Source organism: Giraffa tippelskirchi, chromosome 4 (assembly GCF_054371585.1).
Source record: "Giraffa tippelskirchi isolate mGirTip1 chromosome 4, T2T-mGirTip1v1.2.pri, whole genome shotgun sequence".
Taxonomy (NCBI): domain Eukaryota; kingdom Metazoa; phylum Chordata; class Mammalia; order Artiodactyla; family Giraffidae; genus Giraffa; species Giraffa tippelskirchi.
In genome coordinates this window covers 200,042,513-200,173,303 of record NC_137278.1, presented here as the reverse complement: position 1 = coordinate 200,173,303, position 130,791 = coordinate 200,042,513, and the positions used below count along the sequence as shown (strand labels likewise).

Below are 130,791 nucleotides of genomic sequence, written 5' to 3'. Positions count from 1 at the left end.
GCAGGTAAATTTTTATCATCTTATTTAAATGAGAGTTAAGAGTTCAGAGGGGCAGAGTGGACTACCTAAAGGAACAGAGCAGTTTTCTTTTTTCATTTTTCTCCTGGGGACGACACTCAGCAGACTATAGAGAAAGTGGAGGACCACAAGCCTTCCTGGACATTTTAAAGCCAAATGAACTGCATGCAAATACTGTCCAAAGAGAAGCTCACATAATTGAGTGCTGATCCCCTTCTCTCTGTTACTACTGAGAGTAGCTGGATGTTGCACTGTCCCACAGGCTCCAGTGGATTATTGTAACTTTTCTAACTAGCCGCCCAACTCCAGACTCCCCACCTGCACCCCCCTATCTTCTCCACTACCACCAGATTGTCCTTGTAAAATTCCTTTACACCTGCTCAGAAATGTCTAATGGCTCCCCAGTGCCTACGGATTAAAGTGCAAACTGTAAATCCGGAATTCAAGGCCTTCCAAAACCTTGTCCAACTTTGTAAGACCATATGAAAGCTGCTCCAGCTAAAATTAGAGCATATTCACTGCCTGGGAGACATTTTCCTTTCCAGTTGGTCAGGTCTGACTCCTCCTCCAAGGTCCATTTCAGGTCTCTGAAGCTTTCTTGGACCAGCCCAGTCCTGAGTAACCCCACCCTCCTTGGAGCTTTAACACAACTGCCTGCATGATATGTACCCATCCACTGATAGGTACACACTTATTTTGAGTTTGAGTCTTGTCTTCCAAGATTGAATCCTTCCATCACCAGTTCAATGGACATGAGTTTGAGCAAACTCTGGAAGATAGTGAAGGGCAGGGAAGCCTGGCATGCTATAGTCCAAGGGATCACAAAGAGTCGGACATGACTTAACAACTGATCAACAACAATTTGTCTTCCAACTTTGCTGTAAGCCTTCAAAAGTGGGAACTGTGCACTCTTAAGATATAGCATGGCATCCATTTAGCACTCAGTACCATTGGTACCATTTGAGGACCAAGGCAGCACCAGGAGCGAACATCCCCAGAACTCTGTGTAGTTCTTTAGCCAAAAGTGAGTCTGGAGGACAATTCTGTAACAGTAGCCTCAGGGGAATGTCTCTGTGAAGGTCCAGACCACAGATACAGACACCTGCCACACCTTCTTTCTCTCCAGGAGACCAAGACAGGAGCACCCAGAATGTAGAAGCTTGGCCGAGGCAGGAGGGAGGTGACCAGGGTCCCTACACGTGAAGTCTCTCTCTCACTGGGGCGACCACCCTGGATATTAGGTTGAATCACTTTCAGGATTTTGTCATGAAAACTGGTGGCAGCCCCTTCTTAAAGTCTGGCCCTCTGGAGAGACGGATGCAACTGCTTCAATGAACCAGAGCCTTGAAGTGTTTATTATATGGGAACAAGGAGAGAGATAAAACACGGAGCAGGCCATTTAGGAGAAACAAATATTCCATCAAAAAAGAAACCTAACACTTTAAAGGTCAAGTTTCTAGTCCAAATAGTGAATTCCAGAGAAATTCGGAAAACGAAAAAGAAAAAGGAAAAAGACTGACCTTTTCTGCACCTCTCAATATTGTGCCCTCCTCTTCTCACTCCTCTGTTCTTACACCCTGAATGGTGTCCTTGAAGAGGACGCAGGGGTGGAGAAGGGTGAGGTGGTCAGGAAAACCCTGGGACTTTGCTTCCCTCTTCAGACCCTGCTTTCATTTTTATTTATGTTTTAGATTTTGACTGCGCTGGATCTTCACTGCAGTGCATGGGCTTCTCTAGTTGCTGCGCAGGTGCCCTGCAGTTTTGTGGGATTTTAGTTCCCCAACTGGGGGTTGAAACTCTGTCCCCTGTTTTGGAAGGCGGATTCTTAACCACTGGACCACCAGGGAAGTCCAAGAGCAGTTCTTATGCTAGACTACAGGGATGTCAGAATATACTAACTCCTGTAACCTCAGCGCTAGCCTTCTCAGTTCCTGAAACCTGATGTCTATGTTATAATACAGCACCTGGGGTGGTTCAGTGGTTAGGACTCTGTGCTGTCACTGCTCAGGGCCTGGGTTTGATCCCTGGTTGGGGAACTAAGATCCCACAGGCTATGTGGCTTGGCCAAAGAATAATAATAATAATGCAGCATGTTTGAGCTTATAGTATGATGTTGTATTTCAACCAGTAAGTGATGAAATCAGGACTAAAGCCAGATCTTGGCCTCTGGCTTCTTTCCATTGCACCCAGATAGTCCTCTCTCAGCCTGACCTTCCATAGTCCTTTACACTTATACAGACCTCCTTCTCCTCCTCACTTTTATTTTAGGAGCTTCCCTGCTATTCACATGTTATTTCTTAGAGATACCATGGTTGGAAATTCCAATAATAAATCCATCGGGAGCTCTGGGCCATCACTAAGCCAGTGGCTTAGACCGAGACATAGAGGCTTGAGTTCCTTTGAGAGAATTCCCGAGAGAGAGCCCTGAACAGTGCGATTCCCAAGGGCCACGATCAACTCACATAAATCATCCGTACCCAAAGCTGTAGTTTCTCTGATTCCATTTTGCACATGGGAAATGGGCTCAGAAATGGTAAAAAAAAAAAAAAGTGTGTACCTATCAGTGTTACCTCAAGGCAATAAAGGTAACTCTGTTTCAGATGGGACTCAAACTCAGGCTTGCTAACTTCAGACCCAATGCTTTATTTTTTTTTTTCCCCTTTGCACATATTGCTACCTTGGAAGTTCCTCTGGAGAAATATATTCACCCTGGAAACTGTGAGCTCACCCTCAGCACATCCGTAACTCACTCAGCCACATGATCCTTTTTCTCATCCTCTCCTCCCCACCCTCATCCATGCCTCCTGGGCCACTCTTTGCTAAAGACATCTTTTTTCCTGTCCCTTCCTTCCAGGAACCCATCTTTCAAAAATCTCTCTTTCCCTTAAAAATTTTTTTTAAATGTGGACCATTTTTAAAGTCTTTTTTTTTAATTTGTTACAATATTGCTTCTGTTTTATGTTTTGTTTTTTCGGCCTCGAGGCATGTGGGATCTTAGCTACCTAACCTGCACCTCTTGCATCAGAAGGCAAAGTCTTAACCACTGGATCACCAGGGAAGTCCCCATCTTTCACACATATTTCTTCAGAGTTTGCTACTTCTCCACCCAGGAGAAGGTGGAGACCCTCACCGAATGCTTCTTCTTGTCCAGTTCTGATTTCTAAGGCAGTTGAGCCCTTCTGTCTGGATGGTAGAAAGAATCGTATGAGCCCAGTTCAATTTCCAAGCTTTAGCTCCACCGTCTGTGGTCCTAAATCATTCTGCACACCGGAATAGGAAACAGATAAATATTTACCATCCCTATAGAAGGATGTATGCAAGGCTGCATCACTGAGTCAAGAGAACCTGAAGAAGAGGACACAAACATGGTGGTGAAGGGTCAGAACAAAGCTCATTGGCTGGGAAAGATCCCAGGCAGCTCACACACTGAGTGTTTGTGACGTCATCTCGAGTCGTGAACGCAGCCTTCAAAAGCAAGGTGTGACCCAGACCAGAGCTACGCGCTTTGAGGCTTGTTTGGCATCGATGGCTGGGCCTGGCTCCCCTTTCTGGCGCTGTGATCGCCTCCAAACGATTACAGGTGCTCCTCCAGCGGTCTGCGCCCCGGGGAAGAGGATTCCCCAGCAAGTCAACAGACAGTTATCCAAGTTGAAAAACGGACTTTGACTCATGGGGTTTTCACCTGAGTGATGCCAGTTATTTCCTCCACTCGGGTCTGCGTGGTTGCTGGGAAACTGAAGAGGAGAGAAAGAGTGAACAGTAGTCTTGTTGCTCGTCAGCTGGTGCTGAAACAGAAGCTAAATCAGCGCTTGCTGAAGCTCCACCCCCTGTCTCTCTGACACTAAAGGCAGTGGAAAGATACTCTTTCACCTTCTCTGCGAAGATGGTCTCTCCTGTCTGTGGCCTCCTATTTCCTGACACACAACAGCCAGGCTTTGCACTGAACATGAGGGTGACAGCCCACAGCTTGGAGTACACATGTGGCATCTAGAAGGCACGTGGCTCGCCATGGCTCCAGACACACGCAGGCTCACTCAGTCATGTCCGACTCTTTGCGACCCCGTGGATTATAGCCCAGCAGGATTCTCTGTCCATGGGATTTTCCAGGCAAGAATACTGGAATGGGTTGCCATTTTCTCCTCCAGGGGATCTTTCCCACCCAGAGACTGAACCTGTATCTCCTCCATTGGCAGGCAGATTCTTTACCACTAGGGCCATCTGGGAAGTCCCCACAGTGCCCGTGCCTCTGAGCAAGCTCTCAGTCCCCCTTTCCTCCCTTTGGGACACATCCCACAGACTTGGTCCCCACGTGCACAAACACACAAGTGAACGCACACTCCTTAAGGGGTTATACAGATGTCAGCTTGCTCTCATGCCTGAGCTCTCTGGCACCACCTCCTGCAGTGCTGAGGGTGTTCTCAGCATTTGCTGAGTAAGTTGTAGGTCTCCAGGCCTCTGAGCAAAGTTGGATTTCCTGCTCTTATTCCTTCATCCTGGAAAGATAAACTCTTCCATGTGCGTTTCCCATTCCGGACCTCACACTTCTCCCCAACAGGGCTTGTCGGTGACCACATCTGTCTTACGGTCTGTCATCTGGACTGCTTTTGAAGCATCCCACCTAGAAGTCATTCAGTAAAGACTATAATCACAGAAAATATTCTTACTTCCTGTTCATGGAGGCTGCTGTCGTTCAGTTGCTAAGTAGTCTTCAAACTTTTCGACCCCATGGACTGCAACATGCCAGGCTTCACTGTCCTTCTCTATCTCCCTGAGTTTGCTCAAACTCATGTCCAGTGAGTCAATGATGCCATCTAACCATCTCATCCTCTGTCACCCTCTTCTCCTTTTGCCCTCAGTCTTTCCCAGCATCAGGGTCTTTTCCGGTGAGTTAGTTCTTTGCATCGGGTGGCCAAAGTTTTGGAGCTTCAGCTTCAGCATCAGCCCTTCCAATGAATATTCAGGGTTGATTTCCTTTAGGATTGACTGGTTTGATCACCTTGCTGTCCAAGGGACTCTCAGCACCAAGAAGACCAAGGGTCTTCTCCAGCACCACAATTTGAAAGCATCAGTTCTTCAGTGCTCAGCCTTCTTTATGGTCCAATTCACATCCATACACAACTACCAGAAAAACCATAGCTTTGACTATACAGACCTTTGTGCCTCCTCAAAAGTCCACTCGTGTAAGGATGCCTTCCTCTCTTGAAGCAAAAACGGGAGTGTGGGTGTTCCTCCTATTGCCTTAAGTACCACTGAATCTGCTCCTCTGCTGGGGATGCTGCGGGCTGCCCAGGTAAGTGCTCGGCGTGGCCATGTTAACCTACCTTATGGCTTTGCTGGGGAAGAACAATGATGCCAAAGCCCGGGACATGTGCAGGGTGCCACCAAACAGCTCAAGTGCTCAAGCCCCAGACAGACTCTCTGAAAACCTTCTTTGTATAAGTTCACAGGTCCAGGCTACGAACCCTGGAGTGAGAACCCCAGCCGTGCTGCTTAGCGCTCAATCACAGCCGCATCTTAGAGGCCCAGCTCGGGTTCCAGACAGCGATGCTGGCCTCTGATGGGAGGCAGGCGAGCTGTGGGTTTCAGGTTTCTCAGCTGTGTTATCTAAGGACCGGCTGCTCAGGGTTTGATCAGGGCTGGCTTGGGAGAGAGGCAGACGCCGCCTTTTCCCCAGAACAGACTGCTCTTTGAGCTCTGCCGCCGCCCAGACTGGGGATGGAAGAAAAACACAAATCCCCACTGTATGTGGTTCTCCGGAATTTAGCTTGGCCCTGGACAGGGAAAGCTAAGAGCAACACCGCTCCCCTCTCCGCGCCCTCTGCAGGCGTCAAACTCCGTTAGCTGAGACTTGTTGGGACTGGGAAGGGTTAGGGTGGGGTGGAGAACCACGTCTGACCCTCAGTAGTGGCAGAGGCTCCCATCTCCTTCCAGAGACTGATTCAAAGTCCATTTTCGAGGACTGACTGACACAGAATACTCTCCTCTGGCCAAGCTCTGGAGAAAGGAGACCAGCTCAGTTTAGGAACCTGGAACAAGACAGCGAAACAAGTCTGGGGGTGTGGTTTGGGTTCTGTTTTCCTGGCCTCTCATGTTCTCCCCACATTCATCCCATAGGTGAAGGTGATGGAGGGCCCTCGGGGAGGGTGTTCAGTGTAAGGACCCATCTTTGGAGAAAGTGACAGCCTTTAGAGCTGATGAAAAACTCTTCTGCCTTGACAAAGATTCTGCTCTTTATCCAGGCATCTTACCATCCAAGGGCTTCCCTTGTGGCTCTGTGGTAAAGAATCCGCTGGTCAATGCAGGAGACACAGGTTCAACCTCTGGGTTGGAAAGATCCCCTGGAGAAGGAAATGGCAACCCACTCCAGTATTCTTGCCTGGGAAATCCCATGGACAGAAGATCCTGGCGGGCTACAGTCCATGGGGTTGCAAAGGGTTGGACACGACTGATCGATTGAGCACACAGGCAGGGAATATATAGGGAAAGAAGAGTTTTATAAGGTTATTTCTAGGGGGATAGAGTTTGTTGTTTTGACATGAAGCAAGAAAGAGAACAGAGCTCTTTGCCCAAGGGAGTAGAGCTATTTTCTGCAGAAGCTTATCAGGTGCTAGCTGGGGCTAGGGAGTGACAGGAGAGGCAGGGCTGCGGTGGGGAATCGCTCGAAATAAAAGAACCCTGAACAGACCAGTTCAACCTTGACTTACCAGTTAGCTTGGTGCCAAAGGAAATCTTTTAACAATCTGCAAGACAATGCTATTACAGCATCCAGATTCTGGATCCCTCTAATATTTAGGTTTTTTTTTTCCCCAAACTCTCTTATTTTTTTTTTAACTTTACAACATTGTATTTGTTTTGCCATACGTTGACATGAATCCACCATGGGTGTACATGTGTTCCTCTTCCAGAACTCACGTCCTGCCTAATATTTAGTTTTTTATAGAGTATAGTTGATTAACAATGTTGTGTTAGTTTCTGCTATACTTCAAAGCTATATGTATACATATATCCACTCTTCTAAAAATTCTTTTCCCATATAGGTCATTTAATATTTAATTATCACTTTACACATGTCAAGATGAGGTGGTCCATTAAGAGACTCTGGAGCAGTCAACACGGCAGTATCAAAATTGTGCTCATTTAATATTAGCATGAACATTGCTAGATACTAAGGTGCTCAGTGGATATGAGACAATTGGGAGCTGAAAGGAGAGGAAAATGTCACAAAACCAATGCAAGGCTCAACATTGTGGTCTAATTTGGAGTTACTGGGATGAAAAAACTGCAGGCTAACAATGTCCAAATGGAGTGGCTGACTGGGGGGAGACCAGGCAAAATGTACACAAGATCACTCTGCTCTTTCTTATAATCACATGTGAATCCAAAATTATCTAAAATGTTTAGATAGATAATTCAAAATATTAAAAAAAAACGGATAGGTAGGTAAGTAGGTAGGTAGGCAGATAGATAGAGGTAAGCTGACATTACCAAGCATATTATTTTGTAATAAATATTTGTCCAAAACAAAAAATACGTATTTCAGACAAATATTTAGCTTGCCAACTTGAAATGCCTCTGTGACTCAAATTCCAGTGTTAATTGGCTCTGTTTCTCAACTTCATATTCTTCACCACTGACTGGTCAGTTTCTGTGTCAGTACAACACACAGTTAATTTTTTAAAAAAATGAGTGGCTGTTTTAATAAAGAGGTCACGCAGCCCAGGAAGCAAAGACATGCCAAGATGTGCAAACAGAAGCACTGACCACGCCCTTGAGGTCACTTGCCCAGAGGGTTGTAAGGGCCATGGGTATCTCAGGGACCATCTTATTCCACACAGTACACACCACTTCAGACATGAGTTTTATCGTCTGGTAGCTCCAAAACAAAGGTGTGTCAAGTCCTAAATGAGGGACCGTCTCTACACTATGATGTGGGTAAACTGCATAGTTACCTTGGGAGGTGAGTAATTCTCCAGAAGTCAAGGCAGGATCCACATCAGTCTTTTATAGGGCTACCTAGGCCACCAGCCAGTGCAGGAGGGGGAGATTTCACAGCTCAGAACCATGAAACCATGTTTTCATAGAGAGACTTAAAAAAATTTTTTTCTCTTAGAGGAAAACATAGGCAGAACACTCGATGACATAAATCAAAGCAAGATCCTCTATGACCCATCTCCTAGAGTAACGGAAATAAAAACGAAAGTAAACAAGTGGGACCTAATTAAACTTAAAAGCTTTTGCACAGCAAAGGAAACTATAAGCAAGGTGAAAAGACAACCCTCAGAGTGGGAGAAAATAATAACAAATTAAACAACTGACAAAGGATTAATTTCAAAAATATGCAAGCAGCTCATACAACTCAATATCAGAAAAACAAACAACCCAGTCAAAAAAAAGTGGGAAAAAGGCCTAAACAGACATTTCTCCAAAGAAGACATACACATGGCTAATAAACACATGAAAAGATGCTCAACATTGCTCATTATTAGAGAAATGCAAATCAAAACTACAATGAGATATCACCTCACACCAATCAGAATGGCCCTCATCAAAAAGTCTACAAACCATAAATGCTGGAGAGAGTGTGGAGAAAAGGGAACGCTCTTGCACTGTTGGTGGGAATGTAAATTGATACAGCCACTCTGGAAGATGGTATAGAGATTCCTCAAAAAACTAGGAATAAAACCATCATATGACCCAGCAATCCCACTCCTAGGCATATACCCTGAGGAAACCAAAATTGAGAAAGACACATGTATTCTATTTTTCATAGCAGCACTATTTACAATAGCTAGAACATGGAAGAAACCTAGATGTCTATTGACAGATGAATGGATAAAGACGTTATAGTATATATATACGATGGAATATTACTCATCCATAAAAAGGAATGTACTTTAGTCAGTTCTAATGAGGTGGATGAACCTAGAACCTATTATACAGAGTGAAGTAAGTCAGAAAGATAAAGATAAATAGTGCTGCACTCAATATGCCAGCAAATCTGGAAAACTCAGCAGTGGCCACAGGACTGGAAAAGGTCAGTTTTCATTCCAATCCCAAAGAAAGGCAATGCCAAAGAATGCTCAAACTACCGCACAATTGCACTCATCTCACACGCTAGTAAAGAAATGCTCAAAATTCTCCAAGCCAGGCTCCAGCAATACGTGAACCGTGAACTTTCAGATGTTCAAGCTGGTTTTAGAAATGGCAGAGGAACCAGAGATCAAATTGCCAACATCCACTGGATCATCGAAAAAGCAAGAGAGTTCCAGAAGAACATCTATTTCTGCTTTATTGACTATGCCAAAGCCTTTGACTGTGTGGATCACAATAAACTGTGGAAAATTCTGAAAGAGATGGGAATACCAGACCATTTGACCTGTCCCTTGAGAAACCTGTATGCAGGTCAAGAAGCAAGTTAGAACTGGACATGGAACAACAGACTGGTTCCAAATAGGAAAGGGAGTACGTCAAGGCTGTATATTGTCACCCTGCTTATTTAACTTATATGCAGAGTACATCATGAGAAATGCTGGGCTGGGAGAAACACAAGCTGGAATCAAGATTGCCAGGAGAAATATCAATAACCTCAGATATGCAGATAACATCACCCTTAACGGCAGAAAGTGAAGAAGAACTAAAGAGCCTCTTGATGAAAGTGAAAGAGGAGAGTGAAAAAGTAGGCTTAAAGCTCAACGTTCAGAAAACTAAGATCATGGCATCTGGTCCCATCACCTCATGGGAAATAGATGAGGAAACAGTGGAAACAGTGTCAGACTTTATTTTTTGGGGGCTCCAAAATCACTGCTGATGGTGATTGCAGCCATGAAATTAAAAGACGCTTACTCCTTGGAAGGAAGGTTATGGCCAACCTAGATAGCATATTTAAAAGCAGAGACATTACTTTGTCAACAAAGGTCCATCTGGTCAAGGCTACGGTTTTTCCAGTGGTCATGTATGGATGTGAGAGTTGGACGGTAAAGAAGGCTGAGCGCCGAAGAATTGATGCTTTTGAACTGTGGTGCTGGAGAAGACTCTTGAGAGTCCCTTGGACTGCAAGGAGATCCAACCAGTCCATCCTAAAGGAGATCAGTCCTGGGTGTTCATTGGAAGGACTGATGTTGAAGCTGAAACTCCAATACTTTGGCCACCTCATGCGAAGAGTTGACTCATTGGAAAAGACCCTAATGCTGGGAAGGATTGGGGGCAGGAGGAGAAGGGGATGACAGAGGATGAGATGGCTGGATGGCATCACCAACTCAATGGACATGAGTTTGGGTAAACTCCGGGAGTTGGTGATGGACAGGGAGGCCTGGCGTGCTGTGATTCATGGGATCGCAAAGAGTCAGACACAACTGAGCGACTGAACTGAACTGAACTGAATGCATATATACGGAATCTAGAAAAATGGTAGTGAAGAACTTATTTACAGGGTAGTAATGGAGAAACAGACATAGAGAATAGACTTAGGGACATGGGGAAAGGGGAGGAGAGGGTGAGATGTATGGAAACTTACATTACCATATGTAAAATAGATAGCCAATGGGAATTTACTGTATGGCTCAGGAAACTCAAACAGGGGCTCTGTATCTACCTAGAGGGGTGGGATGGGGAGGAAGATGGGAGGGAGGTCCAAAAGGGAGGGGACATATGTGTACCTATGGCTGATTCATGTTGAGGTTTGACAGAAAATAACAAAATTCTGTAAAGCCGTCATCCTTCAACTAAAAATTAAATAAATTTTTTTTTTAAAGATTTAAAAAAACCCATTTCCCAAACACTTTCTTTGCTGTGCCTCTCTCTTTGCTTGGCAGCCAAGCCCTCCCTGTAGCTCCATCTCCTCACCTGCCTTCTGTTCTGCTGGTCTGCCTAGTCTGATCCTCTGAGGGCTCTGTGCCCTTATCCTTGGGAAGCTGGACAGGGGTGAGGGTGGGGCGGCATGAAGGGGAGAGGGAAGCTGACTGACTTGCTGTCATCTGAGGCATTTTTCTACTGGCCGTCAACTCAGCTCAACAGCCTTCACCAAGACCTACCTCTAAGGACTTGCCTGGTGGTCCCAAGACTAAGACATCTCCTTCCAATGCAGGGGGTGTGAGTTCGATCCCTGGTCCGGCAGCTAAGATCGCACATGCTTTGCAGACAAAAACCAAAACATGAAACAGCAGCAATACTGTAACGAATTCAGTGAAGACTTTTAAAATGGTCCACGTCAAGAGAAGAAAAATCTTTAAAAGAAAAAAAAAAAGACTTACTCCTAACAATTCTATCGCTCGCCCCTCCTCCTTCCTTCTTGTCTTCCCAAGTAGTTTCACACTTCTCAAGCTCCCTGTCACATCTATGCCCCTTCTCACTCTCGGTGGAGGGCTTTGATTTTATTTCCTATATGAGAATGAGGCAGCCACGCCTAAATAGTCCACCCACTTCTCTGCTCTGATTGCCTCCGTCAGCACCAGCTCCTACCCTCCAGCAGTGCCTTCCTCTACCAACACCCTCTCGACTTCAACCCTCTGTCTTCAGCACCATCCTCCGGCTTGTTCCTTTCAGCCTCTACATGTGGGCACATCGTCCCCAGCCTGAAACCATCACAGTCCATTCCTTGGTTTTCTCATCTCTAAAGCTGCTTCACAGCTTCCTCCTTGTCTCACTCCTGAGCTGAATATGGGTCAACTCCTGTCTCCACTTCATTGGGTTGGCTTTATTTATTTAATTTGGCTGTGCTAGGTCTTAGTCACAGCATGCGGGATCTTTAGTTGTGGCATGTGGGATCTAGTTCCCTGACTCGGGATTGAACGCACGTCCCCTACATTGGCAGCTCGGGGTCTTAGCCATTGGACCACCACAGAAGCGCCCTGGAATTGCTTTAAATCCACCTGCTACTAACTTGCCAAATCCAATATCTCAATTCTAACTCACCTTATTTTTCTGCAGCCTTTGACAATCCTGCCAACCTCTCACTTCTAGAAGTTCTCATTTCCCTAGGTTTCCAGAACACTATTTTCTTGTTATTCAGACCATTCTTTTTCTACCAGCTGTCTCCTCTAACCCTTAAGGTTTCTCCTCTTTGGCCTCCTTCTCTTATTCTCTATGCTTCCCACCTCTGATCTCATCTGCATCCATGGTTTAGATACAAGACTTCAGTAATTTTCTACATGCTAATAATTCTCCATCTCTATCTTTAATCCTAACTTCTCTTTGAACCTCCATATCCCTTTTCTCAGGTGTAATGGAAAACTGCTAAACCTCACTTACTAGTGTCACATATACATGGTGCCCCAAGCCGGAAACTTTGGAGTTAGAGAACTACTCTCTGGACTCCCTGGCGGTCCAGTGGTTAGGACTCTGTGCTTCCACTGCAGAGTGCCTGGGTTTGATCCCTGGTGGGGAACTAAGATCTCGCATGCAGCTAGACAAACAAAAAAAGAACTACCCTTAATTCTTTTCTGATACTTAAACCTTCTCCATCACAAAGAAATGATGTCCTTTCTACTCCTGAATGGTCCTCAGACCTGCCCTTTCCTCTCCAGTCCTAATGTCTCCCTTGAAACCTGGCCTTGAATTCTTCTCCTGGATCAGGGCTATAGCCATTGATTTCCTTCTGTTCTTGTGTGCAGTGAATGATGACAGAACCGTCTGCTATGTTGCAAATATTAAGGGTGAATCTTGGTAGCCAACCTAGTGTGGTGTGGGTGGAGAGCAGTGGGAATCATAAGACTGAACCAAAAATAACATAGCCAGAGCTACTTTCTGTTGTGCAAAATCACATAAATTTCATGGATAAAAAAGTGATTTATGGAGAGGGAAATGGCAACCCACTACAGTATTCATGCCAGGAGAACTCCATGGTATGAATGGCTGAAGCCGAGCAGGCTACAGTCCATGGGGTCACAAAGAGATGGATATGACTTAGTAACTAAACAACTGTATATATAGCACAGGAAAATATACTCAATATTCTGAGAAACCACAAAGAATATTTTAAAAAGAATATATGTACATATGTGAGTCACTTTGCTGTACGGTAGAAATTAACACATTATAAATCAACTGTATTTCAATAAATTTTTTAAAGTGATTTATTCCTAAGCAACTCTTTTACCTAGCTAAAAGAGAAACTTTAAAAGACAAAGCAGATAACATGGATGGCTTTTTTTCTGAAGATCTAAAGACCATCCTTTGCTTGGTTGTTGTAGATACTGCAGTAAACCCTGATATTGACCGTAACTTACCCTCAAAGATTTCCCAAGAAATAAACATTTCATATATTTATTATTGCATCATGCTTCTCACTCCTAATTTTTAAGAAAGTGAGTTTGCATTTCAAATTCTTTTTTCATGCATGAATTGGTATCACTATGCTTCTGATTTTGGTTATTGGGTCTTTTCTCCCCCCATTCTTAAGCAAATCCAAATGTTTCCAACAATTGCAAAAGATCTTGAAATATGTAACAGATTTATATTATTGTATCAAGTGAAATTTCATACCATGTCTTATGCCCTATGTTCTATGCCTCTGTCTCCCGTTATCGCACTTCCCCAAACTTTCCGTTCTCCCTGCCTCTGCTCCTGTTGTTTTTCCATCTGAAATACCCAGTTCTCTGCCTCCAAAATCACCGCTGATTCGGCTCAAACATTTCCTCATTTGAGCCACTTTCTCTGCCTCCTGTCCTCTGCACCCACAGTGCTCACCTTCCCGCACTGTTTTTGTGTTCTCTACCAACTTAAGATCCAGCAGAATTTCTAGGACAAAGCACCTAAACATGAAATGCTGAATGAAGGAATGAATGGTATTAAATACACCATGCAATCTGAATGACAATGGCGAGAAATTCATAGGAAGTCAATTGAAGCCAAAAAACAAAACAGTTGATTACAATTGGACATGGATTGCTTTTACTTTTTAGCTACTATGAATAATGCTGCTTTAAACATTTTTATACAATTTTTGTGGATGGATATTTTATCTTGGGTGTATACCTAAGGAGTCAAAGTGCAGGATCACATGATAACTGTGTTTAACTTTCTTTTATTGAAGGAAGTTGATTCACAATGTTAGTATCAGGTGGACAGAGACTCAGTTATATATATATATATATATAATATGTACATGTACTTTTTCAAATTATTTTCCCATAGAGGTTATTATAAGATATTGATTTGAGTTCTCTGTGCTATACAGTAGGTCCTTGTTGGTTATTATTTTACATATAGTAGTGTGCATATGTTAATCCCAAACTCCTAATTTATCCCTCCTCCCATTTCCTCCTTTGATAGGTGTTTAACTTCTGAGTAACTGCTTAGACTGCCTTCCTAAGTGGCAGTACCATTCTAGAATCCCACCAGCAATGCATGAAGCCTGCAGTTTCTCCACATCCTTGCCAGCACCTATCTTGCTGTTTGATTAGCTGGAGTATTACTTACAATGTTGTGTTAGTTTCTGCTGCATTGCAAAGTGGATCAGCTTTATGTATACATATATCCACCCTTTTTTAGATTCTTTTCCCATAAAGGCTATTACAGAGCACTGAGTAGAGTTCCTTGGTCCTCATTAGTTATATACTTACTATCTTATTACAGCCATCCTATGGGTGTGGTATCTCATTTTTGACTCTACTTCTCAGTAACTAACGTCAAGCATCTTTCCATGTGCTTATTGGCCATTTGTATATTTTCTTGGAGAAATGCCATTTCAGACCCTTTGGCCACTTTTTGTCTTTTTATTGATAAGTTGTTCTAGATTTCCTCTTAATACTTGTGATCACCCAGCTAAAGCAGGTAGCTTCACCTTGATTCTGTAGATGGAGACTAGAGCCTGAGTTCCAGAGAGGCATGGCAGAATCCACGACCGTGATTCTCTGTAGCCCGTGCTCTTCCCACCACACTATACTGCTTTTTGGTGACGATGAGATTTAGAGTGGCAACACTAATGTGTGGTTAATGTGAAGATGAACGTCACTGGAATTGAGACTAGGGTGTTAAAACCATTACCGACTGATTGCTCAAGTCAGTGGTGGCAGGCCTGATTTGCATATAAAATAAAAAAGCTGGATCTCGACACGATCTCTGAGATTCCTTCTTACTCTGAAATTCTGTGATTTAATAAGCCTTTTGGTTTTGCCAGCATCAAAACAGCAATGATCATGGACAATGAGTGTCAGGACAAAAGGAAGTACCACCCACTGACCAACATCCCTTGAAAGCCCAGGACTGGTCCCTCTGGGAACCTGCCTCAGTTTATTAGTGAAAGACAGTTGATCTGCTACCATCAGCTTTGGAAAAAAATAAAAGGCAGCATCTCCTACTGACAGTTTTCCTTACCTTAACACAAATATGAAAACCTGAGTCCCTTCCTCTGAAGTGGGTACATTAGAATGATGCTATTCTAAGCCATTGTTGTTGTTCAGTTGCTAAATCGGGTCTGACTCTTTCTGACCCCATGAACTGTAGCACGCCAGACTTCCCTGTCCTTCACTATCTCCCAGTTTGCTCAAAGTCATGTCCATTGAGTCAGTGATGCCATGCAACCATCTCATCCTCTGCTGCCCCACCTTTTCCTCCTGCTCTCACTCTTTCCCAGCATCAGGGTCTTTTCCAATGAGTCAGTTTTTTGTATCAGGTGGCCAAAGTACTGGAGCTCTAGCTTCAGCATCAGTCCTTCCAATGAATATTCTGGGCTGGTTTCCTTTAGGATTGACTGGTTTGATCTCCTTGCTGTCCAAGGGACTCTTCAGGAGTATTTTCCAGCACCATAATTCGAAAGCATCAATTCTTTGGCACTCAGCCTTCTTTACTGTCCAATGCTCACATCTGTACATGACTATGGGAAAAACCATAGCTAAATCATAAGTCAAGACCAACTGAATTCTCAGAGGCTGTCTAGGTATGTTCACAATTACTTTGCCCCAGATGCAGTTATTTGCTGAAAAAAGGCCAGAGATGAAAAAAATGGATATGGTTTTAGTGCCATCATCTTGTACTATCTTTCCTGCTACCTCCAAGACAATCTCAAGGGATGCATTTAGGAAACCTTTCATAAATGTATAGCACTGCAGAAACCATGGAGAGGTAAGTAAACAGAGTCATCAACAAAGTATAAATGTGGTTTTAGCAAGAAATTATAGAAAGCTCAAATAGAACATTTTAAATTATGTTTTATTGAAAAATAGCTAATTTAAAATATATACATTATTAAAAAAAAAACCACATAGTACTGGTAAAATACTGAATTTTTCACACAAGGATCGTTTAAGTTTCACTCACTCTTACCAAAGTGGCACCTTTATGTTCCCAGATGAATATTTTGCTTAAGAGCAGGGTCTCTGGTGCCCTCTGGTGCCACTTTCTGAGACTGCTACCCAGAAACGAACAAGGGGCCCTTCAGCTCAGGGCTGAGAGAATTAAAGCCCGTTCATGTCTGACTGGCCTGTGATCTGTGGCCTTTGCCCTCTGCCCAGGAGAAAGGCAATCTTAGTGGGTGTCTTGACCTCCCGGGGGAAGTGTTCCTCCCTTAACACTCAGCCAAGCTCACAGCAAAAATAAACACTTTCCTTTTTGTCACTGTCTTCTTAAAAACACAAAAACAAACAAAAACCCCCTGTCATTATAAACTCCCAAATAATGTGGGAAAGTCTCTAAGTAATTCAGGTTGTAATCCAAACCAAAAAAAAAAAAAATCAAATAATCAAAAAACCCCACAATCAGTTAAAAGCACAGCAAAAACCATAAATCTTAGGATGCAAAAAAAAAGAAAAGTTGATTCTTCCCCATCTTCATAACAACGGACACCACTACTCTGGACAACCCTGTGCCTGCGGTTTCTGGGAGTGGATGAACTTCTCCTTGGATTTCAGGAAGCAGACCCACTCCAGACCCATGCCATTCCTCACATGTAACATCAGCAGAACCTAAGTTCGTTCTCTAGGCCAAACACTTTGGCCTTGAGGTTCCTCAGTTCTCCCTGTATCTTGTGTGCCAGTCGATTCCTATCACGAACCTCACACAGAATGGCAAGATCCTGGTTTGCCTGGGCGCTGAGTGTGGCCTAGAGATTCAAAAAAAAAAAGAAGTGATTATGGCAGATGCCACAGGAGAGAAACCAGGCATGAAGCCCCAGCTATGCCAGCTCCTTTCTCTGATACTCTTAGTTCACAGGGTAGAGTCAATGCTTAGTCTAGAGACTCTCTGAGAGAAGGAAAACATAGAGTTAGGGCAGACAAGGCACGAGACCATTGCTTCCCCACATGACAGGAGAGGAGCCTGAGTCAGAGGACAATCAACAATTGACAGTGAGTAAAAAGAGACCAATATAGACATTATTAGTAAATTTGCCAAAGCATGAAAGGCAGCATCTCTTTGTTTCTGTATGAACCTTCTTGGCACAGTGACCGTTCATGTGGATGGACAGTTACATCTCTTTAAGATGACACTGGAGACGTCTCAGATTCTATGTGAAGCTGTGTCTCACAGGGGAGAAATACTTTCTAACCCAGTTATTCACTTTACCCATTTGTAAAACAGACACAGATTTTTTTTTTCCTTCTTCTTTTGGCCAGGCCACACAGCTTGTGGGACCTCAGTCCCCCGACCAGGGATTGAACCCAGATTCTGGCAGTGAGAACGCTGAGTTCTAACCACAGGAACCCCAGGAACTCCCCACAGACCCGGCTCTTTGAACCCACTCCTTGAGTTGGGAGGGATGAATAGTTGTGCTGAGCTGAGCTCAGGGGGAAATACTCTGACATCATCCTTCAGTCGCTTCAGGCTGTCCTGTCTTCCCCTGGCACGCCCTGTTTACACTGATTTCAGCGAGACCAGGTGGATGGTGATGCGGCCAAGCTTCCCTCAGAGGGGCTCTCGTGCCCTGTCTGCTCACCCACACCTTTTCTCCCTCCTGGTAATTCAGGATCAATTACCTTATAGAGCATCTGCTCCACGTCTTTTAGTTTTTGCCGGAGAATCTTAATGTCTGTCTTAAAGCCTTCTACCTCCAAGACACGCCGGGTCTCCAAGGCCTCGTAGCGCTTAGTCATGGCCTGCAGGCGTCTCCCCATCTTGTTGGTGCGGTCCTATACACGGGGTACAGGAAGGCCTCTGTGAGCAGAAGGGGCACCCCTAGCCAGCTGCATCATTCGTCCGCCCGTGAGAGGCAGAGAACCCCACACCTTAAAGATCTCTCTCCTCACTCCTTCCTCCTCACGAATCCGGGCCAGCTCTTCTTCCAGGGAAATGCACTGCTCTTGGTACATGCTGGACAGCCTTTTCTCCTGTATGAGCTTATCCTTTAGGGACTGTGGGTCAGAAGGAGAGAAAAATTAATCTTTGTTCTTTAATTTGGGTAATTCCAATAGCACTGAAGTAAAGAAAGAACGGAAAGAAAGGATTTCTAGAGGTGCTAAATCAGTGAAGGAACAAGACATCAAGGAGAACATCTGAAAACCTACTTCTGGAGGATTCTCTAGCTTTTTTCTTAATGTGTACAGAGCAGGAAATTCTGTTTTTTTCCTTTGTTATTTTTTAGACTTTCTTTTAAATAAAACAAACATTTTTGGCTCTTGGAAGAGTCAGATAATGGAGTTCAGAATTGTACCAAGTAAGACATTACCACCTATTTGGGGATACACTTCTTAAGTTTTTCTTTAAAAAGAAAGAAACATCAACAGTACTTTAAACACATGTTCCACTGAGCAGCCAGGATGATCTTGAAAAAGCCCAACTCGGATGTCACTTCCTTACATGAGATCCTTTAAAGACACGACAACGCTTGGAGCTACGCATCCTCGGCAGGAGCGTGACCTCCCTCCACCCTGCGTGCCCACCCCTCACGGCCACAGCCACATGCTCCCTCACACCTGCTCTCCCCTGCCTGATGCTCTTCCCTGAGGTCCGCCTGGCAAGCTCAGCTCCATTCTCTAGGTCTCAGCAAAAAAGCCAGACTCCAGACGGTGTCCCAGTGCTTCTCGACAAAAGCAGACCTCCAATAGCAACACACAATCTTCACAGAACCCTTCTAATTCCATAACACCACTTTTTTTCCTCCCTAAATTTAATGTATTTTGGCTGCACCACCTGGCTTGTGGGATCTCAGCTCCCTGGCCAGCGAATGAACCTGGGCCACGGCAGTGAGAGCCCAAAATCTTAACCACTAGGCCACCAGGGAACTCCCAGGACCACTTTTCTATAACCCACACTTGGTTATTTGTTAATGTTTCTGGTCTTTCTCACCTGTTAGAATGTAAATGCCGTGAAGACAGACCTGGTCTGGCCTGTCTGCTGCCGTATACTGAGAGCCCCGCCCACTACACTACTTCAACAAATATCTGTTGAATGAATCTATCGATCATCAGTCAACACTTTAATGTTCTAAATCCCCAAACACAGTAACAAAGAGCTACTCTTTGAGACCTATTTCTTGAGATCGTGGCTACAACAGCTTCCTGGACTGGATCTTCTATGACAATGATTAGGTTCTTTGAAATTCTCCGAGTTCTTTCAACAATTTCAGAATAAAAAAAAATTCTATTAGAGGAAACTACCTTAATATATTCATTTTGGTTGTGATGACTCTCATGAACTAGCCACATTTTTCCCATTTTCTCTTCTTTCTTCTTACACTGCACCCTGCATTCCTTAATCTTTGACATCAAGTGATCCTTTTCAAGCATCCAGGACTTCTCCTTATTTTGGTTTTCAAATCTGAGCTGCAGAAAGTCTTTGGTACTCTCGTAGAGCAGCTCCTGGGTATGGTGGAGACTAGGGAAGAAAGTACAGACGTGGACATGTGACAGTTACTCCAAACACAGCCAAAACGCAGGTCCTTTAAAAAATGTGTAATAAGTAGATTCTGTAAATACCATCAGCGTTTTAAAAACATGCTTCATCTGATCATTGGCAGTCTTACATGTTTTATTGAACAAAGCATAATGTATCTATATTGGTTCATAGACCGGTCTTGACAGATATTTTTCTGGGTGCTAATTTCAGGTTATGTAATTAGAAGGACTACGGAAATATTTACACACAGCCTAAGTATGGACTTTTCCAAGGCACCAGACTTTACAATAAACTAAGTCATGGGGTTCTGACTGAAGGTTAACACAAGTTCTAAAATGTCAACACAGCTTTGCTTCTGTCTGGGCCTAGCTCCCCTGTGAGCTGTTGGGCCGAGCTGCCCAACAGCAAATCCTGTCCTTTCTCCGAGATAGGCTTCCTCTGTGGAGGCACCTCAATGGCCTCAGCCCACGTGGCCCCTTCATTCTCCGAAACCCCTCAGTGCTTTCACTCTACGCCCTGTGCTGCAGTGCGACACTTCTTAACCTTATTTATCATTTATTTTTGCCAGATGCCACCAGATCAAGGACAGTACCAACTATTAGACATACACAGGTACTAAATAGATTCCTGCTGAGATTTGGGAATAGACAAACGACGTTTCTGTCTTCAAAAAAAAAATTTCCTTCCCTGGAGAAGGAAATGGCAACCCGCTCCAGTATTCTTGCCTGGAAAATCTCATGGACAGATGAGCCTGGTGGGCTAGTCTATGGCATGGCAGAGTCATACACAACTTAGCAACTGAACAACAACAACACACAATCAGGCAGATTGTGATTTGGGGAAATAGTTCTTGATGGAAATGTGACATAAAATGGAGAGTGAAGTGACCTAGCAATATGGAATACAGAATTTTGTAAGAAATTAACATTTGTGTATAGAATAATAATTGCAAATATTCAAACAATAAAGTCCATGGCTAAAGAAACTCAGAAAAAAAAAAAAAATTTCCTTAAGAGTTAGCAACTCATCAGTTTAACATCAGCAGCTAGAAATATACTGTATCAAATGATCACACTGCTTGCAAAGGGTATTAAATACCATACTGCAGTTTTCCACTGAACACATATGGTAAGATCCACTTAGTTCTTCTCATGAGTAATAAAGTACACAGAGAAGGGGACAATGACTATATAATGTCAGAAGAGTAACCGTCATCTGATGGACATATTCAGGTATGTGTGTGTCTGTATAAACAGGGAGAGATTGAGTCAGTTCCCACAAGGACTGCTCTTGCTTCCAACAGGTTATTTTATTCTATCTTGTGTTATGGTCTCAGTTACAAACAGGGAAAGCATGCTCTTGCAAACGTACAAATGGTCTCAAAGTGACACCTAACAGGCAGCCATCAACAGCCTTGGATTTCCTGCCATTCAACACCCTCAGGATGCCGATCTACTGGAAGGAGCGGATCAAGCGCTCAGATCTGCAGAAGACATTGAACCAGGAAGGCTATTAATAATCTGACAGATGTAAAATTATACTTTACTCTGACAATTGAAAAATATTGTTCCCTTAAAAACAATTCAAATCCAATAGAAAGTGGAGATGCTATGCTTAAGCACAAAACACCAAAAATGAAGATGGAGAGGTACCAGCCAAATGCAAATACAACATGATGTTGGAAGCAGCAGGGCCTGCCAAGGGCCAGGGGCATCTTCTACCTGCACTGGTCAGCGACTGCAACTTGATTATCATGTCTAGCTTAGTGACCATGCTTTAGAATGGAGGAAGAGACACTAAAAAAGTTTGCGAAGCAATAAAAAAACCAACAGGATAAAGATCGCAAGGTGAAAAAGAATATAAACACACACACTACAGGGGATCTTCACAACCCAGGGATTGAAACTGAACATGGGTCTCCCACATTAGAGGCAGATTCTTTACCATCTGAGCCACCAGGGAAGCCCATACACACACACATACGTGTGTGTGTACATATATATATATACACGTTTTCTTTTTTTTTTTTTTGCCGCACCACATGGCTTATGGAATCCTAGTTCCCCAACGAGAGATTCAAGCTGGGCCCTTGGCAGTGAAAGCTCCGAGTCCTAACCACCAGATCACCAGGGAATTCCTGTTAAAAAATATTTTAAAATGTAGGATGTTTAATGCAGGATAGAGAAGGTAAGATAAAGGTCATCAAGTGTTCAAGAATTATTTATTATGCGCCTGCTCTGCACACAGGAAAAGACCTTGGAGAAGAGACATCATTAAAATAGAAGGTGAAAAGGCCCATCACTGAGTCACATTGGTCATCACGGGCGACAGGGGGGAGATGTGTAAGGAAAAGTGCACCCCTCCCTGGGAAGGTCAGAGAAAGGGTGACTGCACACTGAGAGGCTGCTGCACCGTGAGTGCTGCGTGAACCAAAGCCTTAGGAGTCCGGCTGAAGAAAGAGGTGAGCTATAGCCAGAGGAGCAGAGACTGAGGGCCGAGACTCCCAAGGGCCAAGGCAGCAGGAGACACTCACAGGGAGGAAGCCTGCAGGGCACAAGGGGACTGGCGACAGGAAACACAGTTTGGTGACAGCAGATTTAAACCAGAACACAGCTTGAGCCAGGAACAAGAGGGCAGAGAATGGACAGGAGAGGCTTCCAGGTTCACAGATGATGGGGTTTGGAATCAGAAACTGGAGAGTGGGGAGCTGAAAACGACCCTGAGTGTCCAAACTTGAGAAACTACATGGATGGGATGGCACTGGGCTAAATGGGAAAGAATGGAGCAGCAGGTCTGAGATGGGGAGGGGTGCTTGTTGGGAAAGAGAAAGTTGAGTTTCAGTCATGGTGAATTTGAGGTTTTCAAACATACTCTATTTAAGATGTCTCTACAGCCCAGCTCTGGTCACTGGAAGTGGACAAACAGCTGAGGAGGGTGAAATGGGGAGAACCAAGAAAGACAGGTGCTGCGGGAACCAAGGGAGATGGATTTCAAAGAGGGGGTGGTCAGAGGCCCAGACACACAGAAAGACACAAATGAACTCAGTGATGACTTGAGACAGGGCATGCTAAGCACAACAGGGAACAAGAGCAGGCTGCAGAAAGCAGGGGACAGGCAGGCGGGAATGGGGTAAAAACAGCAGTACAGACAGTTTCCATTTTCTGGTGCAGGTATGTAAAGTCGAACAAGAGAAAAGGACTGTTATGCTGACTTCAATAACCATCAGTGGAGAAAAGGACATTCCAGGACGGTAAGATCAGACTACAACCCTCAGAGGGGTTGAGGGAAGCGTGTAGAGCCTCCAGTCCTGCAGGAAAAGCATCAGATGAGTACACCAGGGAACTGGGAGAGAGAGGCGGGGGGTGGGAGGTCTGCTGAGACATTTCCTTCAGCGCCAGGACCCTTGCTGCTACTGGACAGGACTGCCAGCTTGCGGGATCTTAGCTCCCCCACCAGGGAGCGAACCAGCAACCTTGGCAGTGAATGTGAGAGTCCTGACCCCTGGACATTCTAAATCACATGGGAGACACCTGGAACATGTCCAGTGTGGCTCGTGAGTACTCACCTTCTGGTGAGCTCTGTGATTCTGTCCCAGCTTCTCTGCTGATGAACCTGCACTTCCTCGACGCGGATCCGCCTCTCCTCCATGAGCCCCGCCACCTGCTCCCGCGAGAGCCGGGTCTGCTCCTCCAGCTGCGCCTGCAGCGCCTCCACCTGGACAGGACGGAGGGGCGAGGCGTCCACTCCCGCTCGACTCCTGCTCGCTTCTCACCTCTAACAGCGAGCCTCTCTCCAGAAAAACAAAAACCCCACAAACAAAAAAAACAGACGTGCAGCAGCAAAACAGGAGAAAAATCTCAACTGGACTCCTCTTTACGTCTCACATGTGGTCTCAGGCCACACGAGAGCAGACTCTGTCCACACCAAGCAGAGCACCCATGTCACACCAGAAAGGCTGGACAAGCCCGTCTCCCCTCTCTGAGACGCTCACCTTCTCACCATCTCTCTCTCTGGGCTTTTAGGACTGTCTCCATTTTGGGACTTCCTAGTTGTGTAGAGAAAGACTCGTTTCTTCATTTTTAAATTTAAAAAGTGCAGCAAAATGAGTATAATGTGATTTCCTTGTCTGAGTCAGTCTGTCTTGACCCCACAAGGCGACACTGGCCAAAGGTAGAAACTGTCCATTTACACCAACACGCCTTCTGATAAGGACAGGAACTTGAGTGCAGTTAAGATGAAAACTCATGGTTGTAGGTGACATATGATGACCAGATAGTGAGAAGGTGACTCATTACTTTCCTAGACTTTGGAATACATGCGCCAGACAAATGGATGTACCAGCAAAGGTCACCTACTGTGACTCTGTGTCTGTTTCAGGACAGACAGCAGCAGCTCTGCGTGTCCCGGGCCAGCTGCACAGGGAGTTTTGACTGTGACGACTCTGGTGGGAGGGTTCGGCCTATGAGCTGCATGAACTGCAGGTTCACACCAGCACTTCTAGAATGGTGCAGTACAGAGTAATGGTTGTAGAGACAGAGCTCTGGGAAATTAGGAACAACCTCAAACTTCCAGTCCCAAGATGCCCAGAGGAAACACGTGTGCCAGGAGGCATGTGGCACATGCTAATGAGGGCACAGGACCCGCTCCAGGCCCATGTGTGGAGCACCCGCGGTCATACCTCAAGGGCAAGGGTCTGGACGTCTCTCTGATGCAGCCCAGTGCTCACCTCCTTTTCTCTCCCTGCTGATTTCCTCCTGCTGCCTTTAGAATCTAAAACAGAAAACAGTAGAGACCTTCACTTAGGTTTTCTTTCTGCTTTTCAAGCATCAACATTATCTTTGCACAGAAGTTTGGTTTTCTTTATATGGAAGAGAAGGAAAGGAATAAAAAGGACAATGTACAATAACTACAATGCTCAGTTGTGCAAATAGGAATCTCTTAACGGAACTTTGTTAGGATGTCACCTGGATCTTTCTGAAGAATAAACTACTAAATTTTCCTTTGGAGTTGTATCTAATTTCTTTGTAAAATCTTATTTAATGAAAAAGGGTAATGAATTAAAAAAACTAAATCTAAACATTTTAGTTATGATGTGTAACCCAATTTTCAATGGACAAAATGATTTTAAAAACAAGCAACACTAAAACTCCACTAAACATAATTTGATGATTTAGATGATTCAAGAAGCTTATTGATTCTTTTTATTGAGGTATAGTAATTTATAATATTCATTTCATGTGTACAACATAGCAATTCAAAAGTTTTATAGATTATACTCTGTCTATACTTATTATAAAGTATTATAAAGTATATTCCCTGTCCTGTACAATATATCTTTGTAGCTGATTTATTTTATACATAGTAGTTTGTTCCTCTTAATCCTTTAGCCTTATTCTGCCCCTTCCCTTCCTTCACCCTGCTGGTAACCACTAGTATGTTCCCTACATCTGTGAGTCTGTTTTTGTTCTATACTCACTAGTTTATTTTTTAGATTCCACCTATAAGTGATACCATACAATATTTTTCTGCCTTATTTCACTTAGCATTATGCCCTCTAAATCCATCCATGTTGCTGCAAATGGCAAGACTTCATTTTTTTTATGCCTGAGTAGTATTCCATTCATCTTCTTTAACCAGTCATCTGTTGATGAACACTTGGGCTGCTTCCATATCTTGACTATTATAAATAATATTGCTATGAATACTGGGGTGCATGTTATTTCAAGTTAGAATTGTTGTTTCCTTTGTAAGAGCAGACCTCAAAAGTGCTTATCTCCACATGCGTAGTGATCCATGAGCTAGACTTACTGTGCTGAACATTTTGTATATATACAAATATCAATTTACTATATTGCACACTTAAAACTAACATTATATGTCAATTATATCTCAATTTTTAAAAATTAGGATTTCCATTAATAAAAGAGAAAAGGATAAGGAGACTGAGGGTTAGAGAGAATAATTAATAGGCTGTGATTCCACATGTTATCCAAATATATTTTATGACTTATCACCATAAGCATATTAATTAGATATATTTTTTATTCTACTTTATTAAAACATCATGTTGCTGCTGCTGCTAGGTCGCTTCAGTCGTGTCCGACTCTGTGCGACCCCATAGATGGCAGCCCAACAGGCTCCGCCGTCCCTGGGATTCTCCAGGCAAGAACACTGGAGTGGGTTGCCATTTCCTTCTCATAGAAAGGTTTTAAAAAAAATAGCTCAGTAAGATCTGAGACCACCAGCAGCATGATTATGAATATTTATTATCACTGTATAGTAGGAAAAAATGTCTAATTATTTGCACTGTGCTTTTTAATTATGCATCAATAAGAATTTCTAAAAATACAGTTGGTACCTGCTCTGAGAGCTGAAGATTCATTCTTTTCACGTACTTCTACAGGCTGGACAGTCTTCTGGAGAATGCTGACCTGAAGAAGCAAAAAAAAAAAAAAGTACAGAAATAGTCTTCCTATAAATATAGTATTTCATTTTTTAGCTTTAGTTCTACAGATCAAACACCATTCATAAATTAAATTGGTCAAAACTGATACAATCATATAAGGATGCCATGCATATGGGAGACCAGAGAAGACAAACTGGATAAAACCCACTAACAAACTGAATATACACTGACTAAAACCAGTGCTGGTGATATAAATGGAAAAATAAAATTTCAGGGTTATTTGGCAATATCTCCCCCCTGCCCCCGCAAAAAAAAAAAAAGAAAGAAAGTGGTCTTTGACAAGGTCCTTTAGGAAAGAAACAGAAACACTGAAACATGCATATATAGATATGTATAAAGATGTTCACGGAAGCACTAACTGTGGAAAATTCTTAAAGAGATGGGAGTACCAGACCATCTGACCTGTCTCTTGAGAAACCTGTATGCAGGTCAGGAAGCAACAGTTAGAACTGGACATGGAACAACAGACTGGTTCCAAATAGGAAAAGGAGTACGTCAAGGCTGTATGTTGTCACCCTGCTTATTTAACTTACATGCAGAGTATATCATGAGAAACACTGGGCTGGAAGAAACACAAGCTGGAATCAAGATTGCTGGGAGAAATATCAATAACCTCAGATATGCAGATGACACCACCCTTATGGCAGAAAGCGAAGAAGAACTAAAGAGCCTCTTGATGAAAGTGAAAGAGGAGAGTGAACAAGTTGGCTTAAAGCTCAACGTTCAGAAAACTAAGATCATGGCATCTGGTCCCATCACTTCATGGGAAATAGATGGGGAAACAGTGCAAACAGTGTCAGACTTTATTCTTTTGGGTTCCAAAATCACTGCTGATGGTGATTGCAGCCAAGAAATTAAAAGATGCTTACTCCTTGGAAGGAAGGTTATGACCAACCTAGATAGCATATTGAAAAGCAGAGACATTACTCTGCCAACAAAGGTCTGTCTAGTCAAAGCTATGGTTTTTCCAGTAGTCATGTATGGATGTGAGAGTTGGACGGTGAAGAAAGCTGAGCGCCAAAGAATTGATGCTTTTGAACTGTGGTGTTGGAGAAGACTCTTGAGAGTCCCTTGGACTGCAAGGAGATCCAACCAGTCCATCCTAAAGGAGATCAGTCCTGGGTGTTCATTGGAAGGACTGATGTTGAAGCTGAAACTCCAATACTTTGGTCACCTCATGCGAAGAGTTGACTCATTGGAAAAGACCCTAATGCTGGGTAGGATTGGGGGCAGGAGGAGAAGGGGATGACAGAGGATGAGATGGCTGGATGGCATCACCGACTCAATGGACATGGGCTTGGGTAGACTCCGGGAGTTGGTGATGGACAGGGAGGCCTGGCATGCTGCGATTCATGGGGTCGCAAAGAGTCGGACACGACTGAGCGACTGAACTGAACTGAACTGAACGGAAGCACTGTTTATAGTGAAAAACTGGAAATCTCAATTATACACATAAATATTTCTATATGAGTAGAAAAAAAAGCTTTATCTCTAGGGTACAGAATTATGGGAGATTGTCACTTTTCTATTAGATTCCTGAAATCTGTGTTTGTTTTTAACAAAGACTATGCATTACTTTTGTAATCAGTGTAAGCGAAGACTTAAAAAGAACCTAGTATTGAAACTTGTTCCCACACTAAGTCTGCTCCTGCTGCTCTCTCTAATCTCATCCAAGACATCTCCTCCTCTAAGCTTAAGGTTTCCAAATGGCAGAATGGGGTAAACAATGCTACTTTCCAAGGCTTTTGAAGAAAATGAATAAAATCACAAACCTGTTTGTAGTTGCAGAAAATGCTCTGAAAACTTAAGCAAATGTGAGACTATGGTAGCTAACTCTCCTTTGAGCTTTTTTAGCAAGGACCAAAGTTGTCTGATTATGGACCCCAGCCTGCATTTTGTACAAGCCTTATCTACCCTGCTATACAAAGGAGGACTTACTTTGTTGGGAGGCTCCTTATAAAAATAGGTCACTTCTCCAGTGTCTGTTCCCACAAGAGCCAAGAGATTCTGAATCTTCTTCTTGTCTTCTAGCTCCCTGCAATTCTCATAGAGAATAAGCATACATTGTGTCCAGAGTAAGTAAATGTTTAAAGGATCTCCCTTCTGACTCATTTATTTTTAAAGCAATGGTAACCTCAAATTAAAATTAAATCGGATTAACCTCCTATACTGTTGGTGGGAATGTAAACTGGTGAAGCCACTATGGAGATCATTATGGAGGTTCCTCAAAAAACTAAAAATAGAGCTACCATATGACCCTGCAATCCCACTCCTGTGCATATATTTGGAAAAGACAAAAGCTATCTAATTCAAAATGAAACATGCACCTCAATGTTCACAGAAGCACTATTTATGTCTTGACAATAGTCAAGACATGGAAGCAACCTAAGTGTTCACCAGCGGATGAATGGATAAAGAAGATGTACTATACACACAGGGCTTCCCTGATAGCTTAGTTGGTAAAGAATCCACCTGCAATGCAGGAGACCCTGGTTGGATTCTTGGGTCGGGAAGATCTGCTGGAGAAGGAATAGACTACCCACTCCAGCACTCTTGGGCTTCCCTTGTGGCTCAGCTGGCAAAGAATGTGCCTGCAATGCAGGAGACCTGGGTTCAGTCTCTGGGTTGGGAAGATCCCCTGGAGAAGGGACTACTCCAGAATACTCCAGTATTCTGGCCTAGAGAATTCCATGGACTGTAGGCCATGGGGTCGCAAAGAGTCAGACCCGACTGAGTGACTTTCACTTCACTTTACTTCACTCCACACACACAATGGGATGTTACTCAGTCATTAAAAAGAATGAAATGATGCTATTTGTGGCAACATGGATCAACCTAGAGATTATTAAACTAAGTGAAGTCACACAAAGACAAATATCAGGGTATCATTTATATGTAGAATCTAAAAAAATGATATAAATAAACTTACTTACAAAACAGAAACAGACTAATAGATGTAGAAAACAAACTTACGGTTACCAAAGGGGGAGGAGGGCAGGGATAAACTGGGAGTTTGGATTAACATGTACACACCACTAGATATAAAGTAGATGGTCCTACTGTATGTACAGGGAACTCTACTCAATATCCTGTAATAACCTATCTGGAAAAAAAATCTGAAAAGTAAATATATATGTATACATATATGTATATTTATAGGTATAGACACATACCTAAGCATAACTGAATCACTTTGCTGTACGCCTGAAACATTGAAAATCAAAAATGTCAACAGAGAGGAGAGAGCATCAGCAATAGGCTCCAAAAAATTAACTAAATTAAATTAAATAGGATTTATCTAGACTTCAGCTCTAATTTTAAGAGCATCAGGCATTTAAATACAGGAATTCAGAGAACCCAGCAGGAAATAACCTCAATCAGTTGGTTGAAGAGCGTGAAGGAAGACACCAGGGCATACTGTTCAACTCTGCCTCTTCAGCTACGTGGGAGCTGACAGTTCACAGCTGGATCTCTCTCCAGGCCTGCCCTCAGTCCAGGCGGCCTGTCTCACCAACTGTATGCTCAAGGAGCAGCTGCACCCAGGGCCTGGCTACTGAGGGGTACGAAGCCCAGTCCTCTCACCTCGTTTCAGGATCTGAGGACCATCCTAGAAGGGCACCCTGTGGCAGGGGCTGAGGCCTGCTGTCACTGAATCACCATTTAGCCTCTGCCCACTCAGACTTTCCCGAGTGCCCCATGGTGGTTTACTTCTGAGCACACTCCCCACAAAGCTCCTGCAAGCAAATCTCCATTGCAGAGTTCATTTTCCAGGAAAGTGACCGCAGACAGATGATAGCACAAATGGACCAAGAAAGCAAACTTCAAGAGAGCTGTCAGGGACTTCCCTGGTGGTCCAGTGGTTAAGACTTCGCCTTCCAACACAAGGGGTGCAGGTTTGATCCCTGGTCAGGGAGCTAAATCCCACATACCTTGCAGCCAAAAAACTAAAACGTAAAGCAGAAGCAATATTGTAACATATTATAAATTCAATAAAGACTTTATTAAAAAAAAATCTTTACAACACAATGAGATTTCAGAGCCTGGGATGTGGAGACTTGTTAGTGTTCTTAGGAGCAAGACAGGTGAGTGGTCAACAGCATAGAGCCTAAACAATTAAATAAAAGTAAAGGTAGAAGGAGGGTTGGGCTGTACAAACTCACAATCTATACAAACTCACAATCTCTGACCCATTTCCCACACCCAGCCAGCTGTCAGACTACTACCTAAAGAAGAAGATGAATCTCCGAGAGGTAAGACCTGGTGAGACCATAGCCAGAGTACATGGTCATGATCCCTCAGCCCTTCCTCCAAGGGTCTATGGCCATTTATTCAAGTAACTGCACATTGTGGGGAAGGAAACACCCAGACGTTCCAAGGACTGCTGGACAGTCTGAGCTGACTTTGACACCTAATGACATGAAGCATTATCTGGGGCATACAGGAACCAGGTAATAGACAGAATTTTGGTTCTAGTCCAGCTCAAAGTGGGTCCACTGGATCCAAACCTAGTCAGGGGTCATTTCCCCATCTCCAAATGTATAATTGAAATGAACATAATTGGCAGTTGGCAGAATTTCCAAATTGTTTTCTTGGTTTCTGTGTTAAAGCAAGTGGAAGCCTCTGAAACTGCCTCTCTGCACCCCAGCCACAATGGTAAACAAAGACTAAAAGGACGTAAGGGTGAGGGTCCCCATCAAATCCCCATTAATTCACAAGTATGATCCTGCAAAACCAGACAGGCAACAACACACTGCTACCAAGTAGGTACAACTTCGGTGACTGTGCCAGCTGCAGTAGCATTTTTGCTAGAGCAGAGAACCTGGTCTTAGGTACACAGCATGTGGCTATGGTTAAGCAAATGTAGTCCCTTCCACAAGTAACAGGACCAGAGCAGCTCTTGTTCAGGAGAAGTGAACAAGAGGATACTTCTACAGACTTTCTGAGGACCTTGTTAGCTCTTCTGTTCAATACCAAATTTGTCCAAAGGGACCTGGATCTGTTCACCACTGAGCTATCGAATTAAATCAGATGAGACAAACAAGAAGTACAAGTGGGTTAGAACCCTCATGCATGCTCCAAAGGGTCGGAGGCAAACCCTACATAGCACGTCAGCGAAGTTTCAGGGGTCTGATCTAGGCATGCCAAGATACTCCGTTCAAAATGAAGGACAGATTATTGTACCTCATGCCTACCACCACCACCAAGGACTCATAATGTCAGAGGAACTGCTCAGTGTCTGAAGACAGCATGTCCTTTCTCTGGGACACTGCGCTGAACCATGTAACAGGTGTCATGGAAGGTGACGTGAGATACTGCACTGACCCATGTAACAGGTGTCATAGAAGGTGACCTTTCATCATGGCCCAGAGCTGAAAGGAAGTGCTACGTTAGGTCAAGACTGAAACTATTAAGGAGATTGAGCCAGGAAACAAAATCCTCCCAAAAAAGAAATACCCTGGACCTGATGGCTTCTGTGGTGAATTCCACTGAACACTTAAAGAAGGACTAACAGCAATCATCCTCCAACTTTTCCAAAAACTGAAGAGGAGGCAACAGTTCCTCTCACTTTCTATGAGGCCAGCACTGCCCTGATACAAAAGCTGGATAGACACTACACGAAAACCACTACAGACCTTACAGACATCGATACAAAAATCCTCCACAGAACATCAGCAAACATGCATTCAGCAGCATATTAAAGGGATATACCACAATTAAGTGGAATTTATTCCTGGAATACAAGCATGGTTCAACATATGGAAGTTGACCAAAGTAATACATCACACTGATATAATGAAGGAGGAAAACACACAATCATCATCTGACACAGAAAAAGCACCTGACAACATTCAGTTCAGTTCAGTCACTCAGTCGTGTCCGACTCTTTGCGACCCCATGAATTGCAGCATGCCATGCCTCTCTGTCCATCACCAACTCCCGGAGTCTACCCAAACCCATGTCCATCGAGTCAGTGATGCCATCCAACCATCTCATCCTCTGTTGTCCCCTTCTCCTTCTGCACCCAATCCTACCCAGCATTAAGGTCTTTTCCAATGAGTCAACTCTTCGCGTGAGGTGGCCAAAGTATTGGAGTTTCAGCTTCAACATCAGTCCTTCCAATGAACAACCAGGACTGATCTCCTTTAGGATGGATTGACTGGATCTCCTTGCAGTCCGAGGGACTCTCAAGAGTCTTCTCCAACACCACAGTTCAAAAGCATCAATTCTTTGGCACTCAGCTTTCTTCACCGTCCAACTCTCACATCCATACATGACCACTGGAAAAACCATAGCTTTGACTAGACAGACTTTTGTTGGCAGAGTAATGTCTCTGCTTTTCAATATGCTATCTAGGTTGGCCATAACCTTCCTTCCAAAGAGTAAGTGTCTTTTAATTTCTTGGCTGCAATCACCATCAGCAGTGATTTTGGAGCCCCCAAAAATAAAGTCTGACACTGTTTCCACTGTTTCCGCATCTATTTCCCATGAGGTGATGGGACCAGATGCCATGATCTTAGTTTTCTGAATGTTGAGCTTTAAGCCAACTTTTTCACTCTCCTCTTTCACTTTCATCAAGAGGCTCTTTAGTTCTTCTTCACTTTCTTCCATATGGGTGGTGTCATCTGCATATCTGAGGTTATTGATATTTCTCCCAGCAATCTTGATTCCAGCTTGTGTTTCTTCCAGCCCAGCGTTTCTCATGATGTACTCTGCATATAAGTTAAATAAGCAAGGTGACAATATACAGCCTTGACGGACTCCTTTTCCTATTTGGAACCAGTCTGTTGTTCCATGTCCAGTTCTAACTGTTGCTTCCTGACCTGCATACAGGTTTCTCAAGAGACAGGTCAGATGGTCTGGTATTCCCATCTCTTTCAGAATTTTCTGCAGTTCATTGTGATCCACACAGTCAAAGGCTTTGGCACAGTCAATAAAGCAGAAATAGATGTTTTTCTGGAACTCTCTTGCTTTTTCGATGATCCAGTGGATATTGGCAATTTGATCTCTGGTTCCTCTGCCTTTTCTAAAACCAGCTTGAACATCTGGAAGTTTACGGTTCACATATTGTTGAAGCCTGGCTTGGAGAATTTTGAGCATTACTTTACTAACATGTGAGATGAGTGCAATTGTGCGGTAGTTTGAGCATTCTTTGGCATTGCCTTTCTTTGGGATTGGAACGAAAACTGACTTTTTCCAGTCCTCTGGCCACTGCTGAGTTTTCCAAATTTGCTGGCATATCCAGTGCAGCACTTTCACAGCATCATCTTTCAGGATTTGAAATAGCTCAACTGGAATTCCATCCCCTCCACTAGCTTTGTTCGCAGTGATGCTTTCTAAGGCCCACTTGACTTCACATTCCAGGATGTCTGGCTCTAGGTGAGTGATCACACCGTCGTGATTATCTGGGTCGTGAAGATCTTTTTTGTACAGTTCTGTGTATTCTTGCCATCTCTTCTTAATATCTTCTGTTTCTGTTAGGTCCATACCATTTCTGTCCTTTATCGAGCCCATCTTTGCATGAAATGTTCCTTTGGCATCTCTAATTTTCTTGAAGAGATCTCTAGTCTTTCCCAATCTGTTGTTTTCCTCTATTTGTTTGCACTGATCGCTGAGGAAGGCTTTCTTATCTCTCCTTGCTACTCTTTGGAACTCTGCATTCAGATGGGAATATCTTTCCTTTTCTCCTTTGCTTTTCGCTTCTCTTTTCTTCCCAGCTATCTGTAAGGCCTCCTCAGACAGCCATTTTGCTTTTTTGCATTTCTTTTCCATGGGGATTGTCTTGATCCATCTCCTGTACAATGTCACGAACCACAGCCTTTTTAGATAAAAACACTCAACAAATTAAGAAGAGCAGGAAACAACCTCTGCACAATAAAAGCCACAAATGAAAAACCCACAGCTAAAGTCACACTCAGTGGTGAAAAGCTGCAAATTCTCTACTAAGATCAAGAACAAGACAAGGCTGCCCATTGTGCAACTTCTATTTAACTTAGTACTGAAGTCCTAGCCAGACCAAGTAGGCAAGAAAAAGGAAGAAAAGACACTCAAGCTGGAAAGCAAGAAATGAAATAATCCTTGTTCACAGGTGACATGATCTTATACTCAGAAAACCCTAAGGATTCCACAGAAAATTTTTTTAAAAATTTAAAAAATTGTTAGAACTAGTAAAGGAATTCAGCAAAGGAGCATAACACAAACCCAACATGCATTTCTATACACTGACAATGAAAAATCTGAAAAGAAAATTAGGAAAAGAATTTGATACACAACAGCATCAAAAAGAATATTCAGGAATTAACCAAGGAAAGGAAAGACTTGTATACTGAAAACACTCCTAAAAGAAATTGAAGATGAAATAAGCAAATGGAAAGATATCCTGTGTCCATGGATTGGAAGACATAATATTAAGATGTCAACATTGCTCAGAGCAATCTACAGATTCCATGCAAGTCCTATAAAAATCCTCTGTGTGGGATGAGGAAGTTCTGGAGATGGACAGTGGTGTGGCTGCACCATGACATGAAGGCACTTAATAATACTGAACTGTACACTTAAAAATGATTAAAATGGTAAATTTTGGTTAAGTATATTTTACCAGAATTAAAAAAGAACTGCACTGTACCGGGTGCCCTGGCACACCGCTCAGATGCCCATCACCCAGGGGCTCGGTCCTTCTGCAGCAACTGCCCTGGGCTGAAGGGGGCCGCCTCTCCCAAGTTTATATCCCTCCCTGCTGGGAGCTGCATCCAATGACAGATCACTCCCCGTGGGGCTGACTAAGACCTCTGTCCCTTGGTAGACTCTGGTGGTGGTGGTTTAGTCACTAAGTTGTGTCAACTCTTGCAAACCCATGGACTGTAGCCCACCAGGCTCCACTGTCCATGGCATTTCCCAGGCAAGAATATTGGAGTGGGCTGCCATTTTCTTCTCCAGGGGATCTTCCCAACCCAGGGTTTGAAACTGTGTCTCCTGCACTACAGGTGGATGCTTTACCACTGAACCACCAGCGAAGTCCTTGGCGGACTCTACTGTAATTCAAATTCTCCCTCAACCCAAATCTGCTCAGAGCTGCTCCCCCTAAGAGTCTCCCTAGTGACCATCATGCAGGCAAACCCCTATCTCAGAGCCTGCTCCCTGGGAATGCAGCCAAGAGGAGGACCATGGAAGAAATGCATCTCGTTCCATGCAGTTTAGAAACATGCCCCCAGCATCTCCTTCCTCCCATTGGTACCTGATTCTTAGGCGGTCATTTTCTGAGTAGAGGCGTAGGGCGTGCTCTCGCTCCTGGAAGAGGCAGACCTGCATGTCACTCAGAGCCTTCTGTAGCTCGGCAATCTCTTCCTCCCTCTGCTGCAAATCGCATTCCAGTTTATGCTGGTGGGGAAAAAAAAGGTAGCTGACAAGATGTTGGGTTTCAGAGGAGTAGCTCTTATTGCATGCAGTGGTGTCAGTTCACGTAGAAATACTACAAAGTGGACAGTTTGAGCAATGCAGGCTCCAAACGACAACAGGCTATGTACAGACGAGTTTAAACCCACAAGGTGAATGACATCAGAGCTCTCACATCACCTCCTCTTACAGACGACAGAACCCAGGACACCACATGATCCACCTGTTCTAGTCACTCCTTTTTCTGGCTACAACGTGCAGCTTGCAGGATCTCAGTTTCCTGACCAGGGATCGAACCAGTGCCCCCTGCAGTGGAAGCTCGAAGTTCTAACCACTGGAACACCAAGGAATTCCCAAGTCATACTTTAATGCTTTTTATGTAATACGCATTATAAAACTCTGGAAAGCAAAGATGAAAGGTGTGACTCCTGCTTACAGAGCAGGAGGAATTGTGTGGGGAGACAGACATGCCAGTAATTAAAATGAAAGAATGGTTGAATGGAGGAGCACACATGAGGGAAGGGTAAGCATGGCACAGGAAGACTCTCTGACAGCTGCTGGGGGATCAGAGACCACCAGAGAGCTGAAGCTTGAGAGGAAGACAGATGGAGGAGGGCGGTGCTCTCGGGAAAGAGCTGGAAATGCAAGGAGCTCAGCATCACTGATGGCTCAGACAGTACAGAGCCCACCTGCAGTACAGGAGACCTGGGTTTGAGCTCTAGGTTGGGAAAATCCCCTGGAGAAGGGAACAGCTACCCACTCCCGTATTCTTAAAAATAGGCTTCCCTGGTCGCTCATATGGTAAAGAATCTGCCTCCAATGCGGCAGACCTAGGTTTGATCCCTGGGTCAGGAAGATCCCCTGGAGAGGGGAATGGCAACCCACTCCAGTATTCTTGCCTGGAGAATCCCATGGACAGAGGAGCCTGGCAGGCTACAGTGCATGGAGTCGCAAAGAGTCAGACATGACCGAGGGACTAACACACAGCATCACTGGAGTGGAAAGTGAGAGGTCAATGGAGCAGTGTGACCCTAGGGGCTGGATCCTAGGAGCTGTTCAGGATGAATAGGAGTTTGAGAGTGTGGCATGAGAGTCTGAGATTAAACAGGAGTTTGGACAGTGCGGCAGCAACGAGGATGAGATGGCTGGAAGGGACTGAGCGATGTCTGGGAGCCAGGACCAGCAGGTCTCAGCAAGTGATCGGAGAGAGGCTGGGCAGAACCACAGGCACTGATGCCATCATGAAGAAGAAAGAAGCATTAAGAGACAGGAGTAGAGGGAGGGAATGGCAGGGGTCTACGCATATGCATAGGTGGGAGGAAAGGGGGTTCCTGAATTCAGATACGGATACAGCACCATGGAGCTCAGCACGAGGAGTCAGCCCTTGTTACCTGGGTGTCACCATCCCACTGAAAGAGGAAACAGACAGAACAGGCTCCATCTTGAAAGCAGGACTCCATCTTGGGCTGGACTGAGGACTTTGAGCTATACGCCCAGTATCTATGGAAACAACATACCAACTGGAAAACCAGACCCCCAAGATGGAAGAGCCCCAGGGCTTTTATGGCTCATACCTACACTCTCTGTCACCTAAAAGAATACCCTAATTATCTGTGTAACCGAATAGAATCATAAATTCTATTATGCTTATTGGGGTATGACCACAGGCCTATTGATAATTGTCCATTGTTAACTACCTAGGCTTAAGGCATACCAATCACAGGTTAACTTTGATTGTATCTTTCTTTTCCTTTGTTCCGACTAGTTTCAGAGAATTTGGGGATGGGGGTTTGAGCACATACACTTAGGGTATATAAGGTTTTCACAAAAACTGGTTGGGGTCCTTGGCTAAGAGGAGACTCTGCCTTGGGCCCGCCGGTATAATAAACTGCACTCCACTATCTGAATTATCCTTCTGAGTGAGTTTGTTTCCCCAGAACGCGTGGCTACAACACCATAGGCAGGAGGACAACACGTGGACAAAATCAGATCACTTACGGTAGAATCACAAAGAACTTTGACATTTAAGGCTAAGGAAGGAGAGGCCACTCTCGCCTTCTGAGTGGCCCATACTCGTCTGTAGAGTTTCTCTCTAAATAAATCTACCTCTTGAATCTCATTTTATCTCTCACTGAATTTTTTCTGCAATGAGACATCAAGAACCTGAGTTTTACTAAGCCCTGAGACCAGAGACCAAAATCCCCTCCAGGTGGGAGAAGTTAGCAGTTAATGTACTGTATGCTAACAGTATGCTGCCCACAAGTACACAGACCCCAGACAGGTTGGAACTAGCAGGGGGATGATGCTGACTCCCGATAGCCTCACCGCCAGCCAATCAGAACAATGTCCATGAGCTGGCCACGCCCTCTCTGAACAATTACGATAGAACTTCTCACTACCTTCTCCAAAGGGACACAGTTGTGAGGGCAGTAACTTAAGTCTTTTCCACTTCACTGTCTCCCCCACTAAAAAAAAAAAAAGAAAGAATTAGGAAAGAAAGCTGTTAATGAAGACTGAGAACTGGTCAGAGAGGCGAGCCAGACACTGGGAAAGAAAAACGATTCTGGAATCAAGATGGAAGCAGACCTCTCAGAGGAGAGGTCAGTAAGGAACACACCGCATGGGAGGAGCAGCTGAGGACTGGACCAAACTGCACTCAAGGAGTCACTGAGGAGATGACCAAGTCAAACTATTCTGGAAGGTTGGGTGGGAAAGAAAGCCACCCCTGCCCCGAGAGAAGAGTTTGTGAAGCTTGGCTAGAGGGGGGCCTTTCTCTTCCGTTGGGAAAGACTTGAGTCTACCTGTATACTGAGGAGGAAAAGCCAATGTCAAGAAGAAGTTAAAGACAGAAGACAAAGGGGAGTTCCCTGGTGGCCTAGTGGTTAGGATTTGGGGCTTTCACAGACACGGCCTGGGTTTAATTCCTGGTTAGAAAACTGAGATCCTGCAAGCTGAGTGGCATGGCCAAAAAATAAACAGAAACTGCTGGATCTGTTCAGCCTCACTGTGCTCCCTGGAGCAGTGAGGAGGACGGGACGGATACAGGGTGCACGTGACCGAGCATGGTCAGGCGGAAAGTAAGGCTGCCTGAGGAGAGAGGGGCCCGTGGGCCAAAGGGGAGCAGGGAAGGCAGGGCTTGGGCATGGAGGGGTGGGGGCTGGGACTGGGAGTCTACTACCAATGGGTAAAACTTCCATGTGGTATCTGAGGACACACATGGTTTGTTTACTGTGAATTTATCTTGCAATGACCTTTCTAGGACAGCGGTTCTCAGCTTGGGGGGGTGGGGTTTGCCTAAGACCCCAGGAGAACTCTGGTGATGTCTGGGGGCATTGCTGACTATCACCACTTGGGGGTGGGGGTGGGGGCTACTGGTATCCAGCAGCAGAGGCCAGGGATGCTGGTACACGTCCTTTGTGCACAGGACAGTCTGTATGACAAAGAATTGGCCAGCCCTCACCATGGATAAGGCCATGGTCGAGAGGCCCTGCTCCAGGACAAAGGTGGTGGAGGACAGGGCTAAGTCACAGGGCGGGCTATTGCCAGCAAGGGGCACAGACCAGCAGGGCCACATGCAGGCAGCGCAGCGACTCCTACAGTGAAGCCAAGGGGGTGCTGGTTAGAGAGGGACAGAGCGGCCAGAAGCTGACACATGGCACTTAGAAAACTGAGAAGTCAGGGAGTTGTGGAAGCGACACTGGAGCAAAGTCAGGCGTGAGGGGAGAAAGAACCAGAGGCACAAGAAGGCTGAGAGGAAGAGTCACGACTTCAGAGACAGAGCGGTCTGGGGCATTATGATCCAGCAAGGCACTTGGGAGGAGGGCAGCTCAGCAAGGTGGGAGGGATCTACAGAGAACATGGACATGTGTGCTCTGATGCCAGCTGGCACTCGCAGGTGTTTCAGCACTGGATGGGCGCCCTCAGGGTGCAGGATGGCCGCGCCAGGTCCTCCTTACCTGCCTCTCACACACTTCCCTGTACAGCTCCAGCTTCTTCAACAAGTCCTCGTTCTCTGCCTCACACTCAGACATCTTCTTCTGATAATATTCCAGAAGCTCCTGAGAGGGGCAGAGGACAGCCAGACGCTCCTCCACCGAAGGCAGGGGAGTCGACTGGACTGAATCGGAGAAGGACACGCCCTTCCACCTGGTGGGGCCACTGAAGCTGCCGGCAGCCTCATGCTTGTGGATAGCTGCAGACCTGAGCAAGATAGGGAAGGACACACTCATAAAACTGTCTGAACATTATGAGATGTTACAATTCCTCAAATTAAAAATAAGGCTTATGTTCTTAAAGTGCTCATAATGAAGGTGCTCACAAACCTGAGAGTTTGATGTTATAGGTTCATGAATAATCAATCTTATGAACTGCTCTCCAGGTATTAAAGGCTTAAAGCTGGATTCAAAATACAAGTTAGACAGTAAAAAGAGATCATTTAAAAGAGAAAAAGGAATATCAACTAAGTAAGGCCAGAGAGTGACAGTCAGAAAATTTGATACTATTAAGAATACAGCAACAGGAATACTTACATGCTATTGGTGGAGTGTAATTGGTGAAACTACAGAAGTAAATTGGCTAAATCTAGCAAAATTGCAATTCTTTTGTCTACACATACATATAATGTGACATACACAAAAATGTTCATAAAAACATTATTTGTGATAACAAAAACAGTAAACTTTCCAAATGTCTGTTCAATAGGATAATGGATAAACTGTGGTGTATTCAGACAACGGAATATTTTCAAAGTTACAGAAAACATGAATTAGAGATACACGTATGACTGAGTGAATCATCTGAACAATATTAAATGGGAAAATGCATGTAGATGCATATACAGAAGATATTACTATTCATTTATAATTAGAACTTGCAAAATGAAAGTTTAAAGGATAGACATATAAGTGGAACAAGTGTTAAGGATTAGGTAAGTTGTTAAGTGGATAAAGATTCAGGATTAGAAAATAGAGCCTTGGGACTTCCCTGGTGGTCCAGTGGCTAAGATTCCAAGCTCCAAATCAGGGGGCGTGAGTTTGATCCCTGGTCAGGGAACTAGATCCCACATACAGCAACTAAGAGAGAGTTTGCATGCCGCAACTAAGACCCAGTGCAGCCAAATAAATATTTTTTAAAAATTTAAAAAAATAAAGCCTCATCAATAATCACACAATCAATCAGACCCCAACCTCTAGCATCAGAGACTTGAACTACACAGACCAAGACCAGCCAAGAGCAAAGGCTAGATCAGAGGGTCTTTTTGGTTTGTTTGCTTTCAGCAAACAAGAGACAATGAAAGTTAGAAAACAAATGATACAGAAGCAGAGAAATCCTCCTATGAGAATTAATTCACTTTGGCTAACTGCCTGCAGTTTACAACGACAAAATAGACCACAGAGCAGAGAAACTACACCAGAGTTTGAACAAGCCCAGAGTTGTAGTTAATGAAGGTTATGGGCAGCACTGTTAATAGATGAGCATGACGAAAAAAATAGTACTTTATAAATCATTAACAGCTCATGATAGAAATACTAGTTTCATGTTTTAAAAAGGTGTTTCCTTCTGACACCTCTGGGAAATAGATTAATGGATAAACTAACTAAAGGGTATTTCTGAAGTTCTACAAACAGGAGTGTGTTGATGACGAAGATGGCAACGAAGAGGAGGTGTCATGCAGGCTGACAGAGAGCCAGAGTCCACAGTCTCCTGTTTTTGTCTGTTGGTTGTTTCCCCTGTAACCAAGGCCCACTCAAACTCAAATCAAGGCCTGGATTCTGGTATTAACATTTACCATGTCCTAGTTTTTAATCTAAATTCTACATAACAAGAATAGAGAAGTGAGGTCTAACATAGTTCAAATCCAGAGTTGGGACGTTCTCTTCCAAAACCCTTCTAGTTCCTAAACCAGTGGGCACTGAGGTGCCAGAAGTCTAGGTTCTTTATTTCAATAACTCAAAAATAAACAAATGTCTTACTTTCTGCAGACAGGGGACTGCGTCGGGGTAAAGTTCATGTTGTCCTTTCACACCTGTCAAACACACAAAGATCCAGAACAGGGGTCAGGAACAGAAAAAAACAGTACAGGATGTGCAGACCGGTCCACCCATCATCATCAGAATGTGAAGTTTTAGAATGCAGTATTCTTTAAAGCGGTTCCAAATCCTGGGATTCTATTCAGGCATTCTTCCTCATCATTTTTGAATACAATCAGACTGACATTTAACATTTCAATGGCAAGCACACAAAATAAGAGCCTTAGTATGAAAGTTTTCTGCAATGAATTTACATGCAAAACAGATTTACAATTCTTTTGGTGAAATAATAGCAGAGGGAGATACAGAAAACTTTCTAATAACCAAGAGAAATTAAGTGGAAATTCAGGTAGAGGACTCAACATGCTAAATTTAAGATAAATACAAAGGCACTGATGTTATCTTTATTTGGTGTGCTGCATCTATTGTTTTATCTTTAAAAAGTTCATGCACAATTTCCATTTCAATTGACGATATAGATCAATCAAATTTCTTAATTTAATTGAATAATTACAATATTGGGATGGTTTCTGCCATACATCAACATGAATCGGCCGTAAGTATACATGTGTCCCTCCAATCCTGAACTCCCCTCCCACTTCCCTCCCCACCCCATCCCTCTAGGTTGTCCTAGAGTACTGGCTTTGGGTGCCCTGCTTCACACATGGAACTTGCACAGGTCATCTATTTTACATATGGTAATGTATATGTCTCAATTATTCTCTCAAATCATCCCACCCTCTCCTTCTCCCACAGAGCCCAAAAGTCTGTTCTTTATGTCTGTGTCTCCTTTGCTGTCCTGCATGTAGGACTGTTGGTACCACCTTTCTACACAAATCGATCTTGTCACAGAAATTTCCAGGAAGATAAACTTCACTGTCAAAGAGGGAATAACATGTTATGTGGAGGAGAGAGAGGGGGAGAGGGGAAGATGGGGAGAGGGGGAGATGGGGAGAGAGGAAGAGGGGGAGAGGGGAAGATGGGGAGATGGGGCATGGGAGGGGTTCTTCGTAAACTTGGCTTTGGGGAAAGCTTTCTCGTCAAGTCTGCTGTCACTCCACTGTGACTGTAAGCAGGTGAGAGGTGACATAACGGTCTATCCCAGTGCTCTTCTGCTTGGTAAATGTCTGCCTACAATCTTCAGTCCCTTGGGAGGAATTCTGTGAAAAGGAGTGAAAGCATGCCCTGCTTTGGTTAATTCCAGGTGCCATTTTCCTGCTCACAACCCCGTGCTCTCCCCACTCCTCGAGCCTTCCTGCACTTGGCCTCCAGGACGCCACGTGCTCCTCATTTTCCTCCGTCCTCACTGGCCACTGATTTTCAGTCACTTCTAGTTCTCATCTCATCCTTACTGCCTTGGCAACCTCATGAAGCCTCGTGGCTTTAAATACCAGGAACACACCAGTGGTTCTCAAATACAGCCTCCAGTCCTGAGTGCCCTCAAGAGACTTACGCACCTCTGCCTGAGCAGGTCTCTCAAGCTTAACATGCCCCAAACTGAGCCCCCAACACAGACCTCCCACCACCAAACCTGCCCTCTCAGGAGGTATGATCCACATTCCAAACAATTCACTCATTTCAAGTGTACAGCTCAGTGAATTTAGTAGAGTCACACACATGCAACCATCACCATCAGCAGCTTTAGAACATCTTCAGCATTTCAAGAAGAAACCAGGTAACCTTCAGCTCTCCCCTACGTTCCACTTCACTGCAGCCCTAAGCAAGCACCAATCTACTTCCTGTCTCCATAGAGCTTCCTGTTCTGGACTTGCATGCTCGTGGAATCATCAAGTATGTAGTCTTTCTGACTGACTTCTTTTATTTCGCCTAATGTTTTTAAGGCTCCTCTATGTTGCAGCACTCCATTCCTGTCTATGTATCTGGATGGCATCTGAAATGCCACTGTCCTCAAATCAGTGAAGAGCAGGCAGAGCTTTATAAGAACTTCTAACAACCTGCAAACTCTCACCTCCCTCTCTTCCTTCCTCCTTCCTGACCTAGTGTACATCTACAAAAAGTTGTCTACACTCATGTCTCGTTTAGCTTTATAATCTCTAAGACCTCACCTCTGCTACTACATATGAACTGAAGCTGCCCTTCTTCATCAGCAGACATCCACATTCCTAAGTTCAATTGTTCTTCTGCTTCCGTCCTCCATTCAACAAGTGCCTTGATTGCGTGCCTAACAATGTTAACCTCCTTTTTAAAATACTGCTTTGTGGTTGAGAGCACAGGCTCTGAAATCAAGCCGACTTGGGTTTGAGTCAAAGCTCTGTCCCCTATTAGCTGTGTAGCCTTGAGGAAGTTTTTACTTAACCTCTTTAAACTTCAGTTACTCATTAGAAAATGGGGGTAATGATAGCATATGTGTCACAGGCTGGTGTAAGGATTAAATGAATAAAAGAGCAGAGCACATGTTGAACACATTTAAGCACTCAATAAATGCAGACAGTTACCATTTTCACTGAAAATTTTACTTCCTTGGTTCAAAAGGGTCTGTCTTTAATTTTCTTTACTACTTCCTCTCTCCATTTCTTTGAGAACATTATTCCCACTTCTTTTTGATGATTACCTATATCACCTAAAACATGACCTGGAAAAGAATAACTTACAATGACTTCTAGAATGAATAAATGAGATCTTTCAATCTCCTGACTTGAATTTCCAATTATGTAACATATTTTCATCTATACATGCCCCATTGGAGCGAGAAATGTTTAACTTAAAAAAAGAAAAAAACAGAATGAAGCAGCTCACTCCTGGGTCATGAACCCAGAGGTGTGGTCAAAATTGACCAATGAAACTCCTTAATAACAAAAAAAAAAAATCATTCAAGCCACATATTTTTTAGGATCATAAAGCTAATGCTTCCCAAACGAAATACATCATGTTTGTCATCCAAACATGCTCCTTCTGACTTTCCTATTTCAGTTACCAATTCAGCATCTTTCAAGTAACCTGGATTTGAAAATTTAATCATTTCATTACTCCTTCTCTTGACCCTCTTCTGACAAGGACGGGTGTTAATTAGGGATCCTCCATGTCTTCTTACCTAACCTACTACAATGACTTAACTGTTCTACCCAACCCCCCATCCGACTAAAAAGTCGTTAAGATTCATCGGTGTTTCTCATAGTCTAATGCTCTAAATCAAACTCTGCCTAACCCTCACGGTTTTTTAAATGTATCGCCCAAACCTACCTCTCCTGCCTTATTTTCCTCCACTCCCCTAATGTACTCCAGCGCCCATGTCTTTGTTCAGGAGCTTCCCTTCAGCTGGTCCACAGTTTCCTCCACTCATAATCTCACTTAATGAAATCCAATCTGCCCACGATAAACTCAAGTACCACCTCCTCCATCTCTTCCCCAAGTCTCTCCATCCAAAACGAACTAGCTGCAGAGGAAGCGCATTTGTCATTCTCTAAAAGGGGACGGAATAGAGTTCTCTGGGGCTCCCACCTCTCCCACGACCGTGTGTACTACCTGCAGATGGGAGCATCGTCCTATCTCCTGAAAGAACTTGGCCCTTCCCTTGTTTATAACACAAATTACAGTGTTTCAGCCAGCTTCTACCCACCCCTATGATATCTCTATTTGGGTATACATTTTCTACAGCTTGTCAACCTACAGCTAAAATCTGTTGAGCACTTGGACATTTATTACTTTAACCCCACAACTCTGTGAAGGATCTTATCCCTCAACTTCACAAATGAGGAACGTGAGGCTGAGCCCGGCGGCGACGATGAGGGAATCCCAGGAGCTTACATTCCGTACTCCTTTCTCCATTTCGTCCTGTTTTGACCCCCCGGAGACCAAAGCCCCATCCTCCCGCGCCGCCTATCCTCCCCCTAAAGATGCTAACTGTCTGTTACGGCCCGGGCCTCCCGACGAGCCCTCTCAGGCTCCCACCCCTCCTCTACACACTGCTCACATAGTTAGTACCCCCGCCCCGGGCACAGTCCCTCTTTTTCTCCCTAGACCCCTTCTCTGACCTCCCACTCATGGAACCCGGAACTCTACTCACCAGGCCTGGAGCCACAGACGCCAAGAGCCCAACAGAAAAACACTCAAACCGGGGGTCTGCGCGGCGGGCACGAGCCCGTCCAATCGCCCACTGGTTTACACAGCCCTCTGGATTGCGCACCAATAGGAAAGCTGTTCATACAAAGGCCCGCCCCCCCCTTCCCGCCCTCCCTCGCGCTCCTTGCCCCGCAGAGGTTACTGGGAAATATAGTTTCACCTCTGCACACAGCACTCCTGGTGAAGCAGGTACCGGAGGTGTGATGTTTGGGGTCAGTCGTGCTAGTCCTGGCGCAGTTTAGGTCTCCCAGTTTAGGCTTCTTTTCATGAATGCAGTAAATAATCACAGGATTATTATGAGTTGTGATATATGGGTTTATCTCTAAGGAGGTGAAGAGTCTAAGCTATTATAGTTTCTCCTTCAATGATCTGGTGGCCTAGAGCCAAGATAGGATTTGTTGGATCAGTTTGTACAGTCAGAAAAGTATGTATATGAATGCGCTTTTTATCAGATAGCAGACACTACCTCCTTTTCCTAAGAGGTATGAGAAACTTCCTTAAATCGTATAATTAATTCAAAAGTCAATTGTGGTTTCATCTTTGCAGAAGAGCAAGAAGTAGGGGGAAAGGCACTTAAGTCTCAGGGCTACAGCTTTTGGGATGGGACTGGGGACCCTTTACTGCAATGCTTGCACCTTGATAAATGACTCCTCCAGCAACAGAATATAAAGAAACTATAAGGGAATAAAACTTAACTGTGCACGCGGGGTTGTGGAAAATCATGAACAGTAAGAAACAAAAGGGCCAAAACCCAACTGCTGCTTGCACACAGCACCATTAAGGTGGCAGACCACATAAGCCACCTCTTTGGCCCAGAGGCAAGCCAGGGCACCTGTTACTTGTTTTCACTCCCTCCTGCTGCAAAATGAGTCCCAATAAAGCCTTGCCTGAATTTCTTACCTGGCCTCAATTTCTAGATTAGAGTCCAAGGACCTTGGTTGGTAACACTACTGCTAAGGAAAAATTGGGACTCTTCACTGGTCTGACACATAAGCATGTCTAAAAGGAACTTGCCATCTTCTAAACCTGCTTTTCCACCTCTTTTTTGATTTTCTGTTAGTTACAGTCAATATTTTCCCAGACACCTTAGCTCAGTATTTTTATCTTTCTTTTGGCACCTGGGGCTTCCCGGGTAGCTCAGCTGGTAAAGAATCCACCTGCAATGCAGGAGACCCCGGTTCAATTTCTGGGGGGGAAGATCTGCTGGAGAAGGGATAGGCTACCCAGTTCAGTATTCTTGGGCTTCCTTTGTGGCTCAGCTGGTAAAGAATCTGCCTGCTAATGCAGGAGACCTGGGTTTGATCCCTGGGTTAGGAAGATACCCTGGAGAAGGGAATACTCCAGTAATGTACTCCAGAATACTCCAGAAGGGAAAGGCTACCCATTCCAGTATTCTAGTCTGGAGAATTCCATGGACTGTATAGCCCATGGGGTCACAAAGTTGGACACGACTGAGCGACTTTCACTTTGGTACCCACATTTTAAAAAAACCAAAACAAATTATGGTGATCTTGTCATCCTACTGGCTCTCAAATTTATATCTTACTATTTATTTCCACTCCGTGTCACATTATCTTTAGCTTGGACTATTTCCATAGATTTTTAACTGGCATTTTTGCCTAAAGATTTCCCCCTCCTTTTAAAATCCGTTCTATAAAAGGTGATTTTTTTTTTTTAAGCATACTCTGGACAGGTCATACTGTTACCTACCTGAGTTCCTGGACCCTTTAATCAACAGAAATTGAAAAGGGTCCAGAAGAGAAATTCCAGCAAGGCTTTACTGGGGCTCAGGAAGTGAAAACAAGTAACAGTTTTCCTTGACTCACTCTCAAAGCCACCCCTGCCCAGCCACCCAGCAGGTCCTTTAAATAGGATGAGGGTAGGGGTGGATGTGCCAGAGAGGTGGCTTAGGTGGTCGCCCACCTCCTTGGTGGTGCTGTGTCCAGGGATCATGGCAGTTGGGTTTTGGTCTTTTTGTATCTTATTATTCATAATCTGCCCCAACTGCTACATGCACCACAGTTATTTTAGTCCCTTATGGTTTCTTTATATTCTGTTGCCCAGGAGACTTGTCCAGGTGCAAACACTGCAGAAAAGGGACCCAGGGCCCAGACTGTCTCAGTACTCCTGCTCCTAGCTTCTGGTGACTCCCCAGAGTAGAGGCTGAAATCCAGATAGTAACAGGGTATTTAAACTTTGCCATAATCTGACCCCATCTATCTCTGTTACAATAAATAACCAGTTTTTTCCTAAATGCAGCATGCACTTTGCAGCTTTGGCTCATTTTTTAACAAAATTCTGAATTCACCCTTTCCATGAACCCTCACCCATAAAATTCTTACCAAGGCCAATGCAAATATCATCTCCTTAATTGGAAGTAACTCTTATCCTTTGATATTGAGGTATCAAGTTGTCATTATATATAACATAGCTTCTATTCAGATATCATCAACCTTGAGCCCTTCTCTGGTCACCCTATCCCCACTTAACACCCTTCCACACTCTCCTTTCACTACTTTTTAAGACCTTATGGCCACTGAGAATACTGTATTTATTTGCTAGTACTCATGATTTTGTCTCCCTCCACCGTCAGAACACAAGCTGGAATCAAGATTGCCGGGAGAAATATCAATAACCTCAGATATGCAGATGACACCACCCTTATGGCAGAAAGTGAAGAAGAACTAAAGAGCCTCTTGATGAAAGTGAAAGAAGAGAGTGAAAAAGTTGGCTTAAAGCTCAACATTCAGAAAACTAAGATCATGGCATGTGGTCCCATCACCTCATGGGAAATAGATGGGGAAACAGTGCAAACAGTGTCAGACTTTATTTTTGGGGGCTCCAATATCACTGCTGATGGTGATTGCAGCCAAGAAATTAAAAGACGCTTACTCCTTGGAAGGAAGGTTATGACCAACCTAGATAGCATATTGAAAAGCAGAGACATTACTTTGCCAACAAAAGTCTGTCCAGTCAAGGCTAAGGTTTTTCCAGTGGTCATGTATGGATGTGAGAGATGGACGGTGAAGAAAGCTGAGCGCCGAAGAATTGATGCTTTTGAACTGTGGTGTTGGAGAAGACTCTTTAGAGTCCCTTGGACTGCAAGGAGATCCAACCAGTCCATCCTAAAGGAGATCAGTCCTGGGTGTTCATTGGAAGGACTGATGTTGAAGCTGAAACTCGAATACTTTGGCCACCTCATGCGAAGAGTTGACTCATTGGAAAAGACCCTAATACTGGGAAGGATTGGGGGCAGGAGGAGAAGGGGACGACAGAGGATGAGATGGCTGTATGGCATCACCGACTCGATGGACATGGGTTTTGGTAAACTCCGGGAGTTGGTGATGGACAGGGGGGCCTGGCGTGCTGCGATTCATGGGGTCGCAAAGAGTCAGACACGACTGAGCGACTGAACTGAACTGAACAACTGAACTGAACTGAACTGAACCGTCAGAATGTAAGTGCTCTGTGAGGGGACATATTTTGCTTTGTTGTTCATTGTCCATAGATTCAGCATTTAGAAGATCACCCCAAGCAGATGCTTAGTAACTTGCTGAATGTATCAACCCATGTGTAACATTTCCCCGCCCTTACCCACCCCCCCCCCCCCGTGTGTGGCCCCTCCAGTTAACCGTGCTCTGCTTCTTACATTCTAGCTCTAGGTCAATACCCTACCATCCATTCAAATGCCCCAGGGTCATTCTCAATCCATCCCTCTCTCGCAACCTCCTCAACATCAGATTATGCGTAGTGAGGGAGGCGTTAAGGATTATTTCTAGATTTCTGGCTCAAGTCAAATGAGTAGATGAATGAAGTCATCCATGGAAACTGGAAATACTGAAAAAAAACCAGTGGGGAACTACGAGTTCATGGTTTACCAGAGTGGAGTTGTCTGGTAGGTAGATAGATATATTGACTTGTAGCTTAGGAGAGGAGTCCAGGCTGGAAGTACAGATTTGAGAGTCATAGCTGGTAATTTAGTTCCTGGGGGAAGTTGAGATTGCACAAGGAGCATGAGAACAAGCCCTGGGAAGTAAGTCTTCCTTCCAATAGATACAAGAACTGCCCTTTCACGGTTTCTTCTTTAGTCCTTCCTGCGTTACTCTCCACGACTTGCAGGAAGTGGAGATGGACTCTGGCATAGAATGTTTGACAACCAGGGCCGGAACAGCTGGCGTAGCTGTTACAGAAAACTGAGACAGGCTTACGGCGCATGGCTGCCAGAGAGCGATTGCTGTTGAGAAGCAGTGGGGGTTGTCAATGGTTGGAAAAGCAGTCAATAGCCGTTGCTTCTCTGTGGACGAAAATCAATTCCTGGATGGTGGCGAGGGCCGGCCGGTGAAAGATTCGCTGGAATGGCTGAACCTGAAATAGGAGATAGGGCGGATTAAAGTGGCCGAGTGGGATGAGAAAGGGACAGTAACAATGAAAGGACTAAAAAATATAGACGCTGGAAAGCGTAGTTATCTAGAAACAGACGGACACGGAAGTTGAAACAGGCAGCCAGGCGAAGACAGGCAGCTTGTGTTCCGGTCCGTATGTACACAAAGAAGGTCCCAGCTCAGCTTGCCGGAAGCAGAACCTCTGCCCCCGGCGCATTACGCGTCCTCCGCGCCGGAAGAGCGCCCCGTGAGGCCGGCCGCTCCCCTACCGCCCAGTAGGAGGGGCCGCGGGGCTGTGCCGCCAGGAGTCGTGGACAGCGCGGAACTTCGGCACACGAGGAACTCAGGAGCGAGCCGAACTGCCGGTAGAGGGAAGGGGAAGGAAGATCGCTCAGGAGAGCGTTGTTGCGGAGGAATCCTGTTTTCTGGCGGCGGAGGGATTTGGCCGCACGCTGACTTCCGGCGAACGTCGGCCGGAGAGGGGGAAAAAATCCTGAGGGAAACAATAACAAACGCCAGAGGAAGCGGCGTCGGTCTGCGAGTGTGAAGTGCGTCTCTCCCGAGAAGATGAGCTTCGGCCCCTGTCAGGGGACGTGAGCGCGACCGGCGGGGCCTAGCCCAGCCCTTCTCCACCCGCCCCGCGGGCCCCGGTGCCGCCATGGCGGGCGTGGGGCCGGGGGGCTACGCGGCGGAGTTCGTTCCGCCCCCGGAGTGCCCGGTGTTTGAGCCCAGCTGGGAGGAGTTCACAGATCCCCTCAGCTTCATCGGCCGCATCCGGCCCATGGCGGAGAAAACCGGCATCTGCAAAATCCGACCGCCCAAGGTACCGGAGTCCCGACCGCCTCAGCGCGGCCCTCCCGGTCCGCTGTGCTTTCACGTTCTCTCGCCCTGGCCTCTTGACACCTGGACGCTGAGTTTCTCTGTTTGTTTCCGCTTTGGTTTCTTTGGGGTTTTGATGTCGGCTGGTCCGGAGGCGAGAGAGAGATGTCCCCGGGGCCCTTCCGCCCAGAACTTGGGAACTGATACTCTCTTTACCGTCTTGAGTTGTGGGCAGTGGTAACAAAGGCTTTCGGCCTTTCGTTGGCCTGTAAGGTGATGGAAGTGTTGTGACGCGACAGCCCGACCCGCGGGTGTGTGTGTGTGTATGTGTATTGTACATTCGTTTCTGTGCGGTAGGAAAAGCTGTGGTTCCGACGGCTGCTGCTTTCTCCCAGCCCTGTTGACGCTTAATTGATTAAATGTTCGGAGGCCTCACCTCAGGGCTAAGGTTTCTTTCTTAAGTGGTAATCTGAGCTGTTAGGCCCTTGGGGTAGTGTCACTGAACAAGAACCCCAGACTGATTACTGCTGCAATGAAAAAAAGTCTTCCCGGGGGAAGAGAAGGAGCAGCGTTTATTGTAAAAATTCGGAGGTTTAGAAAGAATTGGTCCATAACGGAGGTGGAAGAAAACGTTGAAATCTGAAAAGATATAGAGAGTCGCAACTGTTGTAGATAGCTGGGTTTGCCCATAGGTTGGTTACGATTCTCAGTCTTTCGGGTGAGGAAAGCTGATACTGTGCCTTGTTTTGTGGGGCTCAGTGCCCCAAGAGGTTGAGGGTTTGCTCAAGGTCAGAAGGTTTTCTTTTTTTCCCTCTGCCCGTTAGGTCCAGTACTTTCCAAGTGGTGTTTCCGATCCACTTGCCCCAGGGGCACCCGAATGTTGGTTAAAATGCAGATCTCTAGGCCTCATTCCCAATCTAGAACCAGTTTCTGGATATGGAAATTCTAGAATTTGCATTCCTAGCAAGTACTCTCAGTGCTCCTGAAGGTCTGTGAGCCATGCCTGAGTGCTTCTTAAAGTGATACCTTGCTTTGTGTTTTGTCTCCTAGTAATTAAAATTTTGTCCTTTTACACGTTGTGTTTTAAAAAGCTTCGGCTTCTACTACCACAGAAGCATGCAGCGCAATGAATAAAAAGAGGTTAGCTGAGAGGGAGGAGGAGGAGCAGCTAACATAGCACTTACAGATTTTTTTGGTTTAATATTCTTTGAAGCCCTAGTAGGTAAATAAGGTCTCATTTTACAGATGAGGCGAGTCTGGATAAGTTAAATAACTTACCAGATGTGTGATCTTGGGCAAAGTAAATTTGTGAATCTGGATCACTCACTTTGATTCTAAAACCTAGACAAGCTCCTTCTCTTGTGCTCAGTCAGTTTGGTTAAGATTATTGGCCATCACTCGCAAGCAAAAGTTTAAGAAATAACTACCGTGATGAATGATGTGTATTGTCATCCTCCCAGAGCTTCACTTCACTTTTATGAAAAATTTATTTTCACTGAACCCTTTGTTTTTCACAATTACCTCACTGACAAAACCTTAAGCACTGAAGCTTTTCCTGAACCATATGTTCATTTACTCTGTTGTCTTAATGAGTTAGAAATTCTATTCACGGTTCCTTTTGGAACCTTAAAAAAAATTGACTACTTTTTGTTATTTAAAAAAATCTAAATATATATTCTCTTTGTGTCACGTTATTATTACTGAAAATAAATGTTTAGAAGCAGAATTTAATTTCAGTATTGGTAGATTTCTTTAGTTTCCAAGGTAAGATAATTTTTTTTAAACTTCTTATCACATTTTAAAATAGATTTAGTATTATTTAGGCCAACTCAAACTGTGATCTCTAGAAATCTACTTGAAATGTGCCATCTCATTTCAGTTATACCACGTCTCCAATCTGGAAATTGTCCTTGTTTTGTGGGTTTGTTTAGTTTTTTGTTTAATTTTCATTTTTTTAAAAAAATTTGGTTGCCCAGAAGCTGGGCTTTGAAGAGAACATTTATGTAACGTAGACTTTAAAGTGCTGTGTCACATTCCACATGAATGAAAAAACACATTGTCCAATTACATAAGTACTTTTAAGATGTTACCTTTTGGTCTTAGTTTTACTCTTTTTTCATTTCTTTCAAATTCTGTTTTCTTTTTAACTTGATAAACTTGGATGATTATTCGATGCTGTATTGAGATGAGCTGATTGCATTCCGCTTGAGTAATTGGGGAAAGCATAATTGTGCAGTATAAATAATGGGAGTGGGAGATTTGAGGAGGAAATAGATAAGATAATTTTAGTATTAGAATGTTAGAGGTAAGTAATTGGAGATAGTAATAAATTATTTTATCTGAAGAATGTTCTATCTCTCACTAGAGAAGACTAGTAAGTTGGTGTGTTGTCATCATGATTTGTGGCAACTCATCCCATAAATTAAGAGAATGAATTCTTTGCTTATTAACCAACATAGTGAAGATTTTTTTCCCCTCTATTTAGGATTGGCAGCCTCCATTTGCATGTGAAGTCAAAAGCTTCCGTTTTACTCCCAGAGTCCAGCGCCTGAATGAGCTTGAGGTGAGTGTTGTCTTATCACTGTTTTGTCTCCTGATTTCTTCATGTCAGGACTTCAGGTTTGAGAAACTCATGAACCAGGGCTCAGAGTTAATGTGAATTGTGACTGAATGGAAGGAAGCTTCTGATTTTTAAAAAAGTTGTTTATAGTAGTTACAGTTTTTTTTTTACTTAGCTGGGATTATGGGGAACTATCTGCTTTCTTTGGTGCTTATTATTCTACTAAGTTTTTTTGTTGTTATTAGTGTTGGAAAATTCTGTAGCCTGTAGTCTTTTGGGAAATAGTTTTAAAAATTATTCTATTAAAACCTAGTTTCAGAGGGGTTTTTTTTTTCCCTCTGACAGAACTTTTCTAGGATTCTTAATCTGATTTATTAAGATCTTTCTTTAAATACTCCTGATCTATCTTAAATTTCCAATTTGAAATTTGTTTAAATAGTTGTTCCTTTACGCTTGCTAGATTTTCAGAGGATGCTTCAATATGGATAAAAACTATTCTAGAATACAAAAGAGAGATCTTAAAGATCGTTAAGGCTTAATGTGTTACGCTGTTTGTTTTTTTTCTATGATGCTCATAAAACATTGATGGTTTTTTTTTTATTTTAATACCTATTGTTTTCCTTTAGTTTCTTATAATAAGATACTTGATGAAGAGTCTTAATGTCAGTGAGGTAGAGAGTTGGTGTCCCTGAAGTGTACATGTTATCTACAGATGAAATGTCAGGCATAGAATGCTTAGAAACAGAATAGTTTGATTTATTAAATTTTCTAATTAGCTTAAAGTTAACTTTTACAAAAAATTGGTTTGTTTAGATGAGAAATTTTCACATAAATTAACTTTTTTGCCTTAGTAAAGTTTAGCAAACAGTAACAGTTTGCTTCTTGGTTCGCCTAAGCAGTGATGAGAAGTCTGAGTTTCTTTTGAGAGATGAGTACTTTTCTTAAGTAAAACTCATTTTTTCAACCATAACTTAGTTCCTATTTTTGACTTTTCTATTTTATTAATCTTAGGCGATGACCAGAGTGAGATTGGACTTCTTGGATCAACTAGCAAAATTTTGGGAACTTCAGGGATCTACTCTCAAGATCCCTGTGGTGGAGAGAAAAATCCTGGATCTGTATGCTTTGAGCAAGGTGAGGCTTGTAGTTGGTTAAGATACTAGAACAGAGGCTAGAAAATTTGTGAAATTAGAATTTCAGATATACTTGATGGAAAACATTGCTTTCTAGGTAGGATTTGATTGACCATAGAGGAGGGGCTACTGCTTATGAAGTACATCTTAATTAGCAAATATCTTGTGATAAGAAATTAAGTTTGATTGTCCTGGAGTTTATTGGAATTTCATCTTTAAGTTCCTGTGGATGTCTCTTCCCTCTAACCTTTGAAAATGCTTATAAATCTGAGATTTAAAGCTGAAAAGCAGACATTTTGACTGTAGTTATCTTGTTTATAATACTTGTCTTCTTTAAATGTCATAGTGAGATTGCTGCTTCTCACCGCATGAACTTTTTCCTTTACATTGAGGCTTGAGGTAAAGTGTGATGCACAAGTCCTAAATGTCCAGCTGGGTTGATCTTTCTATACGAGTGTATGCTCGTGTCAGCATCACCCAGATCCAGACAACGGATGTTCACAGCACTCCTGTAGCTCCTTCCTCTCCGTCCCAGTCAGTACTTCTCCCCAGAGGTGACCGTTGCTCTGCCCTCTGTCCCTGGGTGAATGTCTCAGTAACAGGACATTTTACTTTCTAGCAAGAGGCACAGGCTGAAAACTGCACAGAATACTGAGAGTTCTTATATTTTTAGGTTGTTCGGTATGCCCTTTACTTTGGGAAAAAAAATCATCTTTGGCTCACAGCTGATGAATATCTCTTGAATTTGTGTTATTTTAGACATGATTTTAACACACTTTGATTCCCACTGTTTTTTAATGGGAAGCAGGTTTTCAGTCTCCTGCGTCGTTAAATTCAGTGTGATTGTTTCCTATTTTGATTAAGTCACTTTGTCTTTCTCGCTGGTTATTATTTTTGACTGTAAAAAGTGTTACTTCGAATGTCTATAATTCAGTGGAATTTTACATAAACAATTACGGTTTATAATCAGTGCAGCAAGGAACATTTATTCTAGTAATTTTTAAGGAAATTTTTGTTAAAGTAATACATTTTTTAAAAGGCTTAAAGTAAAAACTAACGTTCTCCCTTCTCCATCTCTCCACTCTTACTAGCGCTCCTTAGAGCTAATCACTATCAGTTCTTTTAGCTGTTTCTGATTTTGATCTCCATATTTCCAAATAACATGATCATGCTGTTTCTTCACTGTTTTAGTTTTAAATATGCATACTGATTTTTGCTATTAGAGATGGGCAGTGGGTATAAAAATTAAATCCTTATATACTTCAAGTGCCCTAGTCCCTTATAATGTAGTTAGATAAATTTTTTTTTTAATTATTGCTGTGACTGCATAAATATAAATTTATTTGTCCTTGTGCGTAATAGCATGCTATGATTGTTTCCTTGAACTAGTTTTTATTTTCCTTGGAGTTAATGGTCCCCTGGCCTTTTTTTATTTTGTAAGTTTTCTCTTTGTGTATCAGAGATTTATTTTCAGGTCTTCCCAGAAGTGTAGAGTCTCTCAGTGCGGTTTCACCCAGCAGAAGACCTGTCAGTTTCATTTCCTTCTTAGAGTGACTCCTCTGGAGTTCTCTGTCCTGCTCCAGTCCAGACTGGTGGTTTTTTTAAGGTTAGCTGTCAGCTTAGAACTTTCACTATCATCATTCTGGGAATTCATTTGGCTTTCTCCTTGTTTTAAGTCTTCCTGTTACTGGGTTTATTCCTATTTTGGTGAAACGTTTCTTCTGCTAGTTTGATGGCAACAAAGTAAACGAAATGTAAATGTTTTTGCTTGTCTAGAAATGTTCTACTTTTAAACTTCATTGGTAGTTTGGTGGGTTTCGCAGTCTAAATTGTCAATCATTTTACTTCAAAATTGTGTTTTGAAAGTTGTACTCCATAATCTAGCTTCTAGTATTGTTATTGAGAAGAATAATGCCATGTTAATTCCTGTTCCTTTGTACGTGACTTTTTCTAAGACACAAGGTTTGATCTTTATTCTCAGTACTTCGAGAATTCACAGTGATATTCACGGGTACATGTTAATTTTCATTGCATATGTTTATTGCACTTGATAATCTTTCTAATCTGAACTCCCATCCTTGAGTTTTTGTAACTTTTCTTGTGTTAATTCTTTGCCAGTTTCTTCCATTTATCTTTTCTACTCTTTTTGAACTGCCACTAGTTGGATGTGAGACTGTTAGACTTATTGTCTGGTTTATTTATCTGTTTCTTTCTTAGGTTCGAGTCCCTTCTTTCAGACTCTCCTGAGAGGAGATCTCTAGTCTTCTGCTGGGGTTGAAGAGAGATTGCCTGGCCATGCTGACTAGGGGAGGCCTGACTGCTTTTATACAGGCTTTCAGTCAACACTGTTCTTTTTAAATTTAATTTTAAAGATACTGATGCTTCCATTTCTTAAGCCTTTCCAAGTTCTAGGTTGCTGCGCTTTGGCTCTCTTCTATTGCTTGGGGCTTTTTTGTTTGTTGTTTCTGCTTGCTAGAGCGTCACTCAGACATCTGCTTTTCCCTCGGTCTTCTTGCCATCTTAGGAGCATACCTTTTTGTCCCTCAACTTTTTAGTGGAGCTTTGAGAGGGAGCTTTTAAGTTGAATATTGCTGCTGCTTTTTGTTTGTTAAAATTGTCCCCTGCTAACTGGACTTTGTTTTTCATTGAACTGAAATTTTGGCCTTGATTGACATTACTCTTTTGTTAAGTTTGCTTAAGGGTTTGTATTCTTTGTGTTCAATTTAAGTGCGTGCCATGTGTCTCTTTAGGGCGTGGGTTATGTGATGTTTTCTAATGACAGTGGTGTGATACCTTTCATGGCAAATGTTTGGAGTAAATGAAATTATGCATGATAATCTCTGAATCTCTCAGCTGCAGAAATGCAAGTACTAAGGTTTTGTGTGTTTTAAGTATTAGGCCTGCTTAGATTGTTGGAGTATTGCGAACATGAAGCCAGAGCCGTGGCTTTGATTTCTTTGTTAGTCAGTTCTGTCTTAACTCTTGTCAACACCCTGATCATGCTGCTGTCAGAAATCAGCAGACCTGGGTGAGAAGCATGACTGGATCCGTGGAGCTCTATCGTTACTGATGGAAATTTAGCTGGAAGTGCTTAAAATACAGAGCAGATTGTTATGTAATGGTGGTAATTGTGTTGGGTAACACACGTTACTGGGAAGGCTTCTCTTTCCTCTCTGTACTGCTTCTCCCCAGTTGCTTCAGCCTCACCGGTTTCCTTATTGTTTCTCAGTATGCTCTGCAGGCTTCTCACGTGGGCCTTGACTCTGGCTGTTTCCTGTGTATCAGCTTGGTCACTGCTTTCCCCTCCTTCAGGTCTTTGCTCACCTCTTAGCTTTATGATGAGGCTTTTGTGACTGTTTAATGCTTCGATTTACCCTCATTCTCCTACTGGGGAGGCTTTTAAACTACTCTCAGGTTTTTTCCGCGGGCTTTGTCGTTTCAAAATTGACATTTAGTCTCCCACTAGGTTATAAGCTCCAGCAGGGCAGAGGTCTTTATTTTATTCACAGCTGTAGCTCCAGCACCTGCAACAGAGCTGACAGTGTAGAGACCCTGGGAACTGTGAATGAAAGACCTTCTCATCACCCATTTGCTTCCAGACAGCCCTCTATCCACACCACCCTTGGTGTGTCTTCCTCCACACTACAGAATTTGAGAAATAAAAGTTTTTTCTCTATTTAATTTTTCCCTGCTTGACTCTTATTAACAGAGCTTCTCAGAGGGTATGATAAAAAAGCTAAAGAATTGGAGATGGGTTTTATTCTTGTGCACGGGAACGTCTTCATTTCTTCCATACTTTCAGATACTTCACTAGAGAAGCATTTTGCCTGGGCTGTGGTTTCATCTTTGCTATAATAAAGTGCTAAGCATGAGAGCAGAAAATGCGTCCTTACTTTCAGTCTGTACACCTCTCCTCCACCCCCAATTTGCCACCTCACACAGACATTTGTAATATAGCCAGCATTGATACAGCTCTTACTTTATCCTTGTGCTTTTCATGTTTTATTTCATTTGTCTTCACAGCAGCCTCATAATGAGGTCGAGGTACTGCTATTATTACTATTTTAATAATAGGTATCTGAGATGCAAATTATGTAACTTACCCAAGGTCATAACAGCTGTTAGCAGAGCTGGGGTGTGAACTCAGGCAATCTGTCTCGAGTCCCTGCTCTTAGACTTTGGGGAAAAAAATGGTAAAATGCACATGATTGACTGTTTTTAAGTGTACAATTTTATGGCATTATGTATTTTCAGAGTGTTGTACAGCCCATTGCTACTATCCATTTCCAGAACTTTCCCCACCCTTTCGCACCTGGTGAAACCTTTCTTTCTACAAATTTGCTTGTGTATGGTTATCTCATTTAAATGGGATCACACAATATTCATCTTCTTGGGTTTGTATAATGTTTTCAAAGTTCATCCATGTTGTTACATATATCAGAGTTTCATTAATTTTTAAGGCTGAATAATATTCCATGCATGTCTTTACCACATTTTGTTTATCTGCTCAACTCTTGATGGGTATTTGGGTTGTTTCTACCTACTGTCTGTGTGTGAGTGATGCTCCTGTGAACACTGGTATGTGAGTACTGTTTGAATCCTTGCTTTCAGTTCTTTTGGGTATATCGCTAGATATGTGTAATTGCTGGATCCTATGGTAATTGTTTTTCTCTTTTAGCTGTTTGGTGTAGTAGAATATGATAGTGTATACTCAAAGAGGAAAATTTTTTCAATTTAGATAACTTCATCACAGCCTTCTTTATTCTTTCACCAATGAAACTGAAAACTGCCTGCGTTTTAGAAGTGTGAGAGATGTACAGTATCAGCTTTTGGAACTTGGAGGCCTTGGTACAGGTCTGTTCTGTACTGGTCCTGGTTTGATGTGAAAGTCACTCAGTTGTGTCCGACTTTTTGCGACCCTGTGGACTATACAGTGCATGGAATTCTCCAGGCCAGAATATTGGAATGGGTAGCCATTCCCTTCTCCAGGGGATCTTCCCAACCCAGGGCTTGAAGCCAGGTCTCCTGTATTGCAGGCGGATTCTTCACCAGCTGAGCTGCCAGGGAATCCCTGGTTTGATCTGAGCATTCAGCAAAAATTGGCCCATTTCTCCCATCACTTCCTACCTTAATACCTATGTTGTGGTATAGCTATTGCAGTTGAACTTTCTTTATCATTTCTTTATAATCTTTCTTGTAAAACTTCTCTTTTTTAAAAATGATGGCCTCTTTTTCAAAATATCCTCTGAATTCACTGTTCGCTTGACATTTTTTAAAAATTCTCTTCAGTTGCTTTATTTTCTAGTATCAGTATTATGTTCATTTTGTATTATGTAACATTCTTATGTCTATACTTGGTCTGTTCTTTTATTTGTACTTTGAGTTCCCTGTGGATATACATGTGTAAACACACATACATGTGTTTAGATTTCCCATGGTGCATTATGTGGAATGTATAAATTCATCAAATGTTTTTGAATGCTTGGTTCATTGAAGGTAGGCACAGTAACGAATAATAGTGTTTAAAACGTCCCAAAATCATTGTCTCTATTTCATACTTTAAATATCAGTGAGTTTCAGTTTTGTCACATATTTCTTGAAAGCAAATCTAAAATCGAGGCCCAGAATAATTTTTCCATTTAGCAGACAGGATGTCGAGTCAAAATACATGAATCTTCCTCTTTCCCTAAATAATTTTTACTTTCTTTTCAGATTGTTGCCAGCAAAGGTGGTTTTGAAATGGTCACCAAAGAGAAGAAATGGTCTAAAGTGGGTAGCCGCTTGGGATATCTGCCAGGAAAAGGAACTGGGTCCCTTTTGAAGTCACATTATGAAAGAATTCTCTACCCGTATGAGCTTTTCCAGTCAGGAGTCAGCCTTATGGTGAGATGCATCACTTTTCTTAGGCATGAATAAATCCAGTGTCTGCCAGATATAGAAACACACCTTAGACCATTTACTGTAACAGGTTAGCTAGCAGTTGGCTGTGGTTTCTCCAGGTGCCAAAATTTGGGGGAGCAAGTTTAAAAAATCACAACTGTTTTTGATGGTTTACAAGATAAAGGCTAATGGGAGTGAAGAATGTCTTCTTACTTACATAAGATGTTTACACTTAGGCAAGACCTAAGCTTTTAAAAAAAATTCCTCCACCTGGATTCATGTTTTGTTTTTTTTTTAATGGCTTGATTGAGGTAGAAGTTACATACTACAGAATTCACTCATTGTAGGTACACAGTCAGTAAGCTGTGATAAATTACAAATTTATGCAGCTGTTATCACCATCTGGTTTTAGAACACTTCCATTAACCCAAAAGATTTCTTTGTGTTTGTTTATAGTTGGTTCTTGCTTCTACCCTCAAACCTGGACAACAACTAATCTGCTTTCTGATTCTATAGTTTTACCTTTTCTAGAAATTTCACATAGATGGAATCATACAGTGTGATTTTGTGTATGGTTTCTTTCACTGAGCCTAATGATTCTTAAGGTTTATCTGTATTTTAGTATCAGTACTTCATTCATTTTTATGGCTGAATAATATTCTGTTGTATGGTTATACCACATTTGTTTATTCATTTATCAGTTGATGGACATTTCGATGTTTCCAGTTTATGGCTATTATGAATAATGCTATGAATATTCATGTACTAGTCTTTGTGTGGACATATGTTTTCATTTCTCTTGGGTAGATACCTAGGAGTGGAATTGCTGGGTTATACGGTAAGTTTGTGTTTAACTTTTTAAGAAACTGCCAAACTGTTTTCCAAAGTGGCTGAACCATCTTGCATTCCCACCAGTAATGTAGAGGCTTCCAATTTCTCCACATCTTTGCCAACACTTGGTATTGTCAGTTTTTTTGCTTATAGCCATTCTAGTGGGTGTGTAGTGGTATCTCATTGTGGTTTTAATTTTATTTCCCTAATGACTAATGGTGTTGTTCATCTTTTCATGTGTGTATTAGCCATTTGTATATCTTAATGAAGTGTCTGCTCAAATCTTTTTTTTATTGGATTGTTTGCCATCTTATACTTGTTTTAAAATTTTGCTAAATATTCTGGATATAAGTCCTTTATCAGATGTATGATTTCATGTAAGTTTTTTCTTCTAGTCTGTGGTTCGATTTTCTGCCTCTTATGGATTGTGTTGTTACCATATCTGAGAAATCTTTTCTTAACCCAAGGCCAAAAGTTTGTTTTCATCTAGAAGTTTTATAGTTTTAGTTTTTATGTTTAGGTCTGTGACCCATTTTGGATTATTTTTTGTATATAGTCTTAGGTAAAGCTATAAATTTGTTTTGGGGGCATCGAGGTATAGGAATATCCAATAGTTCCAGCAGCATTTGTTTAAAAGATGGCCTTTTCCCCATTTACCTTGCCCAGGTGATTTACCTTACCAAGGTGATTAATCTTGGCACCTTCGTTGAAAATCAGTTGACTCTAAATATATAGGTTTATTTCTAGTCCATTTTGTTCTTTGATCTCTATGTTTCATCCTAACAATAGTGCTATGCTATCTTGAGTACCATAGCTTTATAGTAAGTTTAGGTATCTCATAGTAGTATAAGTCCTCCAGCTTGGTTCTTTTTTCAAAATTTCCAAAAAATTTGCACTTCCACATAAATTTTAGAATCTACTCCATTTCTATGGCAAAAGCCTGCTAGGATTTTGATAGGGATTGTCTTGAATCTATAGACCAATTTGGCGGGAGAATTGTCATCTGGTTTCATGTGTTAATAGTTTTAGGGATATATTAGAAATTTATTATTTTTCTTCTGATTCTCAAATCTGATTTCTTATCAGTGAATCTGCCCTCTTCCTGTGCTCTCAATTCTTTAGGGTGTACAAATGCCTAATTTAGACCTTAAGGAAAAAGTGGAGCCTGAGGTTCTTAGCACTGACGTCCAAACTTCGCCAGAACCGGGAACAAGAATGAACATTCTGCCGAAGAGAACAAGACGCGTTAAGTCTCAGGTATCAATTTCTGCAGGCCCTTCTGACAGGAATTTTAGCTCGTTGACCGTGCAGAACATGTGCCTGGTTTTGGGAGGTCATTCATGTACTGTTCTTGAAAACTTAAGAGACATATTTTTCATTTACTTTTGAGATGAATAAGGAGGAAATTGTAAAATTTGGTCTGATTTGATTTAGAGAGTTCTTTGTTAATATTAAACAACTTTGACAGAGATGACAAATCAGAGTGACTCTGGATACTGGGCCAATTTCATAGACATGCTGATGATTTCTAGTACATTTTATTTTCGTGGTTACTGTAAATGAGAGGAGTAGGAAGGAGAGATTTTATTTTTCACCCATCCTTCCTTTAAAAACCAGACTATAATTTTCTTAGTGTCTGGGTCATTCCAATGTAATTTCTATAGTGTTCTTGTGACCTAGAATAATTTTAAAGCCTAATGATAATCGGTAAAGATAACCCTGTATGCGAGACATCAAAAGAGACACAGATAAATAGAACAGTGTTATGGACTCTCTAGGAGAGGGTGAGGGCGGGATGATATGGGAGAATGGCATTGAAGCATGTAAATTATCATATGTGAAACGAATTGCCAGTCCACGTTCAATGCATGATACAGGACGCTCAGGGCTGGTGCACCAGGATGATCCAGAGGGATGGGACGGGGAGGGAGGTGGGAGAGGGGTTATGGAAGGGGAAAACATGTACACCCATGGTGGATTCATGGCAGTGTATGGCAAAACAAATACAATATTGTAAAGTTAAAAAATAGATAAACTAATTTAAAAAATAAATAAAGCCTAATGAAAGCATCAGAAGAAAAATGCCCATAATTTCTTTTTGTCTGCTCCTCTCCCACTTTCCTATTCGCATTTCTTTGTGGTCCTTCACGTTGTGTTTTGTTTTGGGGGTAATCTTAGTTCCTGGATCAGGGATAAGGCAGCAAGCTGATTTAGAATTAAAAATTTCCTTTATTTTTAACTGGCTCTTGAAACTTTTCTTAGGTAAGAAAGTAAATTAATGCATCACAAAATTAGACTAATGTGACTTTTATTTATTTATTTTTTTTTAGTCAGAGTCTGGAGAAGTGAATAGAAATACGGAACTGAAGAAACTTCGGATTTTTGGGGCTGGGCCTAAGGTTGTGGGCTTGGCAATGGGAGTAAAAGAAAAGGAAGGTAAATCTGTATTTGGTCACGGAAAGTATTAAGGTGCAGTGGTGTGGTTATAACAGATGCAGGTTGTGCTTGAATCTTAGTCTGCTGTGGGGTTTTCTAAGGATTGTATTGTAGACTTGCAGCATGATTCCCAGATAAATCACCTTTTTAATGGCAGATAATCTTAAGGTGTGAGAAGCCATAGTATGTTAAATTTGTATACTATTTTGGGAGAAAATTTCCTCCTCCATTTCCTCCTTCCACTTGACACAGAAATGATTGTTTCTAAAGGCTGATTTATAAGAGAATGGCGAAATTAATGATTCTCACCTGGTGATCTAAAGCTTGCTGTTTTTAAATTTAAAAAGAAATAGAGGAGTCTCTCTGACCTTTAGAATCAGAATATACTAGGGAGAGCTAATAATTTAGATTCTAACTCTAATTATAATATTTTTCTGTAATTGCCTTGATGTATTACAACACTTCATTTAAGTAATCTATTTGAAGAATGGCTGGTGCTCCCAGCTTAGCATGTTAGAATTAGCATGTGAGTAAAAGTGCTAATGCAGAGATAAGTACATGTCAGTTTTAAGACTCAATTTGACGAAGATTGTGTTGGCTGTGTTTTTACTGTATAAGAATTTAATGGAATACTGTAATCACAAGTCATACTGATTTTTGTGCATTTTATGATATGACTTAAGTCATGATTCCAATTCTAGACTGAACTCTGGTTGATTAGATAATATTGTTCTATCACCAAATATTCAGTGTGACCAAACTTACTTGATCTATTACAGTGTTTACTATTACTCTTTTAAAAATTAAGCACCTTATCTTTTTTATGTTTGTAATTGTATTGGCTGGCAGTGATCTTAATGCTAGTCTCAAATTAGTTCCTGATAAGTTCTACATGTGGGCAATACAGAATTAGTACTTACACTCTCTGCAGCTCGATTGCCTGGACTAGAATCCCAAATGTGCTGCTGACTCACTGTGTGAGTTTGGGCAGGTTACCTAACTTCTCTGTTCTTCAGATTCTTTATCTTCACTGGGGGATAATAGTTTATCTGCCTCGTAGTGTTGTGAGATTTTAACTAATTTAAATAATTTAAAATAGTGTCTGGTCCATGGTAAGCTCTCAACATTAGTTTTTACTATTATTATATAATTATTTTTATTTCAAGATGAGGTCTCCCGAAGACGAAAAGTTACCAACAGGTCAGACGCATTTAACATGCAAATGAGACAACGGAAAGGAACTCTCTCTGTTAACTTTGTAAGTGTTCTGAGATGTGTTAGGAGGGAAAGGATTTATTTTTATTTTAGTTTTGCTCTTTTCTCTTGCTGTGTCTGGTATGTCATTTAGTTAGTTCATTTAGTTAGAAGCCTTAGTGCATCTGAAGCTTCAGCTTTGGTGTATATCACATTAACCTTGTTTTGTGACATACACACACGTTCTTGAGTCATATACCTAGTGAATGAGTGAGTGAGAGGATGACTCTGTCAACCCTTAGCTGTATTAGACAGTATTCGGTCCTCAGCCCTCTACCAGTGAAGAGCACTTGTGTGTAGGAAGAGTGACATAGTCTATTTTATTTATAGAAATTGACACTCAAGTACCCTAGATTTGTAGTGGTCATTTACTCTGATACCTTGATACCCTTTTATTAACTTGCTTGTAGAAGCTCTGAGGAAATTCAGGAAGTTTTATGCAAAGCTGTTAATATACAGTTATTTAAAACAAGTATTCAGGACTTACGTTTATTTTTTAGCGTACAGTATTTTGTTTGTTTCAATTAAGGCATTCCTGGTAAAGATTTAATACTGCTTCTTAATAAACTTATTAATAAACTTTCATGTTACTTTATTTTGTTGTTAACAGGTTGATCTCTATGTTTGTATGTTTTGTGGTCGGGGAAACAATGAAGATAAGCTGCTGCTGTGTGACGGGTGTGATGACAGCTACCATACGTTCTGTTTAATTCCCCCACTGCCCGACGTGCCCAAGGGCGACTGGAGGTGTCCTAAGTGTGTGGCCGAGGTACACGCCCAACCTTACCTTTTAAAATGAAGAAAAACATGCATACAAGTATACAGTCAACACTTCCCATGAAGCTGCTTCTCCTCTGTCTTTGTTTTTCAGAGCTTGAAGTTGCTAGGCTTTTTAAAAGAGTGATAGTGACTGGAAATGTAACAGTTCTGTTTTTTAAAGCGTCTTTTTCTGACTGTGGTTTGATAATTCTGTTTATTGCTGCAGATGAATGAGACTTTTGCTAGACTATTCATATTCTGGGAAAACAGTAAAAGTGGAGAAAATCCGTAGGTTATTTGTTTTTTCTTTTTTAATTAAAAAAAAAAGTAAAAATCAGATATGAAATTCTAGAACTTAGGATCTATGCATCCAGTTTTCATGCTACCACATAAACTGGTAGTATCTATTAACTTGTTTAAATTTTGGCTTGATTCTACTAAATTTGTTATTGAAAGATTATAGTAATGTCACTGTAAATGTCACCGTCATGAAATGCCTGGTGTGTTTGTTTATTTTAACAAAATGAGATAGAACGTTGAAGGGAAAGAGTTGGCTGGGTGTATTTAGATACATTCAAAGCATATGTTTATGATCTTTTAATTATTTTTTATTATTTTCAACATTAGGCGATTCAGAAGCAGTTCCATTCTTAAGTCCTTGTGTTAAGAAATTGGTCGTGATGATTGGTAGTAGGAAAAAAAATCATTCTTCTCTGGGTGTCCTAGCAACCCAGTGACTGTCCTTTCTCCATTACCTTTCCTCCCTCCCTAAACGTTTGTTTTTTCCGCCAAGGATGATAGACATCTCTGGGCTTGATTCCAGGTTGGTAGCCCTCCAGGTGTGTGTCTTGGTGCCAGAGCTTAATGACAGCTCCAGAGCCTGAAGCTGTCTCATGACCACCTTCCTCTGGAAGGCATGAAAATGCAATTGAGGTTTCAGAACATTATTCCCTGGTTCCATACTGAAAGTAATTAATACATGTTTTGTGGTCTAGAGTTGACTGGATTTGCTTCACCTTGGAAAATGATCAAAGAAGGTCACTGAGAGCCTTATACTTTCTTCAGTTTCAGTAAGTTAATCTTAGATATTTTTTTCTTCCCAGGAATGTAATAAACCTAGAGAAGCTTTTGGATTTGAACAAGCCGTACGAGAGTATACACTTCAGAGCTTTGGAGAGATGGCAGATAATTTTAAGTCTGACTATTTCAATATGCCAGTCCATGTGAGTATTTAGGTCACTTTGGGGAAGTATGAAAGATTTATCTGAGTCCAAAGCTTTTGCTTTGCTTTCTAAAAGCTTCCATTATTTTGTGGAAAACAGAATCAGCATGAAAAAGGTGATAGAACACCATATCTGAGAATCAGGGGCCTGGGGTCTGCTTCTGTTTCTTCGACTTTCTCTTGTGGCAGGGTGCACTCTCCTGTTGAGAAATTGACTTCTGTCTTTCCCTTGTTTGTGGACCCTCTGAGCACAGTCCTTTTCACACAAGCATGGAAGATGTGGCAGTTGCTGCTTTTATTTAGTTATTTGTACTATGAGGTTTGCTTCTTTTCCTGGGGCATCTTGGGCTTTAAAAAATCCCCATCAAAATAATTTTCTAAAGCTATTAAAATTCATCCTTGATTTTTGTGTTTCCTTTTTCTTCATTATGTCCTGGGCCTTCTTTATCCTTCTTAGTTGGAAAGCAGCTTGCGGAAGAAAGCAGTTCAAGTTCATTGTGTTTTTTTGTGTGTTTTTTTGTTTTGTTGTTTTCATTGTGTTTTTCATCTAAGTCCTCTTTAGCTTTTCCCCATCCTCAATCAGAAAAGCTAAGACTGCAGTCTTTTCAACTCTGAGAATTGAGAGGGTTTTCTGTTTTTTTCATGGGTTTGTTCAATTGACCTGTGTATTGTGTTACAGTGGGTTATGATTGTAGTGAGTTTGTAATCTGTCATCTCTGTTTTCCATGTGTAGATGGTCCCCACAGAACTGGTAGAGAAGGAATTCTGGCGGCTGGTGAGCAGCATTGAAGAAGATGTTATTGTAGAGTATGGAGCTGACATCTCCTCAAAAGACTTTGGGAGTGGATTTCCTGTCAAGGATGGCCGGAGAAAGATGCTGCCGGAAGAAGAGGTGCAGAGCATGCAGTAGTATCTATACTTCTTACCTGCGGCCAGCTCAGCCTTTGCTAGTAGAAAACAGCCTTTCTTTAATCTTAAAGGGACCACATTCATTTAAAACACTAAATATGTAGAATTTGGACATTACAAATAATCTTCTATTTTGAAAACAATAAATGCAAAGTACCTTTAAAAACTATTTAACTTTTCATTTCAAAACCAGTTTAATTAGTTTAAAACTTAACTCCGGTTAAAAGATTTTGTGTAGCTGTCTCTATTTGGAGATGTAGAAAATGACTTTAGAAAAAAAATACTACATTTCACCGGTAGGTCCACAATTACATTTCCTTCAACATCTGGGCAGGTAGTTTTCAAACATGCATTTAAATTGTAACAGGTAATGAAGTGCTGTCAGATAGGGGGTGATCTCTATGTGTAAAGCTGAATTAAGATGATCATTTATTTCTTTTTCTCTTACTTTGGTCTTTGTCACTTTCTTTTCCTTTATATTTGGCAATAGTTGGAAATTCAATTTCCTGTTTTCTTACACATAGTAAGGGAAAAAAAGGTACATAGTGGAGAAGGATACACAGTTAAAAATACGGCCCCTCTAGGTCTCTTGTTACCGTTGGCGTGGTATATCTCTTTCCATTCTTTTACCTTGAAGCTGTTTGTATTTTGGAATCTGGCCTGTGTCTCTTATAGGCAGCATATGCTTGAATCTTGCTTTTTAAAAATCTAATGTGAAGGTTGACTTTAGTTGGAGTGTTTAGTCCATTTAAATTTAATGTGGTTGATTTATATCTGCCATCTTGCTGCTTTCTCTGTCTCCTGTGCTTCTGCTCCTCTTTCTCCTTTGTTGCCTTCTTTTGGTGTTAAAGAGGTATTTTTCATCATACCATTTTAATTGGCTTGAAATTTTTTTTGGGGGGGTATATATTTTGAGTTATTTAGTGGTTCTCTAAGAATCACAGTATACAGCTTTTTTTTAAAAAAATAGCTTCATCAACAGTGTCCGTCTTTAACTGATCACATTCTACTTCATTTTAATATTGACTTCTGGTAAATTAGAAACTTGGAAACTGTCTTTTCATTTGTTTTTCTCTTTTGTGTATTACTGTGTGTCATATCTGCATATTGTGTAATACACCAACATGACAGTATAGTATTGCTTTAAACCATCTTATGATCTTTAAAACAATTCAGAAAAAAGAATTTTACAGTATTACATCGTCACACATATATACCCTTTCTGGTACTCTTTCTTTCATTCCTGTGGGTCCAGGATACTTTTTATTTGAGCCTCCTGGACTGTTGCTATTTGTAGTACAGGTCTGCTAGCAATAAATTCTTGTCTTTGCTTACATGAGAATGTCTCCATTTAGCCTTCTTTTAGTTTCTTAAAACTAAATACTTCTCAATTTTTTTGCCTTTGATTGTGTTCTAGTTTCTTGAAATGGTTGTTCTGATAATTTGTTCAGTTCTATCCTTGTTTTCTGTGGAGGGAGTTGCCCGACCTCCCCACATCACCGTTTCCAAAAGTTCTTCATGATTAGAAGTCTCCTTCCTACCTGGGTCTCTAGTTAGACAGAGGACTCTGTTTCATCTTCTCTTGTATCCTTCCCTATGTAGTGTGTCTCTGAGCAGGTAAGCATCATGCCTACAGAATTATGTTCTAAAACAGGAATGGGAGTGTGCACTGCTCACATCATTCCAACCCTGGCTTCCCTTGTTTTGAGTCATGTCTTGCCCTGTCCAGTCCATTGTAACTCCTTACAGTATCACCGACCCAATTTATTCATGGTACCGTCTCATTCTTTATCATGCCGACTGTCCACTCAGAAAAATCTGACTACTTAATATGTGCTGAATGGGGTTTTCATTTTGTTTTGTTTTCTCCATGATCAAAAGCTGTGTCTTTGGGCTGTCGTCTTATTTTAGCCTTATTATTGGTTTTTTCCCCTCATGTCATAGTAGAGCACAGGTTAAGATAATCACGTTGGGAAAATGTTCATAGATTCTCTCATTCACAGATTCTCTCTTCAGCTTTGTCATTGGTTATTTAACCTCTTTACTTAGAGGGTTTTAATCTCTGTATTAGGAAAACTTTCATATGTATAAAAGTTAACATAGTAATGAATTTCTCTCCCTTTATCCCTGGCATCCAGATTCAACCATTACCAGCCTTCTAATAGAAGGCAGTTGGATTCTCTTGTTTCTGCATTCATACTTCTGCAGTATCACACCACATATCCTCTGGAAAACTCACACTACACTGCTGCAAGAATGTCAGTGAAAAAGGCAGATAGCATCTTAGAGTTGTTATGAAAGTAGTTCGACTTTGTGGGTCTCCTGGATTCCTTACTCTCCACTTGGGTTCCTTAAGCCCCACTTTGAGAACTGCTTGCCACAAGGATGATAGCATTTTAAGTCTCTGCCACATACGGCTTCAGAAGTGGATGTTTGAAACTCATATCCAGAGCTTATATCCAGTTAGAAACCTCTGAAAACTCAGCATCTTTCCTTTTTCATTCTGGCTGTGCTTTCTTTGTTTTTTTGGAAACTACAATTTCTTTTTTGTCTTGAACTCGTTTGTGAAACAGATTTTTTGGTGTTGTTAATAGATGTGTTTGTAGTGAGATTGCCCAGGATTCTTGCCTGTAAAATCCCATGGACAGAGGAGCTTGGCAGGCTACAGTCCATGGGGTCTCAAAGAATCGGACATGACTGAGCCCATAGTTGGGGTTGGGGGTGCTGACTTTCTGCCCCATCTTCGTCTTCACTGTTGCCACAGATTCAGGATTCTGTATCCTATTCCGTTTTGTCCTCACAGTATCTTGGCACCATAAATATATTGATAAACATTTTGGTAAGTAATGCTACCAGGGATAAAGTAGAAATATAATAATCAACCTATTAAAATGAATCTCACAGTATTTTACTGGTAAGTTGTGGGGGTGGATGGGGAGTAATAAAAAGCCTTATATGCTCAGAGTAAGCCAGAGATGGCTGAAATAATTAAAGGGAAATGTAAATATCACGTAAATATCACTTAGGAGATAGGATTAAATATTTAGGAACATGAGTTACATGTAGAGAGTAAGGAGCACAGATTCTGTGGACTAGATGATTGTGACTATTAACACAATTCTTTCTTTTGTTTTTAAAGACTCTTGAGATATCTGTTGGGCTCTTGTCATTTCTGCTCTCATATACACTGTTCTCCTTCTGTAGGAATATGCGCTTTCTGGTTGGAACTTGAATAACATGCCTGTGCTAGAGCAGTCTGTTCTCGCACACATCAATGTGGACATCTCTGGCATGAAGGTGCCGTGGCTATATGTGGGGATGTGCTTCTCCTCCTTTTGCTGGCACATTGAAGATCACTGGAGCTATTCCATCAACTACCTGCACTGGTACGCACAGTCTTTATTAACAGCACGCACACTTGGTGACCTTTCTAAAGGTGTGATAATATTAGGTGATGTGTTGGGGAGAACTGACTTTAAAGTGTGTCTTACCCAAAGTAGGATAAGGTACCAGGTAGAGGTCTCAGGGTACAGCGTCTCTGACACTTCCACTCTTAACGTGTGTGCAGCCGAGCCCCAGGTTTTAGACCAGATGATTCTTACTATTCAGAGTACATGAACATTTCTTTGATTTAACTTTTGATATGCAAGGAAGGATATTTAAAGTTTATATAGTAGATATTCTTTAGATCAGACTGTGCAAACTAATGGTTTTCTTTCTTTCATCCTTGTGCTTTGCAATATGAAAGCTTCTAGCCACATGTGGTTGTTTAAATTAGTTAAGATTAAGTAAAATTAAAAGTTTACTTCATTATTTTGATTAACCACAATTTAAGTGCTTTATTGTCACTTGTGACTGGTGACCCTTGTATTGGCCAGCATAAATACAGAACATTTTCAGTCATTGCTGTAAGTTTCTATTAGAGAGCACTGTGAATTGTATTACGATTAAGGTATTCTGTAGATAACATGACTAATTAAATCAATTTCCTTGAACTTCAATTTAGTATTATTAGGAAACTCTAGTCCACTGAAGTCTGATGTGTTAATGATGCCAAGTGTTTTGTCCTTAAGATTCATAGATAGAACTCAGGATTTCAACAATTTGTAAGATTCATAAGTAGTATTCAGGATTTCAACAATGTCTCGCCTTGGTTTATTTCCTTGGATAGTAAAGTTGAACTCCATGAAGTTCTACAGACATATTCTACAGGGCATTTACTTTTACTTTGATCATGGTGGGGATAATTGGAATGTCCGGTGGACCTGTGAATCAGGCAGTATGTCAGTATCCTTTGGTACAATGCTTGCTTTTCCTATAGCATCTTTCCTGTTTGAAGATGCTGTTTACTGCTCGACCTTAAAGAGTTCATTCGACTTGCCTTGCCATAGTGAAAACTACATACCCACCTATCTGTATACTCTTGCCTTACCTCCTGTTGTGAATAGTAGCACAGAATTTTGAAATGGTTGCTAGGATTCAGGGCCCATAATCTATGGCCACAGAGCAAGACCGTTAAGTACAATTTAGTGGATTTGAGTCTGAGACCCTGGCCTCATGGGCACCGTGCTCTGCCTAGATAAATGGTTGTTTCTTTGCTAGGGGAGAGCCAAAAACATGGTATGGTGTGCCGTCTCATGCTGCAGAGCAGCTGGAGGAGGTGATGAGGGAGCTGGCCCCTGAGCTGTTTGAGTCCCAGCCTGATCTCCTGCATCAGTTAGTCACCATCATGAACCCCAATGTGTTGATGGAGCACGGGGTACCGGTGAGTCTTTTTGCATCTCCCTTCAGTATTTTAAAGTTATGTTTGGTTTTACAGTCCTCTGCTAGCCAAATTAGAACTCATACTCCGAAGGGAACAACATTTATTTGGTTAAGAATGGATTGTTATAAAATGTGAATCATACCTTTATGTACAGCAGCCTGTCCGAATAACTTTGTTTTCAGTATATCTTGGTTTTAGTAAACATCTTATTTTCTTTATTATCCCAATTTAATCAAAGTAGAAGTGTCTTAAGTGGTAGTTCTAATAACTGATGCTAATCCTTGTGGAGATCATATTTCCATCTTTCATATAAAGATTTTATAGCCTTTTTTTGCATGAGATAATGAAGTAAAAATACACAATGAATACCTTTTCTACTTTTAAATTTAGTTTTGAAAATGATTATTGCGTTTAAATTATGCTAATATTTGTTAAAGTATAAATTCAGTGTTTGCCGCATATTTTATCATAACCTTAATGAGAAAGGAGATCGGGCAATACTAGTGTTACCTTGTCTTTAAAAAGTTAATCAGAAGCTGGGACTTTTCAAAAGACATAGTATTACCATAAAACCAAGAGATTTAGGAAAACTGATTTGAGGATCTCTCCATATGACATAGGAGCTAATCAGTTAGTTTCCCCAAAAAAATTATGCAAAAACAGAGTGAAATTCATCCTTTCCCACTATGTACACCATAGGAATAAAAGGAATAAAAGAAAAATTCTCTTAATTGTAAAAATATTATCAAGTTAGGAAACTAGTAGCTCAGTGAGAGGAATGTTTTCTCCTTGAAAATTTCTTTGGGCTGTAAATTCTTGTCATGAATTATTTTAATTTATTAGTGACATAATATTATAAGAAGGTGAAACTGACAGCTTCTTCAGCCCTGATGTTATTTTTTGGTATGTGTAGCTTAATAGTTTATTGTTGTCGAGTTTAAAAAAACACTTCTGAAACTGGTGAAATGTCTCCGTTTTTTGTTGTTTTCATTTGCTTTCGTATCCTGTTTCTGACTTGCGTTTAGGTGTACAGGACCAATCAGTGTGCTGGCGAGTTTGTCGTGACGTTTCCTCGGGCCTATCACTCTGGGTTTAACCAAGGCTACAACTTCGCCGAGGCCGTGAACTTCTGCACTGCTGACTGGGTCTGTTCTATAGCAAGTGGCTGTTGTACGTCTACTAACACCCCTGGAGACGCATTGTAATTGCTGTGTTTGCTTAGCTGGGAGGGGAGGGTTTATGAGTATTCAGTAGGGATTGGGATGTCTGCTGCAATTTAGAAAGTTCTAGGTAGTTTTTATTCAGAAGATATTATAGTTCTTCTCATTCGTTACTTTCTCATTCTGTTTGAATTTTAAATGAGCAGTTGATAGTTTCTGAATCTTCTCTGAGAGAACATAATTCCTCTAGTCTCTGGTTTCTCTGAGCACTTTTTGGATTTTATAAAGGTGTCCAGATCTTTTTTGGGAATTAATTGTACCATATCAAATAGCTAGGTCTGATTTTTATTTTAAAATATCCAGTTCTGATTTTTACCTTAAAATATCCGTTTATTATTTTCCTTCTGATAGACAATTAGCTGATTTTATTCTTCTTGCCATTTTATGTTTTCTATGTTCTTTTTAAAAAGATTATTTTAAAGGGTAGCTATGATACTGAGATCTCTATGGGCTACACTTTTGCGTAGATGATGTTGCTATTGATTGCTATTTTGCTTTTAAATGAAGTAGATGTAAAATACTTAGTAGTTTTTACATCTTGTTGGTGGGGATGTAAAACTGCAAACTTATAATACACTATTTGACTTTAGTTTTCCTTTAGTGAGACTATTCTGTTCTTTTGTCACCCCACCTGACATTTTGGGGATTTTTTTTTAGAAATACTGGATCTTATGTTTTCTCTGGGCATCTAAGTTCGTTAAACTTCATAATTGGGCTTCCCTGGTGGCTTAGTCAGTAAAGAATCTGCCTGCAGTGGAAGAGACCCAGGTTCAATCCCTGGGTTGGGAAGATGCCCTGGAGAAGGAAATGGCTACTCACTCCAGTTTTTTTGCCTGGAGAATCCCATGGACAGAGGAGCCTGGTGGGCTAATTAGTCATATTGTTTCCTTGGCTAATGAATGAAATTGAATAATGAACAATCTTACTAGACCTAATCGTTATAAACTTCTTACTTATTAGAGAGTAGCAAGAGCAAGACTGAGCTTAGGACTTTGTCTTGGACTTGTACTCTGTTTCAGAAAACGCAGCTTACATTTATTAAGTGTTTATGATTTACTGTTCCTTGGCCAGGTAGATGTAGTGTGGAAATGCAGGTGATTCAGAGATGAGTTGAAAATGATTCTGCCTCTAACATGCTCATTATTACTGCTGTCTAATCTTGGGCAGCACTTTTAATTTCTCTGGTCCTAAATTCTTTTTTACCTACTATGTAAAAATGCTAAGATTCACTTAATGACCTCAGACAAGTGAGGTAATATATGTGAAAGCCCTTGATACTCTTTAGGAGAAGGGTGTGATATAATTGAAAAGTAAAAGCAGCTTTATATCTGGAATAAAGTGATGGTACTAATTTTTATAAGCTACAGTGGACAATCAGTTCTGTTTTTTGTGGCTTCCTTACTTGTAATAATTAAAAACCGCAAATCGTATGGTTTTGTTTTTCTGCTTACTCTTGTTTTAAGGCGAGAAATGTTTCAATATCTGAGAAATAAGAATTGTTGATTGTTGGTAGACAAGATAAATGCCGAACATAAGCTCAATTTTTTTTTTTTATACATAAGCTCAAGAAAATACATAAGATCAACATGTATTTTCTTGGGAAAGATTGTTTCTTTGGAAGAGTATGGAATTAGTGCTTGATTCAGAGATAGTACTGTGCTCTGGCACTCTGATTCCTATGATTCCCCTCTGCTTCCTCAGAATGGAGGCAAGCTCCAAAAGGTTCTTAGAGGTTGACTTTATTTTTTCTCTGATGTTACAGTTTTTAGATACAAACAAAAACTTTAGCCATACAAGTTTTTCCACTTGAGTAAAGGAAAGAAATTGGAGAGAGAGAGAAAGAGTTTGTGTAGTGTAGCTAGTATCAGTTTTATTTAAAGCGTGTTAGATTTTCAGAAGTTATCTTAGAGAGTGTAACTGTTGGCTTATGAAAAGTAATCATTTAGTAATTTATTTCATGTAGGAAAATTAAAGTACATAATCTCATGGTTGCACTTTGGATATTTTCTAGGCCAGACTGGTAGTTTTAAAAATAATTTCTAGATGCTAACATCTAAATAGTCCTTATAAAAAATAAGGACTTTGCTTTGGTCCCTATAAAAAAATAAAGTCAGTCCATGTGAACTGCTTAAGTAGTGCCTTTCCCCTCCCTTCCCTTCCATTTTTCCCTCCTTTGTAGTAGCATATGTTTTTTTGTTTGTTTTGTGGAAACATCAATGTTGAATATGTCCAATTATCTCTTTATAGCTTGAAAATTTTTTTCCTTTTCCTGTAAGGGCAGTCCCATGTGACTGGTGTAAAAGAGTTCTGCCTCATTTATGTGTCAGGAAACTCATGCTTCTTGAGGTGCATAACTGCGTAATGAGTGGAAATCAGCCGCTTAGGAAGAGGATCTGGGAGTAAGCAGTGGTTCTGTTCTGGAATGTGTGATAAGCAAGTACTTTAATTTGAGAATCTTGTCTTGTTTTCAGTTGCCCATTGGACGTCAGTGTGTGAGTCACTACCGCCGGCTGAGGCGCCATTGTGTCTTCTCACATGAGGAGCTCATCTTCAAGATGGCAGCAGATCCAGAATGCTTAGACGTGGGGTTGGCTGCCATGGTGTGCAAGGAGTTGACGCTCCTGACTGAGGAGGAGACACGATTAAGAGAGTCTGTGGTGCAGATGGTGAGTTTACTGATTACACTGCTCACGGAATACACTAAAAATTGAACCTGTGGTGGAAAGAATCCATTTTCATCTTCAGTGCCTCTAGAAGTTGAACACAGAAATTGCTAGTTTGGAGATTTCATACCTTTGTTTCTACCATTTTGGTTTAAGTTGAAGTTTTAGGAATCTTGATGTCAGCATCTCCAGATTTTAAAAAATGCAGTTCTGGCAGGTAGAATTTCTTAGGTATATGTTTATTTTTTAAATTTTCCTGCATATAGTATTTCTCAGGTAAAAAAGATCAAGTTCTCCTCTCAGCTTTGTAATTAAACAAAAGTTGTGTTTCTGGTGATTGCAGATTGTCCGAGTTAATCAATCTGTCTTCTCCTCCTATCTAAGTTTTTAGTGAATATAAGAAGCAGTGAATAACCCAGTGTTGGGATTTTGAATGCTTCAGATAAACTAAACATCATACTGAGATGGGAACTAAATGAGGAAGTATATGGAAGTATATGTCTTCAGCCTGTCTTAGCCCATTTTCCCTAACCCTCCCTACATAGCTAGCCTCACTGGGTGTGTACCATGCTCCCTCCTTCTCTGTATAGCCCACTTTATTTCCCATGATAACACAGTTCCTTGTGGGATCTTAGTTCCCGGACCAGGGATCGAACCCGTGTTCCCTGTATTGGCAGGCAGATTCTTAACCACTAGACCACCATGGAGGTCCCTTAGTGGAATTCTTTACTATAAATCTTACCTCATCTTTTAATATGCTGGTGTTTGTTAATTTCCAGTTGGAAGAGGTATAATGCATAGCATTTATCTCCCCCTAAACTTCCTTGTTTTTTTGTGGAATACCTTCTAGGGTTAGTAGTCCTTGGAGTATGCTTTGGGAAGAGGTGCAGAATTTCTTAAAACAGCCAGGACTTAGTTGATGTATTAGCATTCCCTGTTTGCCATCTGTTAACGTAAGAAACACCTGCAATGCGTTTTGGAACCATTTTTGCATTAAAATAACTTTTAAAGAAAATACGAAGTGCTGCTATGAGAAAACGAAAAGATAGGAGATCAGCCAGGAGATACCTAGATAAGAAAATATTGAAGAAATTGGGTTGTGTCTGCCAGTGAATAAACTATTAGATCACTACCTTGTTTAAGTGGAGGAAAAAAATAAGATTGCTCTCATCTCATAGTGGAATTGGTTTGTAGATACCGTGCTCAGGTAAGTAGAAACTGTAAAGGGGACCCCATTATTTATAAATGGAAGCCTTTGTAAAATGCACTTCAGGTGCCCTTAATTTCTTAAGTGGCATACCAAATTTGATAAGCTTTCTTTTTTTTCCCAGTTTGAATATTTTTTTAAATTGAAGTCTAGTTGATTTACAGTGTTTTAATTACTGCTGTACAGCAGAGTAATTCAGTCACATATACATATACATTCTTAATGTTCTTTTCCATTATGGTTTATCATAGGATATTGAATATAGTTTTATGTGATATATATAATAGGGCTTTATTGTTTATCCATCCTATATACAAAAGATTAGCTTTCTTTTTGATGCCTGGTTGAAATAGATTATACTTTGATTTGCATAGTTTAAGTAATTTTACATCTCTTTATCCTTGCATATGTTTGTACCTATCAGTGTTATTTTCAGACTAAAATTTTTAGTTCAGGGGTATATTGTCCCTGGGGACAGTACTTTTTGATTTATCTTTTTTTATGTTAAATAGAAGACAAAACTACATAAAACATATATAGAGCTCCATGAATGATTACGTGGCAACCTTTGTTGTCATCACCATATGGTCAAGAGATAGAACTTTATCAGCTAGCCAGTATTTTGTAATAACTGTAAATAGGGTATAACCTTTCAAAATTGTATATTAAAAAAGGTTTTTAGGGCAAAAGATGTTAGAAAACTAATACTAGCAAATAATAAAAGTCTTGGCTTATTGTGCCCCAAAAAAACCTTATCAGCCATCTTCAAAGTACCTCCCAATTACTGCTTCCTTTCCTTCCCTCAGCAAATATCTTTTAACCTCTTTGTAGTGAGCATTTCCTGCTTTTTAAGAAATTTTATTAGTCACACGTGCATTCTTAGATACTAAGGTTTATTTAGTCTTGCTCATAAAAAATTAACAGTGTTTTTAGAAAATATTTTGAGGATGTGCCATTGTATCTCCTATGTTTATGTCATCAGGGTAGGAAAAAAATTAATATCTTAAGTTCTCTGATGCTTGAAAGACTGGAAAGACTTGATCAGGTGACATCAGTTGTATTTCAGGGTGTCCTGATGTCAGAGGAAGAGGTGTTTGAGCTTGTGCCTGATGATGAGCGACAGTGTTCAGCCTGCAGGACCACCTGTTTCCTCTCTGCTCTCACGTGCTCCTGTAATCCTGAACGGCTCGTGTGTCTCTACCATCCGACTGATCTGTGCCCCTGCCCCATGCAGAAAAAATGTCTTAGGTATCCAGATGTTTCTCGTAAAGCTTCCATTACCGTCTTTTAAAAATATTGTTAATACTCTAGTTCGTAATGCCTTTCCTTGTGTTTGTTCTGGTTACCTCTTACCTGTCCGCCTCCTTTCTTGAGGATCAGCCCATTAAAGTTGGCCCTAAACTTACCAAATAAAATGAGTTGCTTTATCAAGTTGATGTCACACATTCCTTGTCTCTCTCTCTGAATTAAAACTCTGTGAGCTTCTTAGATTTTTCTCTTTATGTGTACCTGGCCATGTACTTCCCTTAAGGTGATTGTATTTCAATGTTAATTTATGTTCGAATTATTATTGGGTTTTGAAAGTTTTTATTTTTGTATGTGATCTTCTTTTTAGATATCGCTACCCGCTGGAGGACCTCCCTTCTCTCCTCTATGGTGTGAAGGTCAGGGCACAGTCCTATGACACATGGGTCAGTCGTGTTACAGAAGCATTATCTGCCAACTTCAACCACAAGAAAGGTTTAAGTTTCTTCCTTTTTTAAGCAGACACTGAAATTCTTTTCACTTTGAAAGCGATCTTGTTTTGTTTCATGTGCTTTTCCTCCATTAAGGAAAAGTCCTAGGCTTTCATAAGAGATTTGAGACCAATGGGTTGGTTGACTATAGACTTAATTTCCTATTTGAGAATCTTTTGTTAAGTGATAAAGTTGATATAAAATGAGACAGATCGCTAACTCACAGCAGATGTATCATATATTTTGGGGAACTGTTGTTGCCAGTAGACTCACATTAAAGGCTTAACTGAGCAATTCTCTCTTCAAGAAAATCAGAGATACCAAGGGAAAATTTCATGTAAAGATGGGCGCAGTAAAAGACAGAAATGGTATGGACCTAACAGAAGCAGAATATTAAGAATAGGTGGCAAGAATACACAGAAGAACTATACAAAAAAGATCTTCACGACCCACCCAGATAATCACAGTGGTGTGATCACTCACCTAGAGCCAGACATCCTGGAATGTGAAGTCAAGTGGGCCTTAGGAAGCATCACTACGAACAAAGCTAGTGGAGTGATGGAATTCCAGTTGAGCTCTTTCAAATCCTAAAAGATGATGCTGTGAAAGTGCTGCACTCAATATGCCAGCAAATCTGGAAAACTCAGCAGTGGCCACAGGACTGGAAAAGGTCAGTTTTTACTCCAGTCCCTCAGAAAGGCAATGCTAAAGAATGCTCAAACTACCGCACAATTGCACTCATCTCACACACTAGCAAAATAATGCTCAATATTCTCCAAGCCAGGCTTCAACAGTACCTGAACCGTGAACTTCCAGATGTTCAAGCTGGATTTAGAAAAGGCAGAGGAACCGGACATCCGTTGGATCATCGAAAAAGAGTTCCAGAAAAACATCTGCTACTGCTGCTGCTAAGTCGCTTCAGTCGTGTCCGACTCTGTGCGACCCCATAGACGACAGCCCATCAGGCTCTCCCGTCCCTGGGATTCTCCGGGCAAGAACACTGGAGTGGGTTGCCATTTCCTTCTTCAATGCATGAAAATGAAAAGTGAAAGTGAAGTCGCTCAGTCGTGTCCGACTCTTAGCGACCCCATGGACTGCAGCCTATCAGGCTCCTCCATCCATGGGATTAAAACATCTACTTCAGCTTAATTGACTATGCCAAAACCTTTGACTGTGTATCACAACAAAATGTGGGGAATTCTGAAAGAGATGGGAAAACCAGACCACCTGATCTGCCTCCTGAGAAGTCTGTACACAGGTCAAGAAGCAGCAGTTAGAACTGGACGTGGAACAACAGACTGGTTCTAAATCGGGAAGAGAGTACGTCAAGGCTGTATACTGTCACTCTGCTTATTAACTTCTGTGAAGAGTACATCATGAGAAATGCTGGACTGGATGAAGCACAAGCTAGAATCAAGATTGCCAGGAGAAACATCAATAACCTCAGATACGCAGATGACACCACTCTTATGGCAAAAAGCGAAGAACTAAAGAACCTCTTGATGAAGGTGAAAAGAAGAGAGTGAAAATGTTGGCTTACAACTCAGCATTCAGAAAACTAAGATCATGGCATCTGGTCCCATCACTTCATGGCAAATAGATGGGGAAACAATGGAAACAGTGACTTTATGCTTTTGGGCTCCAAAATCACTTGCTCCTTGGAAGAAAAGCTATGACCAACCTAGACATATAAAAAGCAGATGACATATTAAAAAGCAGAGACATTACCTTGCCAACAAAGGTCCGTCTAGTCAAGCCTGCAGTTCTTCCAGTAGTCATGTATTGGATGTGAGAGTTGGACTCGCAAGAAAGCTGAGCGCCGAAGAATTGATGCTTTTGAATTGTGTTGGAGAAGACTCTTGAGAGTCCTTTAGTCTGCAAGGAGATCCAATCAGTCCATCCTAAAGCAAATCAGTCCTGAATATTCATTGGAAGGACTGATGCTGAAGCTGAAACTCCAATGCTTTGGCCACCTGATGCAGAGAGCTGACTCATCTGAAAGGACCCTGATGCTGGGAAAGATTGAAGGCAGGAGGAGAAGGGTTAGACAGAGGATGAGATGGTTGGATGCCATGAGTGGACATGAAAGTGAAGTCGCTCAGTCGTGTCCGACTCTTTACAACCCCATGGACTGTAGTCTACTAGGCTTCTCCGTCCATGGGATTTTCCAGGCAAGAATACTGGAGTGGGTTGCCATTTCCTTCTCCAGGAGATCTTCCCAACCCAGGGATTGAACCCAGGTCTCCAGCATTGTAGACAGACGCTTTACCGTCTGAGCCACCAGGGAAGTCTTTGAGTGGACATGAGTGTGTGTAAATTCTGGGAGTTGGTGATGGACAGAGAGGCTTGGAGTGCTGCAGTCCATGAGGTCTCAGAGAGTCAGACATGACTGAGCGACTGAACTGAGGAATTCTCAGGATTAGAAACAAGCCACCTGGTCATAAGCTTCAACTGTTTTGGCGGGATTTTCACAGCTGTGTTGTTTCTGCTAATTGGTTGGTGAGTGGCTTTTTATTTTCTGTGGTGATAGCATATGGCTGTCTTTCTTTTTACAGATTTGATTGAGTTACGAGTAATGCTGGAGGATGCTGAGGATAGGAAATACCCAGAGAACGATCTCTTTCGAAAACTCAGGGATGCTGTAAAAGAAGCTGAGACGTGTGCTTCTGTGGCTCAGCTGCTTCTGAGCAAAAAGCAGAAACACAGGTAAGACAAGAATTCTCCAGTTGTTTTCTGGAGTTTGACCAGTTTGACTGGAGTTTGACCAGTTTTCTGGTTTGACCAGAGTAATGACCAAGTCTTAATTGTCTGTGAGGCCATGTTATCCCTCCCCAAGTAATGCCCCAGCCTTGTCTCCTGCTGCTCGCGCTTCTCTTGCTCTGCTTGCTGTCCCTCCCCCTGCTCGTCATCCTCACCGTGCTCCCCCTGCTCTTCACCCTCACCGTGTCCTCTGCTTAGGGCCTGCGTGCTTGCTCTTGGCCCTGCTTGGGGCTCTGTTCCCTGATACCCATCTGGCTTATTCCCTCACTTCTTCCAAGTCTTTTTTAGACATCACATTCTTGGAGAGGCCTTCTCTGACAACCTTTGTAAAATAACAGCCTTTTTATTATTCTTTCCTGCTTTTTCTCCTGGTAGACAAATTTAATTACTGTCTTATCTCCTCCTTCTTTTCCTACCCCACTGGAAGGTATGCTAGAGTAAAACATGGGATTTTCATCCTCTCATTCCTGTGCTTTGAATCATGGCCTGGCACACAGTAGGTGTGTAATGAGTGTTTGTAAATAGATGATACTTCAGGCTGAAGGCAAGTGGCAGCAGAGTGACCTGGGTGCAGGGGAAGCTGTTGTGGAGCATGGTAGTATATGCCCTGGATTTCACATAATTCATGTGTTTCATTTTCTGTGGCGGTGTTTCATTCTAACACATTCCTTGTGTCTGAATGATTTTTTCTGTAGCAGTTCACATTGGGTTTTTAATTACTTTGTACATATTTTAATCTTTTGTTTTATGAGAGACCAATCATCAGTCAGGACTCCGCACCTGTCACTGGGTCTCTGACCCCGCCCTCCACCCCCTTGGAGAATCTGGCCAAAACTTAGAGACCCTTTTCTTAGAAAAGTGTACATACAATTGTAATCTGGAGTCAGTTTCACAGGGTTTATTATCTCCTAAGCCAGGTTAAAGGCCTTTGTTCTACATCTTAAGTTTCCTGAGATGGAAGATTTAGTTTTATCAGTGAACTTAACATTTTACTGTGAGAATTTATTAAATGTTTGAAATGTTTAATACTTGTAAGGTTGGAAGAACCGTAACTTAGAGAGTTGAATCTTTGAGTCATTAACTGAAGAGCTAAGAATCTCATTTGAAGATGAAATCCCTCAGACACTTGTATTCTGGGATTTCTTGGGTTAGAATCCTGAAGAGACTAGAAGCCCTCTTGATGTTGCAATGACTGAATTTTCTTATTTATGTCTCAACATTGTCTGACACCAGGCAGAGCCCAGATGGTGGGAGGACGCGGACCAAACTGACGGTGGAAGAGTTGAAGGCCTTTGTCCAGCAGCTCTTCAGTCTTCCGTGTGTTATCAGCCAAGCTCGACAAGTAAAGGTGGAGTATTATGTTCTTTTTGGGGTAATATCCTTCCTGTTTTGGGTAAAGAGAATAGTGTCGTTGATTCTTTTTTTTGTTCTATTTGTTTCTTTTCTCAAATAAGTGCTGCTGTTTAAGGTTTTTCAGTAGGTAGTAAGAACTCTCTTGCTTTCATTCTTAGTCTTTAATTCCCCCTTTAAAATTCTGGAACTAAGGCTAGTTCAGAAATATTTTTTTCTCTGTTACTTTTAGGCCAAAATCTCCATTTAACGTAGATGTAATTGAAATGCAAAAGATTAGTTAAAGGAATCAATGTATCAGTGAATTACTAGCCCATGAACTTTTGAAAATGCAGGGCTCTGAAATTACCAGGGCATCATGGCTTAATGAATATGTAAAATCTCAGAAGTGTCTCTCAGATACATTAATCTGCATAGTTAGCCAACTTTTGATAAGTTGTGTCTTTGTGATTTGGCCAGGGCTGGGTAACTAAAATGGTTTTTGTCAAGGTTATCAACAGTGAAATCAGTGTCAGTTGTATTGTCTTAACCCCATGCCATAGGAGTGTTCTGATTGTTGACCATGCTTTCCTTCCTGAGAGACTTTCTTTTCTAAACATCTGACACCACAGTCTGTGGTTATCTCATATTCATGATTCACAGTTCCTTCCTCTTTAGGGAAGCTGTTTGTTTTCTCCTCAGCTTGGCTTCTGGGTTTGGAGTATATTGGGAGTCTTAGCCCTTTCTTCTCGAGGTCCTGATGTCTTCTTGGTGACATTAAATATCACCTGTATCCAGTTGATGCCCAGCTCTGACTGCCTTTCTTTTCTGCAGACTCATCCATCCAGTTGCAGCCACTCCATTTGCCTGTGGTGGGCTTAAAGGCATTTTAGATGAATCAAAATCCTTGATTGCCTTATTCCCCTGATATACCACATTCAGTTTCAAAACAAGTGCTGCTATTATATTACCTCTAAAATGTCTTCCAGAGTCGACTGCTAGTCATCATCTCCATTGCTTAAATTATGCCCTAAACCTTGGGACTCTGCCCCTTAAATTACTGCAGCAGCTCCTTAACTGGTTTCTCTTCTTTTACTCTTTTTCCTGACAGTTCATTTTTCATGCAGTAGCCTGGGTGATTGTGTAAAACAGAAATCAAGTCATATCATTTCCCCATGGTGAAGATCCTCTGGTGGTTCCCCAGAGCCATTAGAATGAAATATGAAGTGATTGTAATTAATCTACATGGTACTGGGTAATCTGACCTCTGCTTATTCCTTAACCACTTTTCTCCTGTAGCCACTTGGCTCTCCATCATCCACTTTGGAGCAAGACACAGCTCATTCCTCTTTAAAAGCTTTTGCAGTTCTTATTTCCCCTTCTTGAACCAGTCTTCCTCCTGTACCTCCTCATTGTAGTTTTGGTTCATCCTGTCTTTGTGTGATCATCATTGTGAAGTAATATGCTCCCCCCACTACCTCATCACCTCTGATAACTTTTGTATTGAATTGCCCTGTTTTACTTTCATAGCACTGAAAACTAACTGAAGCATTTTATTCATGTCTTCAGTGTCTGGCCACTTACATTAAAACATGTATTCCTTGAAGACAAGGATGTTGTATTTTTTGTTTAATGTGGTGTGCCTAGACTAGTGCCTGCACCTAAGTCAGCAGTCATGAAATATTTTTGAGTGACTTCAGTTCAGTTGTCCAGTTGTGTCCGACTGTTTGCAACCCCATGACTGCAGTACACCAGGCCTCCCTGTCCATCACCAACTCCCGGAATTTACTCAAACTCATGTCCATTGAGTCAGTGATGGCGTCCAGCTATCTCATCCTCTGTCGTCCCCTTTTCCTCCCTCCTTCAATCTTGCCCAGCATCAGGGTCCTTTCAGATGAGTCAGCTCTTCTCATCAGGTGGCCAAAGCATTGGAGTTTCAGGTTCAGCATCAGTCCTTCCAGTGAATATTCAGGACTGATTTCCTTTAGGATGGACTGGTTGGATCTCCTTGCAGTCCAAGGGACTCTCAAGACTCTTCTCCAACACCACAGTTCAAAAGCATCAATTCTTTGGCGCTCAGCTTTCTTGAGAGTCCAACTCTCACATCCATACATGACTACTGGAAGAACTGTAGGCTTGACTAGATGGACCTTTGTTGGCAAAGTAATGTCTCTGCTATTTAATATGCTGTCTAGGTTGGTCATAACTTTTCTTCCAAGGAGTAAGCGTCTTTTAATTTCATGGCTGCAGTCACCATCTGCAGTGATTTTGGAGCCCCCAAAAATAAAGTGACTTAATCATATTGAAAAGAGGTGTGTAAGTAATTACAGAGAAGCATATTTATGTCTTTATCATATGTCTGTTCGGTGCTATGATGGTGAGATTATTAAATAGTCTAGACTTTGGTAGTTTGCCAGAACCATATGTATTACATACTCATTTTGTATCTTTTAAGTTTGTTCTTTATTCCTTTGACCTTTTCAGAATCTGCTCGATGATGTGGAAGAGTTTCACGAGCGTGCTCAGGAGGCCATGATGGATGAGACCCCAGACTCGTCCAAACTCCAGATGTTGATCGATATGGGCTCCAGTCTGTATGTGGAGCTCCCGGAGTTAGCTCGACTAAAGCAAGAGCTGCAGCAGGCTCGCTGGTTGGATGAAGTAAGACTGACGCTGTCGGACCCACAGCAGGTCACCTTGGATGTCATGAAGAAGTTGATAGACTCTGGGGTCGGCTTGGCACCCCACCATGCTGTGGAGAAAGCGATGGCTGAGCTTCAGGAGCTCCTCACAGTCTCTGAGCGATGGGAAGAAAAGGCCAAGGTCTGCCTACAGGCAAGGTGAACACATCTATTGGTGACTGTCCCCTCTTTAAGATGTAGGTTAGAAAGTAGAGAAGGAGGAGGAACATAAAGGTCTGTTGAGTTGAATGTCTTGTTCCTTCCCCGAGTGGTCACTAGGTTATCAAGTGTGTCTGCACATGGACAGTTCCAAATCTTGTGAGCACACTGTGTGCAGGGTCCTTTGTTAAGTACTTTAGTAAGTGATGCAAAGTTGTGTTTTGTTTACAGCCCCACCATTACTGCTACTCTAGTTAGGAGCTAAGAAAAACAAAGCTCTGCTGCAGTTTATTGTTAACTGAGAGGAACAGAAAAATGCTAGAATCAGAGGGGGAAAGGTCATTGTAGCTTGGATGGTCAGAAGAGATGCTTGAGAGAAAGGTGTTGAGAGAAAGAGGAGAACGTAAGTCAAGCCTTGAAGAATGAGTGGGATTTAAGTGGAAGGGGAGGTAAGAGAGATGTCCTAAGATCAGCTTAAGGAATGTGTCAGTGTGTACTCAGGTGACAGAAGCTGAGTGGTGTTTATTTTACCCCAGCAGGGGATTCACACAGGGAAGTAGAGGAAGATGAGAGTCAGGCAGGAGAATGGGAGGCGTTAGCATCGGCACCCAGTAGAGTTGCGAGATTGAAGTCAGGTGTCCGTCCGTTTGACTTCTATTCTCTGTATGAAAGTATTTCTTCACCCAAGATTAGTATTAATATAATTTCCTTTGTGAGGATGAGGGAATTGGGATGCTTACAGAGATCACATAGCTGTTAAATAATACAGCTCAAATTTAAAGCATTTTCCATTTCATTCCAAAGTCTCCATGTGCTTAATTACTTTGCCAGTCACTTATTTTGGATTCATTGGATAGGAAAGTCTATTCTAAAATTGGCCAACATAGTGGGGAGAGACAGATGAAAAAGTGAATGGAAAGTGAAAGTGTTAGTCACTCACTCCTGTCCAACTCTTTGGGACCCCATGGACTGTAGCCCACCAGGCTTCTCTGTCCATGGGATTCTCCAGGCAAGAATACTGGAGTGGGTTGCCATTTCCTTCTCCAGAAAATCTTCCCAGAGTTTCAGCAAATTAGTGTTGTGAAGGAAATGAAGTTGGTAGAGGGAGGACTGATGCGGTTGGTTTTCTAGCTCCTGTCAGAGCTCTTCTGAAATGCATCCTTAACATTCTGCATCCTGAGCCCTGGTTAGCTGCTGACTCCTCCTTTCCGGATCTCATCCTCCTGGTTTTGGTGACTCTCTCTGCCTCTTTTAGAGTGCTTTCCCCAGGATTCTGACCTTGGCCACTTCTCTGCTCACTTTGTACCCTTCCTTGGAAATTGCATCTCACTTCTTGTCTCCATTTACCATCTTTGTGCAGACTAACACCAAATCCTCATCTAGAACACAAGTTTGTTTTTTACCCGTAGCTCTCATCTGCTTGTTAAATAATTCCAGAGGATGTCCTATAGGTGCCTCAGACTCCCCATATTCAAAATAACCTTCATCCACTGCTTCCCGTGTTCTCTTCCTTTGTTCCTATTTTCTTTCAATTAAACAGCTGATGCTGTTTCCTTGGTGTTTTTCTCTTCATTCTTTTTCTTTGGGCTGTTGTTACAGCTGGCCTAGCACACAGCACCAGGTTCTGTCTGTGATCTCACCCCTCTGTCATCCATTCTTCACAGTGAAATTAGTATTTTCCTAAAGTGCAGAAGTGATGGTTTGACATCCCTGCTTAAAGCCCAGTCCCCTTGGGGTGAAGTTCAGACTTCCTCAACCTGACTTTTTATAATCTAGCCCCTTGCTTAAATACCTACCATCACCCCTTGCCGTTCTTTGTCTTGTGTTCTGTGTTCCAGACATAATGACCCCCCCCTCCCCACGCCAACCCTGGGGTATACCTTTCCCCTCTGTCCACCTACAGTGGTGCACCTCCACCACCCCTCCCCTGGCCTGGTCCTGGCGTTCCTGACTAGTTCTTACTCAGAAAGGAGAAGCGAGCTTCGAGGTCACTTATAGGAAGCCTTCCTTCACTGCCAGGTCAACCAAGCCCTACTGTGTATTCTGACAGCATCTTCCTTTTCCTTTATTATTGCAATTATGGTGTATTGTAACACTTTATTGATAATCACCTCCCCCGAGATTAAAAGGTTTCATGAAGCAAGGACTATATCATCTTGTACATTAATCATCCCAAGGACATAGCCCAGTGCCAAGCACATAGTAGGGCTCATGAGTGCTGAAACTGTTGCCACTCTCAGTAGTTTCCCATTGCTCACATAGACTTTAATTCACAGCCCTGAAGACCTCTTAATCTGCATCTTTCTTTTCTGCCAGATTCCCCTCCTCCTTGCTGTTACTCCCACCCCACCTCCTGTTCTCACTATCCCTCATCTTAAACTTTTTTTTAACAACTTATAGTTTTTCTCCCCGTCTTTGTTAAATTCCTGTTGTTTTTCCTTTAACCCTTCACGTGACCAAATCACACTTCTTATTTAAGGCCTCGTTCAGAACCCTTCTCAACTCACCCAGGTCGGATTAATCACTATTTCCCTAGTAGTGAACCCATAGTCATTTGTTCTTAGTTCCCAATACAACTATATTTCTTAGGATAAGGTCTGTATTTTGGTCATCTTTGTGTAACGAGGTGTTAGAGATTGTAGTTGAATTAAATGTCAACGTTAGTGGACTTGTAGACAACTGCTTCCTACGTTGCTGTCTCTTACGCATCTCCGACAGTTTCAGATCCTGTGGAAACTGATACAGAAGTAGTTTAGTGTAGGAAAGAGCATGGGATCTGACACTGATTCTGAGTCAGTGCTTCATGTTTGCCATTTACTGCATTAAATGACTTTGGGGGAAATAACTGATCTTCTTTGAGTTAAACTTACCTGTAAAATGGAAATGAAGGTAATAGCTGTTTGCCTCTCTCATAGGCTTATGGTGAGAATTAAATGAAGTCACATGTATGAAAGTTCTTTTACGTGTTGTAAAGTGTTGTTTAAGTGTTGGTAGTAGTTTGACTTATCCTCATGCGTCCTCTCTGTTTTTATGTTTATCAAGACCTCGGCACAGTGTGGCAAGTTTAGAAAGCATCGTGAATGAAGCTAAGAGCATTCCAGCCTTTCTGCCCAATGTGTTGTCCCTGAAAGAAGCCTTACAGAAGGCCCGAGAATGGACAACTAAAGTGGAAGCTATTCAGGTAAAGAGCCTCTTGAGTTGTCCACCGTTCAGGGAATGCTATCTCATACCTGAATCCTTGATGCCTTTAATTTTGTACTGAAATAATTGTGTACTTGAAATTCACTTGTTCTTTCATCTGATTTTTATTTCTAAACATATATTACCTATTTAAACATTACTTGTTTCTATTGACTTCTTGCTGTGAGAGATGACAGAATTAGCCATTTAATTAATGCTTAGCAGTAGGGAGTTTATTTCCTGCTATATTCATTGACTCTCTTGCATGTACGTGAGTTACTTTTTTAAAATTGAAGTATAGTTAATTTACAGTGTTGTGCTTATTTTAAGTGTACAGCAAAGTGGTTCAGTATATATATATATATATAAAACATCTTTTTCAAAAGAAAAGGATGTTTTATATATATATATATTCTTTTCTGTTATAGGTTACTACAAGATAGAGTATAGCTCCCTGTGCTATACAGTAGGCTCTTGTTGTATACCTATTTTATACATATCGTGTGTACTTTTAAAAAAATTATTTATTTTTTGCTGTCATGGGTCTTTGTTGCTTTGCATGGGCTTTCTCTAGTTGCAGCCAGTGGTGGCTACTCTTTGTTGCTGTGCTTGGGCTTCTTATTGCAGTGGCTTCTCGTTGCATAGCAAGGACTCTAGGGTGTGTGGATTCAGTAGTTGTGGCGCATGGGCATGTGGAATCCTCCCAGACCAGGGATTGAAGCCACGTCCCCTGTATTGGCAGGCAGATTCTTACCCACTCCACCACCAAGGAAGTCCAGTAGTGGGTATATGTTAATCCCAAGCTCCTAATTTAGCCCCTGCCCCACTATCCTCGAATTAGTTTTGAAACAGGTGGCAGGAAAAGAAAATGAAACTGCCATTTACTGAACCCCACAATACTCTTAGGACTCTTACAGATGTTTGGGAGTAGGAATGGGAGAGAAGGGTGTAAAGATACAGCCCCAGACCTCAAAATGGCATATTCTAGTTGAAAAGACATGTATTACACCTCTGTAACTCAAAACAGTGAATTAAGTGCTGGAGATGAAAGCATGCCTGAATACATAAGGTTCCTTCTGAGTCACAGAGACCATTCACTGCAGCGTTTACAGTGAGTATGTTGTAGGACTGGACTGAAAGAGAAAGGAAACCAGCTCTCCCACTAAACAGCTGCTGCCCTTAGAAAGAGGAGGTGTCATGGTCTAATGACTTCTGTTTTGCTTTCTTTTCAGTTGAGTTTTTCTGGGACCTGCTTAGTTGCTACTCTTTCTGCTCTGTGTTTTAAAATTACCTGTCTTCATCAGAACTCCCCTCTGTTTGTTTCATCTTTGACCAGTTTCAGGCAGTTATGACTGATAATCCTTAGCTGGCTGTTTATGGTTGAAGAACTGAGCTGGCAAGTAGAGGTAGCTGGTGTGGTTTCCAAGGACTGTTTCTCAACAAGCTCTTCCCTTCAGTGGGAAGATGGACTTGAGGGCTCTGAGAAAGTGGACATTTTCTGCTATCCTTCAGGGTACACAGGCTGGGAGAGGCTGTGTCCCAGCCTAGCCAGAAGGTGTTCTGTATGTCTGCTCGAAGAGTCGTCCCATCTGAGGGATCACTCTGGATTGTCGTCTGTGGGCCACCAACCTGCTGTTCTGATGTTCTTCTTGCCAGGACCCTGGGATGGATTAGTGATTAACTCTTCCATCCTGTAGTGATTTAATTCTTCAGTGTCAGTAAATTTAAAGCACTTGTGAGTTTGAAAACTGATTATTTTCATTAAGTGGAAATACTGACACGTTGTTACTTAGTAGAATATCCGTTCTTATTTGTAAATGGAGGAGGTTGTCAGAAATAAGATACTGCTCTATAGTAGTTGAAAAAATTTTGAAAGACTTTGAAACAGGCAGAAGAAACTACGATGTCCTTTCAGTGGAGTAGTGGATGTTGTTTCGTGAACCACCCGGGTTTATTTGATTCTTAGAGTGTGTGCCTTAGACTTTCTTCAACTCTGCTATTTTACAACTCTCAATTATTTAAAAATGATAGTAATGTGAATGAATTAGTCTGTAGGAAAGCAGTTAAATTTGTAAGGAACAAATGATTCTCCACACTGTAGAAAAGGTGATTCCACTAACCTGGATGATATTAAATGCCTGTTTCCATCCATTAGCAAATTCCTTTCTTCATTCCTGACTTCCATGGTGGCTCAAATGGTGAAGTGTCTGCCTACAATGTGGGAGACCCAGGTTTGATCCCTGGGTTGGAAAGATCCCCTGGAGAAGGAAATAGCAACCCACTCTAGTATTCTTGCCTGGAAAATCCCATGGATGGGGGATCCTGGTAGCCTACAGTCCATGGGGTCGGAAAGAGTTGGACACAACTGAGTGACTTCACTTCACTTTTTCCTCATTCCTAATTGCATTTATATGTTTGTTTTTAGATTGTCCTTTGAACTAGTTTTTACATCTTACTGAGTCCCTTGTTAATTCATTTTAAAAAACCTTTGACAACATGAATTTATACAGACATTTTTTCAAGGACATTGGAAGACTGTTAAGAGATACAATTAGGTTTAAAGACTAATAGTTAATGGAAAAAGTTAGCACTAAACTCTGTAAGATCTACCAACAATGTATTGCCAGACTCAGTGAGAGATCACAAGTTGTGTAAGGCTGTACTTCTGTTTCCCAGAGTGGCAGCAATTACGCTTACTTGGAGCAGCTCGAGAGCTTATCTGCTAAAGGCCGCCCTATCCCTGTGCGTCTTGATGCGCTGCCTCAGGTGGAGTCTCAAGTGGCAGCAGCTCGGGCCTGGAGAGAACGGACAGGGAGGACCTTTCTCAAGAAGAATTCTAGCCACACATTACTACAGGTGAGGAGTGGTTTATTTTTTATGTACGTGCATTTCAGTGCCCTCCCCAGAAGTAGGTGACTCGTTAACCTACGGTGAGGGTAGTTGTCAGTTTATCTGGTCGTGGTTATACAAGTTCATTCCTAGTGGGTGGTATCAGATGTTGGCCAGTAATCTGGAACCTTGAACAGACTTACTTCCAGTTCACCTTACACCTTGTCAGCCTGCCTCTTATCTCTTATCTCTGTTATCATGGACTCTATCACCAAAAGATCTTATTATTCCCAGAAGCACAAATTTAAAGAAAAAAAAATTTTTTTTTTTTTTACCTTGAAGTATGGTTGATTTACAATGTTGTATTAGTTTCTGATGTACAGCAAAGTGGTTCAGTTATACATACATATTTTCTTTTTCAGATTCTTTTCCATTTTAGGTTATTACAAGATATTGAATATAGTTCCCTGTGCTATACAGTAGGGCCTTGTTTATCTACTTTTTATATAGATACTGTGTATCTGTTAAGCACAAACTCCTAATTTATCTCTCTCCCCACCTTTTCCCTTTGGTAACCATGTTTGTTTTCTATGTCTGTGAGGCTGTTTTTATTTTATAAATAAGTTCATATGTATTTCTTTTTTTAGATTCCACATGTAAGTGATGTCATATGATATTTGTCTTTCTGACTTACTTCACTTAGTATAATAATCTCTTGGTCCATCTATATTGCTGCAAATGTCATTATTTCATTCTTTTTCGTGGCTGAGTAGTATTCCATTGTATATATGTACCACATCTGTATCCATTCCTCTTCTCAGTGGACACTTAGGTTGCTTCCATGTCTTGGTTGTTGTAAACAGTGAGAAGCACAAATTTAAATGCTCATTTAAACATGCCCTTTTCGTGTTGAACAGTTTGAACATAGTTAAGAGCATAGAACATAGAGCATAGAGCATAACAGAAGCAGAAGAGATTAAGAAGAGGTGGCAAGAATACACAGAAGAACTGTACAAAAAAGATCTTCACAACCCAGATAATCACGATGGTGTGATCACTCACCTAGAGCCAGACATCCTGGAATGTGAAGTCAAGTGGGCCTTAGGAAGCATCACTACGAACAAAGCTAGTGGAGTGATGGAATTCCAGGTGAGCTGTTCACATCCTGAAAGATGATGCTGTGAAAGTGCTGCACTCAATCTGCCAGCAAATCTGGAAAACTCAGCAGTGGCCACAGGACTGGAAAAGGTCAGTTTTCATCCCAATCCCAAAGAAAGGCAATGCCAAAGAATGCTCAAACTACCGCACAATTGCACTCATCTCACACGCTAGTAAAGTAATGCTCAAAATTCTCCAAGCCAGGCTTCAGCAGTACGTGAACCATGAACTTCCAGATGTTCAAGCTGGTTTTAGAAAAGGCAGAGGAACCAGAGATCAAATTGCCAACATCCGCTGGATCATCAAAAAAGCAAGAGAGTTCCAGAAAAACATCTATTTCTGCTTTATTGACTATGCCAAAGCCTTTGACTGTGTGGATCACAATCAACTGTGGAAAATTCTGAAAGAGATGGGAATACCAGACCAGCAGGTCAGGAAGCAGTAGTTAAACTGGACATGGAACAACACACTGGTTCCAAATAGGAAAAAGAGTACGTCAAGGCTGTATATTGTCACCCTGCTTATTTAACTTATATGCAGAGTACATCATGAGAAATGCTGGGCTGGAAGAAACGCAAGCTGGAATCAAGATTGCTGGGAGAAATATCAATAACCTCAGATATGCAGATGACACCACCCTCATGGCAGAAAGCAAAGAAGAACTAAAGAGCCTCTTGATGAAAGTGAGAGAGGAGAGTGAAAAAGGTGGCTTAAAGCTCAACATTCAGAAAACTAAGATCATGGCATCTGGTCCCATCACTTCATGGGAAATAGATGTGGAAACAGTGTCAGACTTTATTTTTTTGGGCTCCAAAATCACTGCAGATGGTGACTGAAGCCATGAAATTAAAAGACGCTTACTCCTTGGAAGGAAAGTTATGACCAAGCTAGATAGCATATTGAAAAGCAGAGACATTACTTTGCCAACAAAGGTCCATCTAGTCAAGGCTATGGTTTTTCCAGTGGTCATGTATGGATGTGAGAGTTGGACGGTGAAGAAAGCTGAGCGCCAGAGAATTGATGCTTTTGAACTGTGGTGTTGGAGAAGACTCTTGAGAGTCCCTTGGACTGCAAGGAGATCCAACCAGTCCATCCTAAAGGCGATCAGTCCTGGATGTTCATGGGAAGGACTGATGTTGAAGCTAAAACTCCAATACTTTGGTCACCTCATGCGAAGAGTTGACTCATTGGAAAAGACCCTAATGCTGGGAAGGATTAGGGGCAGAAGGAGAAGGGGACGACAGAAGATGAGATGGCTGGATGGCATCACCAACTCGATGGACATGGGTTTGGGTAGACTCCGGGAGTTGGTGATGGACTGGGAGGTCTGGCGTGCTGCGGTTCATGGGGTCGCAAAGAGTCGGACATGACTGAGCGACTGAACTGAACTGAACTGAACTGAAGAGCATAGACTTCGAAAGAAGATTGTTTCATGTTTGAGGACCGATTCCTGTTGTTAACCCTGTGTCTGTGGGCAACTTGTTGCCTTTCTGAACCTGTTCCCCTTTTGTGGAGATAATACCACCTACTTCAGAAGCTTGTTGGGAGGTTTGTGTTAGATAATGCATGTGAAGTTTGTAAGAATGTGTCTGGGACATGTGAGTGGTGAATAAATGGTTACTTTTATTTTCAGTTTTGAGATTTTTTTTAAAGCCAGAGCTCAATGTTTGGTTTTATTTTTGTAGGTGCTTAGTCCTCGGACTGACATTGGTATTTATGGGAGTGGAAAAAATAGAAGGAAAAAAGTAAAAGAACTAATAGAAAAAGAAAAGGATCTAGACCTTGAGCCTCTGAGTGATCTGGAGGAGGGACTGGAGGAAACCAGAGATACAGCCACAGTGGTAAGAGTTATGGAGTGCATCTTGAATTTGCTTGGTGAATGCAACATTCTGTGAAGCAGTCACTTTTTTATGTTCCTAACTTAATTTTTGTATAGTTTATCTTTGACTTCATGGTGGTACATATTTCACACCTTTTTAATATTTAGAGTTAAAGTGTATAAAAACTGTTCTCTTTCTCTAAAATTCCCCTTTCCATCTCTCTATTATTGTTTTAATAGTTGTCCAGTAATCCATCAAATTGTCCATAATTTATTGAACACATTTCTGATACTGATCATTTTTGTTGTTACTCGGTGCTCAGTATTATGGATGATAGCAAAGCAGACTTAGCCTTTTCCTTTTTTCAGATTGTTTTCCTACACTTGACTCTTAGTAATGGGATTACCAGGCTAGGATTTTAGAGTATTTAATGGTGCTTAATGCTGTTGTGCTCTTCAAAGGAATGGTACCAGCTGATTGACTGCAGCTGCTGTTTGCAGTCTCTGCCTCTCTCAGTAGCATTCAGTAATATAGTGAGTATGCAAAAACGTGTTTGTAGATAATTAAAATCATGGGTTTTATTGTAGAGTAGGAGGGATATGTTATGATTACAAGGAGCCTGAGGAAGTAGAAAATAAAAATGAGCTTGGGCAATATGTAATAGTGGGGAATCGCATTCACTAAGTGACTTCATATGGCCGTTCCTGCCTGCAAACGATCCTGTTTTGAGGCTGATGGAAATAATTTCTTGTTAGCCTGCCTAGTGAGTCAGTCTTGCCAGACAAATAGCACTGGAAATTGCCTCAAAATTGTTTCAAAGCTACCAGAGGTTAAAAAGAAAATACCCTGACAATATTCATGATAATTAAGTTTTGTTTTTATATATTTTTTTGAAATGAGTTACATAAAACCTTACTATAATTAGTCATCAGAGTAAGAGTACTCTTACATCTTATAAGAGTAAGAAGTTACTCTTCTCCATAAGCTGGAAAGTCCAAGAAAGAAAATTGATTTGTATTGAACTTTCCCCAGAGAATGAATTACAAGGAGGTAGGGAGTTGGTACTGATGAAATGTTTATCTTGTGCCAGGTGCCAAGTCAGACACTGTCGCATGTTATCTTATTTAATCCTTAAAACAGCAAAATGAAGTTAGTAGTAGTCTCATTTTTTTGGAAAACTGAGATTCAGAAAACCTGTATCCTAGATCAGGAGTCTTGTTAAGTACAAGAGCAGGCCTGATACCAAAGTGGCTTCATTTCAAGGCATACCATCTTTCTCCTGCCCCTTATGAAAGAAGTAACTACTCGACTCCTGGACATTGTCATATATGACAGCAGTTTGCTTATTTCACAGATGAGGAGTATTTGCATAGAAACTGTCAGGCTGCCCCAGATTTTAGGAAACGATGGTGTTTTTTGTTTTTTTTTTTATTTTAAGGACAGTGCTTGGGACTTCCCTGGTGGTCCAGTGGTTAAGATCTGCGCTACCAATGGTGGGGGTGTGGGTTCAATCCCTTGTTGGGGAACTAAGATCCCACATACTGCAAGGCGTGGCCAAAAAAAAAAAGACAGTGCTTTGTCACCATGAGTCTGCAACGGGGAGATGATCCGTACCCTTGAAGATTTGGTATTTTGGGAGCATTTTGCAGCACCTCCCTTCAGTTAAATGTTTGTCATACACAGGTGGCAGTTTTCAAAGAGCGGGAACAGAAGGAGCTGGAAGCTATGCATTCCCTCAGGGCAGCCAACCTTGCCAAGATGAGCATGGTGGACCGCATAGAGGACGTCAAGTTTTGCATTTGCCGCAAGACAGCGAGTGGGTTTATGCTCCAATGTGAGCTCTGCAAAGACTGGTTTCACAACAGCTGTGTTCCTCTTCCTAAGTCGAGTTCCCAGAAGAAGGGATCCAGCTGGCAAGCTAAGGAAGTAAAATTCCTTTGTCCTCTCTGCATGCGGTCTCGAAGGCCGCGGCTGGAGACGATTCTGTCCCTCCTGGTGTCCCTTCAGAAGTTGCCGGTGCGGCTGCCTGAGGGGGAGGCCCTTCAGTGTTTGACGGAACGTGCCATGAGCTGGCAGGACAGGGCCCGGCAAGCCCTGGCCACGGATGAGCTGTCCTCTGCCCTGGCCAAGCTGTCCGTGTTGAGCCAGCGGATGGTGGAGCAGGCAGCTCGGGAGAAAACCGAAAAGATCATCAGTGCAGAACTTCAGAAAGCCGCAGCCAACCCAGACTTGCAGGCAAGTTGAGAATTTTCTTTTTTCTTTTTTTCCCTATTTCATGGGGTAATATCTGTCAGTGTGTAAGCAATAAATCCAGTCTCTTACCAGTATTAGGAAAATAACAGTAAGTTGCCAGCAACTAAATTATGCATGATTTCTTTTCCATAGACACCCATAGAATTTTCTTTGGGTTTGTACTAGGTCATTTTAGTGAATATCACCTGGAAATAGCATTCAGGTGGACCTTGGCATTATAATAAAATACTGATCTGTACTGTTAAACTCTGTTAGCCACTTTGCAAGTTCATTACAATCTGATCGACTTAGGCATGCATTAACACTCGTGTGTATTTAGTGCCTTTCTCCATCTCCGGCTGCTCGTTGTTTAGGGACACTTGCCTAGTTTCCAGCAGTCTGCTTTCAACCGGGTGGCGAGCAGTGTGTCTTCTTCCCCTCGACAAACGGCGGACTATGATGACGAAGAGACAGATTCTGATGAAGACATTCGAGAGACCTATGGCTATGATATGAAGGTAATTACAGGGATGGGCTGGGGGGGGGGTTGATCACTTGATCACTAGGTTTGTTTAAAAAGCTGTTGAACACTGATGTTTAAGGCCTGAAAGTGGAAGAGAAAGCTAGTTGTCATATCTGTCCTGAGTTTATGGTGATGGCATTTTTTTCAGTGCTCCAAAAAAACACAGATTGGTGAAGCTACATTTTTTAATAAAGGAGGGTATGTTTTTAAAAAGCCTGTATGTGTTTTCCTGAGAGGGGCTGGAAAATTTGTATGTTTAAGTTATTGAAAGATTTCATGGCTGATTTCAGTGTTCTTTCCTTTGGATTGTTTAAGTCCGTATAGTTAGGTTTTAAGAATCCCGTTCTAGCTGTGCTTTGGGTCTGTTTCTCTGATCTCTCATCTGGTTGGTGCTGGATAGAATATCATATTCAGGGATGCGTTATACTTGGGCCCATGACTAGAATTTGTGGAGTTATAGTCATATAACAAAGGATTTGCCCTCAATATGAGTGTTTTGATAGTGACAGCACACTGGGGTGAAGGAGAGGTTTTGGCAGGGTTCTGTGTTGGGTCCTCTTGGCCTTTTATTGTTGTTTTGTGTCAGGCCCAAGATGTTCATCTTTTGTGGAGTAATAACATCGTGATCTGGACAGAGACCCTGCCAGCTCACAGTGAATCCGTTGATGTGTTTTGTATTCTTCTTTGTGGAGATAATGTTCAGCATCTGTGCCTATAACCAGGGAATTCATAGTCTGGTGTGTGAAAAAATTAGGGTGCCTTCTTTTCCTTTGTCTTTTCAGCATGCATGTCAGGTAGGTAAGCTCACTGTTAAGAGTACAAATACTGTCGGCATTAGAACTCCCAGGATATAAAGGTAAACCATCCATCATAGGTGCCTGTAAATTACCTGCTGGAAAATATTTTTCTCAAGATAAAAAATGGATCCAGGGGATGTTTTAACGAGGGAGTTTTTTAAAAATCATATGAATTAAAGACTTGAGAAAAGTTGAAATTTGAATTAGCGCTTAAAATGAGGTTCGAAGCACATTGTTATCCTTGAAGTTAATGGCTGTGTGAAGTTAATGACTGTGTGTATTCTTGCCTGGAGAATCCCAGGGATGGCGGAGCCTGGTGGGCTGCCGTCTATGGGGTCGCACAGAGTCGGGCACGACTGAAGCGACTTAGCAGCAGTAGCAGCAGTATGAAGTTGGTAGAATGACCAGGAGCAGCTGGAAGGGGATAACCTATACAGCACGTATAGGTTAGTTAGCTAATACTAAAATTGCCTGTTTGCAGTTTTGGCTTAGAGACCTTCAGTACCTGGGTTATTATCTTTCTAGCACGTTAGGTATCAGCCAGTGCTCTGGAATTGTCTAACATGATGGACATTGCTTGGAAGCAGATCGGTAACCTATGAAAACAAAACCTCGCAAGTATTACATGATTTCAGGGCTAGGGATCGGAACTGTGGTTTGATACGGTTGTATGGAGTAGTCCTTTGTTTGCAAAGTATATATGGGCTCTTAGCTTACAGTCTCTTAGAAGGGAGTGTTGACAGGGTAGAAAATAAGATTATGGATTTTATAATGTTAGCAATGTATTGACAACTTAGGAGAGTAGAAGAATGGTGGTAAGACTTGTGGTAATTCAAGGTCAGATTTACCTTCACATTGGTACCCTTGCACTAAAAAAATTTCAAGTGCTCTTGAGTATTTTCCCATAGAGAAAGCACTTACTGTGTAATGAAAATCTTACTTGCCAATTTATTTGCAGTTGACTTGGTGATTTTTCATTTTGTATGATCTTCCCTGATTGTGACTGTGAATTTATCCTTAAAATAGTTTAAATTTAATACATTTGCTAGATGAAGAGCCCCTGCTGGTTTAGGAAGAAGAGTAGGTAATTAGAAAAAAAAATCAGTCATTTGATCTTAGTTATCATAGCGTTTAAATGTTTAAAGCAGATGGTTTGCACATTGTATTGCTTGATTACTTCATTTTGCGTATCATACCATGTGATCACCATGAAAATAATCTGAGCAGCAATTCTGAGAACTCATTAGTCAGGAAAATAATACATTTAATGAGACAAAGTCTTGAGAGTCTGTTACAGATTTGTATGATTGTGTCTGGGATAACATTTTTTTTCAGATGTTCATATGTTTATTTCTTTTTAAAGCATATTGTTTACTTTTACTAGACTGTTCATCCATAGTACATTTTATATTTTCCAAATGCATACATGTGTAGAATCACACATCAGAAAGGAGGGTATAAAATAGAAGTAGCTGTTATCTCCTAGGAAGTTCTGTTTTTATCCCAGAAATTGCTTAATTTACAGAATGGCAAGTTAAGCACTTGGATTCTTTGATTTTTCTTCTTTTCTACCCTTGTTAATACTCGAATGGCTTCAGCTTTAGTGAAAATAGGGTAGATTTTGTCTGAGACTTTAGTCCTGCTGATACCAGATAGAGTGGAGTGACAGATCTGTTATAAGACACATTGCTCACTGAGAAGCCATTCCTCCTTTCTGTGTATTACCATTAGTGGGACTGACTGGTAGTTTTCCCCTTAGGAAGAGTAATTTGCTTCAGCTTGCTGTTTATCAGTTGTTCTACCTTTAGCCTATCTGTGTCTTTATATTTAAAAGGCGTCTTTTGTAGACAGCACATGTGGTAGGGTTCTTCCGGTATGTCAGTCTGCATATATATGTATTTGTAAAATATATGGTTAAATCTGGGTGTTTAGGCAGTATTACAATCTGTCTTTTAATTGGGAATGTTTATTTCTTTTATAGTTAACATAATTGTTGACATGGTTGGATTTAAATTGATCTTTTGTGTATTATATTTCATATGTCATCCCAGGGAAGTAATTTTTTAAAATTTATTTTTACCTTTCAATCATTATTTTCTGATCAGTTTCATTTCTAGTTCAGAAGCTTAATATAAAATTTCCTGCATGAGTTTCAATGAAAGGAGTGGAGTCAAGGTCAGAAAAGACCCTTCCAGTCAGTGAGGTGAAGTACCTGGGGATGGCAGTAGGCAAGTACTAAAGTACTCTCTTGCCTGTGGCCTTTTAGGACTTAAATTCTCTGGAACACCTGTGTGAACTGCTGTTCCTAAATTCTCAGTGAGTGTAACTGTCTTCCAGAGTCTCTTTGTGAAACCTTTTAAGTATCCTGTTTAATTAAGTCTCTGATGACAGTACGTCTTCCTCTCGTGCACCCTACAGTCAGCTGTTGCATTAGTCCTTAGCTGTTGTCTCTGGTCTTCTAAGTTCTCCCGTGTACTCTTCTTGGTGGTGCTGGGGCTGGGACTCTACCCCAGGGCTTGGTAAACTTTCCCTGTAAAGTACCACATGTATATATTAACATACGTTATGTGTAGTGATATTATATATGATGTAGAGTAGGTATTTTTAGGCTTTGCAAGCCATATGTGATCTCTGTTATGTCTTCTTGTTTATTTATTTTTACAGCACTTAAAAAATTTAAAAATGTTCTTAGCTTACACTCCATACAAAAACCAGGCACCAGCTGGGTTTGGCCCACAGGCTGTGGTTTGCCAACCCATGCCCTGCACGTTTATCCTTTGCCTGCAGCCTCCCTCTGCCAGCAGAGGGCATTAGAAAACATTAAAAGGCCTGCGTAGTGAGAAGGGACTTGATCCTTACTGTTTTATTCTCCATTCCTGCCATCGTTGAACTACAGTTTCTTTGTTGTTGTTTTGTTTACTGTTTTCTGTTTTTTTTTTGATTTTTGGAGTTTTGTTTTTTGTTTTGTCTTATCCCCTGGCAGTGGCAGCTGGTTCCAGTTCTAGTTGGTTTTTTTTGCACCCCAGAAGCCAGCCACATTGTATTCTACTAGAGTTAGCAGAACACGGGCCAGTGCCTGCTCCTCACAGGTCTGGGTCCCAGCTCTGCAGGCCTCCAGCTTTCTGGCTCTAATAACCCCACTTCTTTTCTCTGTTACCTCAAGCTCTAGAGATGGCAGCTCTTTCTTGTAGTTACCTTGGTGTTACTTTGATGTTTCTGTTTGCTTTTCCAAGCCTTCAGTGTACAGTTTAGCCAGTTCACTTTATTAAATTCTCCTAGTTGAAATACCTGAGATTTCTGTATTCCTGATTGCACTATGACCGTTAAAGCTGTACGTGTGTGTTATGGAGCCTAACTTCAGGGAAGAGTCATCTGAGACCTGCTTGGAGTTGTCAGGATTTATAACTTAAACACTGTCAGTCAGGCTTTTTAAGTAAGGGCAGCTAGCTGGTAAGTAAAAGCAGCAACTGGTAAGCATCTGGATTTGAAAACCTTTAGAGAGTGTTGGATGAGCCGTGTCCTTGAGGTACCACGTCTAAACCTTTATTCCCCTCCTAAGTCCATTTTATTTTTTCTTAAATGGTCAGAGTTTCTTAACTCATGGCTACAGGAGTCTTTATGTGTTGTAGACTGTAGAAAGGTTATTCTTTAAATCTTAGCTTTCTTGTAGATTTATTACCTCTGTGGATTGCTCTCGAGCTTTACTTTTGGCTTGAAACTGTGGTGATCATTGTTTTTTCCCCAGTGGACATTTTCTTTCCTGTTTAATACCAGATATTTAAGGTGTTTTTTTCCCCCCCTAACGGTGTTGTATTAGAAGCTTTAACCCAAAAGCCTGTGCTTAGATTATTGTCATGAGACAAGTTAAGGGCTCCTAATTCTCAGCACCCCCTTGGCTGCTTCTTCAGGACACAGCCAGCGTGAAGTCCTCCAGCAGCCTGGAGCCCAACCTCTTCTGTGATGAAGAGATCCCCATCAAGTCTGAGGAGGTCGTCACACACATGTGGACAGCACCCTCCTTCTGCGCAGAGCACGCGTACTCGTCCGCTTCTAAGAGCTGCTCTCAAGGTATTACCACCCCGGGGAGCAGTGTGGGGAAGAGAAGTCTGACACCACACTGGCAGTCTCTCCTCAAGTGTAAATCCTGACCATGGAATGCAGTAGAACTTGAGAAATGCAACTTTGGGAAATCCAATCTCTGGTAGCATTTTTCTGTCATTAGGTCATAACCTGAAAATTTCTGTAGAATCATTGACTCCTAATTGGAAGCCCTTTAGAGTCCATCCAGCCCCTGCTGATCCCGCTTTTGTCAAACCCCTGATCAGTCGTTATTCATCCTCTATTTGTTTATAATTAGTTGTTGAGGAACTTGCTGCTTTTGAAGAATACTCATTCTGGTTTTGAAAAGCTTTATTAGTTCTTCATCCCTTGGTAAATAATTTTTCTATTGTGGTCCCCAGTGAAAATCAGTCAGACTGCTTTAGGTCACACCTCTGGAAAATGGAGAATATCTATCTTCATAGTAAAATTGAGTATTTTATGGAACAGCATATTATTACTGTTAATTAGGTAATGGGTTATTTATATGTGGCAGTTATATGTCTAATCTTTTTGTATCTTCTACAATGGAGAGAGCATTCCCTTTCCCCTCCAGTCACAAGGTAAACCATATGGAACCTGTGTTTTCACTCTAAACCAGTTTTTAGAGTGTCATTAGAATTCTAGGCCTTTTTTGTTCTGTGTTTTTTTTAAATTTCACTTTCATACTGATGCAATGAATCCAAACATCTAAATTAAATGTTGGAGGATGAGGGACCATTCCTCTAAATATTTACTTTGAAAGCATTACTTTTTTTCAGTAGTTTTCATGTTTTGTTCTGTCTTCTGTTTTGGGGGAAAGGTTCTAGCACCCCACGGAAACAGCCTCGGAAGAGCCCTTTGGTGCCCCGGAGTTTGGAGCCTCCAGTGCTAGAGTTGTCGCCAGGAGCTAAAGCTCAGCTGGAGGAGCTGATGATGGTGGGAGATCTCTTGGAGGTGTCCCTGGACGAGACTCAGCACATATGGCGGATTTTGCAGGCCACACACCCACCCTCTGAAGACAGATTCCTGCACATCATGGAGGTACGGATTGGAAGCTTATTACACAGTGGTTTAAAACCACTTAGAATGTCCCAGCTCCGTGGAGGTTCCATAGGTCACCGCAAGGGGAGGACTGGTGGATAGTGCTCCAGTTGTCCTTCTCTCTCACCAAGCCAAAGTATTTCTGCTGTATGGTTTTCTTTATTGAGGTTTTACATAATTTATGTATTTTTATATAATTTACCCTTTTTTTAAAATCTGCGATACTGTAATCCTGAGTGGTAGGGGAAAGGACAGACAAGGCAAGTGTTTAGTTCTTTCTACCTGTGAAGAAGGTAAGGGTCAGAGATGCAGAAACTTGCCTGAAGTCACACTTGGAGTAAAAGCAGAGGGACCCAGGCTCTAACTCTGGCATTTGATTCCTGTGTTCTTTTCATCTTTCTTTTCCTTGACTGTTTCTGTGAAGTGGAAGGTACAGTGTCATATGCTGGCACACTGTAGTTTGTCTTTGGTTTGGAAGTCAGATCGAAGATGCCTAATTTAGATGATGTTTTCCAGTTGGCAGAGCTTTTTCTTCACACCTACTGTCTTATCTGATTTTATATATAAGGAAACACAGAGTTTTGAAAAGTTGAATGCCTTATTCAAGGTGTGATAGGTTTAAGACACTTGTGACCCATGTTCTTTATGATTCTGCAGATTCTTGTGCTCTGTCGCTAAGTCGTGTCCGACTGTTTGCAGGCTCATAGATTGCAGCACACCAGGCTCCTCTGTCCTCCATTGTCGCCTGGAGTTTGCTCAGATTCATGTCCATTGAGGCAGCAATGCTGTCTAATCATCCTCATCCTCTACCTGCAGAATCTTAGGAAGTGTTATTTCTTAAGTAATTATCAAGCTTATGATTTTCAGTATTTCTTTTTCTACCTCACCCCTTGTTCAGAACTTTAATGCTGGTAAATAAAGACCAAAAGAGTTACTGCGTAACTTAGTATACATTTAGTATGTTGAGCTTTCTATGTTTTCGTCTCAGTTACAGACAGATGCTGCAGACTGTATAATATATGCTGACAGTTTCCCCCCCCCCCGATAAGCTAAAAATAAGTCAGATATTTTATTCAGGGCTTGCCATTATTTTCTACTGTTACCTTCTTTGAATATTATATTTGTCTTCTTAAAATATCAGAATATTTATCGTGTAATGTATACAGTATAAAATTTATTACTTTAACTATTTTGAAATATACAATTCAGTTGTTTTAATCACATTTATAATATTATACAACTGTTAACCACTGTCCATTTCCAGAACTTTTAAATTATTCCGTGAAGTCGCTCAGTCATGTCCAACTCTTTGCGACCCCATGGACTGCAGCCCACCAGGCTCCTCTGTTCTTGGGATTTTCCAGGCAAGAATACTGGAATGGGTTGCCATTTCCTTCTCCAGGGGATCTTCCCAACCCAGGGATCGAACCCAGGTCTCCCGCATTGCAGGCAGACACTTTAACCTCTGAGCCACCAGGGAAGCCCAACAGAAACTCAGTACCTGTTAAATAATAAATCCCATTTCCCTCCCCCCAGCCTTGGTATTTCATATTCTTCCTGTCATTATGAAATTGTATACTCATGATACCTCATATAAGAGAATAAAACTTTTTGAATGTCTTGCTTTTAAATTGTTTCTCTTTTTATATTGTTGAAGGATGACAGCATGGAAGAGAAACCATTAAAAATAAAAGGAAAAGACTCTTCAGAGAAGAAACGGAAACGGAAGCTAGAAAAAGTAGAGCAGCTTTTTGGTGAAGGAAAGCAGAAGTCCAAGGAGCTAAAGAAAATGGATAAACCTAAAAAGAAGAAATTAAAATTAAGTGCAGAAAAATCAAAAGAGCTGAACAAACTGGCCAAGAAGCTAGCAAAAGAAGAAGAGAGGAAGAAAAAGAAGGAGAAGGCCGCTGCAGCCAAAGTCGAGCTTGTGAAAGAGAGCACAGAGAAGAAGAGAGAGAAGAAGGTGCTGGACATTCCCTCCAAGTACGACTGGTCTGGAGCGGAGGAGTCGGACGATGAAAACGCCGTATGCGCTGCACAGAACTGCCAGAGGCCCTGCAAGGACAAGGTGAGTCTCTCTGCATCCCAGCGAGTGTGTGCAGGGACACGGAGCAGCAGCCAGGCACATGAGGCTGTGACCTAGTGATGGTCTGTTATGATCCCAGGATTTGGCCTTGCACCATCACATTTAATACAGTTTCTAGAACCTTTTTCATTTATGAGGTTTTAATAGAAGAAATGTGTTTTAGAACTTGTGTACAGAGCGAACATCCCAAATGAGCAGAAAGAAGCTGTGTGGTACCTAGGAGCAGTGCACCCCATGTGTGGCCACAGCAGGGCTGAGAGCAGTCATGTGCCCTCCCTGTAGGGTGCCTTGGAGGACTAGGCACCTTGTCAGTCAGCCACAGTGTCCTGAAGGGTCCTGGGCCAGACTTCTAAGACCCAGGAAGCAAATTGCCTGGAGATTTGTTGTGAAGACATAAAACTTGGGTTAAATCTTCCCTTTCTGTGTATGCGCTCCTAAATAGAACATGATTTTTAAAAATCTCTTGCAGAAGATAATGAAGACCTTTAAAGGTACTCTTTTTTTTTTAATGTCAGCCCTAAACTTTAAGTATTAGTAAGTACATGATGATCTTTCTTAAGGCAATATTGATGTTATAGACTTTTGAGAAAAATGGATGGATTCCCATCAAGATTATTAGTAAGTTCATGGTTTTAACTTTATCTCCTTACGCCACTTGATTTTTAGAATTTTAATAACCCCTCAGTTTGAATATATAAACATAAATACAATTGTATCACTGTTCCCTCCTTGGTTAAATACTGTTAGAGCTTGAAGAGGTCACCTTCTCCAGCCTCTTCATTTTACAAATGATGTAACCAGGACTGAGTGAGGATAAGCGATGTGACCGAAGTCATAGAGCTAGTTAGTGGCAAAACCACAAGGAGAAGCCCGGCTCCCAGACCAGGTGCTCCGCTAATATCCCCACCCCTCCAGTAATTGAGATGCAAGTATAAAAACAGTCCAAAACTACATGACGTGTTTAAATTATTAAAGGTTTTCTCACTTTTGGAAAATGAGTATATAGTAAAATATATACCCCATAGTCCAGCTCTCCGAGAACAACAACTGGGAATATTTTGTGTGCTTCCTCCCAGTTCTTTTTCTATATGGTTTGTTTCATATCATGTCATACTGTCCACTTTCGTATCTTGCTTTATTAACTTCATAAGCATTTTTCTATATTGTAAACATTTTTAAAGCATCTTAGTAGATACATTATGTGTGTGTGTGTGTGTATTATTTTTATCTTTCATTTGAATATATTCTCATCTGAATTTGTTTATTAAAGAGGCTATGAAAGGTTACCTGTTTCTATTTGGGTCCTGAAACATTAGTAGCTTAGTGTTGGCAGAACCTTCCCCCCTTTCTTTCTCCTTTAACTAATTTTACAGCAGTTGTAGGATTGGCAGCAAGATATGTTTCTTTTTTAGCTTACCTGTCATCCTTTCTACAGTGTTTATATCCGTCATAACCTTCCTCTTTTTTTTTCCCCCTCCTTTTCACTTAATACCCTCTCCCTTCTCCTCTGCTTAGCATTTAAAATACAGTTCAGTTCATCTACCATCTCTGTTTTCTTCCTGTAGCATGTAACACTGCAGACAGTTTTTTCTCATCTGCTATAAAATTGATATGTTAACACGTCCTGCTTTACTTATTTAAAATAATGTGATCAATATATAAGCCCTAAGATTTGCTCTTAACATTGTAGGTGTTTTTTAAAAATCTAGAAAAGGGATTTCCCTGGTGGTCCAGTGGTTAGGACTCCACATTTCCACTGCAGGGGGGCCGGGTTCCGTCCCTGGTTAGAGAACTAAGATCCTGCAAGCTGGGTGGCGTGGCCAAAAAAAAAAAAATCTGGAAAGTTATCACCCCCATTTTGATGGAGCAAAAGGAAATTTAGCCACATATTTAGAGAAAATGTCTATTGTTTAAAATACACAAAGATTTGTACAGATTACTACAGAAATTTGTGAGGATTAGTAGAAAAGATTGTTGAACACACAGGTGAGCAGATGTGCCTCACCCTGTCAGTAGCTACGTAAAAGAAACTTATGAATGATCTATTTCTATAATGCGTTTAATTTCACATGGGAATCATTTCAGATTATAAACATTTTGCCCATCACTGCTATTTGGCAATTTCTGTGGTCCTCCAAGTTTGTTTCTGACACAATTTTACTACCTGTGTATTTCTTTAAAAACTTTGTAAATAATTTTACAACTTCCTCAATTTGAAGTATAGTGTTTCTTTAAGGAAAACAAATTAATGCATGATATACATCTTCACTACAAAAGGATACCAAGAAAAGAATGTTTTTAAAAGAAGTCTGTTCTTAAAATACTATGTAGCAAAAAAACACACACAACTTCTAGGATTCATTCATAATTAGGTAAATGTACATTTTTTTCTAACAAGTAATTACTGTTACTTTTACCTAAAAATGTGCAGATTTAGAGAACTTTGAAGGATTACTTAAATGTATCCCATTTCTATTTCAAAGATATTTTAGACAGAAAAAAGAAAAATATTATCAGAATAATGTAAAAGGTTTTAAAAGCCCAAAACTATCTCTCCCATCATTATCAAATTGACTTTAAGTTGAAATTAATTTTTTAAAAAAATAATGAACTATTTTCAAAAGATGAGTTTTCAGGTTCAGATTCTTTTTCTCCCTGAACTCTGCCACTTTTCATTCAGTCTTACTGGTACCAAGAGTTAAACAAGTTAACTTGAAGGAGCAAGTTCTTTCAAGCTAGTATATAAGTGATATTTTTCTGCATTAAAGTAAATATTTAATCTTACTATGAAAATAGACTTTACCCTTTAGCTTTTTTACCTTCTTTCTGGGGCTTTTTTCTTACCATTACTACCTCCCTAAGATGTCCAATACGGTAAATAAAGAGAGATTATAAACTTCTATCTCTCACTTTAACTGTTTGTTACCCACTCTGATTTTAAAAGATTTTTGTGGAGAATCATATAGGCAAAAGTATTTGCCTTATCAGTTCCTTTATCATTCTTATCTCCTTTTAGCATAAACAACGGTTGGATTACCTAAATGAGCGAGTCTCACACACACAAACTATGGTGATGTTATGATAACTAAGCTAAGAGTATCACTAAATCACCAGCTTTCTTTTTTCCCAGTGTAATAATACGCACTAAGAATTGAAGAAAATACAACATGCCAAATATTTTTTTTAAGCGTAAATATGAAACCATTTAGCAAAACATGAAATGCCAAAACAACATAATCTTCTCTGTTTAATATATTTCTCTTTTAAACACACATTTAACCAATAATCTCTTTATTGGTTAATATTTGAACAGCTCATAGCTGTGAAGTTTTTCAGGAACTACTTTTTTTGATTTGACAAATACGCTTCCTAGAAATAATGAAAGGGGAAATGACTATTAGGACTTACTGTGCAGTTAACCAGTTCCCTTGTTCTTGAGTGTTCAGGTTGCCACAGTCTGTTAGAATCCTCTGTGGATTCAGTTGGCATTCCAGACAAAAGTATAATTTTGATTGTTAGTCGACGAACATGATCAAAAGATATTCATAGAGAGGGCCATTTTTTCCCTGCTAATTATTAGGCCAAATTGTTGTCTGACCTATAGGCTGGGATCAAGTCTCAGGAAAAGTTACTGTGCTTTTTGGGGATGGTGGGGAAGCTGGGCTTAGGAATGGACCTCTAGCCAAAATCTCAAAAGGGGAAAAGATGCTGTCTTCTTTATTTGAAAGAGAGCAGTAGATTTGATTTTGGGAAACCAAAAACCAGTGAGCAGGGTGCAGAATTTGATTTTAAAAGAAACTTTTCTTGGCAGCAGATCATGACAAATTGTAACTTTTTTACCTTGTGGGGACTGAACTGGTTAGAATAGTTAGTTCCCTGTTGACTCAGGTGTTTATAACCCGGGACAGCACCTCCAGTCTGAGCAGCCCAGAGGGCCACAGCTCGTCCTACCAGTTCCCTTGACCAGTGTCACACAGCCGGACACTCGCTCTGTGTTCACCCATTGTCAGGTTAGCACTTTGTAAATCTTCACCTGCTTGTGCTATTCCTTATTTTTTATCTGTTGCACTGGAGTCATTATGTCCGTTTTCTATACCTCCAGTGCAGTTTGCCACAGTATGAACACTTTGACCAATTAAGACTTCAGAAGCTAAATACCACACAAACACAGAACAAAAACAAAATTCTTCTGAGAAAACAAGTCACTCTGAACTTGGAGAAAGCAGTATCACACAGTGCCAGTGATGGTCAAGTTTAGAATATATGAGAATGACCCAGGAGCTGGTCACAATACAGGCTTCCGGTTTGAACCCCAAGGTGATTCTGAGTCTGTAGGTTTGGGCTAGGTCTTAGCTACACACAGCAGGTCATTCTGGCATGAGTCATGCTGCAGGCAGTTATTTGCAGAATGTTTCGTGTGAAGAAGGATGAGTGGAGCCGGGAGACTACGATTTTAGAAATGGCCTCTAATGTCCCAGCCTGGGGACCAGGTCCCTTGCCAAACATTATTTCATTTGATCCTCTAAATTAGTGGTCCCCAACCTTTTTGGCACCAGGCACCGATTTCGTGGAAGGCAGTTTTGCCACAGCCTGGGGTCGGTGGATGGTTTCAGGATGATTCAAGCACATTACATTTATTGTACACTTTATTTCTGTTGTTATTACAGCAGCTCCACCTCCAGTCATCAGACATTAGATCCTGGAGGTTGAGGACCCCTTGTTGTAAATAATTCTCTGAGCAAGACTTGGTCTCAGTTTTACAGAGGGAGACGTGGAGCCTTAGAGAGATTGAATGACTTGCCTCAGCTCATACATCAGAACTCTGGACTTCGGAGTGAATTCAGTAATCTTTATGCCACACAGTATTGGCCCCTTGAGAGCTAGAACTCGAAGAACAACTAAAGCAAAAAGGTTATTTCAACAAATGATTTCTCCCACCCTTTATTAAAAACCCAGAATCTACTAACATGACTGTCATGCTTTTGATGAGTTTTATAATCTGTGGACACTGATTTTGAGAACTGCTCACTTTCCCTGAAACTCATTTCCTAGCCCACTCCTACTTCCTCTGTCCTTTCTCACAAGCTGTGCTGAAGTACTTCGTGGATCCCTTCATTCTCCTCACTTTGCCCTGGTTTCTAGAAAAGTTCATTGTTGTGCATGGCTTCCAATGTTGTTAGTGAGATGGTCCACTTTTATCTTGCGTAGAGAAGAGTAAGAAGCCCTTTTATCTTAAAGGTTATAATCTGCCACGGCATAGCCATAAAAACCACCCCAATCACCTGCCAAATAGCAAAGCCAGGATCTCCTCACCATTAAGTGTCTACCTTAGGCTTAGCGCCACCAAACCACAGTCCCTTTCTGGCCTCCTGTAGCACCATCCTCTCTGAAGGGTCACAGCTTGCCAGGCCTCTGCCACTGACCTGTCAGTTACCCAGACTTTAATTTTAAACCCCAGAGTGATCTATTGACCTGTGTCTTTGACTGTTTTAATTGGTTAATTTGTAAGATTTGACCTCTGATATTTGCTAACTTTTTATAGGGAGTTGTATTTGTAACGGAAGAAGAGAAGAATAAAAAATATTAGTTTTAAAAGTGGCCTATGTGACTGCTTTTCTAAAAAGGTATTTAATGCTCTTAGTACTTTGGCTTATCTCTTTGAAATAAAGCTAATACACAGGATTGCCTTCACATTGTTGTACTCTGCCTTTCCTGATTGATAATTGCATTGTCTTAGAGCCTAGACATTGTTAATATTAGCTAAAACTACTTGGCTGCTCTATTAGAAGTTCCTTTTTTTTTTTTGTCAAATTTTCTCAAACATGTTTCTGCCTTGCAAGGAGCCCCAGGTATTTATGAGGTGATGGAGTACCTAAGAGGCCTCATTTTGTGGACACATTACAGAAAAAAAAATAATTTGGGGGAATTAACTTCCCAGCTTCTTTCTTTAAAAAAATAACTCCATAAGAAGTCATTGTCTATCTCTGGGCATCCCCGTTATTTGCTATCGTTTAAGCCAAGGCAGCTCTTTGGTTTGCTTGTATCCCAGGCTTCCTGCATGTGTAACCTAAACATCCCCGATCTTGTCTCCAACAGGTGGACTGGGTGCAGTGTGATGGTGGCTGCGATGAGTGGTTTCACCAAGTTTGTGTGGGGGTCTCTCCAGAAATGGCGGAAAGTGAAGATTACATCTGTACAAACTGTGCAAAGAAGCAGGGGCCAGACAGCCCAGGGCCAGCGCCACCCCCTTCCTTCATAATGAGCTACAAGCTACCAGTGGAGGATCTTAAAGAGACCAGTTAGCAGACGCTGGGTTGGTTTGGACACGGGGGAAAACGGACCACACTGAGACCGTAGTCATCGAGTAGAGTGGTTTAGGTCCACTCGGAATGTTGCTTCCAAAGATGAATGGCCTTCTGGGAAAGTTCTCTTGGCCGACTTCCTCTGCGCATGGATGTGGGACCCGCGTTCTCTGTCTGCACTCATGTGCTGAGGGTGTCTGCCTTGGTCCAGCAGCCGGGGTTTCAGTTCATGTCTCCTCTGAGGTCCTTTGTCATGTTAACGCCAGACACTGGAGCTCTAGGGTGGCAGGTTGGCATCATTGCGTTGGTGTGCTCGCAGGGCTTGTAAGGGTGTATTTTAGAGCCAGTTGATACTAGTTAGAGGTTCGCGGCCAGCACTGTTGGGAGGTGCTGACTGCTTGGATCTCCTTAGTTAGGGCAGTGGGAGGAGTCAGAGGACCAGCTTCCTTCCACTCTGACCTGCATTTGACACCTGCAGGTCAGCTCGGAGAGGCCCAGGACGAACATAGTCCTGTTAGAGGGCGTGGGAGGGGAGCCCGGCCTTTAGACCTCAGCTCCGTGTGCTTGTGTGTACCAAGAGGAAAACCCCAGGTGGGGGGCAGATCACCCCACCTTCCTAAGGAGGAGAGTAGCATCCAGTTCAGAAATCTGACTGGATTCTGGGAAGAAGAGATTTTGTTTTAAGGCAAGCAACCTTTTTTGGCTTTGAGAAGTCTTGTTGCCGTGGGTCTGCATTTAGAGAACAGCAGGTACGTGGATCCAGGCTTCTGCAGCAGCAGAAGCAACGAGTCAGAATGTTTCACTGAGCCAGCAGTGCATGCTTTTCGGGGAAACCTTCATTGACAAGTGTACCAGGTGCCACCAGGCTTCAGGCATGGCCACCAGCAAAACCAGCAAAACAGCTTTTTGCCTTGCAGCCCTGCCCCACTGTCTGGTTCCAGGACTGGCAGTTGCTGACCGAGGCTGGCCGTGGGCGCTGTCCTGTAGCCCCATGGCTTCCTCCAAGGAGTTGGGCGTAGAGTACCTCTGGTGACGAAGTTGTTTTAGTAAATCCATTTTTAAAAAACAAAAGGACTTGTTTTTACTTTTTTCTAAATGTCTGACTACTGACTGTTCTATAAATAGATTATTTTTCCTTTTTTAATATACATATATGAATATATAAATATATATATATATTTACTGTTACCAGCAGCTTGTGACGGAGTCTCAGCATCAGAAATCCATTTGGGGGCTTGCTTTCTCTTCTTGCTTTTTATAAAGGAGTCCCACTCCTTCCTTGTAGTACAAGGAGTTAGTACTTCCTTCTCCAGCCTTGCCTGACCAGATCATCCATCTTGGTTTTGTCCAAATAGATAATTCTGTTTCCTTTGTGTGTTGGGACTAGTCCCTGTCTGTGGGGAATCCTGATCGTGCTGTATCTGCAATGGTGGTTCTGTTTGGTTCTGTTCCGTTCTGTTTGTGACAGTTTGAAATGACGGTGCTGTGTCGTCCTCCTTCCTGTCGTGTTGTGTCCTCGTGGAGATGTTAGGTAAGCTCTTATTAGAAGGGGACTCTTTTTTTTCTTTTTTAAGGACAAAAAAACCCCACCAAACAAGCTGAAAATGGTGTTTCGTCTTCACTCTCCTGTGTCCCTTTATTTCGGGTTGAAAATATGTGGTTTGACTTAAATTCATCAGTTTTCCTTTTAAAGGGGGGAGCAGGATGGGCCCAGAGAACAGCTAATACTCTGGTCCTCCCTTTTTAAAGAAATGTCTTCTAGTAACTAGAAGCGAAATGTACTGTCGAGTCACAGTTTGAGTGGGTATGAGATTTAACTCAAAAGACCTCTTCCTAAAAAAAAAATCCTTTCCTGTAAAATCCAGTTTCTGGTTGTACTTTCTCTAGTTCCTATTAACAATCTTTTCATCCCTCTTCCCCTGGTATCATAAAATCTTGAGTGTTAAGTTCATCAGTGTTGACATGCATGGGTCTTAATGTTTCATCTCAAGTGTATGTATGACTTAAGATTTCAGTGGAAATTACAAGGTAACTTTTCATAAGTTTTCATTTTGCTAATGTATATAAAGATATTATTACTTAGTTAAGAATTTCATCCGGTTATAGAAGAAAGCACAATTTTTTTTTTTTTTTTTTTTTGCCTTTTGGTCTTTGTAAAAGCCTTCAGACACTCGTGGGTTAAAAATTGATTGCAGTCTTCAGTGATGGCTACTTGGAACACACTTTAAAAAACCTTCTTTTCCCTTCAGCTGTCAGCAGAGGGACATGAGGATGCTGAGAAAGATGGCTCAGGGGCTCTGCTTCTTGGAGAGTGGTAGATGGGGAGAGAGGGCTGTTTAGGAAATGATTTATGTCCACAATACGGCATTTGCCTGCATATTTGACCTGAGAAAGTCGCAAGGCAATCTCCAACCATGAATAGCTTCCTGTTCATCTTCAGACATTTTGAAACCTAAATATATCCTTTAATTGATACTGGGGGGTTTTCTGTATTAATTTGAAAGTCACAGGGATTTGCTCTGACTTTTGACCATTTAGACTGAGGCTGAGAACAGATAAGTGAAATTAGTTTAAAGAAGAAGAAAAATACATAAAATGTGTAATTTTGCAATTAGTGGACTAAGATTCATCTGTTTAAAGAAATACTGATACTCTAGTATAAGACTTTTCACTTAGGGGAAGTTACATACTTAGAGCTTAAACCCATTCTGCAGTGGTGTAGCAGGTCAAATGAAAATTTGATTTAAAATGTTTCTTCACCCTTCCTGTCTCCTCCAAGTAACAATTCTTCCCCATTGGTACTTTAACTTCCTTGTAATAATTCTCTCAAAGGCATTTCTCACCGTGTTCATTATAAAGCATTTTGGCGAAGGTTATAGAAGGGAAGATGAAAATCAGTAGGCCAAGAGTAGGTCCTCGGCCCCTTGCACGTGGGACCACAGCTCCCCCGTGGTCCCTCTGGCTGGTGTTGGCCTCACTGCCTGCAGTGAGCGCAGCAGAGCCACATGGAGGCACAGGGCCAGGGCCTTGCCGGGCGGCCAGTCCCCAGCTCTCTGTGACTCAGACATGGGCTTCATGGAGTGACAGTTGCTGCACGTCCTGCTTTGGATAATTGAAATGTCAAACGTGAAACCTGTGGTTGCCCATGACATACTTTAATGATCAAAACGCCAGTGAGGGCTGACCCGTGAGCCAAGAACGGTTTCACCTGTGCTTTTCTTTACCTTTGTCTTCAACGTGTGTCTGAGAAATATGTTTGTTTCTCTTAATTTTTAAATTCTGAGGCAATTCCTTGGCTGTAGAAGAACTCCCTACTGGTCGATAACTGGATTCTGTAGTACATTTATGTGAGAACCAGCCAGTGCTTTTACGGGGTTGGGGGGGGGGCGCGGGGAGGGTGAGAGGGAAAACTGCAAAAGCCCTTCTTTCAAAGGGTGGGTGAGCCACTCTAAGGAGAAAGTGGAAAGTTGAAGTGGAACTTTAAAATTGTGGAAAAACGAAGGTGAAGTCCCACACATAACCGGGTTCAGTAAAGGTTTACATATGAACTAGTTTCATATGTATCTAAAAAGTTGCTTTTGCAGTAGTATAAATTTTTAAAAACAGGCATTTTGTTTGCTTTTTACCTTTTGAAATCCCCTCCTTTTTATTTTTTTAACAAAGCTTATCTTTACTTTGGATATGGGTGTGCCGTGGCAGTTAGCATTTACCGCAGAAGAAGGAAAGAATGGATATTAATGTATCTGGGGTTGGCGTCTTCTCGGCCTGGACCGTATCCAGTCACCACTATGCAACGACTGAAAAAGGATGCACTGGAAAAGGATGTGACGGGTGTTCACAGCCACACCCTGCTCAGTCTTACTCTTGCAATACTCCAAGATGTCCAAACAGGAATGTCTTTTGTGAACCTCAAGACCTATTGACTGTCCCCTTACATATTTATTTACCTGTTAGTGAGACACTTAAATATAATATGGACTCTAATTTACCAGGGTTTTTGGTGGTGCCTTATGAAAAGTACAACTTGGTTTCTTGTTTTTTGAGCATGTTTTGCATTTATTTTTGTTTTCTGGAAAAAAATATTAGATATGGTTATTTGCATTACATCTAAAAAAATAAAGCTTTGTGTGTGAACTCAGGCCCCCTGCTCTGTCATTCACATTGGTAACCAAGCCAAGCTAGATTTTGGTCACTGTATTGATGACCTGAGAGCCACTTTTAAGCTGCTGCAGAACAGTTTCTAATGTGCATTTGCTGTCTCTATTAAAATAAAGAACTGGCCTCAAATAACTTCACCCGTGGTGTGATTAGCCTGTTACATTGCTGAGAATGGTTGTCTTCAGAAAGTGTAAAGTAGAAGTGATGCCTGCAGATTTCAACTTTTGCCTGTTTCCAAGGATGACCAGCAGACCTTTCCCCACCGCTGATTCTCAAGCCGGGCACCCCTTTGCAGCCAGCCAGTCATAGCAGGGGAAATTAGGAAGTAGGCCCTTTTCCCTTGGCGTCCTCGCACTTTAAAACTAGTTCAAACTGCAAACTTACTTCAGAGAACAGTGCTTGTTTTCTCTTTGCCAAGGTTACCAGGTCACGTAGGTGCAAGGGGCCGATCATTGATGAAAAAGGTTCTGCTTGCAGTGAAATTGGACTTGAAGTGTGTGACTGTATATATGTGTTGGGGAGTAGAATTAGTGGCAAGAAGGCAAGTCTAGTTATCTCAACTTGGAAAAGAATTTTGCCAAGAAAGATAACAACAGACACATGAATCTTTGTACAAAAAATCTGACATTTAAAAAGAGGTGTGGAGTCCTCCCAGTGCAGACCACGTTTTTCATGGGGCCTTGGCATTGTGGTTGATACCAATGTGCTGAAGACCCAGAACCTCTTCACGGGGTACTTGATCTTTCACTAGGAATTCTCACGTGACACGGACCCAAGGGCACAGAGAACCCACACAAGGACTGCATTCTGTGACTAAGTAATTTGGGGATTCCTTGACTCTTCTTGCTTATTTGCTTTTTAAAGTGTGTTTTTACTCTGGGCTTTTAGTAGGGAGAAAGATTGCATATTTCCATACAATAAAGTCCCATAAAAATTCTTGACTAGGTGAGGATTTCTCTCACCTCATCCATGGAGCCAGGATGTATTATCTTGTTAATGCAAAGGGGGTTAATAAAAAGGCCCCACAGGAAGCCTTAAAGATGTTTTGGTGGTTCCAGCTTGTAGTAAGAAACTGGTGAGTTGCCAGGAACATAGGAATGGACTCGGAATCTTCTGTAGTTTAAAAAACAACACTCTTCCCCTCCTCCCACCCCCCACAACCAAAACCAACAAGCAAAAACTTCAAAAGCCCAGATGAGGACTTTCGCATTACATAAGAGAGAATGTCAGATTTAGGAATGCACTAATCTGAATGTTAGCGCTTTGGGCCACCTTCTTTTAGTTTCTTGGCTTTTCTGAGTCCATTTCCTACTGTGTGTGGGTTAGTTCGTGTGGATACAAAGATGGAGTTACCTCGCTTCTTGAGGGAGGTAACACAAAACGATTTTTAAGGATGTTTCTTACAAAAACTTAGAGGAATTTTGGACATGTCTAAATTCCCACTGAGTGAATAGAAATATCCAGGTCTCCTGAGGAGGGAGAATATCCTGTGTTTAGAGAATGGAAGTCTTGATCCCTACAACCATATTAGAGTACAGCCAGAGTTTTCACTTCACTTGGGTCTGAAGTTTGCAGAGATTGTCACCCACTTCTACTTATTCCCTGAGACTAATACCCTGCTGTGACATTTGGAAAGATGAGAGCATCCAACACATTTCAACAGACCTAACCCTAACCCCTCCCTCCTCCTGAGTTGGTACCTGTGCTGTACTGAGTTGTGTCCAACTGTGACCCCATGGACTGTAGCCCGCCAGGCTCCTCTGTCCATGGGACTTCCCAGGCAAGAATACTGGAGTGGGTTGCCATTCCTTCTCCAGGGTATCTTCCCAACCCAGGGATCAAACCACGTCTCCTGCATTGGCAGGCAGGTTCTTTTCCTCCAGAGCCACCTGGAAGGCCCCTGAGAGGGTACCTGGCCTTAGTGAGAAATCCACCCCCCTCTCAAAGCATCGGCCCAGCCCTCTCCATACTGGGCAGCTCCCTGCTGAGGCAGCAGGCCATCCAGGCCCTGGCAGTATCCAGTTTGCTGGCCGAACCCTGCCATCCTTTTTACCTGGCATTAAGCTTTACAGTCTGTTTTTACCCTCTCTGGCCCTGCAGGGCCTCATCCTGGCTCAGTTTGGCCAGCTGACATCATCTCTGCTGAATACTGCTGAGCACATGCCGTTGATCGGTCACCCTACAAGCTGACTCAGAGCAAGGCAGCAGCCCCTTCTGCTCTTTTAAGACGCTGCAGCCCTTGGTCTCTCATCCAGTCTGCATCCCACCCCCTCTCTCCCCTTGGCAGAGGCTGTCCTATAACACGGAGAAAGCCGAAGCCAGCGGGAGAACTCTCAGCTCCCATCACCTGTCCATCCAGCAGCATCTGTTTTGGGACAGGTGTCTGTCCTTGGGCAACAAGAGTTACACACTCTGATTGCCCAAAGACAGACCAGTCGATGAGACCCGTCCCACCTTCCTCCCTAGAGACCTCACGCCATCAGTCACCTCCCTCCCCCTCCAGCATGTGAACTCAGAGGTCTCCCTTGAACCTGCCTCCCTCCCTGGCTCTCTTCATCCTTCCTTTGCAGTCAAGCCACGTCTATTTCCTCTGCTTCATTTTCAAATCCTTCCTCTGTCGATTGCAATCTGGACCCTACTCTCCACGTTCCACTGAGGCTGCTCACTGAAGTCGTAAGTGACTACGTGTCGCCAAGTGCAGTGGACACGTCACTCCGTACCTGACACTGAACACCTGTGCATTCCCTTTCAGCAAGTCCTCTGTCAGCTTCTTGGCCACTACTTTTTCCTGTTGGTTTTTCTCTGCAGTTGCTCTTTACCAGTCTTTTCTGTTTACCCTTCAGACAGTGTCATTAGAGACTCTTCCTGTATCTCCTCCTTGGCTGCCCTCATTTCTCTCCCCCGTCCCCCACCAACTAACACTTAATTCAGTTGTTTCAATATCAGTCTCACCTGCCCAGGCTTGTTTTACTCTTTAATCAAACTGTTAAGCATTTCACTTGTGTTTGTTTTAATCACTACAAACTCCTTGTGCCAAAACCTGAACTTAGCCACCTTCCCATCACCAAGCCAGTTTATTCTCTTCCCAAAAGAACAGCCAGAATTCTGTGTGCCATCCTAAATCCTTGCTGACCGCTTGCTTCCGCGTGCGATGAGATGGTCACTGAACACTTCAGATTCATCTCCATCTCCTCTGTTCCCCTCGGCAGCGTCACTTGAAGCTCTCACCACTCTACTTGGATTCCCATGCTGGTCATTAGGCTGATCTCTAGTTCATCTTCCAGATTTCTACCAGAATAACCACTTGCCCGGTGGCTCAGATAGTAAAGAATCTGCCCGCAAGGCAGGAGACCCTGGTTCGACCCCCGGGTTGGGAAGATCCCCTGGAGATGGGAATGGCAACCCACTCCAGTATTCTTGCCTGGAGAATCCCCATGGACAGAGGAGCCTGGCGGGCTACAGTCCACAGAGTCACAAAGAGTCAAACATGACTGAGCAACTAACACTTTTCAAACTCTCTGTAAAGAGCCGATACATTGACCGCACTGTTCTAAGGAACCTGCTGGCGTTTATCTTTCTAAACACGTCTGCCTCCATGCACCCTCAGTCCCTGTGCTTCCCACACGTGGACGTTTGTCTCCTTCAACACGTCGGGCTCCTGTCTCTGCCATGCTCTCCTGGCTCTCATTTCTGAGATGCGAGCATAGGTGCTGCCTCTTCAGAGGCCTCCCTTTGTGCTGCTCCCTTGTGGGGCTTTGCAGCATGTGACATGATCGTACATAAATTCCGTCAGGGCAAGGACTTCGTTCCCTCACCTCCGTACCCAGCACCCAGAACAGCATCCTGTGTAAAGTAAACATCTGATAAATAACGAGTGGATGCAGTTTCATGCCTCTGTTCCTCCCTGGATGTGTGTGCATGTTAAGTTGCTTCAGCTGTGTCCAACTTCTTTGTGACCCCAAGGACTGTAGCCCAGCAGGCTCCTCTGTCTATGGGATTTCCCAGGCAAGAATACTGGAGTGGGTTGCCATTTCCTTTTCTAGGGTATCTTCCCGACCCAGGGATCAAACTCATGTCTCCTGCGTCTCCTGCATTAGCAGGTGGCTTCTTTACCACTAGCGTCACCTGGGAAGCTGGACAGTCACCCTCAATATTGTCCCCTGTGTCTGGGCTGCCCTGTCCTCATCGACCCTTTCTCCTTCACACCTCCTCTTTCTTCAACGTCCAGCACACCCTGAATCTCTGCTGAGAAGTCTTTTGGGTCACTCCTCTCCTCCTGATCTGACTCAAATGTCCTTTCATGGAGCTCTGGTGACATTTAGATGTACAGCTTCTCAAAGTGTGGTTCCCGGGTCTGCAGCATCAATATTACCTGGGAATTTGTTAGAAAGGCAGATTCTTGGACCTCATCCTGGATCTTCGGAGTCAGAAACTCTGAGGGCAGGGCCAACGACCTGCTTGTGGATGAGCCCCCAAGTGGTAGGATGTCTGCTGGTGGTGGAGAAACGTTAGACTGTTTCATCATCACTGCATCTGTATGTCCAGGATGAACGCAATGCCTGGAGTGGGATTATTGTAAAGACCTTCCTTACAGAGAACTGAGATCCATCTCCTATGACCTTCTACAGCAATCCTGACTCTTCTGAGGGTATGAAGCTGGTTCCAACGCCTTTGCTTGGTAGCCCTTCAACAGTTAAGGACGGCTGTTATTTCTACTTCCCGACCTTCACCCTCCATCTTCTGGTGTAGTATTTATTCTTTCCCATGTGCTGTGACTTTGCCTTCAAATTCAAACTCACTGGATATAATTGAACAAACTCCAACGTACTTCACACTTTAGTGCCTATATTCAGAACATCCTTTTAGCTTTCAACATACCATTCTAAAAGTGGAACCGTGTGTATAGTCACCCCAACAAAGTGGAGATCACAATGACTATGCCAAGGTTCTATTGTAGAGCTGGAGATGGACAGTGGAAACCAAGGGTGGTCCAAAGTTCTGTATACTCACCATCTCAAAGAACCTGAGAGCAATTCTGTGAAGTGGCTCCATCTAATTGAATTGGTGTTTCTCAGCCATGGTGACACATTCAAATCATCTGGAGAGCTCTCCAGACCAGTTGGATCAGAGTATCCCAGAGTAGGGGCTTTCCAGGTGGCTCAGTGGGTAAAGAATCCACCTGCCAATGCAGGAGACATGGGTTTGATCTCCTGGTCAGGAAAACCAGGTTTGTTCAGATTTGCCTTTTCTAGACCCAAGCATTAGGATTTTTAAAAAGCTCCCAGGAGATTTTTAATAATGCAGCCAGGGTTGAATATCACAGTTCTAAATGCATGAAAAGGAACCAGTGATTTTTAGAACTGTGTATAATAAGGATATTTTACATACTTTCACAGTTGTGAAAATGTGCCCACACCAGCACACATAACCATCACTAATATAATATCATTAACTTGACAATGAAAGTTGATGGAACATCCTATTATTTTCCCTTTATACCTTGCAGCGGGCTTCCCTGGTAGCTCATACGGTAAAGAATCTGCCTGCAATGCGAGAGACAGGTTTCGATCCCTGGGTTGGGAAGATCCTCTGGAGGAGGTCATGGCAACCCACTCCAGTATTCTTGCCTGGAGAATTCCCATGGAGAGAGGAGCCTGGTGGGCTACAGTCCATGGAGTCGCAAAGAGTAGGACACGACTGAACGACTAAGCACAGGCCTTGTAGTACCAAATTCAAAGTTGCCTCCTATTCTCTCCCCAGGGTATTTAAAAACATCTCTAGTCTGCTTTCCCCCTTATAGTTCATGAATTAACAGCAACAGAACCTCTCTCAGGGCTTCCTCCCTGAGATGGTGTCTCTGGAAGTGATGACAGAACATCGGTATCCATCCCATAGACAAAGCTATTTTCCTCTGAGAATCTTTCACGTTGGTGTTTCTTCACCTGTGTTTTGCTGTCTGACTAACTTCTCTGCCAAATACAGATTTTTCTTCATAAATAGGCTAATATTTACAAAAGTTGGGGGAGAAAAACATCTTTCTTGTTTTTTTAAATAATACATGCAAATTTGTTTTAAGAAATACTAGAAGGAAGAAATAAATGAAAAATCATCTTCAACGCCCAAATGACCACATTTAGATTTTATCCAAAAAAAAAGATTTCAGTAAATTTACTTTCAGACCATGCTCTGTATCTATTTAGATATGCTGACTATAGGTATGTACTCCTTTACATAAATGAAGTCACACTCCACATAGTGCTTTTTGACTTGCTTGTTTAACTTCATATCAACATTTGTATATGACAATAAATGTAGATTTGTATTGTTTTTAATGGCTATGTAGTTTTGCATTCAATGAAATCTTAATTATTTTTTAAGAGTCATGTATATCGAAGATGTTATTTTTTTGTCTTACATTGCAAAATTTTGACTACTTATCATTGGTCTTTTAACTTTATTTATATTTTTCTTTATAGATGTTGTTAAATCTCATGCCATAAATGTAACCTCTTTAATTTTATAATTCCTGATTTTTCTGACATGCCTGGAATGACTCTCCTCAACAAGATAATAAAAATACCTCCACGATTTTTCTTGTGTGTGTGCTTTTATAGCTTTATTCTCTATACTAAATTCTTATTGCTTCTTGAATTAATTGGTGAGAGGAATGCCAAGTTTCTTTAGATTATTCCTCTCTTGGCTACATTTCTTAGCCAAGAAATGTGTCTTACAGAGCCCACATTCACTCTTGAAAGTACTGAGGCATCTACCCTGCATGTCTCCATGTGTGTAAATGTGGTCATCCCAAACCTCTATGTACTGCCGTGTGTGTGTGTGTGTGTGTGTGTGTGTGTGTGTGTGTGTGTGTGCATGTAGCACACCCACTGCACTGGCGCTCTATTGCTGGGTAGCAATATTATGACAAACTTCGCAGCGTAAAGCAGCACCTCTATGACCTGACATTTTCTGTGGGGAGAGTCAGAGCCAGGCTTTGCTTGGTCCTCTGCTTGGGGATCTCACTGACTGTCGTCAAGATGCCGTTAGAGGCTGGATGGAGAAGGATCACTTCCAAGCGCACGTGGCTGTTGTGTTTAATTCCTGTGGGCTGTCAGCCTGAGGGCTAAGTGTCCTCCTGTTGGCTGCATCCTCAGCTCCTGGGCTCACATGCTTCCCAACCAGGCCACTTGTTTCCTCAAAGGCAGCAAAAGAGGGAGGTCACAGAGGCCATGATCCCCAGGAGGCAGGGGTCGCCGGGCTCTGTCTGTCCCCCTCATGTAGTCCTTTGAGTCAAATCCTGATCAAATTCACGTGGTAGTGCCCAAGGAGGGAAGCTTAACAAACTGACTCTATTCATGTCAGATTGGAAAGAGAAGCATAATGGCTTTGTTTCTCGAATATTCATGAAAAGAAAAGCAGTAACCTTTTTCACTTGGACTAAATGTTTCTTAGACCTCCTCAATTTGAGATAATTATAACTACCCTCTGGTATTCAGTAGAACAAAACTTTCCTGCGTCTTAGAGAAACAGAAATCTCCAAATCTCATCAAGTCTATTTGTACTGTTCTGAGTTCCTCGACCCTACTGGTAGTTCTCTACTGAACACGCTCCAAATTGTTTGTATCCTTTTTAATATCTATGCAGAGCTTTCTTTTGATCTTTAAATCACAATTCCGGATGAAGAAATCTGACCTCTTAGAATTTTTTAATTCATAAGACTCACAGTACACATAATGAAGAGTCTTTGCAAATTTGTTTCCTCTCTGTATGTCTTTCTTTTTCACTTCTGTAGCCTCATGCTTCTGGAAACTGTCAGCAAAAATTCCTATTATTTCCCATTCCCAAGCTCCATTCAGAGATACGGAAATGGGAGGATTCCCTCATCTTGGAAATTACTCTCCTTTTATCTTTCCCTTTCATCCTGAGAGTTTCTATTTAGTTCCTAGGAATGGGTAAGTTGACAGCTCAGTAAATTGATTTCTTGATATGTGGTAAGAAAGGATAAGGTCAGAGAGGAGACTGGAAGCCGAATTCAGAGTTTTAAAGCATCTCATCCCACATTTGTAAATGAATAAATAATTTCTTTCCAAATTGGTAAGATTGTCTCTGATAATGAAAGGCAGTTCCTGTACATCCACGTACTCATGGCGGGTTTACCCCTCAGCAGGTCAGGGCTAGCTGCATGTTGCGTTGCTTTTCTTTCCTGGAAAATGTTTAATATCCCCCTGCACTAGGCTCTATGGCTATCCATATAATCTATCTATCTATGTACTATCTAACTACATTTTTGTTGTTCAGTTGCTAAGTCATGTCCAACTCTTTGCAACTCCATGGACTGCAGCATGCCAGGCTCCCCTGTCCTTCACTATGTCCTGGAGTTTGCTCAGATTCATGTCCATTGAGTCGGTAATGCTAACCAACCATCTCATCCTATGTCACCCCCTTCTCCCTTTGCTCTCAATCTTTCCCCCCATTAGGGTGTTTTCCAACGAGTCAGCCCTTTGCATCAGGTGGCCAAAAATATATCCATAGATATCTAGATAAATAGATAGATACTAGATATCTATATATAGATAGATCTCCTAAGTCATGTTTTAGAATTACATAGTCCTAAGATTTCCAGGCCTCCTAACAACAGCTTTTCCATGCTTCTGCTCCCAATAGATGGTGTCTAAACCATTCCTCAAAGATAGCTAATCTTTGCATGAAAAATGTATCTGGGAAATATTATGTGTCAATAGCCAAGTTCCGTCTTTTTCATTCTAATATTACAAATTAAGCTACCATTGTATAATAAATATGTGTTTACTAAGCAAAGATTTTTCTGCTTTGTGAGATGGCTGCAGTTGTGCAGGAGATGTCAAGGCTGTGGGGAATGGTGAGTGGGCGGGGGTGGGGGTAGGAGGGGAAACATGATGGTCTGAGTCCACATAAAAATTCCAGTTTCCAAGGTATTTCTTTGCTAAGCTGTATTTTTCCAGAGTTGTCTCTGCACTCTCTTTGGTTTGCAGAGAAGGGAGGAAAGAGGAAAAATTGGTTTCAATCTACAGAAGGAGAGGGATCTGGTAACTAAGGTCTATATGAAGGAAGGAACAGTAGATAAGAAGTAGTGTTAGGATATTTTGATGGGGTTAGAGAAGCTGGACTGAAACATGAAAAATTCTGGACCCTTCTTACAGACACTGAGGTATAGAATGTGCTCTCTTTTTACCCTCTCTTTTCGAGTCATTCCTTTCCATGGGCTCAACAGACACTGCTTTGAAGTTTATAAAAGCAGCTGAGGTCCAATCCCCAGCATCCACGGGCTCTGGTCCGGAGAGCAGACTGTGAACCAGAAGGCCAGAGGAGCAGGGCTAGGTCCTCAGCCGGGATCTCGGGCAGAATGAAGGCTGGCTGTGAGAACCAGAGTGGAGCTCCTACAGGCTGAAACCCCCTCCAGCCAGCCTGCCCCAGGGAGACAGGAAGGAAACCAGTTGTGCAGGAAGAACCCCACGGGTACAAAGAAAAATGAGTACTATGAAAGAGTAGTGAGCAATCTCCGTTCAAGTGGCACAGAGGGAGGCCATACCCTGTTGTTTCCTTAAAGCGCCAGCATCATTCACAGAGCAGAAAGCCAGCATGGCTTTAAAATGCCCTCAGACTGAAATGGGGCTTCCCTGGTTGTGTTGGTGGTAAAGGATCCACCTGCCAATGCAGGAGACATGGGTTCAATCCCTGGGTTGGTAAGAAACCCTGGAGAAAGAAATGGCGACCCACTCCAGTATTCTTGCCTGAAGAATCCCATGGACAAGGGAGCCTGGCGGGCTACAGTCCACAGGGTCACAAAGAGATGGACACAACTGAGCACACACACACACAGACTGAAATGACTACACAAGATAGGGTTTATGTGAACTTGAGAAGCTATGTGCAGGGCTGGATCTAGATTTTCTAGAACCTGAAGTTTAGTCAGTTGTGGGAGGCCCTCATTAAGCAAAACGATACATAATCAAGAATTCAAAATTAGCCACTGGGTATTGGAAGGCAGGGGCTGTGAGAGTTAAGCTTTGTTAGCTTCATAAACTTTTACTAACGGTGTATGTGCCTCTGCTGGACGAAGCTCAGGTCTCAGGGGGAGATATGAGCCCAGATCCTAACTGTGTATCTTAGTAGATTTGGCATCTCAGGCAATTTGGTCCTCCTCTCGGAAGCTCGGTTTCTTGCCTATAAATCAGGGATGAGGCTGGTCTTCCTGGTGGTCAATAAGGACTAACAAAGAAATATGATGAATTGCCCGGCACGGGGCCATCACTGCCAACACGGATGGCTTTCTTTGGGGCTGAGAAAAATAACTTTAACTCATTCAAGTATTTCAAGTGTCTGCTGAACGGCCTGAGTCCTCTGAGAGTCTTCTGTGTTCAGGAGAGGTCAGTGCACTGTCTTAAGCTCATTTTGGTGGTGCTAGGTCTGGACTTGACTCCCTGCCCTTCAGAACTGGGAGGATGGTCACTCTTGGAATGGCTGGTGTTGTTGGGAGACAGACTCTGGGTAGGTCAGGTAGGTGGGGAAGGAGCAGGTGGTCTCTTTTTCTATAGAGATCAGCTGTGGAAGAGTCAGAGCTGAAGGAAACCGAGAGATGACCCAGTCTTATCCTCTTATTGCACATATGAGAAACGGGGGCCAGAGAGATGGGATAGATGGCCAAGGTCATCAGATTGAGGACTGAATGTTCCTGTTCTGGCTCCCAGGGTATCCACTGTTTTCATCACACCAAAATGTGCTCTTGCCTCATTTTCTTTTTATTTTTTAAAATACGTATTTATTTGGCCACACCAGGTCTTAGTTGCAGCATGTGGGATCTAGTTCCCTGCCCAGGGATTAAACCTGGGCCCCCTGCATTGCATGCTTGGAGTCTTAGCCACTGGACCACCCAGGAAGTCCCTCGTTTTCCATTTATGCCCTTCGTTTCTGCCTTTTCCCCTACACTGATCACCTTGCAGGCCTCACTGCCCTGTTCCAACAGGCACTTCTTCGGGCTCCTGCCTGCTAGTCTTCAGTGCAAACACAGAGCTCCTCAACTGCTACAATCTTCATCGGTGGAAACCGAGAACTGAGTCAGCAGCTCAGAGCCACGGCCGGCCGGCGGAGCAAACACAACCTAGCTGGTCAGCAGGGCCCGGCATGGGGGAGTCAGGAGGCCATTCCGGATGCTCTGGCCTGACGAGGCTGTTGAGTGCCTGGAGGGCGTCCAGAAAGGAAACAGTGGGTGGGGTGAGAAGTGAGGATGCCTAGGAAAGATGAAAGGGTTTGTGGTTATTGCTCTTGGAGAGGAAAAAGCTGAGCATGGCTTTCAGATAGAGTTTCAAATATAAGACCAGCTGTAACACCTCCTCCCTGAGGACAGAACAAGCAATAAGGTAATAGCAGCCTGAGGGTTTAGGCTGCAGAAGTTTCTGGCTTTGGCTGCCCAGGAGGGTTACTCAGGGGGAGCTCTAAAAACCCTCAGTGTCCAAGCTATACCCCAGGACAATTCAGCTGAATCTTCAGGGTTGGGAGTCGGGCCTTGGTGACTTGTAAACATTTCCTGGGTGGTTTCCGTGGCCAGCCATGGCTGAGGACATAGGCTAAGGGTGAAGGTAAATCTCCTTAAGTGCCAAGGGTCGCATGATTTAGGAGAGGACCCATTTGTTGTTATTTTTCGGTTACTAAGTCATGTCTGCCTCTTTACAACCCCATGGACTGCAGCACGCCAGGCTTCCCTGTCCAGCACAGTCTCCCGGAGCTTGCTCAAATTCGTGTCCATTGAGTCAGTGATGCCGTGTGATCTGACCTTCCTCCCTGGAAATGATGTCAGCAGATAACAGACTCTCAGCTCTGTGGGTGTTTAGGACAGAGGCTGAGTTAGAGTCAGGTTTCAAGGTTGGAGTTCCTTAGGCTGGGCCCAGACTGTAAGTTTATATGTATACTATATACAGGATGTATTGAACATAGGTAGCCAGTAAGCTCTGGAGGAGGGCAGGGCCACCCACTCCAGGATTCTTGCCTGGGAAATCCCATGGACAGGGAAGCCTGGAGGGCTGCAGTCCAGGGGGTCGCAAAGAGTCAGACACAACTGAGCGACTGCACAACCAACAACAGCGACAGCACCTCTGTAATGATACGGCTCGACAGGTGATTCCGCGGCAGTCAGCGCTGGCATCGCTTTCCAGGGGCGGACACTGTGCTCCTGCGTTAGGTGTCTTCCCGTCTGCAGGCCCTCCATGAAAAGCACTGCACGTCTGACACTTTCCCTTTGCCCCGAAAGCCCCCAGAGGTGCACCATGCCTGGGGATCCTTACACTGGAGCTTCCTTGGTGACTCAGATGGTCAAGAATCTGCCTGCAACGCAGGAGACCCGAGTTCCATCCCTGAAATGGGCGGGAACATCCCCTGGAGAAGGGAATGGCTACCCACTCCAGTGTTTCTTGCCTGGAGAATCCCATGGGCAGAGGAGCCTGGCGGGCTACAGTCCACAGGGTCGCAAAGAATCAGACACGACGGAGAGACTAACACTTCACCTTTTTCACATTGCAGCTGATAGTAGTCTGGCCAAGTGGTGATCTGGCCCTACCTACCCTAGTTCCCTCTCTAGTAAAACTCTTTGTCTGCATCCCCCTAAGACATCTTGCTCACTCCTGACTCATAGGCCTTCCCTTCTGTCCCCCTTGCCCGCCTGGCCCCTCAAGATCTCGCTCCCACCCCACAGCCTCCACACAGCTCTCAGCTGCCCTCCCTCTTGGTTGAACTTCTGTGATTTGATTCAGCCCATAGTCCTGCCTGTGTTGTTCTCTAACTGCTTCCATTGAGGGAGTTTGTGTCTCCTTAAGAGGAAAAACCTTCGTTTTCTCTGTTCTCATGAATATCATAGTGCTGGACACACCAAGGGGCTCCCACAGCCCCTCACGGACAATTGTGGGGAGTGTCCTCCCTCCCACCATGACCAGTGAACCGCACATGTGCTCCTGGTGGGCGCTGGCTGGCCAGTGCTGACGCAGCATGTCAGAAGGGGCCCTGTCTATTTTTCTCTTGTTTGGGGAAACCAGGATGGGGGAGAGAGAAAAACATAATCTTTTTTAAAAGTTTTATTTTAAATTAATTTCAGACTTATAGAAATGTTGCAAAAATAATAGAGAGTCTCCATATACCCATCACCCAGCTTCCCCTCGTGTTCACAAATCACATAACCGTGGTCTCGTTTCTCAGGAAGTTACTGTTGGTAGAGTATGATTGAACTAAACTCAAGGCCTTTTTACATCAACGTCCCTCTTCTGTTCTCATCCCACCCAGGACGCCACCTGTCACCCACACTGCACTGAATCATTATCTCCCCTTAGTCCCCTGTCCTGGACACTTATGAAGGGTGAGTGGCCACTTATTTGGCGCAATGTCCCTCATTTTGGATTTGTCTTACATTTTCTTATGAGTGAAGAACAATTTTGGCAAGAAAACCACAGAACTGCTGTGTCCTTCTTAGTAACTGTCTCACGCAATTCAGGGTGTGAATATTGGTGTCTTATTACCTTGGTAGCTCCCACTAATTTATTGGTGGATCTTGTCTACAAGCTTCCCTGATAGCGCAGTTGGTAAAGAACCCACCTGCAATGCAGGAGACCGCAGTTCAATTCCTGGGTCAGGAAGATCCCCTGGAGAAGGGAAAGGCTACCCACTCCAATATTCTGGACTGTGCATGGACTGTATAGTCCATGGGGTTGCAAAGAGTCAGACATGACTGAGCAAATTTCACTTGTCTACAAAAATTATCTCACTATCTAAAGCTGATTTTCTATTTCTCTCTTTCCTTCTGGATTTAATCATTGGAATTCCACTGTATGGAAAAGCTGGCCTTCCTTACCCATTTATTTGTTTAGTGGACTAGTTATTTGTTACTATGAAATCGTGAATATATTTTATTCTTTGGGTTATAATCCAGTACCGTCGTTTTTCATTTTCTTGCTCAAATTGTTCCAGTTTTAGCAAACCATGATTTTTTTCTTCATTTATTCTGCTTGCTCCTTTCTTCTCTTTCAGTATGATCTTCGAAAAGAGATCAAATAGATCAACAGCGATCAAAAAGGTCCCTCCCCCCTGTGTTTAAACATGACTATGCCCATTAATTCA

The 130,791-nt window shown here is 42.1% G+C and overlaps 2 protein-coding genes across 15 annotated transcripts; one reads left to right on the top strand and one right to left on the bottom strand.

The window, feature by feature from the left end:
• Window positions 1-16,145: 16,145 nt before the first annotated feature.
• On the bottom strand, window positions 16,146-51,181 carry CCDC77 (coiled-coil domain containing 77). Of its 13 annotated transcripts, none has more exons than XM_081593974.1 (14): window positions 50,957-51,181; window positions 50,233-50,622; window positions 49,626-50,112; window positions 41,611-41,663; window positions 39,595-39,838; window positions 35,481-35,623; window positions 28,187-28,283; window positions 26,141-26,213; window positions 24,461-24,552; window positions 23,348-23,496; window positions 19,545-19,761; window positions 18,174-18,299; window positions 17,925-18,077; window positions 16,146-17,053 (listed from the first exon to the last, which is right to left on the bottom strand). In XM_081593974.1, exons 4-14 carry the CDS (start codon window positions 41,646-41,648, stop codon window positions 16,907-16,909), a joined length of 1,479 nt encoding a protein of 492 aa, XP_081450100.1. In that variant the 5' UTR covers window positions 41,649-41,663; window positions 49,626-50,112; window positions 50,233-50,622; window positions 50,957-51,181; the 3' UTR covers window positions 16,146-16,906. The 13 variants fall into 13 exon arrangements, with proteins under 13 accessions (XP_081450100.1, XP_081450104.1, XP_081450097.1 ...); XM_081593978.1 differs by lacking the exons at window positions 49,626-50,112; window positions 50,233-50,622; window positions 50,957-51,181 and adding exons at window positions 44,124-44,260; window positions 44,869-45,061; window positions 45,660-45,762 and having other exon boundaries at window positions 24,509-24,552; XM_081593971.1 differs by having other exon boundaries at window positions 50,231-51,181.
• Window positions 50,359-113,571, top strand: KDM5A (lysine demethylase 5A). Of its 2 annotated transcripts, XM_081593969.1 has the most exons (29): window positions 50,359-50,952; window positions 53,434-53,511; window positions 54,520-54,642; window positions 60,354-60,524; window positions 62,475-62,609; window positions 63,683-63,788; window positions 64,955-65,046; window positions 65,653-65,811; window positions 66,905-67,024; window positions 67,757-67,915; window positions 71,137-71,318; window positions 72,535-72,697; window positions 73,723-73,842; window positions 76,389-76,583; window positions 78,854-79,035; window positions 79,403-79,527; window positions 82,079-82,229; window positions 83,517-83,631; window positions 86,097-86,452; window positions 89,495-89,633; window positions 92,309-92,488; window positions 95,305-95,460; window positions 97,123-97,674; window positions 98,046-98,189; window positions 102,900-103,059; window positions 103,892-104,112; window positions 105,770-106,180; window positions 111,741-111,822; window positions 112,295-113,571. In XM_081593969.1, exons 1-28 carry the CDS (start codon window positions 50,788-50,790, stop codon window positions 111,783-111,785), a joined length of 4,905 nt encoding a protein of 1,634 aa, XP_081450095.1. In that variant the 5' UTR covers window positions 50,359-50,787; the 3' UTR covers window positions 111,786-111,822; window positions 112,295-113,571. The 2 variants fall into 2 exon arrangements, with proteins under 2 accessions (XP_081450095.1, XP_081450094.1); XM_081593968.1 differs by lacking the exon at window positions 111,741-111,822.
• Window positions 113,572-130,791: the final 17,220 nt, after the last annotated feature.

Coding starts and splice junctions, on each gene's coding strand:
- CCDC77 (XM_081593971.1), bottom strand. CDS start 41,648: ATGAACTTTACCCCGACGCAGTCCCCTGTCTGCAGAAA. Junction 39,839..41,610: donor CAGTCCCCTGTCTGCAGAAA/GTAAGACATTTG, acceptor TATCTTGCTCAG/GTCTGCAGCTATCCACAAGC. Junction 24,553..26,140: donor ATCTTCAGCTCTCAGAGCAG/GTACCAACTGTA, acceptor TTTCTGTTTTAG/ATTCTAAAGGCAGCAGGAGG.
- KDM5A (XM_081593968.1), top strand. CDS start 50,788: ATGGCGGGCGTGGGGCCGGGGGGCTACGCGGCGGAGTTCGTTCCGCCC. Junction 60,525..62,474: donor AGTCAGGAGTCAGCCTTATG/GTGAGATGCATC, acceptor TCAATTCTTTAG/GGTGTACAAATGCCTAATTT. Junction 92,489..95,304: donor CTAGCCACACATTACTACAG/GTGAGGAGTGGT, acceptor TTATTTTTGTAG/GTGCTTAGTCCTCGGACTGA.